This window comes from Periophthalmus magnuspinnatus, chromosome 17, assembly GCF_009829125.3.
Source record: "Periophthalmus magnuspinnatus isolate fPerMag1 chromosome 17, fPerMag1.2.pri, whole genome shotgun sequence".
Classification (NCBI taxonomy): domain Eukaryota; kingdom Metazoa; phylum Chordata; class Actinopteri; order Gobiiformes; family Gobiidae; genus Periophthalmus; species Periophthalmus magnuspinnatus.
This window is the reverse complement of record NC_047142.1, coordinates 19,807,495-19,951,673: the sequence shown is the minus strand read 5'-3', so window position 1 is coordinate 19,951,673 and position 144,179 is coordinate 19,807,495. Positions and strand designations below refer to the sequence as shown.

At 37.9% G+C, this 144,179-nt stretch overlaps 5 protein-coding genes across 6 annotated transcripts; 3 read left to right on the top strand and 2 right to left on the bottom strand.

Annotated features, from left to right (window-relative positions):
* Positions 1 to 39,716: 39,716 nt before the first annotated feature.
* On the bottom strand, positions 39,717 to 46,313 carry adcyap1b (adenylate cyclase activating polypeptide 1b). Of its 2 annotated transcripts, XM_033982973.2 has the most exons (5): positions 45,247 to 46,313; positions 44,897 to 45,001; positions 43,825 to 43,947; positions 43,510 to 43,614; positions 39,717 to 43,078 (listed from the first exon to the last, which is right to left on the bottom strand). In XM_033982973.2, the coding sequence occupies exons 2-5, from the start codon at positions 44,998 to 45,000 to the stop codon at positions 42,892 to 42,894; spliced, it is 519 nt and encodes a 172-aa protein (XP_033838864.1). In that variant the 5' UTR covers position 45,001; positions 45,247 to 46,313; the 3' UTR covers positions 39,717 to 42,891. The 2 variants fall into 2 exon arrangements, with proteins under 2 accessions (XP_033838864.1, XP_033838865.1); XM_033982974.2 differs by lacking the exon at positions 43,510 to 43,614.
* Positions 46,314 to 48,417: 2,104 nt separating this feature from the next.
* On the top strand, positions 48,418 to 82,773 carry yes1 (YES proto-oncogene 1, Src family tyrosine kinase). Its single transcript, XM_033982247.2, has 12 exons — positions 48,418 to 48,799; positions 59,233 to 59,523; positions 62,375 to 62,474; positions 64,140 to 64,238; positions 65,963 to 66,066; positions 66,983 to 67,132; positions 69,412 to 69,567; positions 73,179 to 73,358; positions 74,853 to 74,929; positions 75,907 to 76,060; positions 78,096 to 78,227; positions 81,225 to 82,773. Exons 2-12 carry the CDS (start codon positions 59,241 to 59,243, stop codon positions 81,431 to 81,433), a joined length of 1,644 nt encoding a protein of 547 aa, XP_033838138.1. The 5' UTR covers positions 48,418 to 48,799; positions 59,233 to 59,240; the 3' UTR covers positions 81,434 to 82,773.
* Positions 82,774 to 83,120: 347 nt separating this feature from the next.
* Positions 83,121 to 88,838, bottom strand: clul1 (clusterin-like 1 (retinal)). Its single transcript, XM_055228745.1, has 10 exons — positions 88,803 to 88,838; positions 87,650 to 87,775; positions 87,409 to 87,557; positions 86,983 to 87,153; positions 86,246 to 86,493; positions 85,500 to 85,690; positions 84,849 to 84,971; positions 84,364 to 84,584; positions 83,556 to 83,731; positions 83,121 to 83,196 (listed from the first exon to the last, which is right to left on the bottom strand). Exons 2-10 carry the CDS (start codon positions 87,750 to 87,752, stop codon positions 83,181 to 83,183), a joined length of 1,398 nt encoding a protein of 465 aa, XP_055084720.1. The 5' UTR covers positions 87,753 to 87,775; positions 88,803 to 88,838; the 3' UTR covers positions 83,121 to 83,180.
* A 2,343-nt stretch (positions 88,839 to 91,181) lies between these two features.
* LOC117384957 (collectin-12-like) lies at positions 91,182 to 131,350 on the top strand. Its single transcript, XM_033982143.2, has 25 exons — positions 91,182 to 91,619; positions 93,538 to 93,588; positions 115,434 to 115,556; positions 118,595 to 118,681; positions 119,017 to 119,462; positions 119,914 to 120,511; positions 120,599 to 121,156; positions 121,254 to 121,396; positions 121,473 to 121,582; positions 121,680 to 121,780; positions 121,878 to 121,891; positions 123,730 to 123,778; positions 124,623 to 124,707; positions 124,804 to 124,879; positions 124,973 to 125,068; positions 125,150 to 125,296; positions 125,369 to 125,459; positions 125,837 to 126,032; positions 126,110 to 126,204; positions 126,560 to 126,648; positions 126,748 to 126,835; positions 127,348 to 127,402; positions 127,517 to 127,670; positions 127,952 to 128,073; positions 128,475 to 131,350. Exons 1-25 carry the CDS (start codon positions 91,613 to 91,615, stop codon positions 128,701 to 128,703), a joined length of 3,810 nt encoding a protein of 1,269 aa, XP_033838034.1. The 5' UTR covers positions 91,182 to 91,612; the 3' UTR covers positions 128,704 to 131,350.
* Positions 131,351 to 132,388: 1,038 nt separating this feature from the next.
* On the top strand, positions 132,389 to 137,506 carry tmem236 (transmembrane protein 236). The gene is made up of 4 exons (XM_033982141.2): positions 132,389 to 132,731; positions 133,236 to 133,308; positions 134,250 to 134,373; positions 136,757 to 137,506. The coding sequence occupies exons 1-4, from the start codon at positions 132,478 to 132,480 to the stop codon at positions 137,392 to 137,394; spliced, it is 1,089 nt and encodes a 362-aa protein (XP_033838032.1). The 5' UTR covers positions 132,389 to 132,477; the 3' UTR covers positions 137,395 to 137,506.
* The last annotated feature ends 6,673 nt before the right edge of the window (positions 137,507 to 144,179 follow it).

The window sequence follows — 144,179 nt, the reverse complement described above, 5'->3', positions numbered from 1 at the left end:
TACATACAACACACTCACTATTCATACAACACACTCACTATACACACTCAGTACATACACAGCACATTCAATATACATACAACACACTCACATTACAAACAAGTTTTTGTTTTGTTTTGTTTTAAGGCAACACAAAACCACAAAACATGTAAAAATACTTTTCCCAAATACATGTGCAAATCCTTATTGTGTAGGACTATGAGTGCATGTTGTAGTCATTTAGCCACAAGTACTAATAGCATGTATAAAAGTACTCAGAAAACTTACTTAAAACTCTGAAACTTTAGAGACACCCCCAGCGCTTCAGTCCACACACATCTCTATCTACTGTGAGCTGTACCGTCTCTGGACACCAAAGTTATCGCAATATTTTTAACTACAAACTGAACTCATGTTTCTAAAGCCCTCATACTTAGTCACTTCCAAGTACGTAGAGTATTTCCTTGTACTGCTGGGCCCTGTATTAAGTAGCATCTGTGTATGTTTTGGTACAGAAGCCTGCAGCCTGTGACCCTGTGCCACTGCCTCTCCCTGCTCTTTATATTAGATTGCACTTTATTACAGGTTGCAGTCTGGGAGAGAGGCGTCCCCCGCGGGTTCACTACTTTTCTGACGCAGTTCTTATAAATATGAGATTTAAAAACAGCGTCAAGGGCCTGAGAGGAGAGTCCCATGATGTTTTTTTGTAGCTGGCATGGTTTCTCTCCCAAAGTTTGAGTTCACTTACTTGGCACAGAATATATTAAAAAAAAACAACAACTTGGTGGCTATAATGCTAAGACTGAGTACTAGTACAGTTGCCATTAAGTCATGTCACTTTCATTAAAGGGAATATTATGAAACTCAACTTTTTTGAAGCATTCTGCTACATCAAAAACATGTCTGAAGTAATTTTATATGTTATTCGTGCATGTTTGAGTAATCTAGCGATCTCTCGGTGTAAGATTCTGTCCAATGCTTTGCCCCACAAGCCATGACAATTAGTATACAAAAGAAGGATACAATAGACACGCTACAACTTCACAAACATGATGTGATGTGCAATAGTTTCATTAGGGGAATACACGCTGATTGTGTTGTGATAGTGCTCTGAAGGGGGAGAGACTTAGAGTGTCAAAAACAAAAGTTGAAACTTATCAAACATGTTAATATATTGTTTTCTGTGAATATAGTATTTTCAAAACAATAAAAGGAAACATGGTGATCTAAATATGTTATGTACTAGCAGTTAATATCCCATAGTGTACTGTATTTTCTGCCGTGTAAGTCGCATCTGAGTATAAGTTGCCCCAGCCAAAAAATGCGTATTAATGAAGAAAAATATATATTTCATGTTTAAATCTCATCTGAGTATAAGTCGCCCCAGCCAAAAAATGCATTATAATGAAGAAAAAAAAAAAAAAATTCACATATAAATCACATCAGAGTATAAGTTGCACCAGCCAAAAAATGCGTATTAATGAAGAAAAAAACATATTTCACATATAAATGACATCTGAGTATAAGTCGCACCAGCAAAAAATGCATAATAATGAAGAAAAAAATATATATATTTCACATATAAATCACATCTGAGTATAAGTCGTACCCCCGGCCAAACTGTGAAAAAAGTGTGATTTATAATCCGGAAAATACGGTAATACCCCTCTCCTTATTTCACAATTTAAATTTTGTTTGCCTTTGTTTTGTTATAAATCAAATGTTTGCGTGCGTTTACACATTTGTGAAATTGTGTGTTGTTTTAGTGGATTACTGGTCCATGCAGGAGGCAGCTGTGGTGTGTGTCAGCAGGTTAGTGATCAGATGCTCACATACAGAGACATTTCTCCAGAGCACGGTGATGTGACATGTGGCTCGGATTCTGTCTAATGGTTTCTGATCAGGAATAATCACCAAAAGGATAAAAAAAAAAAAACAAAAACACAGCACCTCAAGGAATCACAACTGTCAAACGTCATCTGTAACTGCAACTGTGCTGTGGAAAAGCCCCAAAGACCCATGACTCACTTACATATAGATACTTTTTAAACATTTTGAATCCTTATCTACATTGCGTTACAAAAGAACTACTGTGCAAATTAAAGCTGCACTGTGTAACTTTTCTGGTGGACAGTTTGTCTCCATGAAGATATTATTGTTTTGCTTTGTTTGAAATATTCGTCTACTTTTCTTTTGCAGTTTCCATGAACCCAAGCAGGAGAAGCCAATGAAGGACCAAGTATTTGCTTTGGAAGTTTAATGCCATACCGTGGAACATTCCAGGTATATAACATCAGCAAGGAAACAAGCAAAGGTTACAGAAAGGTTACAACTTAAGCTATAAGGTATACTACTACTTGGGAGTACCTAGCTGGAGGATTAGCCTATCATGCATGTGTTATCCAGACGTTTTTTTTTATAATTAGTCCATCCATACAAGCTCTTTTTTTCTTTTTGGCGCCAGTCCCAAGCCAATAAAAATGCATATGACTTTATTTATAAAAGCAGTTGGTCTGAAAAAACACAAATGAGTAGGAATAGTAGTAGTAATAGTAGTAGTTGTGGTAGTAGTATAAGTAGTAGTAGTATTAGTAGTAGTAGTAGAAATTGTTGTTGTTGTTGTTGTTCTGATAGTAGTAGTAGTAGTTGTTGTTGTTTTTGTTGTTGCAGTAGTAGTAGTAGTTGTAGTAGTAGTAGTAGTAGTAGTTGTTGTTGTTGTTGTAATAATAGCAGTAGTTGTTGTTGTGGTAGTAGTAGTAATAGTAGTAGTAGTAGTAGTTGTTGTTGTTGTAGTTGTAGGAGTAGTAGTTGTTGTTGTTGTAGTAATAGTAGTAGTAGTTGTTGTGGTAGTAGTAGTACTAGTTGTTGTTACAGTAGCAGTAGTAGTTGTTGTAGTAGTAGTAGTAGTAGTAGTAGTAGCAGTAGTAGTTGGGGTAGTAGTAGAATTAGCAGTAGTTGTAGTAGTAGTAGTAGTGGTTGTAGTAGTAGCTGTGGTAGTAGTAGTAGTAGTAGTTGTGGTAGTAGTATAAGTAGTAGTAGTATTAGTAGTAGTAGTAGAAATTGTTGTTGTTGTTGTTCTGATAGTAGTAGTAGTAGTTGTTGTTGTTTTTTGTTGTTGCAGTAGTAGTAGTAGTTGTAGTAGTAGTAGTAGTTGTTGTTGTTGTTGTAATAATAGCAGTAGTTGTTGTTGTGGTAGTAGTAGTAATAGTAGTAGTAGTAGTTGTTGTTGTTGTTGTAGTTGTAGGAGTAGTAGTTGTTGTTGTTGTAGTAATAGTAGTAGTAGTTGTTGTGGTAGTAGTAGTACTAGTTGTTGTTACAGTAGCAGTAGTAGTTGTTGTAGTAGTAGTAGTAGTAGTAGTAGTAGTAGTAGTAGCAGTAGTAGTTGGGGTAGTAGTAGAATTAGCAGTAGTTGTAGTAGTAGTAGTAGTGGTTGTAGTAGTAGCTGTGGTAGTAGTAGTAGTAGTAGTAGTATTTTTCTTTTTAGTGCCAGTCCCAAGCCAATAAAAATGCAAATGACTTCACTTATAGAAGCAGTTGTTCTGAAATGAGACATGATTTCCCAGATATACTGATGTGCTATAAAGACATAACACGCAGCATGTACTTGGAGAAGTCTCCACGTACACGCTGAAGGAATTAGCAAACTGCATGCTAACAGGTACACGTCTCTAATGAGTACCTCACACCACAGCAGCTGCTTGATCTAGTCGCCTGGTGAAAAAGATGTCTGCCTCTGTTGGCTCGTATTAAACCTCCATTCTTTGTACTTACTGCTGATGAACCTTATATTATTTTGTCTATTTCGTATATTATAATTTTGTTTATGTATAAATAAAATCTATACAGCTGGTTCAGTCACAGGCCTGGTTTGACTTTTCTTGGATTCAACAAACGCCCACAGATTTCACTTGTGCGACTGCATCCAAATGATATACTTTGTTTAGGTCTGATACAGTCTGTGGGATGATACACGCAAACACTGAGGACAGGGGTTAAATATGAAAAGTTCTGGACACAATGCAAAAATAAAATGTTAATATTTCATTTATTGGATGAAATCTGTCTTAACAACTTGTAATACTGTATACTGAATTTACCCACAGTGCTTTACATCAAGGATCCACCTATTCACACACACAGTCATACAGCGGTGTATGTAAGCAGGAGGGTGTCTTGCCCAAGGAAACAACAACAGTATTCATCTGTGGGAGCTGAAATTGCACCGCCAACCTGTGGGTCGGTGGATCTGATGTCTGTCTGTGTGTGTGTTCATGTCAAGACAAAAAGTGGGAATCAAACCGGCAACTTTCAGATCAGAAGACGGGCACTGAGTTTAGTTTGTCTGGTACAAAAAAACTCTACAAGATTATGTAGAGTGTGGCAGTTCAAGTAGTAAATATAAAATGAAATACTTCTTATAACAATAAAGCAGTAGTAGTAGTAGAAGTAGTAGTAGTAGTAGTAGTAGTAGTAGTAGTAGTAGTGGTGGTAGTAGTAGTAGTAGTTGTTGTGGTAGTAGTTGTTATGGTAGTAGTAGTAGTAGCAGTAGTAGTTTTGGTAGTAGTAGTAGTAGTAGCAGTAGTAGTAGTTGTAGTTGTAGTAGTTGTTGTGGCAGTAGTAGTAGTACTAGAATTTATTGTAGTAGTAGTAGTAGTAGTAGTAGTTGTAGTTGTAGTTGTAGTTGTAGTTGTAGTTCCCATAGTTGCAGTAGTAGTAGTAGTAGTAGTTGCAGTAGTAGTAGTAGTAGTAGTAGTAGTAGTTGTAGTTGTAGTTGTAGTTGTAGTTGTAGTTGTAGTTCCCATAGTTGCAGTAGTAGTAGTAGTAGTAGTAGTAGTAGTAGTAGTAGTTGTTGTTGTAGTAGTAGTTGTAGTTGTAGTTGTAGTTGTAGTTGTAGTAGTAGTTCCCATAGTTGCAGTAGTAGTAGTAGTAGTTGCAGTAGTTGTAGCAGTAGTAGTAGTAGTAGTAGTAGTTGCAGTAGTTGTAGCAGTAGTAGTAGTAGTAGTAGTAGTGGCAGTAGTAGTAGTAGTAGTAGTGGCAGTAGTAGTAGTAGTAGTAGTAGTTGCAGTAGTTGTAGTAGTAGTAGTAGTTGCAGTAGTAGTAGTAGTAGTAGTAGTAGTAGTAGTAGTAGTAGTTGCTGCTGCTGCAGCAGTAGTTTTGGTAGTAGTGGTTGTTGTTGTGGTAGTAGTAGTTGCAGTAGTTGTTGTTGTGGTGGAAGTAGTAGTAGTTGCAGTAGTTGTTGTAGTAGTAGTTGCAGTAGTAGTAGGTCTCATAGTTGCAGTAGTAGTTGTTGTTGTTGTTGTGGTAGTTGTAGTAATAGCAGTAGTAGTAGCAGTAGTAGTAGTTGTTGTTGTGGCAGTAGTAGTTTTGGTAGTAGTAGTGATTGTTGTTGTGGTAGTAGTAGTAGTAGTTGTTGTTGTTGTGATAGTAGTAGTAGTTGTTGTGGTGGTAGTAGTAGTAGTAGTTGTTGTGGTAGTAGTAGTAGTTGCAGTAGTTGTTGTTGTGGTGGTAGTAGTAGTAGCTGCAGTAGTTGTTGTTGTGGTGGTAGTAGTAGTAGTTGCAGTAGTTGTTGTAGTAGTAGTTGCAGTAGTAGTAGGTCTCATAGTTGCAGTAGTAGTTGTTGTTGTTGTTGTGGTAGTTGTAGTAATAGCAGTAGTAGTAGCAGTAGTAGTAGTTGTTGTTGTTGTGGCAGTAGTAGTTTTGGTAGTAGTAGTGATTGTTGTTGTGATAGTAGTAGTAGTTGTTGTGGTAGTAGTAGTAGTAGTTGTTGTGGTAGTAGTAGTAGTTGTTGTTGTGGTAGTAGTAGTAGTTGTTGTGGTAGTAGTAGAAGTAGTAGTAGTTGTTGTTGTGGTAGTAGTAGTAGTAGTAGAAGTAGTAGTAGTAGTAGTAGTAGTCTTCACATCTTCACATATTTGATGATTGCAGTACCTCCATAGGTAAACTCATAATACAAGTATTGTTTCTGTGATGTATTAAACATTTACCTCCTCCAGAGCAACAATTTGCATAATTATTTAACATAACAGATTTTAAAACAGATGCCCTCCCAATCGCTGACTCAGTCTTTGTTTATCCAAGCTCCCGACTGCCAAAAGTCACGCTTCCAATTCACTCTGTGCTTTAATCAGATATAATCAACACTTAGTAAACTGAATAAATGCATTTGTAAATTCCATAGTGTGGCATTAAACTCATCTATCTCCATGTCCATTTTTTTATGAGCATTAAAAACACAGGTAATGAATAAATACATATGTGAACTGCATTTTATTTCTAATTCTGTTCTTATTTTCAGACTATGATCTCCCTGCTTCAGCCCTATCCACCTCCAGGCTCTTGTTTACTCGTATTAAAGGTAAATGCCACTTCACTGCAGCGCCGGCGGGAGGCTATGAATATATGCAAGAAGTATTTCCCAGCCACCCGACAACAGAGCTGGAGGAACGCCACCCCTTTTTCATAATTTGAGATGAAAGAGATGGGTCTCCCTGCACAATGAACATCCACACTCAAAGCTATATTTGACCTGGAGATGTGTCTAAACCAGGTCTATTTCTGTCTGCACCGAGGGAGAGTGGAAAATGCACTGCTTCCAAACGGCATCAATAGTTTTTTGGGGGGTTTTTTTGCATACCATTTTGAAGAGGATCTTATAACTGTTGGAGAAAATGAGTGGTATGTGTAATAAAAATACAGGAGGTTCAAAGGGTTGCGAAAGGTAAAAAGTCCTCAAAATGGCATCTATAATCATCCTGTGGGTGTGATTGACAGATGGATTAGCCAATCAGGGGCAGGTATATCTCTTCCATATTAAAACAAACATGACTGCTGTGAACAATATACAAATACAGTATGATACATTGCTTACTTTCTTCTAAAGGTACAAAACGGTCCCTTTTCCTTACAACATTTGTCATTTCTCATAATCTCAGGCTACATTTTGGTAATTTTGGTCAAGGCCACATTTCTTCTCAATATAGGAGTGCGTGACATCCACTCGGAGGATTTTAAAACACTGGTGTAATCTCAGTTTGTTAGACTCTGTGTTTAATTTTCCTTCAAATTTTGCTGTACGCTGCTTTTAACCTGACTCTACAGAAATATTCCCATGTCTCTGCGCCTGTTCTTCATGCAAAAATATCACAATGGACTGAAAAACATCGTGGATTTCTGCAGAGCGCATTTGAAAAACACCAGACTGTGTTAATCTGATGTGAGAGAATTTGATTTAGTTCAAAACGATGGGCGACCAATGAGCTCCTTCGCTTCACATGCATCACTGGAATAAATAAATCTAATTGCATGGCTGTGTTCGAGCTTGAGATGCAACAAACAACCATTATTACAAAACTAAATCGTAACCACACTTAATACACGCAACCTCTTAGCTGTATTAATGAATTTGTTTGTTTGTGTTTCTTTTAACGACCTTCTTCATCAGATCTTTCAAAATCTAAATAGCTCCAGCGCACACATACGCACATCCCAGGTGTTGCAAACAGATTATATGACACATGTGACAGGTGTAATGAAGTATAACAGAAAAGTGTGAATGAATGAATCAGTCCCATTCAAGAAACCCCAACCCGCTCGTCACGTATATTATATAGAACTTTTAAATTAATTTCACAGATTCAATAAAAACAAAGTGATAATTGATTGCGATTTCACTGAATATTTTACGGTATGTCTCGTCTTCACTTGGATGCTATTTTTAAAGTGCTAGCGTGCCATGCTCGTTAAAGAGTTTATAGTGATGCTTGACTTAAGGCCATTTTCTCTGTCTTTTCATGTGTGACGAAATGTTTAAGCGCAATTTGAATCTCCTGTCGTTTTGGGAGTTCATGGGATAAAACGAACAAGTCGTTTAAGTCGATGTGAAATGAGGAAAACAATATGTCGTCTTTACTGGCCACCGTTTAGTTACATTAGTCTTAAGAGCATTTTAAAGTTACATTTTCTTATCGTGATTGGGCGACAGTAGCTCAGTTGGGTTTGTGTTTGTCCTCTAATCCGAAGGTTGGCGGTTCGAATCCCACTCTCGACGTGAACATCATTGGTAGAGCGTTAAGATCTGTTGTCTTCTTAAGCAAGACACTTAACCTAGCTTGCCCCCAGTGTCTGTGTACTCTTGTATGTGAATGTAATTGTGAAGGAAGAGATTACAGATGAGGTAGAGAGTTGAAAGAAATGTATCTGATCAGATGAATGAAGTTACAGACAGCAGACACATGCATTACAGTTTTTCCAGGACGTATAACCCAAGAAAGGTGCTATGTATAGAAGGCTGGCTCTATAAGGACTTAACTCATTTTACATACTGTCCGTACAAAGTCATAAATGTATATACCGTTAGCTGGTTACAGTAAGGAAGAAAAGGTCACTAAAAGATGATTGCAGTCAATGAAATGATGTATTACAAGGCAACCTGAAGATGAAGAGCTGTGTCATGTAACCAAAGTAGCAGCTTCCAGTGTAGACATCTTACAATAAGTATGTGTCACGTTCTTAATGAGGAACAAGTTTACCTCAATATTTGTAACACACAGTATTCAACACAAGGTTTAAGAGTAAAATAAATAAAACAACCATTTGCCATATAAGGAAATGCCTCTTCATTGGGCTGTCTAATGAATATTTTGAAAATTCACATTGGGTTTAATAAAAAATAATAAGACAATAGACCCTAAACATACTTGCCAACATATATATAACAGCACTACATCGTCTGCTCTGACTGGCTAAAAATCAATTTTTGTAGAAAAGTGTAAAAAGTAACCAATAACTTATTTTTGAGTAATATTCTTTCATGGATACTTGGATGGATATTTACATTTACATGGATATTTAGCCATGTAAATACAACTGCACTATATTTTTACTCTTTCCACCACTGAGTAAAAGACATATTGAACCCAATTTCTTTCTTTATATGAAAACTCTCCTCCTCAACTCTTCAGAATTGATTTTCCACTGCAGCCTTCAGACCTGTCAATCACTTCATTCAGTCTCCGGTCCAGAAGTGGTCCAAGTTCAAATGAAATCCTCTGCCCGTTTACACACTTACTCCAGAATAAGTGAGAGATGAGCGACTACTTGCCTTTTCGATAACAAAGGACTTCACCCTGCTTTTAATAAACGGCACAAACCCAAATCAATCTGAGTTAAAGTATTTGATTACCCAGTTTCCTAGCAACTCCAGACCAGGGCCATCTGTTGCTGCAGAGGCCTGTGCAGTCTCCAACAGGGAAGATAGCTCTGCACTTCCCCAGAGCTCAAGTTCCTCCACACCAATGACCACGCTACATTATAAAACATACCCCTAAAGAATAAGCACACAGTACAAACGCATTGAGCCAGTACGTGATCACATTAAAGCTGAACTATGTCACTTTTGCTGTGTGCTTGTCCATGTTTTGCTTATGTTATTCCTTTGCTTCGAATGTTGCACAGAATGTCCTTAAACTACTGCATGGAGACAAGCAAATGACTAAATGCAATGTATAGGTAATGCCATAATGTGGGAAGTTTCAAGCAAGGCAATAACATCTCCATGGCAACAAGCAGGTAGAAAACCCCCAACCAGAAACGTTACAGACAATGCATCTTTAAAATGATTATATGTATGTATATAAACAAAATGACCAAAACTAAACAATTGGGTGAAGTGTCTTGCTCAGGGACACCTCCACAGCATGCCAGCACACACACATACACACACACACACACACATATACACAACACACACAAACACACACACTGGCGGAAAAGCTGAATCTTGCCAAAGGACACAGCAGTAGTGTAGAGATTGGTACAGGAATCAAACCATCAACCTTTAAGTAAGTGCAACAATAATCACAGTTACCTCGTCTTAGTTCATTTGCGCAGACTAAGAAAACCTCACTCGAGCTGCAGGTTTGCCAATACTAGTTCCTCGTAGTTCTTCCAAATTTTCATCCTACGAAAACATCAAATTTGGGGACAAAATGTTCACTTGTTTTTTTATTCAGAGCATAACCCACACAGTCTATTTTTACAGCTCCTCTCCATATCAGGCTCATTATTTTGAAGTCAATTCTCTCAAGTCTTTCTATGAATTTACATGTCTTAATCATTATACTGTCTTTGATCCTTAAAAAAAAAAAAAACTCACCTAATTAATTCATCCAAACATTTTGCCAGTTTCTTAGAGCCCTCATTTAAAAAATACCCCAAAAGGCTACATCAGGCTGTTTGCCAAAGTGCATTTCATTCAATAATTTAGCTTTAGACTCGAGACACAATGTAATATTTATACAGACAAATGTTCGGCTCAGCTCCTTTGACGGCTGCGTGGAGATTGGAGAATGGGTGGTCCCTGTGTGCCGTGTGCAGAGGGTCGGGAGACGGGTTTGATAGTCACAGGAGGGAAACTAACGGAAACTTATACCAAAGTTTTATAGTAAATGCAGGGTAAACACTGGTTTATCCGACACCTTTATAATGTAAATGTAAGTCCACTGTCACCTACTAGAACACATTAAAATCCACCAGAAACATGTCTAGAATTTCAAAACTCTTGACCCCCTTATATGTTTGTGTACTGTTCTTGTGACTATAGTAGTTGTGACTTTTTGGATGTTTTCAGTCTGATGTTGGTCATTTAAATACAAATACAATTGGTCAAAGTGATGAGAGCAGAGTCATAATTTTGTCAAATGTGAATCACCAGTAGCTGAGCCAGGATACATCCACTGCCGGGGGCCCCAGAGACAAATTCAGCTTAGGGTCCCCTGAAAGCTAGGACCAGCCCTGGTATAAGCTTGTGAAAGCAAATTTAACAACAAAGCAAACTATAAGGTTTAGGTTACAAAGTGAACCAAAAGACTGTTTTTGTTATTTCTACTTTCACATTATCATAAAGGTGCTCAGTGTTAAATTTCAACTTGTCTTCGTGGAGATGCTTTGCCTGAAATTAGCCACTGTCTATCATTATTATCATGGATCTACCTCGATTAAAACAAGCAGGTCAGTTACAAGCTAGATCTATGTAAGGGTGTTTTTCAAGCACTGAAAACACCTGTAATTTAAAGGTTGTATATTATTTGCAAATTTGACCCTTGTGAGCTTTAAACCATGTTATAATACTGTTACCTCCTCAAAAACATTCACAAACTTGGACTTGTGTTTGTTTCATTCTCACTTCATGTTTGAATAACCCTTTATTATTAGTCTATCTGCGTCTCCAAAGCTCAAAATGCTCTGTTCCGCCTTATGATGTCATGAAGTGGTAGTTTTCACATTAACAGCTACGTCTTACCTTTTGTTCAGCAGCGATTGGAAATTCCAGGGCTGAAATTATCGAAACAATTCTAGTGAAGGCGTCTGGAGTTTAAAAACACAATGGAGCACTTCCTGTATTACCACATGACATCACAAGGTGTAACAGTGTTTTCTGTTTTAGATAAGAACTCAGCACCTAAATTTACAGGGTTTGTGTGTTAAACATGTGTGAATGAAACAAAACACAACTCCAGGTATGTTTTTGATAAAGAAACAACACTATGACATTGATCAGAAAATATCATAATATGGGCCCTTAATGAATGCAAGAAGTTGAATGCCATACTGTGGAACATTCCTCGCAGCTCTTCCAACCCATAACCAGTAATCAGCAAAATTAGATATTCACCTTAGTTATTTAGTAATACGCTCATGAGACTAGCATAGAAAAAAAGTAGCCCCCGGTGAATAGCCACTTTTATTTTATTCTGTTTTTATCCTGCACTTTTCTCCTTTAATGTTAATTTTATGATGATTAATTGTGATTATTTATGTTTTGATTTGTTGTATTGTGATTTTAATATCTTTCTTATTCTGTAAAGCACTCTGAATTAATGCGAATTGTGCCATACAAATAAACTTGCCTTGCCTTAAACTCCCTATGCAGTTTCTCCATAACACTGTACTTGTAAACAGGTGATACTAAAATAAGACATATTTCAGTATTCACACAGCATCATTTCTCATCCAAATTCTCCAAATGATTCATCCATTGTAATTTGGAACCGTATGAGTTCAGGCATGCTGGCACAGTGTAATCAATTACTCATCACCAATAATCTGTATTTTATTAAATTACTTTCACGATCATCTTTCTTTATACAAACATCCCTGTTCAGAATGAATTCATACAGGGATGTGTCTTACCTCAGTGCAAATATATCATATAAGCAGCTCTTGAGGTCAAAGTAAGTCAGCTGTGTACTGTTGAGTTCCTCCGATAATCAGGAAATGCTTGGTTAGCATGCCAGTTGTTGTTAGCGTTAATGCAAAACTTCGCTCTGGCCTCTGCTCCACTTATAAGATCATCCTGGTGAAGAATTACAATGCTCAAAATGTGTAAGTTAAGTGAGGAAGAACTCTGGACCACTGCAAAACGTTTAAAATGAACTGTTGTTTTTGTTTTTTGTTTTTTTGTTTTTTTCAAGACAGTAAAAATGAAGTACAAATCCTTTAATAGACCATCAGCTGTAGGATTAGCTCTGTGGCTCTTGCCTGAAACAAGGTCAATATTTCTGCAATATTCAAAAGAGGTGCATGACTGGAGTAAGAATGCACCCATTATAATGTGATACAAGTGAAGACGTCAGAGTGAATGGGGAAGAACAAACTGATGAATTATCTCTATTAAATATTAGTTTTGTTGTTGTCATGGCTTGTTTACAGTTTATTCCCAGTGCAGACCTTTCTACGTACTCGATCCACGTTTCACTGCATTTGCACAAACACAAACTCTAGTCGATCTGAACATCATTGCTCAGTGTTGTCACCATAAAAAAACTTCAAACTTTTGATGCTAAGGAATAGACTCGACACTCAATGCCGATTCTGATATCAGGATAATGGTTAAAAACACTCTTTCTTTAGACTATAGAATATGATTTTCAACATTAAATCGTAGTACTTTTTAAAATATTCCCATGTGGCCTATAGTAATTGTCTTATATATCAACGTCTCTATTTCTACGGCAAGATATGTCTACTGGCCTTGAGCTACTTTGACTAGACTAAACTGGTTTTCTTGCACTATTGTTCCCAAATATAAATACGCTGTATGTATATTCACTTGTCACCTGAGGGCGAGACGACACTCTGTTACGAACAACAGCTCTTTGACAATTGTCCACAATGGATTCAATAAACCAGACTTTTTGATTCAAGACAACTTCTTTGTATATTTTATAGTTTAAAGGTTTTACTATTAGAAAATTCCACAACAGTAGTCTTACACTTGTTTTGATCCAGCTCAAGATTATTTTAAAGTTATTCAGGAAAGGTTCATTTCTGTCCTGTGAATGTGACATTTTAGTATTGATACTTGTTTAAATGAGAATCTAGTTTCAATACTATTTTTGGTATCGATTGGTATCTGATTTTCGATATTTTTGACAAATAAATACCATCAATTATTTTTCATCTAGAGATCAATACGTGGCAGAATGTCTACTTATCTACTTATATGTCATTGTATCAAACACATTTCTAGAAAAAAATGCGAATTGCTTCTCATTCTCAAATAAACAACTTTTTCAGTACCATTTCATAATAACTACACCTTAATTAACCTTAATAAAGCATGAGCAAAGACTGTATTCATAATGAACAAACAGTTAACTAAGAATGATTCAGCTTATAGTAATTATGGTATTAATGAAGCAGTTACTAAGCCTGAGTCTATCACATTACAATTACTGTGCATTTGAACCTTCCGCACATCGCATCAGGTTTGTGAAGTTGTAGTGTATTGTTTTGTATCCTGCCTTTGCATATTTTTGGAAAATTGTTTTATGGGCCTGAGCTTTAGATAGGATCGTACTGCTAACCATAAGGATAGTTCGAATATGGTCTGAGAGAGATCGCTAAATTACTCAAACATGCATGTATGACATCTAAAACTTCTTCAGGCTTGTTTTATTGCTGAGGAAACAATATTATAACATGATAGAAAGCTTCAAAAAGTTAATTATACATTTGTTGTTTAAGCATATGTTGATTTAATTAAGGCTAATTCAAGTGCAGTTTTTATAAAGTGTTAGCATATTTTCTTATTTCAATATTGAGCAAAGAGCTGAGTGGTAGGAAAACTTTAAAGCTACTTCAATTTACTTGAAACTCTGTGAAGCCAATACATCCACTCAATCTTTCATTTGTTTATCTGGTTCTTGTCCGAGACGCTTTTTACAGCTTTCATTTGGCTCATAATATGTGTACCTCCATCGCAAATGAACTGGATAGACTCTCCGCCTGCAGGATATTTATACCAGCCGATTTTGGCAGCAGACATTTTAAACCCTTCCATAAACCTCCTCTCAAGTCCCCAAAGTTTTCTTATTTACCTTTCTAGCTTCCCGAGTTACAAAGTGGTCCGTCTGTGCGTTGGTTACACTACAACATTGCCGGGATATTCAATAATACTTTGTCTAAAATTAGCAGCAGTTGTACATCGCCTATTTCAGCCCAGTGTCAGTGTTGGCTGGGTCTGATTACACAGCATCACGGCGTTATTACACAGTCCGTAGCTGTCTACCATCTAATAACGTCATATTGAGCCTCTTTATTGCATAGTTTTCATTTCACAGTTTGAGCAGAGGGCAGGGCACAGTGCGGATCCAAACTGGTATTGTTCACATCAGTATAAATAGAGCTATTGGATATTTTTTGTAATTTTAGTTTTAAACCAGTAAATGATCAGTTATGACGCATATGACTTCTTTTGATGCAGAAAATTAATTATTAAAGGTGCATTGTGTAACTTTTCTGCTGGTCTCCATGGAGGTGTTTTTGCTTTGCCTGGATTGTCCCACGCAGGGCAATGTATCTGTCTTGCATTTATTCAGTTTCATGTATTTTTTTTCATTTCTCAGAAGAAAAGTTAAAAGAAAACATTGTTTCTGTGACACTGGTGACGTCATCCGCTTGGCTTCATGGTTATAGATACATTTAAAGAGGTGTTATGCCAAATTGATGGGGTTTTTTTTAAGCTTTCTACGCTGTTAAAACATTGTTCCCTTATCAAAAACATGCAGGAAGAGGTTTTAGATGTCATCCATGCATGTTTGAGTAATTTAGCGATCTCTCTCAAGTCCTGCTGGAACACTTCTTATGATTAGCTGTAAGACTGTGTCCAAAGCTAAGCCCTCAAGCCAATATCACCCACACCACCGCACAATAGTTCTCCATAAATATACAAAAACATGATACAAAACTGTACACAGCAACTTGATAAACCTAAACTTTGCATGGGGAGCAAAACCAAAGTGAAACTGAAAACATGTTAATACGTTTGTGTAATCCCTCAGTCGTCCAGGTCTGATCCATAGCAAAAGATAAAGTTTAAATCTGTCAGCTGGACAAAATGTTGTAGGAGTGAGGACATCCAAGCAGCTTCTTCAGTTCTGGTCAGATTGCTGGAGGACACTGCCTTGTATCTATCCAAAGGGAGGGACTAACTACACTGGAACTGTAAACATCTATTGTCTCCAGTTTCAGCTAAAACTACCCTATTTAACCTCTAACACCCTGGTATTGTTCTCTGTTTTGGGTCTGAGGATGGAGTTATAGATGGGAGAGAGGTTATGTCTCAGGCCCCCATCCCTGTTTAAGGAAGGATTCTCTTTCCTAACAAAAATAGCTTCTTTAACGCCCCTCTCAAACCATTTCTTTTCTCTGGCTCTGAACTTCACCATCTTGAAAGGAGTGGTTAGTGACTGATGTGGAGATGTACAGCGGACTGTGGTCCAGAGGAACTCTCCTGTCGTGTGTTGGTACATCCTCTTATGGAGTAGCTGAAACTGAAGACAATAGATGTTTACAGTTCCAGTGTGGTTAGCTCCTCCCTTCAGATAGATATAAGGCAGTGTCCAACAGCAATCTGTCCAGAACTGAAGAAGCGTGAGCTTCATTCCTACAACATTTTGTCCAGTTGACAGATTTAAACTTCATCTTTTGCTATGTTAATACATTGTTTTCGGCGAATACATCATTTTCAAAACAATAAAAGGAGGTGATCTAAATATGTTATGTGTTAGCAGTTAATACCCCATAAAGGAGGCTTTTGACTCTTGCATTTTTAGTTTTCATTTATTTGCAATTGAGATAAATAAATACACTCTCTCTCCCCTATCATAACCCCATTCAAAACAATTATGTTCTGCCCATCTTCCCCCGCAGCAACAGAACTACCAGCCAACCTCAACCTCTCCATCTTCTCCTCTTCACAATCACTATTAATCTGTTTATGTATAAGATGTTCATTGCATCTTATTTATTTGTTGCAAAAATAAATACGGTTTAATAATATTATTTCCGAATGAATTAGGCTTTTATCAATCATAATCTGGTTGAGGTCCTCCATGTCACAGTCGTACGTCTTGTCCTTTGGCCGTGCCCTGTGCAAATCCTCGGAGACCGAAGTAATTGATTGAAAAAACGATTAGGGTGGGAGGTGTCAGACACGTCAGTCAATGATAATGGGCCAAACACAACATGTCTCTTAAATGTGCTAGACAAATTAAGTTAAATTAAATTAAATCCAGGTTTCTAATTCCAACTTCACTTTTGGTGTTGAAGTAAAATCGCATTTATAATTTGGGGGAATTTAATTTTCAATGTCATTGTTGTTGTTTTTTTTTTTTTTTTTTTTTTTTTTTTTTTGATAAATATTAAAACTGACATGGACACATTAAATTAAATATCTTTTTTGGAAATGCTTGAAGTTCCACTATGCAACTTTTCTGAGAAGGTACAGATGAAGGTACAAAGATGTTTTTGCTTTGCCTAGAATTTTTCACAGTATGACATTAAACCTATCATTTTTTTGCTTATTCAATTACAGGTGCTACTAAAAATAAGTTAAAAGCCAAAATATCAAACATTTTAGTCAATAATGGTTGATCACACCTTGGAAAAGTTACATAGTGTACCTTTGAAGATGTAATTGTCATTATAAACTGTTTTAATGTTTTATGAGTACATATATTTGCTGTTAGCTGAGTAGAATAAGCACTGATAAGTCAAAAGCAAAAGTACGGAACATTTCAGGTACGGCGACAAGCAGATGGTTGATCCCACTCTGGAAAAGTTACATAGTGCACCTTTAAACATTCAGTTAATATTAAAAAAATAATATAGTCTTAGTGTTTCAAGTAATTACATTTGTTTGCTGTTAGTTGAATAGAATAAACATTGATAAGTTAAAACCCAAACTATGGAATATATCAGGTAATGACATCTCCATGGCAACAAGCAGATGGTTTATCCCACACTGGAGAAGTTACATAGCGTACCTTAAGTAGAAGAAACACTGTAATGTATTGTGAGAAGCAATCGTATCCCTCTCCTGCAGTGTAAACATCTTTTGAGAACAACTCTCCCTCCTCTTCACTCAAGTTCATTTAACACTGTTTTAGGCCATTCACACATTTAAGGCCTCCTCTTCAACTTCTTTGTATTGGTTCAGTCTTGTTGTCTGTCATTCTATTGGTCAGTGTTGGAGTTAGGGGCTAAACTGATCCCCCGGAATCCCTCAATGGGCATTATTAGTATTCTGCAGGGAAATAAAGGGTCCCATCTGTGGAAGTGGTGATGGGGAGAGGAAGGGGGGTCAGCAAGACAACGGGGGTTCCCGAGGGACGCACAGGAATTAACCAGTGACACATGGAGCTCGCTAATAAGGCGATGGTGCGTAGATTGGACCGAGCACATGTAATGCTCAGCAGGCGTCATTATGCACACGTGATTATGCATAATACTATTCAGACATGTCAAGGGGAGAAACAACTATTCAAAAGAAATATATAATAAAATAAACATTTAGAGGTGCCTATTTTCTCTGTAGCATCTGCCTGTTAGGGCTGTCAAAGTATTGGAAATCAGATACTAATTGATACTAAAATAATTACTGAAACTAGATCCTCATTTGTATACACCCATGGACAACTATATGAAACCTACCTGGACGACGTACTCATATAAAGGAAAGTAATTTAATGTTGAAAATGACACTCTATTGTCTAAATAAAGTTTGTTTTTTTTATTAACATTACGGTATCCGAATTGGTACTGAGTATTGAGTCTATACTTAGTATCAAAATTGACTTTGAAATGTTATTATCAACACTAATGCTTATTGACAGTTTTGGATTTTACAAGAATTAATTAATATCAAACCTATCCCTCTCCTTCTCTCTGTCCCTCTGTCTCTCTACCTGTCATGCTCTGCCTCCCTCCCTCCCTCCCTCCCTCTCAATCTCTGTCCCTCTCTCTCACATGCACACACATATTGTAATATGTTTTTGTGTAATTGAGTGTTTATTAAATTTGTAGTAGGGGCCACATGTGGTCAGGGCAGAACAAAGCACGGGGTGTGAAGGGGCCCTGTCAGATATGGAGATTTGATGTGGTGATTCTGGTGTTGCATTAATTGGCATGTGTGGGTGATGTGTGTGTGTGGTGGTGGGTGGGGGGGGGGTGGGGGGGGGGGGGGGGGGGGGGGGGGGGGGGGGAGGGGGGGGGGGGGGGGGGGGGGGGGGGGTTGGGGGGGGGGGGGGGGAAGAGAGAGAGAGAGAGAGCGTGTGCATTTGCATGTGTGTGCATGTGTGTGTATGTGTGTGTATGTCCACATGTGTGTGTTCTCTACACAGTGAGCACTAATGGCTATATTACTATGCAATTTTAAAAGTACTTAAAAATCCTTGAAAAGGGTGTGCCTCAGGGCTTTGTGTTGGGTCCCCTGAACATCACAAGATGCCTTTGAATGCATGTAAGGTAGCGTTAGATTGTTTAATTGTTATAAAACTACAAGTAAACTATTAAACAACATACAACACATTATATAGAATTATATAGAATCAATGAGATTTTGACCACCATTAGGGTTAATCCAAATTTTGAATAAAACTACAATAATATCATGGTAGTTCAAACAAAAAAATGACCCAATAGAGGATAAAAATGTGGGCCAAAGACTTTCTGGCACCATATAGAACACAATAACTAACTTCAAACTGCAATGTGTGGTAGTTTTTATTGGATGAATCAAGGGGAATGTGTCTTAGTCTTCCTCCTAGAAAAGAATTTTTGAATCCACCTGGTGAAGCAGAAGATGACAGATCTACCTCTGGATCTGGAAGACTTGGGCTTTGTATGGACTCCAGGCTCTAATGTATAAAGAGTCTCTATTGTGTCAAGAAGTTCCACTGTATCAGAAGTGTCCACTACACGAGGCTCCCCTGTATCAGGAGTCTCCATCGCATATATATATATATATATATATATATATATATATATATATATATATATATATATATATATATATATATATATATATATATATATATATATATATATATATATATATATATATATGTGTGGGGGGGGGGGGGGGTGCATGTGCATGTGGGGGTGTGTGTGTGCAGGCAGCATCTATCACAAAATCCAAAATGGATTTAAACAACACATTTGAAGGAGAATGTGATTGATACAAGTGTTCATAGTCCCGTACAAGTGATTGATATTTACCATAAAAGGTGAAAGTGAGATGTAATGTAATTTCAGACCCACACATATCAGCTCACCTCTCATAGTATCAGCTAATCATTTCTTGATGGTCAGATTGTGTTAAAACAAAGCTCAGATGAAAGTCTAACAGAGTCTCAGACAGAGCAGTGCCTCTAGTTAGGATCACAATCCCCTGAAAATGTTGACGACATCAGCTGCAAAGTATCAATATAAAAACATGGCACATCACATCACTTTTTAAAATTTTGTATTAAAAATGAGTGACTTTTATACTACATACATACATTACTTACCTCAGTGTAACAACCTATTATAGCAAGTAAATAAGACTGGGTCCACTAGTGTTTCAATGGTATTTTCATTGTCTTTTTCACCTGTAACTGAATAAACACAAGAAAGATAAGTTAAATGCGATAGTGATAGTGTGGAACCTTCCAGGAAAAGCAACAAACATATGACCCCCTCCAATTACAACGTGACCACAAGCCATAGCAGGGCATAAAGTGACACATAAATTCAACTCAGAATACTGAATTTTCTTGTTTCAGTGACAGGAAGCCAATGCCAGAACCTTCTAACCTATCCTGTCCCACCTCTATCAAAATATTTATTGATACTATGCAGTGACATCATGCTGGGGGTGTTCTGCATTACTTACTTTGTGTACGAATTGTGCTATACAAATAAACCTGCCTTGCCTTCAACAAAAAAAAGGTGAGAGTGACCAACTGTTGGCTAATTTTGTGTGCAAAAGACTTGTTTAACAGCACAAATCATGTCATCTGTGGTAGTTTCAACTCAGCTCTTTCTGGACAGACTGTGTTAAAATAAAGCTCAGATTAAAGTGTAACAAAGCCTCAGACAGAGTAGTGCCTACAGTTACCATCACACCCCCAGGGAATGTAAACATACCGTTGAATGCACTGGAACTCCATCTCCTCCACAGCAGAACCATCAGCCTCCTCAGCCTCTCTAGTACCTTCTCTTCACCACTACTACTGTGCAAGAATAACAAGTAAGTTTTGAATCGTTGTGTTATTTTGATGGATTTACTCGCCTCCTCTCCTCACCACCACGCTGCGAGACACATCGTGCTTTTACCACCGATAAAATCTCCAGAGCTCTCCTCCTGGTGTCAGACGTAACCAGGTAATCGTCAAATCCTTCCCTCTAAACGTACGCTGGGGTTTTTCTCCATCAAACCCGGACAGCGAGGACCTCTGGGGAGCCCGGTTCACTGTACCACTGACAGGTATCTGGAAACTACTCCTCATTCTCATCGTTCAGATCCCAAGAGCGTGATAGAAAAAGACAAAGCAAACGCAATTAATTATAGTGAGTGAGGATACAGCAGGTATTGGGAGAAACTGTTTAAGGAAGACAAAACTTGAGGAGAATACTCAAGAGAGGACAGAGAGATCAATGTCATGTGACTGAAACGACAGCAGAAAGACAGAAGGGCTGCAGGTGAGGAGAGCGTGGAAAAGAGTGATCTACAGTCTGGGTGATCAGTCAGAAATGCCAACCAGTTTTATGTCCTGAACTAGAGTAAAGTACAGGGTGGATATTGAGGAAAAAAAGAAAGACAGTATACTTTTCATGTACAGCATAAAACTGATCTAACACCATAGAGACAAGCATGTGATGCCAACAATCCAAGTTACCGGTCAGGTTTGTGGAAAGGAGGCCCAGCTGATAGTTAAAATGCATGTGTTTTTTTTTTGTTTTTGTTTTTTACAAATAAAAATACCTGTAAAAATGTAGAATACCTTTAATGCAAGATTGGTAAATTTAATACTATACCATGGAACATTTCAGGCGAAGCAATGCATATCAACGGGCAACAGTATATCTTAGTTGGTAGGTTGACGGTTCGAATCCAGCTCTCGACATCATTGGTTGAGCGGTCAGATCCACTGGCACACACGCTGACGGTACGATTCACGCTTCCACAGATGTGTGCTGTTGTTGTGTCTTTGGGTAAGACAGTAAAAGCCAAAAGTTAAATCTGCTGGTCAACTTTTTTGTCCAGTTGACAGATTTAACTTCTGGATTTTACAATTTTTCAGACCTGGACGACTGAGGGATTACACAGACTTGGCCAAGACACTTAACCCACCTTGTCCCAGTGTCTGTGAATGGGTGAGTGGTTCCTTGACGTAAAGTGCTTTGAGTGACTTGAAGGTGGAAAAGCATTATATTAAAAAACAAATGTGTGTGATTTATGCAAAAACAAAACAATGACACCTCCTTGGAGATAATCTGGTGATGATCATTGAGGAAAATTTGATGGTACATTGTTAATATAATCTGTAATATTTCAATGAATGTACCTGATATTAGAAAGCAGTGATTCATATTAATTTTACATTTATCCAGGCTTGGGGCTAGGTCAAATTAAAATGCAGTTACTTCAGGTGGTGGCAGTATTGACATCACACTTAAGCTGAGAATAGATGGGTTGGGTGGTACGGAGAGGAGGCAGAGTAAATCAGGTCTGGCTGGCTTCCTGAGCTTGGGCTGATCCAGAAATAGAATTTTGCTGACCGGGGAAGTTGTGGAATCAAAGATCGATACACTCACAGAGCCACTTCAAACCTCCCAGCGTTTTCTTCTGTGCTGTATTTTGATTTTGCCTGTTCCTCTCTTTTACTGTGCTTACTTCTGTGGAGCTGGTTTTGAAAAACGTTTAAGTCAGGAAAGTGAGAGGAAGCACGCCCTACTACCAGAGGGTCTCAGAGCTAGTTTGTACCAAATTATCAATAATAAAATACAAATTGTGCTAACATCACTCAAATGACTCTTGTGAAGGTGTAAGGAATTTAAAAACACAGTGGAGCACTTCCTGTCTCACCACATGACATCACAATGTGGAGTGTTTCCTGTATGAGAGACGAGCTCAACTTAAATATTCAAGTTTGTGTGTTAAAAATAAATGTAAATGAAACAAAACACAACTCCAGGTATCTTTTTCATGAGGAAATATTATAACAGATCAGAAAAAAGTGCATTATGGGACCTTTAAACTGTATTATTGTAAACTAACTTAACTTAAGCTTGTTGCACCTCCATTGCATTTCCTTGTTTGTTTGTTGGAGATCAGCGCTGTGATTAGGTGCGTCCCATTCCCATTCAAGAGGCAGAGTTCACGCCTGGCTGCATTAACATACGTCTCTGTATTGACCGTGACCACCACGTTTGAATAAGCTTAAGCAGAACCCGCCCCTCACTCTGCACCAGTGACTCACTCCTTTTGCATATTTGCAGGATGAAGAATACACCAGTGATTTGATTTGTTTATAGTCCTAAGAACACAAGAGACGCTATGTGAATAAATAGGACTAGCGGTTTCTATCTATAGATTACAGCTTATTTGCGGTTGTTGGTTGAAGAGTTGCTCAAACTTTGGTATGCGTGTTGCCTCTGGGGGTTCATTGCAATTCTTGTATTTTTTTATTGAAACAAATGTATTCATGGTTTTGTCCACTTCTAAACGTGCCCAAAATATTTAAGCTAATTATATATCCAAGTGTGTTGTTTTCTCAAAATAAAAAGTAAAAGAAAAGATGTATTGTAAAAACTAAATGTACCAAGTCATTTAATGTTACTAGATATTTTAAAAAGCCCTGCGAGGTCATTGCTGTTGTAATTTTGGATTGAACAAACTGCGCAGTAAAAGTTGAATGCCTTGGTTGTAAACATGGTCTCTAGTCTAGACTGCACATCCTGAGGGGACTCCATGTTACCCAGAAGCTCAGGTTTGATTGACTTCACCAGACTATAAGAGCATTTTAATCTTTACAATGAGCAAATTGAAATCCACTTGAGAAGAAGCATACATATTGTTCACATATTCATTATAATGCAAGAGTTATAATGCATTGTTGTACTTTTTGTATTTGATTTATTGCGTCCATCAATCATTTTTTTAATTCATTTTTTATTAAATTGTGTGTGTAATTTTGCTATTTTTGTCTGGCGTGACATGCCATTAATACCTTAAACATGTCAGAAATTGCCAAATACTCCAAAAATATTTCACAGACACCTCTTTTTGAAATAACAAAAAGGCCATTATAGCAAACAAGAGAACAAATTCATCGCGGTTAGAAGAAGTTGGGGCGACAGTCACAAAGTCGTTGGAGCACTCGTCCATTGAGCTGAAGGGGAGAGCATCATTTCTCACTGCATTGTTGTGTCTTTAGGCAAAACACTTCTCCGACCTTGCTTAGAATTAATGTAGTGAGTGTGTAAGTGATTGTGTCGCTCGAAAAGGCCATTATCTCAGAGCCTGGCAGCCTCGTTTCCCTCAGTTTAGCCCACGGCAGCTGTGGCTACCATTACTGAGTGTTCAATGAATGCATAGTGATGACGATATTGTTCTTGGAGAGGCTTTACCAAGTCTATAAAGAGACTGACATCAGGCTAAGGAGTGAACATGAGAAAGCAGATATCGTTAATAATGGAGAGAATATACACATATGCAAAACACAGTGCAGATACCAAGATTAGGCAAGGCAAAACATCGTGTGCATAAAACATATCATACTCAAATGTATTCATATTTATATATTAAAACCCTCATTGAGAGTTTTGAATCATAGTACAGTGACAGGCCATGACTCACTGCTATCATCCTGCTGCTCTCCAGGTTTATCTAACGGTGCCATTATCTTTTAATCTGCTGTTACACCATCCCCACGAGGCACGCTGTTCTAGATACTGCTCCTGATCTGTGACTGTCGCTCTCAGTTACATGAATGAAAGAGGGAGGGTCTTGTGCAGAGGAGCGCTGCTTTCATCGCACATATTCACTACTAATAGAACAAGCCATACGGACCCTTTAAATATAATATGGAATTCTTCATACTAACTTGAAGTCGATTGAGTTTATGGTTGCTTGTGATCCAGCCCACATTTGACTACTTTTACTTTTCTTTTCTCTCTGTCTTGCTTTACCAGGACGGCATTAAAGTGGCACTGAACACCTAAACTCCACCCCCAACCACCATGAGACCATACTGGAGACCAAAAAGGAGAGTGAGAGCGACGAGGGGCGGGGTCTGGAGGTATACGGAACAGGTATCCATACTTATAACTTCGCCGCTGCAGCCATTTGTATGTAATCACACACACCTACATGTAATCAGGGCAGTCTTTTGTGATGTCACCCAGTACCTGAAATTGGTATCACAATTTTGACCACATGATCTTCAAAAAAGCCTTGAAAACTTGTTAGTAGTATAACTGTGCAGCATTCTCAATATAGACTACCCGGGTGTGTAGTAGATAAAAGTATGACACGTTTAAATTTCAAAACTTTACATTTTAAATCTTAAAATAACACGCAAAATGAATGCCTTGCCGTTATTTTTCTTGAGTTTTACTTACTTTGCTGAACCTTGAGCAAGCCAGGTTAAAAAGGCAACCCTCATACTGGGGAAAGCATCACTAACCTTTGCTCCAGTTTGCTTAGAGCGGATAGATAAGGATTCACTGATGAGATCAGTGAATCCTTATCTATCCGCTCTAAGCAAACTGGAGCGTGGTTCAAATATCTGAGCAGGAATTTGGAAGGTGCCCATTTGGGGTATTTGAATTTTGTATTACGTAGTGTTATTTGTAGTTTCATTTTGTTTTTACTTCACGCAAAACAAACGTGACAGGTTAAAGGTGCTCTGGTCCTCGCTCTGGTTAGGTCTGTGGAGAGGCGACCCCACTCACAGTAGATGTTTTGTGGCACACCTGTAATTGATTCAATGAACAATAAATACATATGATGCCACAGTCAGGCAAAAAAAAAAAAAAAAAACACAGAAAAGTGACATAGTTGACCTTTAACATTGTAGTTTCATTCATAAATTCTATTTGACATTAGCTTAACATGATGAGTGCAGTATGTTTGCTGTTATTTGGTCATGTCTTCGTCTTGATCAGTCATGGAGAGTGATTGGTGCCAAAGAGTGAAATCACTGCATTGAATGGAGGCCATATGCTTGAACAAACAAACAGATCGTGCTGTTCTGAAACGGCTAACAGCACAGCTAAAATAATGAATGCTAATGGGGAGACAACAGCAGCATCAGGAGGTCAATATTTATTTATTTTTTTTATCAATAGCCTCAGTAAGTGGTGTCATTATTCAATTCTAAAGGCGTGATTATTGCCAGTTGAAAGGACTTTAAACCATCTGATTAATCCTTAAAGAGGGGGTATTACACTTCAATGGGATATTAACTGCTAATACATACTTAGATCACCACATTACCTTTCATAGTTTTGAAAATGCCATATTTGCCAAAAACAAGATATTACCATGTTTAATAAGTGTGACGTTCATTTTTGAATCCCCCTCCCTTTGCGCCCTGTGCTAAGTTACTCCCCCTTCAGAACCCGACATGCATTCTGATAATCAAACTACTGCACATCGCATCAGGTTTGTGAAGGTGCAGTGTATTGCTTTGTATTCTGCTTTTGTACATTTATGGAAAATTGCGATGCATTGGACAGAATATGTCTTAATGTCTTAGGGTTCAAATAGGGCCTGGGAGAGATTGGTAGATTACTCAAACATGCATGGATGATATTTAAAACCTCTTGAAGCATTTTTGTATTTTTTGAAGGAACATTATAACATGGTTGAAAACTCCAAATCAAAAACAGTAAATCTTCAGTTCACCATCTGATATTATGTCATCATCAATCTAGAACGTGAATGTAACCTATTGATTTTGATCTGTCCAGCGATCTGTTACTTTCAGTTCAAAGTAGATAGCAAACTCTCCCAAAACACCCATTAAGGACTGTGAACATTTTTGAAACATTTTGACATTGTGAGTAAGGTTTCTATTTGAGCTCCACGTTTTTATTCAACATTTATGTTCACAGTTGCTGGGAGCTGTCTATCCCCAGGCTGTTGACTGATAAGGCTTCAGACAGGTTTTCACTTCACTTTCTTTGTCACTTAAAAATCACTCTTTGTTAAAAGTTTGCTCCCACTATAGCTATCACACATTACTGACATATTTCAACGTCATAATTTAGCAACAAGTTGTTTTTACAAAGCCCTTTGCACGCTGCGGCTCTAAACTTTGAGGTATAGATCAATCACACACAAACACACACACACACGCACACACACATATATATACACATACTTTTTTTCTTTTTTTAAATATTCAGCTAATATTGAACCAACAAGTCTGTTCCACAACGCAGAGAGAGGTTCAGAACAACAGCTTTGGTGTGGTTAATGAGGATCCAAATAAAACCATTTTAAAAACCCAGATTGATAATGTCAGTGAATTGTCAATCTCAATTCTGCCAGGTTAAATTGAAGTGTTGCAGTACCATTTTACAAAGGCACAATAAACAAATAAATACCAAAGATTTGATTTAAATATCAGGAAAAAATTTAAAACCTACATTTCTGAGGAATTTAGGATAATAAAAAAAAAAGTATGAACATTTTGTGACCAAAACATAAGACTATTAGACTGGAAACGAAAAATTGGACCATGAAATATATCTCACAAAAAATACTCGGCTTTGATATAAGTTTGGTCCTTGAAATCCCACAATGCAACACCAGCCTTCTTTCTCTCACTCTCCTCGTTCCCCATTGTGCCAAACAGCCCCCTTCCTCCTCCTCCGTTTTCTGAAGAAGACAGGAGTGACAGACACAGAGGAGAGGCAGATCCGGAGCCTTGCAGGTGCCAAACAAGCCCCAAACTAGCAACATCATCTCCCTGTGTTCTCTCTCTCCACACCTCCCCAAGTGATCTCAAAAAGGTGTGAAAAGAGGGGAAATCCAATGATACATGCTATTATGTGCTTCTTCTAAAAATATGCCATACACTTTTGGTGCAAAGCAAGTTTTTTTTGATAATTTGATGTCATTATTTTAGACGGAGGGGTGTATATAACATTATAAAAGATTCAGGATCAGGAAAAAAGCCCCCGATTTTGCTGTACTAATCTTATGACTTAGAGAGCCCGCGTTATGTGATTTTCTGATCTATGTTATACTGTTGTTTCCTCATTAATAATAATAATAATAATAATAATAATAATAATAATAATAATAATAATAATAATAATAATAATAATAATAATAATAATAATAATAATAATAATAAATGTGTTTTTATATGTGCCAGGTTACATTAACAAAAAAAAAAGATGTAAATTGTACCTTTGATGACCTACTTGGCATATTACAGTAATCCATATTTTGTGCTTCTTCTGAAAAGGTGTGATCCACTTTCAGTGCAAAGCAAAGATCTCTGAATGCGAGCGACTTCCTGTTTGGAGGTGGGGATGCAGACCGCAGTGGTAGTGGTGGTGGTTGGTGGTGTTATTTGTTGCATGAGTATTTCTGTTTCTGTGATTTACGTGGTGTAAAAGGTGTACAATGATTATCACTTAAACAAACTGTACACATTTTTTTCATGTAATAACGTAACATTCCTTTTGCCTCAGTAAAAGTGAGTTTTACTCCTACTTGAGTAATATTTTTTTATTGAAGTAACAGTACTATTACTTGAGTAAGTCTACAAGTGACAAAAGCTTTACGTTGACAATATGAAATTATTTGAGCGTGTGTGTTTCTTGTGCTGCTCCTTCAGATATAATGTATGTTTTTTTTCTAATTTCTGTGTCTCCCCTTTAAAAATACCACATTTTCCTTTATTTAATGTTCCGTCCATCAAATTACATTAACTTCAAATTATAAATCAGGATCTAATTCACTAATAAAACATTGTTCGTAAGGTCTAAATACAGTTTTACTACACATCCAACAGCCAGTTTGTCACACCTGTCCCTACAGTCTTAGTAGTATAGTAGTATTTTGTAGTGTCTTATTTCAGTCTGACCTTTGGATTGTGCAGAGTATTGAATATTATTTATGTACAAATGAATTCAACGATTGGTCAGCGTTTTCTAGTAGGAAGTAGTCTGGACAGTTTGACCTTGAATTGGATTTCCTATGAGTGTCCCAATACAGTAAACAATCAGTTATGTTTGGATGTAATGTATCATTGTACACAAGTATTGAACATATTTTATTTATTTATTAATTTTGTATTTATTTCAGACATGTTAATTTGTTGGAATTGAACAGGAGAATCAAATCAACCAATATTTGTCCAGGTTTGGGTTTGGCATAAACAAATTTTCAAATTACAAGTAAGATTTTTCCATAGTTAGCACTGCAGTTTAAATAGATTTTTTGGAAAGTAATGCGTCACAGAATGCACAATCAAAAAAAGAAAGAAAAAAAATGAACTGTTATTGTCATGCATAAATCAGTTTTTATCTGAAGGGGAAAACTACATTGATTCTGGTTTGAGAGTTGTTTTTTTTCCAAATTTTTCAGTAAAACTTGCCGCAGTTTGTTTAAACATCTGATCTTCTAACAGTCTAACTCGATGTAGACAGCACTCACTTGAGATCCAATGTTTCACTCAGCCCTTCGTTTCATAACAGGTGATGAATTTAAAACCCATCGCTGTACACTCTATGAAAAAGTAAGTTGGCCATCGCTATCTGTCAGAAGAGAACAGCACTGTATGAAATGTATTTATAAGGGACTACTTTGCAGACTTCTGGAATATCTCTTTCGCTTGTTAATCATTGATATGGGAAAATTGAATACAAGATCACATGACTGTATAAGTCCAAGGACTAGCTGCACTAGAACTGAGATGGGAAAAATCGGCTTTTGGCTGTTTTGCTTCACATTAATGGAATATATTTCAAGGAATTTGATAGTTTGGTGCCACAAATATAACTTCATAATCAGGTAACACACTTGCACCTGTTTTAAATGGACTTATGTACTTGTTTTTTGTTGTTTTGTTGTTTTATGGGTATATTTTTTCTGTATTTTGTCCATGAAAAAGAAAGTCTAAGTGCTCCCATTAGATCTCCCTGTATAAATAAAGATAAAAAAATAAAAAAAATCTATTTCTATAAAAATCTATTTGCATGTTATATGGTTAAGCTTACATTTGTAACCTCACCATTAAAACCTTATAAGATCATCCCATGAACTCCCACCTCTCTGTACGTTCATCCGTGCAGATGCCACCCATTGAGTCACGACGAGAATATTCTATATACATTCATTATCTTTGGTCTTATTCAGGAAATCTCGCACAGCTGGAGGAAACACGGTAACGGGGTGTTTTCTATTTCTTGTGCAGTTAGCTCGGAGGCAGGTGCGAGTAAAAAGTGGCAAAATGGAGCTTCTTTTTGGCACTGATCTCATGCCGCGTTTTCACACTTCACCGCACCGGCAGTATTACATTATTCAGTGTTTGCACAGCCTCACCCCAAATCACAATGAAGCCTGTTATAGACCCTTAAAAACATGAAAATTGTGCGTGTGCTAACCTGCCGCTGAACCGAGAAGGTCACGTACATGGATTGTTATTGTTAAGCCTGGGCTAGCACTGACTCATTGATCACTGGACTGTTCTGAATGGGGTAAGACGAAGTGAAGGTCTTACAGTCGAAATAGAAATTATTTGCAAAGCTCTTACAGGCACATGCATAAACTATTTCTTATCCTAACAGTATATTCCACCTAAATCAATTAACACGTGTTGTTTAGAGCGAAAGAGCGCATATTACACAATTTTTTTATTTATGTTTTAATGTTGTTTCCTCATCAAAAACATACCTGGAGTTGTGTTTTGTTTCATTCACACATGTTTAACACACAAATCCTGCACATTTAGTTCTGAGTTCTCACCTTGTGATGTCATGTGGTAATATAGGAAGTGCTCCACTATGTTTTTAAACTCCACACACCTTCACTAGAATCATTTGAATTATTTCAGCCCTGGAATTTCCAATCTCTATTGAACAAAAGTTAAAAGGTAGTTGTTAACGTTCACATCATGACATCACAAGGTGGAACAGAGGGTTTTGAACTTTGGAGATGGAGACAGACTAATAATCCAGGGTTACTTAAACATGTGTGAATGAAACAAAACACAACCATAGGTATGTTTTTGAGGAGGTAACAACATTATAACATGGTTTAAAGCTCACAAGAGTTGATTTTATGTAATATAGGACTTGTTTTGAATCTGACAGTATAAAGTTTGTCAACATCACTTTCTTTCCATTATACATACTTGTTTTCTGCTTGATTTCTGTTGATTGATTTGCTTGTCTGTTTCTGTTTCATTGTTGATTTTATAACTTTCTGTTGGTTAAATTAAGAGGAAACTGCTGTTGTGATTTTGGACTTTACAAAAAATAAACTGAATTGAATTTACATGTATAATGATAATGGGAAGAGGAATGGTGGCACAGTCAGATTTAAGCCTCTATACTTAAAGTGCCATATCAAAAAACACTGTGATTCCCAAGCTGCTGTACACTCCACAAATCTCCATGTGGTTAAGTTCACACCCAGACTGCAAGACAGTGTGGCTGGGGACTGAAGTTTCCCTCAGTTTGTAATTGGTCTCATTTGTCTAACCTTTGAAGCTAAGCAGGATTGGGCCTGCTCAGTACTTAGATTGGAGACCATTGGGAAAATCAGGGCCATAGTGGGGCAGCAGTGACTATAAATTGTTGGTGTGTCCTCAGGCAAAACACCCACCTTGCCTAGTATGAATGCTGTGTAAGAATAATGCATTTAAGTATCTAGTTGAAAACATAGACTTTAGCATTTGGAAACTAGTTTTCACAAGTTTGTCCAGTTTAATCCAGATGTACTGCACATTTAGGTCCCAGTTTAGTCTTAGTTTAGTTCCAGTTTAAACACAGTTTTGATGTGGTGTCTGCAACTGTGAACACAGCCTGAAGTTTGATAGTCTGATGCATTCACAATGTCACAAAAATCCTCTTGGTTTCTAAGATAAGATAAGATATGCCTTTATTAGTCCCACAGTGGGGAAATTCCAGTATTGCACCGCACAGTTAAAGAACAGAAGGAAAATGGTACATGCAATAAAACAAGATAATAGATAAATAGTTTAAAATAATTTAAAAAATATACTTAAAAATAAACTAAAAATAGACTCTAATATTACATCTTCGTAAAGTGACTTGAGTATTGCACATAGGTATGGATGAATGACACATGTTCTATTGCGTATTATCTGCTTCCAAGTAGAAAACATTGTAGAACATGTCAGATACTCCTCTTGTCTTGTACCATTAACAGAAAACTAAGAGCTTTTTAAAATGATTCTTTTGTTGTTGCCAATCTTGAGCCAATTGTGCAGACTGCAGACACCACACCTCTGAGCTGATGAACTGAACTCACAGGAGCAGCGTGAAGCTGAGACTCCAGCTCCACAGGGCGACAGGTGCCCACCTGCTGCCACCACTGCTCTGCTCCTGTCATCTGCTACAACACGACAAAGAAGCACTGAACAACACCACGACTGAGGGACACAAAGCTCTCTGCTGGTTTCTAGACGAGAATTAACAGGATCCAACCACATAAACAAGCGTGTGGACTGTTTTAGAAGGGGGATGTAGACGATCAGGAGGAAATGCTAACTTTAATTTAAAGCTAGACAAGATTTTCAAAATGCCACAGTAGCCACTTCTTTAACCACAGCTGCCCCAGTATTAACAGCCATATGCCATACTGTGAATCTTTTCAGACAAAGCAGTAACATTTCCACAAAGACAAGCAGGTAATGGGTCCTTCACCAAAAAAGTGACATAGTATACCTTTAATAAGACAGAAACATTTGATTAAAGTTGAATTCTTTAAGTAAAAGGATGTTGGTTGTGGTGAGAGTCAAATGGTTAATAAAGTATCACAATTTGAGCTGTAGAGTTAATAGATTTCCAGGCAGGAGATAAGGTAAAGTTTTCACTCAGGGCTGTATTTGCAAACCATGAATGATGCTTGCACTCAGATCAATGAGATTTGCCACTGCGGGACATTGGGTTAAGAGTCAGCACTGTCATCTGCCACACTCAAATGCCTCTGATTGGATTTACTGCCCTGTGAGCAAGACATGAGCAATGATACCCAGAGCAAAAATAAAAGAGGAAACTGCAGACGGATATTGAACATTTTCCAAACCAAATATCCAATTTTGTGATTTCAAAACACACACAATTCATCAGTCTGGTTATAATTTGAATTTAAATCTACGTTTTGTAACTTTTCTGGAGGGATATGCCACCTGTTTGTCTCCATGGATTTGTTATTACCTTGACCAGAATGTTCCCCAGCCATTACATTTATCTATCTCCTTGGAGATAAGTTACAGGTCACATCTGTGTAGAGGAGAGCCCAATCACAATTAGAATGCATATTTTTCAAGGTATTTCTTTAGCAACAGAAACCTGTAATTGAGTAAATACAAGATATATTTAATGCCATCAATGCAATATCTAGTGACATTGTCAGTAGTAAAAAAAACTGTAATAGCTGGAAACCCCTAACCCAGAAAATGTACATAATGCACCTTATAACCAATTCCTCATGTATGCAAAACTCCACAGTCCAAGCAATGCCTTTTTGGACAGCCCTAAGAATGAAATACAGTACACAATATCACATCATAACATAACACACATGCCATATCCAAATAATAACACATTTGGCTTTTTCCCTTCGTCCCCCGCCTTTGATTCTCTACTCTTAGGTGTGTTTTGATCCAAAGACTCCTCTCTGCTGAACATGGATTGCATCAGCAGGTGTTTGGGGGCTGCTTCTCGAGACAAAGACCTGTGCGCACAAGCGTTACCTGCCAACATCAAACAACAGACCAAGAGGCAGAGCACCCTGGTAAACCTGATGGATTATTTTTAGAAGCTAACGAGCCTGATACATCCCCTAGGAGTTAGAGCAGAGCAAAACACAGCTAAAAAAGGGGGGGAGTGCATGGGTGTGCGTGTGTTTGGAATGGTGTATATCACATTGTGGGGACAGAAATCACACACTCATATCACGGTGACCTGCCTTACTAATGGGAACAAATATCAGGTCCCCATATTACAAATCGAATTGTTATGGTTTAATGTTGAGGTATTGGTTTAAATAGGTTAAGATTAGGGTTTAGGCAAGTAATGACGATGAGATTACAATCAGTCTCCAGGAAATTAATGTAAATCCACGTAATGTAACCCAAAAGCATGGAAACCCAACATGTGTGTGTGTGTATGTGTGTGTGTGTGCGTGAGAGAGAGAGAGACATGCATGAGATGGGGTTCTCTCAAGAGACCTGTATGTATATAGCAGCTGTACAGGTTGGTTGATACAGCACAATATAATGGCCCTTTGATTCTGACATTCTAGGAAGATTCTTGGAAAAAACAAATTAGTGAACAGATTAGCACATGTTAATAGATTCTCTCTCTCTCTCTCTCTCTCTCTCTCTCTTTCTCTCTCTCTCTCTGAAACAATGCTTTGTATAGCAAAAGAAAAATTAAATTTGGTCAACTGGACAAAAGTTTGAGAGCCTCTTATCCTTCTTCAGTTCTGTTGCCTTATAGCTATCTGAAGGGAGGAGCTAACTACACTGAAACTAACAAATCTATTTATTTACAGTGTCTGTTAACTAGGTCTGTTGAACTGTGTGAACTGTGCCTGAGTCATATTTTGGATAATTGTTCAGGCTCCTAATGGGTGCTCTCACACTTGTTATTATATCGGCTATTATTATTGTCTTCCTTGTTTTGATTTAGGCCTGAGGATAGAGTTATAAATAAGAGATAAATGACGTCTAAGCTCCTTATTTCTCTTCAGATGGACTGTCTTTCCTAACAAAAATTGCTTCTTTAACTCCTGTCTCAAACCTTTTTTTCTTTGAGTAAGATCTGTAGCTCACTATCTTTAAAGGAGTGGTGAGTGGATTTGAGATGGAGATGCACAGCAGACTGGGATCCCAAGGAGCTCTCACGATAATGTTGGTCATTCTCTTATGGCGTGACTGTTTTGTTTTTCCATTATAATGCTCACTGTACTCTTCACTACACTGAATGGAGTAGACCACATTGCTTTGTTTATGGCTTGGGATTTTGTCCTTTGGGTGAACCAGTTTCTGTCTTGAAGTGTTTATTGGTTGGAAATAGTCCAGAATTTCAGACTCTCTGAAAATTCCCTGAAGCTTTTCAGACACATCAGCTGTGTAAGGATTAGTTGCACCTTTTCTCCTAGGTTGTGATACTCTATTTTTTTGTTTGTTTGTTGTTGTTTTTTTTTAGATCTATTGAATGGCCATTTTGGATATCCACAAGTAGAGAGGGTTTTCTGCATGTGTTGTTCTTCTTTCACTTTTCCCTCTGCCACTTGATCCCTGTATTATAATGTACAAGTAACTCAGAGTTTGTGCTGCAGTGGATGGTATCACTCAAACAACAGGTATTGGTCAGTGTGTGTGAGCTTCGTGAAGACTTTTACCTGGAATAGCTGGCCCTCTCCTTTAATTACTGCACAATCTAAGAAGGCGAATTTGTTCTCCTTGACTTCTTCCCGTGAGAATTTGATGTTTGGATCCACAGCATTAATATGTGCAGTAAAGGATTCCAGACCTTGACTTTTGATGTTAGTTGTCATCAATACCAATGCGTGGGTGGAGTGCCTGGAAAAGAGGCCAGTGCATCCTGTTCAAATTGTATCTACAAGTAGGGTCTTGGTCCAGTAATTCTTAGCTTGTGGTGTCACTGAGAAGGCAGTTCACCTAAACCTCATAATCAGCTGAGTTCAGGATCACAGTGCATCCTCCTTTATCAGCTGGCAAAATGTTGGTGCTATGGTCCTTTTCTAGAGCAGCAGTCACCCTCCTTTCCTCAGATTTTACATGGCAGGGTGGTAGTTCTTCCTAAGGTAACATTGAGTTAAACTGGCTTCCCTGTGCCCTGGTTCTAGTGCCTTCCTCTGCAATCCTTTAGATATTGACTGTTTCTGCTGACTTCTAGGATTAAAGTGATTCTTGTTCTCTGCTAATTTCTTGGAATCGTTTTCCAGCTCGCTTTCCAATTTGAGGGTGGTTTGCCCGTAGTTCTTAGAAAGATGTCTGTGTAATCCCTCAGTCTTCCATAGCTCAAGAAAAAATCAATTCTGTCAGTTCTGTTTGTGAATATCTAAAATGGGCCTTCAATAGAGCAAAAAGACCTGAAAACAAAAACAGGACAACAGAGAATCAGAACCTAGGAGAAAATGTGGATCTATTCCCTACACAGCTGATGCGTCTGAAACACTTCAGAGGATTTTCAGACAGTATGAAATCCCAGTCTATTTCAAACCTACAAACACTTTAAGACAGAAACTGGTTCACCCAAAGAACAAAACCCCAAGCCACAAACAGAGCAGTGTGGTCTACTCCATTCAGTGTAGTGAAGACTGCAGAGAGCGTAATACTGGAGAAACTAAACAGAGAGAAGTGAATGTACCAACACCATCGCAAGAGCAGCTCAGGACACCAATCTGCAGTACATCTCCATCTCAAAGCCACTAAACATAGTGAGCTACAGAGCAATTTAACCAGAACTGAAGAAGTCGCTTGAATGACCATGAAATGTCTTCATTCTAAAACTTTCGTCCAGATGACAGAATTGAATTTTTCTTTGCTATTCTTTAATTTATAACGATTACATTACATTACATGTTTAAGAAAAAATGTTAAATGTAGTTAATCAGAGTGAAATGCACACTTTAAATCGAATAATTTAAAGTTGTTGAGAGATTACACATGTAAAATATATTTACAGTTTATTTATTACAAATTATTTTTACAAACACGTGATCATTCAGCCTCAGTGAGATGTAAATTATTGGCATTGGGGAAGGGCTGGTGCAAAACGTAGGCTAAATCAACATGGATCTCGCCATACTATATATTTACTGCTCAAAATGTAAAAGCTCATCCTTCTTAACCATGCCTCCTTCATACAAACATTCCACTATCCAAGCAACAAACAATATTGTGACCAAACAAAAGTTGGACCCATCTAATATATTTCTAACCTTAAGCCCCAAACTTATGACATCATAACAAGGTGTCCGGTTCAAATCTTCTGTACCTGCCTGTAATGTGAGTAACACAGATATATCCAATGATCAACTTGATGCTGTCTGACTTTTATTCTCACTTGCACCTCTGTTTTATTGCTGTTTTAAGGTGAGAAAATAACGTCAGCTTTGCTCATATAGCCTCATAACGGATGATGGATAGTGTTGGTTACACATGGTCACCCAAGCAATACAACTAAAGTGTTCCTTTTCTGAACGCCACAAGCAATGCTGGTCTTGATCAGTGGTCCGGCTCCTCCCACACCCCCTGGTTTCTGTGGCGCTTGTCTGTTCCGGCGTGTTGTTGGTCCCTGGGGGGTACCATGCCTCCTGTTTAATGAGAGCCGTGACAGGCAGAGATGAGGTTTAAGCTCAGAATAGTGCCTTATTGAGGGGCTTTGGCTGGATGGGAGGTCGGGGCAGCGGAGGGCAGAGGGGGGCAGGAGCAGGCACACCCCTCTTGTGTACATGTCCCGCCAAGACATCGAGCTCTGAATGATTTATGAGGAGTGCGGGGGGGTGAGGAGAGCTGGGGGGGGGGGGCTGTTGCATCACTGCTGTCTGGGCTTCTCTAGTGTGGGCTGTAATCCTGGCGTGCTATAGAGAAGTCAGAGTGCAGGCAAAGGTGAACATAAAAAGCAGGTGTTTAAAGGCACAATATTTAACTTTTCTGGTGCAATATTGGCCATTTGCTTGTCTCCATAAAGATGTAATAGCTTTTTTTGGAATGTAGCGCAGTATAGCTTTAAACAAGCAGGTGATGCCGTCTGGTCAAGTTACATGTCAAATACGCTCACAATATGAATGGCTGTTTTTTCAAAGGGATTTGTTTTAACAATAAAAACATCTATAATTAAATAACTGCAAGATTGATAAGCTTAATGCCACATTGTGAGAAAAGGAGAGACATGCAGGTGGTGGAGCCTTGAAACGTTACATAGAGCATCTTTAAAATCTTAATGTACGGTAAGTGGATTTGTAGATTTTTATTGTACATAAATACTGTATATTTGGTATTTTTGATGTACTTTCTTACCTGTGGCCTCCAGCATGCAGAGATTTGTAGTGATAATGCCATTGATTTGGCCTTTTATTACCCCAGATGCCCGTAGACTTTTAAAATTCTATTCTTCCATTCACTATATCCTTGTTTCCTTGTGGAGTCGCCAAACCATCTGCCTGCAAGTGTAAAGTAATTTGCCCTTTTATTTTTCCCCACTTTTTTTCAAGATTTGATTACACAGAAGGCCTGAATTCCTAGATTATTTCAGAAGAGTGAGGTTGACCAAAACAAAGACTTTTATGGTGAATATCTCTTACTGGCACAAATAGGAACATTTGTTTCTAAGCAAGTGAAACCAAAAGTACTCTACTACTATAATATGTGGACCAAACCTCCAATAAAAATGGTACTGTTTTGGCATTGAATTACCCACATAGGCCACAATTTTTCTAGAATGTTCTAAATGCAAACTATATGACGTAAGGTTGGGCAATCTCTTCAACCTTACATGGCGATTATGCCCTAAACATTGATATTGGAGATTGTAGATCAGTGCTCAGATGGTAACAAAGAGCTGGCTGCACATCGATTGAAGGGGCACTGTTGGTATCCCCTGTGGAATATCCCAAATCCATCACCCCTCCCCCTGCCACACTCCGCACCCCCCACCCCCTCCTCCTCACTGCTGCCCCGCACAATGATTAAGACATGTCTGGGGGCTATGAAGGACACGTGCGCATTATTAAAAGATGGGATTCCGCAGTACGGCTTTAATTAAGGACTTTTCTTCACAAATAATTACCAAAGGGCCTGACTTAGAAAATGACCAATATTAAGGTGAAAAGAATTCCACAGAGGAGCAGTGAAGGCAATCTATTGAATTCATATTTTGTAATGTTTTATTCTACTTCTTCAATCATATCTGTGTATATTATGTAAAGGATATTTCCACTGCGTTGTGAGAGAATGCGCTTGGGCTGAATTTCAAATGCAATTCCTTTCTGAATATATTCTTTTATTTACTTCAATGCACCACTTGTGAAATCCCAAAATGTCAGAGGAAATCTAGGAATTTTATCTTGTCGACAGGACAAAGCTTCAGTTTCGGCTGTCAGCTCCAAAGCACAGAGGGATAAATAAAGAATAGAGACATCTCCACACAGGAGCTGACAAACGCCAATCTGCTTCTTAGTAACAGCAACTCCCAGCACTCAGGCTCCTCAGGGAGACTCAGATGTATGTGTGAGCAGGTTCTCATGGCTAATTCATTTAGCTGCTTTCATTAATCATATTTACCACCTGCTTCACTGTGCTTCTGCTACTGTATTACACAGGCAGAGTGTGGTGTCCAGTGCTGTTTGTACTACAGTCAGGTACAGGTGAGGACCTCGGTGGAGCTGTGTGTAGTTGTGTGTAGTTGTGTGGAGCTGTGTGCCATGAATAATGAAAGACACTCATAAACATGTACACAGGACTGTGAAGATGGCGATATGCACACTCCTGACACCGGCATATACATAGCGCGTCCCTTTGTGGCCCGTTGCCATGCAACATGTCTCTGATTGGGTTAGCGCAGTGAGGCTCTTCAGCACACCCTCCTCCTCCTTGCTCCCGCGGGACCCAGCTGCACTTCCAAGGCCAAGACTGGAGCGAAGAGAGATCCACAAAGAGGACCTCTCAGTCTGGAGCAGGCGCCACCCGCCCATAGACTCACAACTATTGATCCAGTCGTCTGATGCAGTCAGGACCTCTCCTTATTTTCATCTCACTTGTACGTTTAAATGTGCTGGAACCATACAAATATCTTTAGGTGAGGTGGATGTTCCCCACAGTAGACCAGTGTGCCTTTGGGCTCGCACTCAGCTGCTTACAGGTTGGAGCAGTCCTGGCTTATATTTGCTTTTCATTTGTGATGAGGTTTTGCTGGAAATGTAAATTGAAGCTGGCAGACTCTGTGCTCCTGAGAGCAGCTGGGCTGGATGTGAGAGATGTTTAACTTTATTTTCCATCAGAGCTTTTGGCTGCTGTCTATTTTAGAAATGATCTGCTCTCAGGCTCTAAATCTGCACTTCTGTCAGACTCATGTGCCAGCACTCATCATTTTATCTTACTATGTCTTATATGTGACTTTTAACAGTGATTCTCTTAAAAATGATTAGACATTGATTAGAAAAATGTTGTTTACAAAAATTTATTCATACAAATCTTACAACACTTTCATGACATTGAGAAACGTAAAACCCCATAAAGGATTCCTGTGTGTAGAATGATGCCACTTGTACTAAGGTTCACTTTGAAAACACAGAGTTTTGCAGATAGAGAAGAGAAGAGTCAACATTTAAAGTAAGGCGTTTGGCGCTTTCAGAAATATCAACAACAGGCATTTTCTATGAGCGGAACAACATCTCCGTCACGGTTCTGTAACCCTTGTACTTTTGGATAGTGATGTACATGAGAAAGTATAAGTTATATAAGGGGCTATTTTCTTTATAATGTACTGACCAATATCAAAGAAACAACACCTCATATAGTCAACATTTATAATACCACTGGTGTTTGTTCACAACTCCCACAGACACTGAACACCCCATGCACACACACACATACATTGCCTGCTCCTTCAACATATACATTCTAGCCATTTTAAGAATATTTTACTCACTATAAAGTATTGGCCATGCTTTAAAAAGAAAGCCTAATTACTACTACTGTCGGGGTGGACCAAGCCAAGCGATTTAACAATAAAAAAGGACGTTTGAATGTAAGCTCATGGACTGCAGCATCGTAGGGCCACTAAAATTGCCATCTGTCACTTGTGGCGAATTTTTTTTTTTTTTTTTTTTTTGTACGTTTTTTTTTTCACGTCGAAGCAAGGCACCGAAGCCAAAAGCTGTTTCCACCACCTCCACGTTTTGATTCTCATTCACACAAACAAACACACGGATACAGATATTTGCAAAACACCTACATTGATATCACTCTCGCACAAAGCCTGTAGGAAGAAAAGCCCAATTTGAAGTATTTATAGTTTTGTATGAAAAAGAGGGATGCAGGCCAAAGATTGGATTGCAAAGGATGCATAAAATGATATTTGCATAATGTTGAATAAATTCATAAGATATCGGTCTAATAAAAGTCAATAGGTAGGTCTCTCTGGGCTGGAGGGCTGTGAAAATCCGTTTAGTCTTTGCTTACAGTCAGCAACATCTACACTAAGCACATCTATTCCAAATCAGCATCTAAAAATTAAACAATCTACATCTACATCAGGCTACACGTCCATTAAGGCGCCATCTTATAGGGTTTGTCCACACTAATGCATTTTGTACTTAAAAAAATATTTTGGTACATAGCATTTAAATGAAAAAAAAGAGATTAACCATTTGTGCCAGGCCCAAGCCAAGACAAATGTTGAATGATGCATGATCAAAAAGGGCATTTAGCATAAAAAACATATGCCAAATGACTATGCAAATCATTGAGAAGGTATGATTTGCAGAGGTGACATCAGAAGGGAAAAGGCAAAATGTAAAAAGTAAGTAAAGTAAACGATAAACCAGCATTGTGCATGGCTAGTATGTGGTAGCATATTGGCCATCTTGAATGCTCGGATAAGTTTGGATGCAGGAACAGCAAAAGAATTTAAAAAAATACATTTGCAGTTGTGACTTGTGAAAATGAAAAATGAACGAAAAATAAAACCATAAATGGCAAGATCATTATTAGCTTCAATTACTAATAATTTCATAAGATCCACAAGAAAATGCGGTACTAAATTCATCCTAACATATTTTTAATCCAAAAATATGTTGAGGAAATAAGGTGACAAACTACAATGAATGCAAGTTCATTATTAGCTTTAGGTGCTAATAATGCCAAAACGATGCAATGTGTTGAATAAAACTGCATTCGTGTAGATGGCCTCCAACTTCCAACTGACAAAGATGGGGGAATTCAACGCCTGATATCCACTGTCAGGCTCATTGACCCTCATGTTATATGGTCTATCCCTGCCTCTTACTCTCCTACATAAACGAACACACAATGACTTAAACTCTTATCTCTCTTATCTTCAATTCTTTCCTCACAAATCTCCCACCTATTTGTCACATCCTCACGACACGCTCTCAACAGACATCCAACACAAAACCAACTACGGCACTGTCAAGGCTAACTGAAAAGTAACTACATAATAACTACTTTAGCATGGCCATCTTGAAGCGAAAAAAAAAAAAAAATCAAATAGCCACTACTAATACTACTGTTACGACTACAGGAGACAAAGGCAATTGGATTAAAAAAAATACAGGATAAGGGCGTCCAGTGTCAACAAGTCAGTGCAATACCAGTCATCACCACATTGAATCTCCTTTACCTTAGAAGGAGGCGCTGTGGTGCAAAATTAGGCTTAAAGCATAAGCCGAAATAAAACTCTCTATATAGCACAATGTGCGTCATGCAATTTCTAAAGCAAAAGTCAGCCTTTACATGCACCATTAAGGATGAATAAGCCGATATAATAGTCCTCTTGTCTATGTCGTACTGGTGCAGTCTGCGCTCAAGAGTTTGCCCCCATTTTTCTGAATGAAACTGTGGACTGAGCAGGCAACACTGGGATTTGTAGTTTTCTCTTCTGTACACAATAAACACAACTCTCTTTATGGATGCATTTTCCGTACACTTTTTTGAGGCGAGTGAGCACATCTCTGTAACATCTGCCCCCACAATGACAGTTTTAAAGATAGATTAGGCTATTTTTTATTTTATTTTTTTCTATTTTTGCCACCAAATAAGGCCTACATCGATGCCACATAGCTCACCAATCGGGAATAAAACATTTATAATTTATATGGAATAAGCCTCGGTTTACAGAGCATGCTCACTGCTTCTTTGGGCCTGTTTGAAAACAAAATAAACAACACTAAAAAAATAGCTTACAAAAATAAGTATAACATTCAATACTTTGATTGTCTTTTAAAATCTATTTATTTTCTGCATATGTAGATGACTTTTAAAGATTTCAAGCGCATAATGTTGAAGGTGCACATTTAAATCTCTTTTCTTTTTAAGCTTTTTTCTCATTTTCTTTAACATCTTGACATGAAAATAAAATATTGGTCCACAACTGTGTAGATTATGTCTCAAGAAGTGCTCCAGTACAAAAAGAAAAAAAAAAACGATATTATTAATAAAATATTGATTTTAATGGCTTTACTTCATACATAAATACATGTTGAAAGAACACAGGCGCAATCCACTGGTTGGCAGATATAGGTGGATGAATTTTTATAACGACTCGATGTATTTACACAGTTGGGCAGTTTGGGGCGCGTTCTCGCAAAAAAAGACGCTACAAATAGGCCAGCCCCCGCCGTCCCTTGTTCCTAACTCTCTGTCTGTACCTTCTGCCCAGAACCGCTGCCAGGTATTTCTGCACGGCCATTTGCTTCCTATAACGGCTGTAGCTGTCGGTGAAGATGCCATCCGAGTGTCTCTTGGAAAGGGGCTCCGACTCGTCCTCCACGCTGTTGTCCTCGCTGCAACAACACACAAACGAACAGAAAACACATTGAAAACCTGCTCTCTTCGATCGTACAATTTCATTCGTGGATTATCTTTCCCTTTGCTGTCGTGATTTCTAACGTAAATCGTCGTTGTTACGGCCTGCCTGCTAAAATAGGCCTTTGGATTTATGCGCGTAAATTATTCATCATTTTTGGCCCATTGAGCATTCTGACGCAGGTTTATTTTAGTGCTGCACAAAAAGCAATGTGTAGACTGTTTTGTAATTGACCCTGAGCGGCATTGCGTGTGGGAATCATAGTGACAGTGAACGAAATACGCCATGCAACACAGGGAAAAAAACAAGGCAGACATAGCTGAACAATGCACCAAAAGCACACGTTGCATGCAAGCAAATGAAATGGATATGATTGCTGCGTAAACGCGAATAGAAGGATGCCCTTACCCTGCGCGTATTGTCATCAGCGAATGCAGATAATGTCTCGCTGTTAACTGACCCAGGATGTCCCTCAAGGCTCTATCTAATTCCTCCTCAGCATGCCTTTCTGATCTGAGATGATAAAACGCCAAAACACACATATCAATCCAAGGAAGACTTAAAAAGAAAAGCGCAGACAATGATCCAAAAACGTAGCCTTAAATGTCCCCCTTAAACAAGACTATTAAGGCTTGTACATTTTAGGCTACGTGAAAATAACACCGGACAGATAGGAACACGGGAGCATCAGATCAAAAGACATATGTGGTGCCAAGGATTTACCTCTTGTCTGGTGGGTAGTACAGGGTATACGACTCGTCCGGGCTGCGTATCGCTATTTGGTCAGTGTCAAAACCCATGTCCGGTAATGTGTTGCCGTCTTCATCGAAGGCGTCGTTGTCAAGTCTGGATGGGGAGGGAAAAAAAGGACAAATCAGGAAGGCAGGCGAGCGAGCAGCGTGCAGTGTCTATGTGGGACGCAGCAGTGGAAGAATATAGAACAAGAATGTGCAAAAACGCGCCCACCTGCAGTCCTTTGCCGGGATATTAAATTTTTAAAATTTAGAAAATGAACGAAAGTGTTTAAAACTAATAACGAATGATTTGTTCAAAGCTGAATATTACATAAAAAATAAATAAACTAATAACGCAACCGAAAAAAAACGTAAATTGATTTTATATTGTATTTACTGGTTTAAATATGACAATAAAAACGTTAAAATATTTCAGTTTTGGTTTGGGAATCAGTGTCCTTTCATGGACTCATTAATAATTAAATAAATCCGAACAATGGGTGTGAAAACTCCCACATGCCGAGTAGGTGTGGACACTAATGCATTAATATTTCTAACGGAAAACGAAAAACTATTATGCGACTATCACGATGTGCACAATAACCACGCCCAAAATCATGCTTTTACCACAATAACAAGAAGGAAAAAATAGATGTAAAGTGGCTCAGATTTCTTCTCGCCATGCCTCGCCTCTGCGCGTGACGACAGCCCCCCGTCATCCGGCGCTCGGTTTCAGTTTAATAAGAAGGACTTGTGAGAAGCGTCCTGCCGGACCCATACCTCACTGTCACACACACAACACACACACACACCCACACACCCCTACACACATACACACACACCCCCACACACATACACACACGCTTTGACAACTATGGCTTTCATCAATCACCGTGTGCGCGCAAGGTGTGGGTAAGGAGCGCAGCAGGCTTTGTGCGTAATTGCGCGGTGAACATAAATAAAACTACCACTTAAATGTTCCACGCAGAGGAATCCCAAGTGATCCTGCTATTACGCGCAAACTTAAGTGTTGCCTAGATGGTTTTCAACGAGGCACCTACCTGATTTTAGGGTAACTTAGTCCAAGGGGTGTGCAGAAGACGCTGTAGTGCACTAAGATTCCGTAGATGAGTAAGATTAAAGTCGCTTTACTCGAACTGGCCATGCTGTGGAGAAACGTAAAACCATCATCAATATACTAACTAATAATTTCTACGCAATATATAACATAATGTATTCTATAAACATGACTAAAGCTCGATTAAAACTAAGTAAAGAGGTTTACCTTAACGTCAAAGTTATAGTTAATCCTTTACATGCAAAGTATCCAAAATAGACTAATTCCTGTGACTTTTACGCAGCGCTCAGCTCCATCAGTGTCCATGCAGTCCGCGGTGGCACAACAACATACCTATTTGAAGAAGACAGGGAGAACAGGAGGCGCGTGGTGCTTCTACTGGCTGCTGCTGCTGATGCTGCTGCTGTTACTGGAAAGGAGGCAGAGGATGTGGGAGGAAGAGGGAAGGCAGGGTCCGGGCGTGTCTGTCGAGAGAGGACTTCTATCTCCTCTTTGACTGGAGCGCCGCGTTGACTCTGCTTTATGTTCCCCTCTGTTCCGCGTCTATCTCACTTTGGACTCAGTCAGTGAAAGAAAGAAAGAAAAAGAGAAGACAAGTGCGCGCACGTTGGGGAAGAATAAAACGTCTTCCGAAAAAGTCACCAAAAACACCCTGCTCTTGATGCGTGCGTCTTCATATCGCTCGCTCGAAACTTTTGTCCTGTGCTGTGATTGCCTTGGATTTTTATCTCCCCTCCGCCCTCCCCCGATAAGTCACATTAAGGATGCAGTAGACGTCATCATGCCTCCCTCCCGGAATATAATAGTACAGTTCCTCGTCAGACCCTATCCCACCTGCCTGCATCTATAAGCTCCCACCCATCCCCCTCTTCTTTTCTTTCTCTTCTTTCAAGTTTTTCAACCCAAACTTTACTCTTTTGAACCGCAGACGCACACCGCTATCATCTGAGGGCCATTACCAATCAATGTGTGCACTCACAGCGTCATCAATGAGTACAATTAGGCTCGTATGATTATGGCAAAGCTGGGAAACGATTGGTTGGGTTTTGTCATAACAGGGATCAGGCTTCAGAAGTTCAAGGCCTCCAGGGACTGACGCTGTCCGCTGCTAGTGACTCGTCTCCGGTTACACAGCAGCACATCATGGTCTTTTCTATCCTTTTCCAATCATTGCGCTGTTCATTTTAATGTCGTTTTAATAGCCGTGCGTCTGGAGCGTTTCCTCAAAGCGTCATTTGGTGCAATAACGCAGGCCACATTTCTACTTAGCGTTAATTAATCATTTTCTTTATACTGTAAATGTTTAAGATGAAATATCTAAACGAAATAAATCTACAGAATGCCAATCTTTTTGTTATATGAATAGGGTTTGAAGTGGTAACAGCAAGGCCCGGAGAAGCCTTATTGTAAAAATTTCAAGCACCAAAGCTGTACTTTTTCTGTGCTACTTTCTTGCGTCGAAGAACTCATTATTATATATTAATAAGGCCAATTAACTGAAGCAGCACTGCGTGAACTTGGCTTTAAACGTGTGGAAACGGAGTGAGAACAGAGGAGAGGAGAGAGAAAGTGTGTCCAAGACGAGTGGAAGTTTTTTTGGAGACTTTGCATGAATCCAAATGTTCATAAATGTTGAAGCGATGCCTATGATAATTAAAAGAGCAGGACATCTTGTGCTGCTACCCACAGTTGAATCAGACATAAAGCTCACCAAGCATTTGATTTTTATTTATTTATTTTTTTAATTCACGTCAGCGTTTTTGTTTACTCTGACGCAATATGACGAACGGAGCCAGTCACTGCCTCCTGGGCCTATCCACAACTCCAGTTTTGCTGGGCGTGAATCCAGCTTGGAGCACAACTTAAAGCCCATATGTGCTGGAGAAGACTGCTAATGGTGCGACAAAGCAGGTAGACTGGGCAAGAGCGTTGAAGGATGAGCACACGGCGCCACCAAGAGGACAGCGGGCGGAACTGCAAGCGCACTGTCCAGTCAGAAAGCATGAGTCACACACGGCCTCCCTTTGGTCATTAGAGAGTCTGGAAATCTAATTACTCGAAAGCCATGCGATTATGGATAATGCCCCCAATCAAAATATAAAGGTTGAGATAACTTTGAAATCTGTACTTGGCCGTTTATGACTTTCAAAACTAATGAAATCACCGCAACAATTTGGCATTTCACATCCTGTCGCATCAGCATCTTGCACTATTTATAGCCCAGGCAAGAATATACCTCTGCCCTAGGTATTCAACTTCCTTAGGCAATAAAAACAGGACAGTTTAAGCATTTATGTCTTTCTGTGTCATTATTGTGTCTTTGCTGAATTTATGAATTGATGAAGTGTTTTGCCCAAGGACACCCCAACAGTACACTGCGGTTCACAGCTCAGATCCAAAGCCCTAGTGTATTATGAAAATGTGTTTCTTTATCACTGCCTGTAGTTTCTAAACAAGATCCAGCCACCGTTGACCATTAACCACGCACAACCTGGTGAGCTAAAGATGAATCATATTATAAGATTACATTGTTACGTACAGTAAAATATTATACAAATATAATTACAGCTGTATGACCAAACATTACAAAGACAAAAATGACTCAACACAGTGTCAGTTGGATATAGGCGTACTGAATGTAAATGATCTTTACTTCATAAAGATTCCGCAATACGTGTTTGCCTCTGTCGGATATAGCCTCAGCGAGGAGGAAAAAAAAATACATCAAAGATTTGTTTTTTATTTGAAACATATTGCACGGATCAAAAATACGGTGTTAAACCGTTAGAAATGAATTATTCAACCAACTTGCCTCTGGCCGCTGAATGAAAAAAACTGACTTTGGCTATGAACATCTCCCCAGTGAGAAAAGAACATGTATCTTGCACAACTTTACATCTAGGGGGCGCCAGAGGTCTACATAATTTAAGTCTTCAGCCCAAGGTCCAAATCAGTCCCTTCAGTTTGTGCTACAGCATGTAATGTATGTCCACTACAACATTTATGCACAAAGGCACAGTCCAAAAACATGTGCCCAAATAATGCGCACAAAAAAAGTATAATTCAATAAAGTTGATGACCACTGGTGCCAAATATTCTGATCAATCTGAGTGTCGGCCATATTGGGCTCTCGGGGAAACCGTTCAATAGAAGATGAAGGTGCTTTCAAAGCCCGTCGAAACAAGGAATTTAAAGACTATAAATTGATAAACAAATCTATAGTCCCTAACTATATTACTACTAAAAGTGGGAAACAGTGACATTTATAGATGTTTAATGTGAATGAAGTCTAAGTTGTAAATCATAATTAAATGTACAGTAAAATGTTGCCTTTTGAGCATTTACGCGTTAAACTATGTCTATGGTATTTATGAATTACTTTAGCACTGTCAAGAAAATAATATTTCATAGTAGTCATCATCCTTTTCAGCAATGTGTGTTGCATTTATGTTGCAAACATAAAATAAACGAGCCTAATCCCCGTCTTTGAACGCAGCTCGGCTCCTTCTTTGGCCTCGTCGGCTCCTCGCTCCTCGTCCCGCTATTGTTGTACCTCTTTTCAGGGCAGCCCTGACCTATCAGCGGACTGTGATTTGGGGATATTTTAATTGCTTTGCCTAGCCTTTACCCCGCCATATTAACAAGCCTTTGTCAGCTGGCGGAGCATTGTCTTCTAGGAGCTTTACTATTCGAGATTCCGTCGCAGGACTTACTTGGGGCTGTTGGAAGTAGTTTGTCGGTATGGGACAAACCGAGGAAGACTGAAGTTTTATTCGGTAAAGAGGAGATTGCTCGTAGCGGTTGATTCCCCGAAGTGAAATAACGTGGGAAGGGGCGCATAGGACGCATGTAGCCACAACACAATAGTGCAAAGGTCGCTTTTGAGGTAAGTCACGTTTGTCTTTGAAGTAAACGAAGAAGGCCTAGCGTGGTGCCACTCCAAGAAAGTTGTGCGTAAAAGTGCACGAGAGTTTCCCGGTTGCGCCTTTTAAAGTTAATGCTCGTGGTTTGCGACGTGTTCAAGGCTTATAATCGTTTGTATCTTTTCTTCCTCGTGCTTTTGTTTTACTTTTAAGTCTAACAGAAACCAGGTTTAAAAGTTCAAAGCTTGAATTGGGTCTGTTTTGTATCAGTTTGGGATGATCTTTCACTTAAACAACTGCTGACTTTCCGCTATCTTGTAACATTATTTGCCCAACTGTCCATTAGGTTGGAGCACTTCGCCTTTGCCTCACCCTGTCCCACTGTGAGCTCCACTCCAGTCAGCTGCTGCTCTAGGCCCCAGCTGTTAAAGCCTTTTATTGCTAGACACACAGTATACTATTACTGGCTTCCCAGAATGACCATATACTTTTGTAATTTAACCCTGAATATGTAATTCCCACGGATATTCCAATACCATGTTGTTATTTTGGTAGCCAACTTCAGTGATCTACAAAATGCACACACTTAGAATGCGTAAAATCTAGTTTATGGCTGGTAGTGGGAGTCGGTAGATCCACTGTACTCTGGAGCCTTGATAATCCCCGGTACTCCACGTTAATCCCGATGTTGGCTGAGCAGTCCCGTCTCGTTACGCATTCACAGCTGGAGAAAACGAGGGCAGTTGGCAGCGTGGAGAGGACCGCGAACAGGTGGCGTTGGCCTCACATCCTGGGTTAAATGAGAGGAGAAATCTTCACACGAGACTCCTGATGGATAGAGCTGCTTTGGTTCATTATTCTAATTAAGGATTAGAGTTGTAGACTAATGACATCTGCACAGACATGAGTGACTTAAATTGCATCATGAGATTTGGAGTCAGTTTGCTATCTGAGATCCAATGGTTACTTTGCAATAACTCCATACAATCTAGTGCTGTCAGCTTTTTAACATGGTGCGTGCATGGTGGTGGTGGAGTAGTTTGTGGTCTATTCTTACAGCTAGGAGGTTGTGGGTTTGGCTGCCATTACGTTGTGGCAAATTCAGGTTATGCTTTTTTTACTATTTAACATAAGTTGTCTGTGCAATCCCTCAGTCGTCCAGGTCTGATCCATGGCAAAAGACAAAGTTTAAACCTGTCAACTGGATAAATTGTTGTAGGAGTGAAGATGTTTCGCTGCTCATCCAAGCCACCTCTTCAGTTCTGGTCAGATTGCTGGTGGACGCTGCCTTATATCTATCCAAAGGGAGGAGCTAACTACACTGAAACTGTAAACAGCTATTGTCTCCAGTTTCAGGCTTTAATGATTTGTCCAGTTGACAGATTTAAACTTCATAAGCACCTATATAATATAATACCTACACAGTTCAGTGGTATATGGAGCGTGGAACTCTTTTGATATTGTCATGTCAAGAAGAAGAAGGGGGAAAAAATGGCAATGAGTAATTTCTCTTCAATCTGCTAGCAAAAGGTCAACCTAAAAGTAAAGTGCTTTTTATTTGAATGTTTATGTCACATTAACTTTATAACTTTATCATTCAGAAAGTTTGATTTCATAAAGCTAATTATATACTTGTGGAATGATCATTATTAGACAAACTGGGGTTACACTATTATTGTTATATTATTATGTATGATTATTATTATTCTATTTACTAGCTGGACCTATTCAGTGGCAAATCTTAGTGAGATAAAATCCATTCCTCCCAATTCTTCTACTTTCACTTGTGTCTTTAAGAAGTCAAGAGTTTGAAGAAGAGCTCTTTCTCTCTGGGTTGGAGATGGCTCTGTCTCTGTATGATCCCAGGCTTTGACAGGCTCCGCAGGTGGCCCCACTGACATGAATGGTGTCGGAAGAGGAAGTCCCCCTTTCCTCTCCCCTCTCGCCGCCTCTATGTGTGATTGGCAGAGATGGCAGACTGCCCTGAAGATAAGGCTGCGCAGGGCCTATGGGAGTGTGCCAGGGCAATTACTGAGTTACCGCTTCAGTAGAACGAGTTCACAGCCCCTGGTTTTCCTTGTGTCATAGTGACTGATGCAGGCGTTTTACTAAGCGTGGCTGTCAAGTTTGGAATTTGGCTATGAATTTGCGTCTGATTCTGTTTAGGTGATGCGTTTGCCTCCTGTTGCCAATAAGAACATAAAAAAAGTTTGTAACGTTTGCCAGCAGCTGTTTGCTTGGTCAGATTTCAGCTAAATAATTCTAAGTCATGTAAGGAAGCTAGCTGCTTGTTTGGTTTATTCCTGAATTTCACCTTTTCTTAAAATGGTTTGTCTCTATTAATACAAACTAGAACTTTTAACTTTGAAAACCTGTCTATTTTCAAGCCAAAACTGCATCTTTTCCAGTATAAAGATTAAGGCACTTTTTATCTCTACTAGTTTAAAAATGTCACTGTCAATGTCCAACTGGATTACAATTTCAGTTCTGCTATCTCTGCTAAAGTTGAAAGAAACAATTGCCAAATAAGTAAATTATGTAGTGCATGTTCAGGAATTCCCTAGACTTTTTGTTTTGTTTTGTATGAAGTAAGCAAATATCTTGATTGTACTCTATATCTCCAAAATATCAGTAACGTTCTTCTTTATTAAATATTGAGATCCTGTGTATGTCATAAAGTTTTTCCCAAGCAACTACAGAAGTTACGTAAGTAAGGAAGCTCAAAGGTCAGTAGAGCCTCTCCCAGAAAAGTGCCATTATAACTGATTTAGTGTGACGGAAGAAAACTGATAAGGTGAGGCATGTTCTTCATCACTGAATTTTATCCTATACAGTAGTGTTGTCAAGATACTAAAATTGCAAACTGGATTTCGATACTAATGAATAGACTCAATAATACAATGTCATTTTCAGCATTAAATCGTAGTACTCTTTTATATTCAAAAATTCAAATCAATTTTTTTTTTGTATCGTAACATCAGTTCAACAACCTTGTAATATTATTTTAGACTTTCTTTATTTTCTCTTTACAATCTTTCAGACCATTGCAACTTCAACCTCCAACTGTTCTGAAATTCCTCTCCTTGTGGGGCAGCATGCCTCAGTAGTTGAAGTTTTGATCGTGGATGGTGTGGATGCCGAGCACATGCCAACCATCCCTCCTGCAGTTTTCACTCTTTCATTGAAACCTGTGGGAGGCAACGGTAGCTACAGTTTGTCTCTTCTTAAAATTTGACACAATATCAGTGGTAGTCTGACACATAACCTCTCTCATGTTTTTTTGAACATGACATGTCTTTCAACGTATTTCCCTTTTGTTGTGTTCTCGATAGTGTGACTGGAATTTTATGATACGCATTATGCAGTACATGACTCACAGTGTTGCAATATTCTGTTATAGATCATTACTTTTAAGGAGTGTTTCTGCATTTAACCGCTACCTTCAAAAACGTAATATGAAATCCACTTATTTTAATTGTCAAAACAGTGATTAGGTCAAATGTGTGGCATGAACAACTTTTCTTTCTCTGAACAAGCAGAAAAATTGTAGAGCTGTCACAAAATCATTTTGTAAACTATACAAAAATACTCTTGCCGATATCAATGCTGTATCATTGAGTTTAGTATTACAATGGATATTTTGATATTTTAGCACAACCTACTCATATGAACATTGATATGCCATGATACGTTGCTGTCATTCTCTTCCCTTTTATATATTGTTACCGAGAAAACCAATACAAAATAACAATTTGCATGTCTTGTTACAGCTCAGTTTTTTAATTAAATAGAATATCATTCAAGTTTAAACTGTAGACCTCTTCATGCAAGTTTAGAAGACAGTCCAGCAACATACTACTGTTTAGTAATTTTTGGACTGAATTATACCCAAATAGCCTACTAATGCTACTTTTTTATCTATGGGTATCAGAAGGATTAAAAATTAGGACCATTACAATAACAATTAACAGTTTAAAACAAATAATTAATTTCAATGGGAAAAGTACTCAATGTTGCATATACATGGAAGCCGAATCCCATAGTTTGTAGAATCCACTTTAGGTCACAATGCCCTTTTAAATTCCTGTTTAACTGTTCCGTCCTTCACCAAGCATATTGTATTTGTTCCATTTGAATCTGTATTTTTATATTCTCTACTCCAAGGCTCTGCTTCCCTGGAGCTTTGAGACAAATCGTGTTATGGTTAGGTATTCATATGTAAATCGTAATACATTTTCCTATGAGATGCAGAGGTGTCCAGTGTTAACAATCCATTTAAAGTGCTGTTTGCTGGGTGGCACTGCCTGAGCTGTGTCGAGGCTTGCAGCGGTAACATCCCGTTTCTTTAGAGCCCCCAGCTAATCTCATTGTCAGTATAAGAGCCTCATTTAAGAGCCCATTGGAGAGAGGTACAATAATCTGCCTGTAATTTGATTTAAACCAAAGTCAAGGGGCTCATTAGTTATGGTGCATTATCAAGCACTATAGAACTCTAAAGGGGATTTCTCACTGACATTTAACTTGCCATTTATATGTATTTTTAAGTGGTTGCAAAAAAGACTATCAGAAAATGAGAATTTAAAGTTTAACTGTGCAGTTTTTCTACTCTAGGCCCTCGAGTGTTTCACGGTATATTGCTAATGTTTATCCATTCTTACTGTGAGTGCGGTCACCTCTCCTGGAACTTGGAGTCACCTGTCTGGCTCCATGGAGATGTGTATAATGCCATACTGTGGAACATTCTAGTCAAAGCAATATAATCTCCATGGAGACAGAAGCTGTAGAAAAGGCACATATAGTGGATCTACCTTTTATTGAAACTTAATTAATATAATCATTAGGCTATGTGTAATATTCTTAATAGTCAATAATCTTCAAAGTTATAATTTTTGTTATTATGAAAAAGCGATCCAGGACAGCAACGCATATGTAAGCCTATCATTTTCCACTTTTACTGTAATATTATGCTACTATGTCCACAGATTGCCCATAGCCCTGTGCTCGCATGGGTGACATGTAAAGCACTGAAAATTTCAAAGTAGCACAGTCATGTATAAAATGGGTTAACAGTTAAAAATGTTTGAGCTGCACAGTTAAAAAGTTTTCGACAACAAACTTTCTACATCCTGTGTGGTTGTTTTGGTTAGCAGCAGAACAGTTTGCCCCTCTTCCTCTCATTTGCATGTGTGCTGTTAGCATGTGTGTGAGTGGCTTTAGGTGCTGCTGAGATTGTGTGTTCTCAGGCTCTGTGGGGGGAGCTCTATGGGCTGCCTCTATTTTTTCCATAACAAAGGACAACTGGGGCTGACAAAAGGGCCAACCCAAGCCTTTCTCTGCAGATTCAGACAGACCCGAGGTGTTTGCTTCCCTGTTGTTACTGAAATGGACTCCATTAAAACACAAAACATGCCCCAAAATTCACTTGGATAAAGGCATCAATTTTGTACATCTAATTTAGTAGCAGGTAATATGCCAGTGTTTGGTAACGTTTATGTACCACACTATAACTACATGTTCATTGGCCTCAATAAAACATGGAAAAATCAAATTTAGACTTAGTAACTATAGAGCTGTATTAAACAGAAAATTGGTGAAATAGTCCTGTTGTGATTCACAAAACGGCTTGTTGTCAAATCATAAAGGTCCTGGTTAAGATGTTGCCACAGCCGAGCCCTAATTTAATTAAACTTATTCTAATTTGAGGACAAATATCATTGACTTGGGACTGTATAGTTTGTTTGTTTATTTTTTTCAAGTGAGCCAAATGCTCCAAGCAAGATCGGGGCATTTACACATTGATCGATTTTGGAAATGTTTTGTCAAAATTACAGCAAGGTACTATTGTCACAACTGATAATTCAGTCTCAAATCTCACAAATAAATAGTTTGACTTTTCTTTATTTTTACTACACTATATGCTATAAGGTAGCTCAGGGCATCAAAGCAGTTTATCATGGCTTTCCCTGCTCCACAGGCTGTGGACTCAAGCTCACAGGCTGTGCTGCTCATGGCCATTTTGGGAGTGTCATGAATCAAATGATGAATGTTTAAGAAAATAACTTCAGTGAAGCTTGAGCCACAAACTATAGTTATAGTTCGGAATAGATCACTAAAAATTAACCCCCAAACCTGTACCAGTAAATTATTTATAATTGTATATAATAATATGTTCAATAATAATTAAGTTCAGGGGTTAATGCTTTTGAATTCTCATATTAATCATCCTTTTAGAGTATACCATTTTTTGTCTATTCTCTAAATAGCACCAAATCCATTTTAAAGGTGCACAATGTAACTTTTCTGTTGAGGGGTCTACCATCTTTCAGCATATGAAATGTTCCATCCATCCAGAAAAGCAGGTGGCGAATCCTCCACCAAAAAATTACAAAGTCTACCTTTTAAAACTCCTTGATTTTTAACTCTAAAATAAAATGATTTGCCATCAGCTGGTTATTTTTTCAGCATCCTTCTGCTATTTTTCTGCCATTCGTGCCAATTTCAATACAACATTTGAGATGTCATAGACCAACATGTTGTTTTTTCTTTTGCAGCAGCTGTAGCATTAGCTGTATTGTCAGCTAAAGTGTTTTTAGCATTTGGAACCTTGGGTTGTTTGACTTGTGTGTCAGAGTGGGGTCAAAGGTCACAGGCATATTTGTGTTGACCTTTGCTTTGATGCTACATGGCACATTTTGTTGTGTAGCACAGGTGACTGTACAGATATTTATTATACAGACGCTGAATAGTAGGGCTGTGCAATTAATAAAATATATATATTTTTAAATGAAAAATGGATGGATAGATCAAATTGTAATGCTTCTTTCTTGATGGCTATGACATGCCCACATTTGCCACAAGTTACTTACCTCATATCCATAACCCCATATTAGCATCTTGTCACTTGACTGCACACTGTTAAGACATTATTCCTTGCTACTGCTTTTCAGTTTATAACGTGAGACTTCACTTGAACTTGTCGTGCTTGTACAATATGTACCTTAGCACCTGTGTGACTAAGGGTATAAAACATGCAAACTTTACATGCTTCACTGACACTTCATGTATTTTACGCTTCAAGTCTCCATTGAGATTCAAGACTTAGGACTGAATATGTCATGTTTTTATTTAGACTTGGACAGATTTATACGTAAGTTTTTACCATTTGTGGCAATTTAGCAGCATTGTTGAAAACAATGTAGTCACAAGTATTCTTTGCAAAACATTAGGAAAGGCGTCTTAAAGCCGCATCTCCCGCTTGTCTCAATGGAGACGTGTTCCACAGTGCGTCATACAAACTCGTCTATCTCCAAGCAGGTGACACTGCCAGGCCAAGTTACAGGTCAGGTCTGTGGAGAGGAGAAAAATAAATTTAATGTGAATAGATTTATTTCAATACTATAAGTACTGTACTATATAATAAGTCATATCTCTATAGAGATAAGCAGATGGCAGTCCTCCACTAGAAGAAATGTATAAAAAAAAAGTCCACATTAAAAAAAAAAATCTCTACCAATGCAACATAGAGCTAGAGCCTTGGCAGTGATGTGGTGCAGGGGTTAGGGTTATGGTTAGCTTTTACTTGTATTTGGGAGAGTGAATCAATTTTTTGTTTGTATCTCAAAATGATACTGGACAATCCTTGTTTGAAAGCACAATTTAAAAAACTAAAATGGATTAAAGTTTTTGAATCCAAACCTCAAATAATTTTTCCGATTGAATGCCTGGTTGAGAATCTCTTGCTGTCACTCATGACTCATCATTTCTCTCTGAACATCTGTTTTATTTGTCCCTCTTTTTTTCTTCTTTCTGTCCATCACTCACCCTCACTCAGCTCTTTTGCCCGGATACAGCTTTTTTTTTTCAGCTTTATTTATTCACCAAGTCAAATCAATGAGCTCTCCATCTCAAAGGCACAAATCCATACATTGATTGTTGCACCTCAGTAGCATTAGTTAGAGGCCACATTCAAGCCAAGGCCCTACAAACGTTACACAAGCAAAGTAGTGAGTTCATATCATACTTGGAGAGTGCTATATATTACTCAATTTGAACTTCATTGCTATTATAAATTACTGTTGTGTTACCAATTGCTATTCAAATTGCTAATCTTTGAGCTGACCAAATGCATGTGGACATACCGGTAATTTGTTCAAATGAAAAATGTTTCTTGACTTAAAAAATGGTAAATTATTTAAATCTGTGTAGGTTATGTCTGCACTAACTGAAGAGTGGACGTTTGATGGAAATGTACAACCAGTCTGCATGCAGCTGTCATGAAATCAATATAATGATTCTCTGCATAATAAGTATTTGGGGCACTGGGTCCTTGTCCACTGAACCAGAAGGCTCCATATACCATCCTACCCTTGTCTAATGAGGATGCAATGAAGGAATAATGGGTATGTATAATTGTCCATTCTAATTTTGGATGGTTAGCAAAAGATGAGAGATAGAGGATGCATTATTTAGCACGTAGTTTTCAACTTTCCAATCATTATGACGAAGACTAGATCTGGCACCAACCGCACTTGATAAAAAGCCCCTTCAAAGTTTAACTGCGCAAACTGCGTCTGTAAAACTGCTCTTAGTCAGTTTCTTTTGCACGCTGCCTGAATTTTATAAATCGAGCAGGCAACACCACCACAAGTTATCGTTCAGATCTGTGGAGAGGCGACCCAAGTTCCCTCACACTAAGAATGCATCTATGGTCATTAGAAGTGGCAACCCGAATGAAAAGCAGGTAGCAGACCCCAAATAGTAAATGGTCACATTTTTATATGGCGCTTTTTCAAATTCATAGCACTCAAAGCGCTTTATCCCATTCACCAGTGTACAGAGACACTGGGGGCAAGGTAAACTTTAAATATTCCATGATCCTTTTTGTTCAGTTAGACTACATTTCCCATATTGTGTTTTGCAGTTTCCTCTTCCTACAGTACTTGTTGCTGCCTTGTTGTCACCACACTTTGAATTACAACCCTTTTAGCTTAACTCATGTTGTTTCTTGTCCTGTCTTTTTGATTGACAGTAGCAGCACGCCTTTGTGAAACACTGCTGTGCGACCTGCTGATGACTGCATTTAAAACGGTGTAGCATTTTACAAATTCCAGGATATGACTCATTCACACCTGTTGTTTTATTGAATATTTACAATGAGGCTCATGACTCATGACAAGCAATACTAAAAAACTAGTCAGCAGGCAATAACAACCAGCATTTACACTATTGTTTTCCTAAAGAGTTGAGTCAATTTTTGTGAAGAAAATCTCAAACGCTGCTATGTTTGAAGAGTAGGTCTGTAGTCGACTAAAGATATTTTCTGCTGATCAGTGGTTTGAGTAATAAATGGGCTTCGCAAAGCACTCAACTATTACGCATCTGTATGTATCAGACCCAACGTACACTCACAAGACTACAACTGCACAGGAGTTAATGTTTAGTATATTTATTGAACAGGATCCTATTATTAAAACATAAATCACAAATCTAATCACAATCTCCTATGCTTGTCAGAAAATCCCAATTGGATATTTTTTTCCAAAATCATTTCAAATCTGTGCAATAGATCGTAGAAATGGTCGTACTGGCAAAAGACTGTAATCTGATCAGGCCTGAAGGTTTGGTGAATTATGAAGCTTTTGTGGTGAAACTGTGAAGTCATCTGAGGTTATTCACAGGATCCCGGGAACCACCCAGGAATAGCCTAAAGGGCCTGTCCAAGCACAGTTGTGCCTACCTTTTTTAACACAGTAAAAGGCAAATGTCAAATGTAAAAGGCAGGTTAAAGCTTCAACTACACTGTTTTCTAGTATTTTATTCTATATGAATAGTGCGGTTGTAGTCTTGTTTCGTTGTAGTCTTGTTTCGTTTAAGTTTGAGATATATGGTCAGATCTTAGCAATACTTAATAGTTGAGAATGAGAATTTTTTTGTAGTGCTAAATCACACCCACTTTTAGTTGATTAATCGATTGACAGGTTACGCCTTTAGTTCTGTTTTTAGTTATTCACCATATTCTATTGTTGCTTTAGTTTGACTCATGATCACGTGTGTTTTTGTTTTTTGTTTTTTTGTTTTGTTTTTTTTTACTTTTAAGGTTGTTAATCAGTTGAAGTACACTCATATGAGGGCAGTTGCAGCTAAGGATTTCTTTTTTTTCCTTCAGTCGTCAACTAGTCAATTTCTATTGTGAGTTTTGGTTTGTTGGCAGTGGAACTAAGCAGAAATGAACCTGACCTAAATAAATTGTTGATGCCACCCACTTTACTAATGTTAGAAGTATGTACAAGTCCTACAAGTTTTAGGTTTCAGAACTTAATTACTAACTGTGACTAAAGGGTTATCCTGCTCAATCAGACGATTATGACCAGACATCAGTTCATTTTGAGAAGGAAACCATAGGCGACAGACAGCATTAAGATGTCGCTTAGTAAGACTGTTCAATATCTTTTCACAGGCTTGAAGATGGGTTGTGTGCGGAGTAAAGAGGATAAAAACGCAGCGTTGAAGTACCAGCCCGCCAACACCAATGCCACTCCGATCAGCGCCCACCTGGGGCACTACGGACCGGACCCCACCCTCATGGGACACTCTCCAGCCATAAAGTCCCTCAATAACAGCTACAACCCTGGGGCCTCACTCACGCCGTTTGGGGGGGCGTCCTCCGTCATGGCCCCCTTTGGAGGGGCATCCACCTCTTTCACATCTGTGGCCGTCAGCAGCCCCTTCCAGACCGGAGTCATCACAGGTCAGTAGGATAGTTATGTTACAATTTGAATGTTGTAATTGTTTCTTAAATGAAAGTAAATGCCGTCGTCAGAATGAACCAATGAGGACTTAAATTTCTCTACTTGCATATTTTAAACCGATAAATACAATTATATATATCAGCCATGATAAATACTTGTTCTAATAATGTAATACTATCAAGATATTTTGCTGTGTATCGTTAGAGTAATGGACTATTTCACATTCACTTTCAGCTCAGTGGAAAGTTATGAACTAGGTCATTTATTTAATCAGTTATATCTCAAAAAAGCCAAAGTGTTATAGGTATAAAGCTGGAAATGAAAATGTACAGTCTAAATTTATCATTGAGCAGAAAGCACTTCTAAACTGAAATACTTGTGGTTCTTCCCATATGTTCTTTCAAATACAGTATTAAATGAATAGGAATATTAATCAGTCAGTCAGACTTTATTTATACAGTGCTGTTCATAAAAAAAAAAAGTAACACAAAGAACTTTACAGTCATTAACAACAACATTAAGAACAATCCCACATTTCATTCCTCACAAACAACCTACCCCCAAAACTGCAGAATCCCACACAACCAAACAACCCACACACTAACACCATCACAGGCACAGTTTCACCCACATGTACACACTCACACACACTCACACACTAAAATACATGAGGCTACATACAGTAAAATGTGAATATAGACTGCATATGGTATTTAAGCTTTAATATTATCTCCAATCTTACTTACATTAGTTAAATATATTCACAAATCACACTCTGCAGTCTGCAATTCAAAGGAAACGTGTCTTACTTTTCCATCTCTGAAAAATGTTAAGTCAGTGATTTACATAGCACATCATGCTGATTTGCAAATCTAAATTCATGTTTAAGAACTATTTTAAACTTCTCAAGATGTTTTGATTTTATTAAGCCCATACTCTAAAATAGATTCAGTCAGTCATTTATTATGCGTGGGACGTTTTATGAGCAGCAGATGTTATGCAAATTAGACATTTAAAACGAGTCGGCCAAAACATCAAGGCTCAATAGAAAACCAATATAGCCCTGTAATAAAGGCTGGAGGCAGGAGCCGGGCCAAACAATAAGGAACATATGTAGAGGGGATGGTTATTCAAAAGTTATGTTAAGAATTATTGGCTGCATTAATTTAATAGAGGCTCAATGGAACACTTAAACAGCTCTTTCCCCAGCAGAGGTGAAATGACAAAATGGGTCATGACAAGACAGACGTACTATGTTTACATTGCCCATTTCAAATGATGTTTTAGTATTTAAAGTTGATGTAATGTTCATGTAGACACTGTGCGAGTGATAGCCCATATTTATGTACTCTTTAAATTGTAATGATAAGGTACAGGATATTACGAAAACTGGAATATCTTAAATTTCTACAGTGGTTGTGTGAAACCAAATAGTGAGTGTGAGTGTACAACCCAGATAATACCCAAGTTACAAGAATCAGCTCTTGGTCATTCCTCCATTGAGTAATTACTGTTAAATTCTTGTTAGTTCCTACTATTCTGTTATAATATTAGTGTATGTTATTTATTACCTAACAACTATAACAACAATGACATTTAATACAAGAATGACAAGAATTGTATCTATTAACTACTCCAGTCACTGAATACCAGAAATCAAATGTCATAATATTGATAGGAGCATGTAGATTTGAAATACAGTTTTAAACAACAATGTGAGTCTATATTGTCTCACTTAGATTTGATCTATTAACATGTATTTCCTTTTTCCACAATATGATAATTGATCGATGGGCTGTCCATGTTTTTATTTTGTTTTTAAAAAAAAGAATCTCCATTTTCATCATCGAATCAGCCACGTTGTATTATTTAAAAGCTAGTGTAGTAAAAGGGTAAAATAACTTCCATAAATGTGCTTTTATGACATGTTTAAAATGGTCTCCCCCAGTCAAAACACTGATATATACAACACCGTATTGTATATGAGAAATGATGAGTAAAGAAAGGTGTGTCTAGTGCGTAGTCCATAGATAAACAACAGCTTTGGTGGCTCTTTGGTGCTGTGCTGTCATTGGTTAATCTGGCCTGAGGGGCCGCTGCAGATCTAATCCTGTCTGAGCAATTTCCTCCCTCAGATAAAACCATCAGGCTCCGGCCAACTCCCTTCTCCTGTCGCTCCTGCCAATACCCCTGCTCCTGTCACTTCAGACAAATCTACTCTTCATTAGAGCAGAGATTAGATTTGCCAAAGTGGGGACAGTGTTAAAATGTGTGCCTCAGATGTCCTCACCGCTGCACACATAAATGTATTCACTTTCAACTGCTGAGTGCTGCTGGAGCGTGCAGAGGGGCTGAAGAAATTGCTTTGGTCTTTAGGCAGGATGTGGTGTGCTCTAGGGCCAGTTAATCTTATGTTAAGTATAGGGCTGTGCAATTAATACAATTTTTAAATTCTGATGCAATCACTTTAATTACAAAATGTTGAAAATATGTGTCAGAAAACATTACAAATAAAATATTTTGTTCTATATTTTCTCTACGGGTACATGTGAACACAATGTGCTATTGTGAAATTAATTAATTAATTATGATTATTTTTATTCAATTCTTTTTGTCACTAATCAATCAAATATAGCTTATGATCTACTGGTCCAAATGACATAACGACATACATTTTCTGTTCAGCATTTTTACAGGAACAACTACATAATGAAACATTACCAAAAGCAAAATATGGCATTTTGAAGTACTTTAAACTCATTCCTTTAACTATTGACTGTTTATTAACTGTAAACAGTACTGCATACAAGTATACTGCATAGTTGATTCACTGTAGTGTTTCTGCTTTAGGTGGTGTGACTTTTTTTGTAGCCCTGTACGACTATGAGGCCAGGACGTCGGATGATTTGTCGTTCAAAAAGGGCGACCGCTTCCAGATTATCAACAACACGTGAGTACATTTGGTTTGGGTACACCCTCTGCTGACGTGTGAAAGTTTATCCCTGTAATGTTCAGATCTAATATTAAATCTGAATGCTGCAGATTGTCGGCCTCAATTTTGTCAGTCACCATGCTGCCTGGTGGTCGAGTGATGTAACTGCAGCTGTCAGCTTGTCTTTGTTAGATAGGCCTCAGCTATGAGATTAATTCCTATCTTTGCTGAATGTTCGCTCTGCTCTTCACCTTCATTTTATTCAATACTGTATTGTTAGATGATGTCTAAAATAGCTTACCACCGTAGAGTGACTAAAGAGTAAGAATAAATAAAGTGCATCAACTTGCTAGACCCATTTTGACTTGTTTATTCAATTACGTTTGGCAAAGTCAATCTTTATTCTGAGCATATGTGGGGTCTGTTGTTTCTACATTTTGCACAGCCTATAACCAAACAAAAACAAGGCTGATTACACAAACTTGATCAGACCCAGTGTTTTCAGTTCTGTTTAAGTCTACAGTCTGAAGTAACAGAATATGCCCTGGGCCCAGGTGAGTGGCTCAGTTGGCTTGTGTTAGATGAGTAGTTTTTATAGCACAAACTAGTAATAAATCTGCCATCTGCTTATAAGGAAGGGAAGGTGGCAAAAGGACAGGCACTTCTCATCATTTAAACTGTGCTCATGATTTACAAAACTGCAGTACCCATTGAGCCCATGTTTGTTTTCCTCAGTAGAGTAAATGGTATGATTTTTAGATGTTTATAACCAAGATCCAAGAAATACTTTGAAGTTTTATGACAGCTAACAGTACACTATGTTTTGTTTGTTTTTCCACCACAATCTTCTCTCCGTAAAGAATGTTTCACAGTATGACATTATACTTGTCCATCTAACTCATAGCCTGTGTACATAGGCTATGAGTTAAATAGGAAGTGACCATGGACGTGTTTCTAGCTCCAATTCACTTTACACTGAAAAACTGCCACCTCTCTGTCTGTAAGTGCTCATGTCAAGCTCATAATTTTGGGCTTAAAATGTTCATATTAACTCATTCTACATGATCCTTGTATTTTTATTTTGTCCTTAAATTAAGATATGACTACTAATAACAGACAAATCAGGTACCTTCTTTCACTGAGGTCATTCTCGCAGCAGGTTTGATTGACAGCGTTGCTAAGCGTCCACTCCCTGCTAAACCAGCGGTTCGGCAAATGCACCCCTGTAACGGCGATCCTCAATGAGCTTCATTTTACGGGAGCCAAATGCTATGGGTGATGTCACACTCCCTCAGTCCACTTCTTTATACAGTCTGTGATCTGATTTTAAAAAGCATATCATATAGTATGCTATCAATTGAAATCATAATTGTTATTATTGGCAATATTTACCAGTGTTGAATTCATATGTTCAAACCCATTCCTGTGTATAGGAGTCCCTGTCCCTGAGCAGCTTAGACATGGGGAGAGTTGAAATAGGAAGGGCATCTGGGCTAAAACGGTGTAACTTATTTCATTTTGTTCTCCCTTGAAAATGTGAAGGACTTTCAAATGTCTAAGGTACAATAAGTCTACAGTTCAATGAATCATTTTCCAAAAATAGTTTTTGCAGGAACAGCACTTTTGACTGTATAATTTTCACTTATGTTTTTACTTTACTCACTTCCTCATTGTTGTTTCCAGGGAAGGAGATTGGTGGGAGGCTCGGTCTATCAACACTGGACAGAAGGGTTACATCCCCAGTAACTATGTGGCCCCAGCAGACTCTATACAGGCAGAAGAGTAAGGACCACTATGAAATTATGTTTAACACTGCTAACAAGAAACAAGTCCTGTCTTTTTTTATTGGTATAAAAAAAATGGTATTGTAAATTTGGTATTGAAAGCTATCTTTTATTACCAACTATTCAGAATTCATGGTTCTAGATCATGAATACAGCTTATGTTGTAGGTGCCAAAAAGTGTTCAGTTTTAGTACCTAAAATTGCAACTTTACTTAGCCCTGCTCTTGGTGAACATAATTTAAAACTAGAGGTGAGAGGTATTTTGAATAATATATCTTATCACAATTGTTGTTTTGGAGGTTTGCATAGTTGCAATATTCAGTTTATCATCTACAATGAAAACTACTCCAAAATGCTGCAAAATGGTCTTCAAAAATGTGCATGCTTGCATGATACTTGAATAACCAAGACATTCAGAGTCTTGTTTTTGTACATTTCTAATGGTTTGCCATATTAATGTCTGAATATCGTCATTGGACAGTATTGACATCTCAATATTTTTTTGATTACCCCACTCCATTTGACACCTCTCTAAATTGTAAGCACTGTATTAGTCACTTAACAATTCACTTTGACAGCATGGTATTGTCTCACGTGATTAACACCAGGCGTGACATATAAACATGTGAACACAGCAAAGCTTTACATTGTTTCTCACAGCCGTTAGCGTTTCTGTCCAACCAGTGTGACAAACTCAAACCTCAAAAGACTCAGAGGTGCTTTTGCTTTGGCTTCTTTTGTAATTTGATACATAAATGAACACTTACTGTGAAACGAAACCAGGCAGATGGCTGTGAAATTATAAGTTCAGTTTCAGTTTTGTGTAAAGACAAAGTATTGCACAAAAGTGAATGAATTATAAAATATCTTACACCATATACCACTGTCTGAAGATTATTCTCTGCTCCAGTTCTTTGATAGATGACCTTCTGAATATTCAATTTTTTCTTTCACTCAAACTATTTGGATACCATTTTACTTGTAGATGATTTCGCCCTCATTTTATTTATGACATGCCTGAACTTGCAGAGAAGTACAGAAAGAAGCTATGATCTCATCCACTGGTTGTGTCCTATTTTCAGAAACAGTCTATTAGAAGTTACTGAGACCTTTTAATGAGAGGGGCCAACCGAATGCCCTATAGCCTGAAGTAGTGTTTTTAATGATGCTTAATGGTGGTTTACTGGCTTGTATTCAGGCATTTGAGCTATTAGTTTTAGTTTGACAGCTGATGCATATTAAAGGTGCGAAATGTAACTTCTCTAGAGGATTTATGCTACCTGCTTGTCTCCATGGGTGTGTTATTGATAAGCCTGGAATATTCCTCATTATGGCCTTAAACTTATCAATCTCTTTGGAGACAAGCAGATGACACCACCAGGCCAAGTGACCGTGCTCACTGTAAGAAAACATGTTTTTGAAGGTATTTTTGAGTAATAAAAAGGCATGTAATGGTAAAAAAAAAAAAAGATGAGCTTAATGCTATACATTCCAGACGGACAAAAAAAATCTCACCAGAAAAGTTGCATAAGGCGGCTTTAATTCAGTGCATTTACCCATTTTACCGGCTGTAAAGTTGTATGTCCTGGTAGTACATCTGATGCAGATTAACTCTAATGCTGTAGTAACTGTCTCTTGTGTATCTTGTATTGTATTAGAAAAAGCTACATGCCTTAAGCTTCCTTTGATCTCTTCTCTCTTGTGAATCGTGTGTCTTGACAGATGGTACTTTGGTAAAATGGGCAGAAAAGACGCAGAGCGGCTTCTGCTGCTTCCAGGAAACCAACGGGGTACTTTCTTGGCACGGGAGAGTGAAACGACCAAAGGTAACAAAAGCTATACAGTATATATAGCATATGCAGTTATGTAAGATAAAAGTGCTTAAATTCCCTTTTTAAAGCAGCTCTTGATATGAAAGTAAATGCGGATGGTCAGAAAGTGTGCGTGCAATGGCAATCTTCCTGTTTGCAGATGATATAAATATGATTGTATGTATTTATATATTTCAGTGTGTGTGGATGTGCATTGGCCAGTGTCAAAATGCGACATGTGTTTAATAGTGAAAGTTGTGGAAAATGACAATTAGCTGACAGTGCCTAGATGGAGAAAGACTTACAAGCTTCATATGTCTACTATATTGGACCAATGCTACTGGTTAATGCTACTTTGATCTTTAAAAACGTCTAAAACCATAACACTGTTGTAAAAGAAAAAATTTATTCTGTGAACTGGACAAAAGTGAGTTTCACTCATAACTTTTTGTCCAGTTAACATAATTGTTTTTTTTGCTTTTTTTTCTGTTACTATGGATGACTGAGGGATTACACAGACACAGAGCAATGTAGTTATTTAAAAAGTATTTGTTTATTCCATTCCATTATTCATAAAAAATTACAAAATGTGCCAGGTATTTGTGAATTGACAGTTCATGAGTAAAGGTCCACTGTCTAAAACAAATAGGAGAAAGGAGCAGGAGTAAGATGATATTTTTTACTTTCTATATGTATAGGTTTCAGAAAGATGAAAAATTAGGACCTTTGCTATTTATTTTTTGTATTTATTGGTTTATTTCACAGGGACAGTGTACAATAATAGCTTTTAGCCAAAAGGCTATTTTTCATCTGTTGTCCCCTATAGCGATTAACAATTAACAAAATATTCTGAATGGTGAAAAAATCCTCAAATGTTGATTTATACCAGGAATCTGAAACCCATGAATAGTAACAATTAATTCTTTCATAGGTGCCTACTCCTTGTCCATTCGTGACTGGGACGAGATAAAAGGAGACAATGTCAAACATTACAAAATCCGAAAGCTGGACAGCGGAGGCTATTACATCACCACTCGGGCCCAGTTTGAGACGCTACAGAAGCTGGTGAAACACTACACAGGTATTCAACATGGCCACCACAGGTGCAGCTTAGCTAAAGGCAGTGGTTGGAGAAAATTGATATTTACAGTCCAAAGATGATGTCTGGTTTAGACAGTAGTCTTTTGGGCACTGAAGAAGAAATTCTCATTGGGATGTACCACGTAAAGCTGCAAAATTAATCATTAAATTTAAATTGAATTGACATGCTTACCAAAATGAAAAGGCTGTACTTATTTTAGGTTACATGCACTGTCCTCTACAAATATCCAGGTTCCATAGAGTCTCATGTTTCAAACCTTCTAACCCTGTCATCGCTAGCAAGACTGATTTTTTTTTTTATATATATATTTTGAGGCAAGTTTAGTTAATAGTGCTCTCTAACTTTTTCCATCAGCTGCTTTTCTCCATGGAGATCCAATTTCTTTGTCTGGAATTTTCCACAGTATGGTATTTAACTTATCGGTATCCATGTAGACAAGCCAATAAAACACCTGTAACTGAATGCATGTAAGCTAGATGTGTTTAATTCCATACTGTGGAACATTCCAGTTAAAGTAATAACATCTCTAGACACAAGCAGGTAACAGATGCTCCTCCAGAAAAAATGGTGCACCTATAGTAGGAATTGTCCCTGTATGTTTCAAAACCAAAAGATTAAAAGAGGACTAAAAAAAGGAAAACATTAGACAAAGTGTTTTAAGTTTGGACAGCTATTAAGTTTTTATTATAAAAATATGTTAAAGTTAAAGTCTGTGTCACATTAAATGTCCCACTGCTATTTTGTTTTTTTTTTGTTCTTTGTTCTTCTATTGCTTCGATACATGTTTGTACATCAACAGCAGTATACACCAACCTCTTACTTGGTATTTCAGCCAACATGCTTGCCTCTTGCAGAGGAAATGCATTATTCAGCTGTAGTCCTGTGGCTGGGAATGCATTGAATATGTTTAACAGCGGATTTTGTGATGGAGGCTCAAGCGGTGCACAGTCAGGGATCAGTGGACATGACAGAAATCCCCAAATACAAACCATGTGATCCAGAGCCAAAGTTTGTTTTGTAATAACTGTACTGGGACATTGAGTTGGAATTAAGTTATGTATGTCCTATTTTCCATGTTTACAACAGAACAAAATTATTATGGGTTGGAAATGTCTTGTCTTCAAGATAGTATTACAATGCAAATTTGAAAATCTTTGTTTAAACCATGGGATGCAGGGATGGAGCATGCACAATTGTTTTTTTTAGAACTTTGCCTTCCTCCACAAAAAAAAATTTCTGATAATTAGAAAATATATCTATAAAACTTTTAGCAATTATCCTCTCTATTGCTTCTCTATTTTCTTTGTCCTTGAAGAGGTTGTTTATACATGCATGTATTTATTTATTGTAGCTACTCATTATTCAAGGTGAACTGAAATGTGACCTTGATAATATTTATAAAATGTATGTTGTGCACACAAATAGGCCTGTTAGAGTTTACTATCCATATAGAAAGTTTGAGTTATGCATTGCTATTCAGGGGAAATCATCTGCCGCCTCGCTTTTCCTGGGACAATAATTTTCATAGATTCCACATTGAGAACAGGCTCATGCCATTTCTCACCCCATTCAAACCCTTTTTGTATAAACAAGATTTTGCTTCTTTGAGTCATCACTAAAACTAGAAATGAAACTAGATACTCATCTGAACAGGTTTGAAACTAATTTCAGCAAGTATCTTTATTGAAAAATTACATAGCATAAATATGACAAAATTAAAACAATTTCCTGAATAGTTTTGGAATGGCCTTGATCTATGGCAAAACTAGTATAAGTACTCGTTATTACTAGCTCTGAGCCGGGTCAGGCACAGCTGTTCTGGATGCCTCCTGGACGCCTCCTTAGGAAGGTGTTCTGGGCATGTCCCACCGGGAGGAGGCCCCGGGGAAGACCCAGGACAAACTGGAGGGACTATGTCTCTCGGCTGGCCTGGGAACACCTTGGGGTCCCACGGCAAGGAGCTGGAGGACATGTCTGGGATGAGGGAAGTCTGGAAGTCCCTGCTTAGACTGCTGTCCCCACGACTCGGTTATTACAAGATACTGTTGTTGATACTACAAGGATAATTAAATAAGCTTAAGTATCAAGCTTACAAAATGGTTTATTGTGACAACACTTTTGAGTTGTAGATGGCAACCAATAGAGCAATATTTAATCCAACTGTACTCGGTTATAAATGTGTTCAAAAGTCTGTTTTATCAATCTAGTGTCCTTCCATGCTTTAGTCTTCCTCACTTTCCCTCCCTCTCTCTGTACAGAACATGCAGATGGCCTGTGCTACCGCCTGACCACCGTGTGCCCTACAGTGAAGCCTCAGACTCAGGGTTTGGCTAAAGACGCCTGGGAGATCCCCCGGGAGTCTCTACGCCTGGAGCTCAAACTTGGACAGGGCTGTTTCGGGGAAGTCTGGATGGGTAAGAATGAGATGATTACTCATGATTACTAATTATTTAGACTTCAAGTAAAAGTACAATTACATTAAATTACATTAAAAGTATAAAGCATGCATAAAATATACTACTCAAAATACTAGTTACAAGTTTTTCACAAAATTTGAGTAGTATTTTGGATCAGTTTTTTTTATACAAAGTTTGATTAGTTAAAGACCGTCATGGGTTGGGGCTGTACTCAGTAACTCCAATTATTTTAAATGTAAAATCAAATGACAAATACTAATGTTACTGTAATTGAGTAGTTACTTTTCAGCCCTGTCGATTACAAATGTCTCATCCATATTTTTTTTTCTAAAGTACTCATTTAACGAACTTCAAACCTACTAAATGCTCTGTAAATGCTTTTATCATCAGTGAATCTGGTTTTCCATTTCTTTTATGGTTATTTAAAAGCTATTTATGAAGCCACATATTGACCACATTGGAAATTGTAATTGTTGCCAAAGGGAGAGTGGCTTACATGGTTGGCCTCATACAGTAAGCAGAGTGGATAATGTTACATACATTACCGTATTTTTTATTTTATTTATTTGTGCATGTACTGTTACCTTTAAATATTATGAGTTGAATTAAAGAGTAGTCCTGCAAATTTCAATAATTTCCACCAACATTTCCTGTGTAACTGTGAGCAAGTTATATATACATTTAAAAAAATTAATTGTGTCCACAGATATTGAGTAAACATGTTCAATTCAAATGGTTACTTATCACTTAGGGTTACCAGATACCACAGGAAAAATCTACTTTTTGTTTGTACTGTATTTGTTTTAAATGGAAATATTACAGTGCATATTAAGTCCTTTTTATGCTATTACCTTTAATAAGTATTTATACATGGAGGCTGCACAAACCATTTTATAGATGAAGTAACTAGTCATAACAATATGAAACAATCCAAACAGTAGCATGTACCTACATGGGCAATAATAGCCCTTATTAAAAATGCATGTCAATTACTGTTCAATGGAGCTATCAAGCGTTTTAACTGTGTATAGTTTATATATAGGCTGATTCAGTAGCATTACCTCACAGCTGAGTGGAGCTGACCTCACTAAATGTCCATGTTTAAATCATGTTGGCCCACATACCACGCACTGACAACGGAAACGCTGAACTCTGCACACAAACCCAAGCTCTGTAATGACAGGTCACCACCCACGGCTCATTTCTCTGCCCCCCCGTGTGCGAGGGAGAGAGGGAGAATAGATGAGAGGGGGGGGGTGAGAAAGAGGAGAGCGTGATTAAAGATGGAGAGACCGAGAAGAGAATTATGCAGAGAAAGCAGAGAGGGAGACCGAAGAGATGAAAGAGGGGGAAAGGGAGAGAGCAACCGTAAGAGAGGGAAAGAAAACTTGCAAAGAGAAAGAAGAGTTGGAGCAGTGGGGGAGGAGAACGAGGGATAGGAGAGAGAAGGGAGAGCTGGGACAGAGCAGAAGGAAAGTGAGGAGGAGATCATGATAGAAGGGGGAGGGAGATGGGAGATGAGGGAGGTGGATAGATGGAGGAGATCGGGAGAGAGGGGGAAGTTGCAAAGTGAAGGGTGAGAGTGAGGGAACGAGAAAGAGGAGTGATAAAAAAGAGATGGAGAAATGGGAGCAGAGACATGCGGGGGAATGGGGACAGGGAAAGCAGTGAGGGAGGGGAAGGGAAAAGAAAGAGGGATGAGAGAGGGAGACCGTGATCCAAAAAGAGGGAGAGTGAGAGTGAGGGGGAGCTGAGAGAAGAGAGGAGGGGGTTCAAACAGTTCCTCTTTCATCACAGGCTCTTTCATTAAGCCTGCAGCAAGCCCAGACCTGCCAGGCTATACCATGCAATCCCAGGAATCCTCTCTGCCTCTCCCCAAAACCGTTTGTTCATCATGGTTTTTCCCCTCCTTTTTTTTAAACTAACAACATCCCACTCTTTTCACGTCAGCAAGTTATAATGTTTTTGATCTCTAGGTATCTAAAGTTGCGTAGTTTGACATTTACAATCTGCATTTTCAAAGATCGCTTGCTGGATTTGGGAAGAGTGCGTCATAATGGAAGCACAGTACAGCAAAGTTAAAACCTTCATCCTGTTTCAAAATATCAAATATGTACTTTACAACCCCTTATTTGCATTCAAATCTGGACAGTTTTATAGTTCAAGACTACAGTTTCTGCCCATACTGAAATTGTCCTCACATATTAGTAACATGATTTTCTCTTTTTCATGCAACATCGCAGTAGTCTTGGCCTATCTGTTAAATCTGTTAGTCTTTTATTGAGAATATATCCAAATTGAGTTTTGTTTGTATACAGAGCGCAAATGTAGTTAATGTAGACTTGGGGGAGCGGTAACAATATAAAATTTGGGTTTCAAATGTTAATCTCAACAGTAATTTCACGATGAGATTTAAATTTTGTAAGTAAAAAAAAAGTGTTTGCATCATTAATACTACACTGTGGAATCATTGTATTGCATTCGCCAAAAACAATGCAGAATCAAAGAATTTGTTGGTTAAATATGCATTTCCCTTACATTATGTTGCTTTGTTCTTATCTCTTATCTAACCTCTATGCTTGCACAATGCTATACTAGCTGTACAGTGCTTCTTCCTGTTTGTCTAAGGCAGTTTGTTCAGCCTGATGCACACACTGTCATCTCTTTGACAGTGGTGCTGGATGTCCTGCCTCAGCATTTTGTATGTAAGCAGGGCATGAGTAAGAGGCTTTGAACCAGGAAGCCACTGATTGTCTGAACTGTCAGGTGCTCTGCTGTTTTTTCCTTTCTTCACATCCTGTAAACGAAAGTCGAAATGTTTTTAATTGCACTGCTAAACGTTTGTGTCGTTTTGTCGATATGAAACAAATTGCCTGGTTAATCGGATAAGAAAAGGGCAACGGTGTTTCAAAGAATTCACCAAGTACTGACTAATAAATATTTTGATTGTAGTTGCATAAAGGAGCACTATGTAACTTTTCTTGTGGAGAGTTTGCAACCTTCTTGTCTGCATGGGAATGTTATAGCTTTGCCAGGAATGTTCCATCTCCATGCAGACAAGCAGGTGATGCTATGAGACCAAGTTACAGGTCAGGGCTGTGGAGAGGCGAGAAAGTATTTATGAGCAATGAGCAACTAGTAGATTAGTTTAATGACATGCTTTGGAATATTCCAGACAAAAGAATCACATGTCAATGGAGACAAGCAGGTCGCATGGGTATCTTTTTAATAAAGATGATGGGAGGAGAGGACCAGGTCTAAAAGATGTCTAAAAGAGGTCTGAACCGGGTCTGAACCGGGACTGAACCGGGACTGAACCGGGACTGAACCGGGACTGAACCGGGACTGAGCCGGGACTGAACCGGGACTAAACCGGGACTAAACCGGGACTAAACCGGGACTAAACCAGGACTAAACCAGGACTAAACCAGGACTATCTTATGTCTAAAATAAATTCTACAAAACCATAACCGTGCACAAATAAAACAAGAATCCAACTGTTCAACTGTATCCCTAAATTAAACTCATACCAACAGTTATCTTTATCACAATTTGAGGCGTTGCTGTATTAAGTTATATCTTTTTATTTTATTTATATATTTTTTTAGGCACATGGAACGGTACGACTAAAGTGGCCATCAAAACTCTGAAACCAGGAACCATGTCTCCAGAGGCTTTTCTACAGGAGGCTCAGATCATGAAGAAACTCCGCCACGACAAACTAGTCCCTCTCTACGCTGTGGTATCAGAAGAGCCTATTTACATTGTAACAGAGTTTATGGGCAAAGGTAAGAAACGATATATTAACAAATACAAATTTAACAAATCACAAAGGTTGCAGTTTTTGAAGTACCACAATTTCCTTAACAAACAATAAAATATCATGTCTAATTCTGCATAAAAACTGCTAACCCTGTAGTGGAAATCTGTACAAGCCTGTTCTGAAATCCATGAGATTCTTGTAATTAAGTCATATTTGTTTTTGTTAATTCTCCTAATTCTCTAAAATGTGAACTTTGAACAGAATCCTATAATTCCAAATCTAATCACAGTGCTTGCCTGAAAAATACATGGATATTTGTCTGAAATTGTTCAGCCCTATTGACCAGATTTCAATTCATTTATTTTAATCTTTTGTAATGAAAAGTAATAAATGTTGAAACATGTCTTTAAACGCACCCTGTAGGCATGCTGTGACTGCTAAATACAAACAGCAAAGCCAAGTCGGTTATTCAGAGAGAGCTTATTGGCGTTGGACTATTTGAGACTGCGTGGTGTTTCAATATAATGAAGTCTTATGATGAGTCATTGACGAGTTTTTGTTTATCTTTGTCTTGCCACTTCTTCAAACTATCTAGGTTGTGAATCATTCTGCCTGGTATCTAATTTTCAGTTTGCTAGTGTCTTTAATTGATGATAAGATGGCACCTTTAACCAGTCCAGCCAGTCTGTCAGAAAGCAGAACATGTCAGTCACTTTTGTATTGTAATCATACTTGTCATGTGCATTGAAAGTCAAGGAAGTTTCATTCAAATCCATGTTCAAAATTTTTATATGTTTCTTTATACCTTTTTGAATATATTAATGCTATTTTATTTTCAGATATATTGTTATTTAAAGCCAAATTGACAGAACTTTCAGGAACAGTTCCGTAGATTAAGCAAATATATTTAAAGAAATGACAAAATATTATCTTTTGGTCCAACCTAGAGTAATATGGTAGCTTTATATTTTTGTCTTGCTTTTGACGGTCACGCCTTTTAACTATGCCTAAAGCACATACAACAATAAAAGTTTTTCACTGTCTATTTTACATTTGCAAGGACATTTGACACTGACAGTTTCACCTGAAGGCTGCCTCAACAAAATACTGTTTTTACACTATGCATTGAAGTTGTCAAATAATTAGTTGCATTGTATGATCATTCTAACTAGGGTTGGTTGATTTGATGTTGTCTTCTGAAAACCAAATAAAATGGCTTTGAACATCAACTTCCTGACACCAATACATACTTTTAATCTGTGCAATTTAACACACACAAAGTAGCAACATTTCAAAACTTTCCTCTAAACCTCAAGCATTTACTGACACGATTAGCTGTAGCACTCTTGATTAAAAACCCAACCATATGAAATTACTAGATACTAAAATGTGATTAATTGCACAGCCCTTCTAGCACTGTGTTATTCCCAGCCATTTCAGACAGTTAAAATTCCTTGGATGTTTTCCTTTATACTCCAAAACTTTTTGAACATTTTCTGTCTTTTCCAACTTTCTGCAGGCAGTTTATTGGACTTTCTGAAGGAGGGCGACGGTAAATATCTGAAGCTGCCCCAGCTGGTGGATATGGCTGCTCAGGTAAGTTCAAATCTCAAAGTTTATATCCAATCTAAACAACAGCACCCACTGCCCTTCAACTGTCTGCCCTCTTTTCAAACTAACATGAGCAATATACCGCCTCTATCTCTACTTCCTGTGTGGGTGCAAGTCAGTCAAACAGTTCACCCCTAGAAAGAAATCCTTTTGAGTTTTGTTCCATCTGGTGTCATATTATTTATTCTCCAACACGTAAACTCTCACTTTGATTTAGTCCATCTCTTTCTTGCCCACCACTTCTTACCGCCTGTAGCACTTAATAGTTTGTCAGCAGTGGCCACTTTAAAAGACTGGTTGACTCACCTCCTCTTTGCTGAAGTTTTGTGCTTAATAATTTGCCTGTTCACGCTCCCGGGATCCCGGTGCGACTTAACCGGTCGAGTGGAGACGTGTTTAGACTTCAGACAGGAGTGAAAATGACACGCGCCTTTGAGGGAGAAGTTTGAGGAGGTGTGAGGAGACTGTGCTAAAGATAAGCAGCTTTATTCACACTGTCGGGGCAGGAGATCCCAAGTGCTCTCAGCTCCACTTCCTATTCCTATTTATAAAAGGAGTGTTATTATGTAAAATGATATCACTCATCATGCATTTGACTTGGGTCAGTGGTCAGCAAGATTAAAACTCAAATGTTGAAGTGAGAGACAATGGTTGGATTTATAACTGTATAAAGTAATATATCTTCTTTTTGTGGTTAATTTTACAGACCATTCCCTTTATTGGCAAAACTTAACTTTGAAAGATTACATACAGTGCAGGTTTCTGTAAACAATGAAATAAAGTGATGTGTTCATTTTTTGTGCAATACCTGGACCAAAACCAGGACATGCACTGGCATTTTAGCACTTTTTTTCAGTGATTTCAAAATATGAGATGATTATCGTCACCCTGAGATCCCTAAAAAACGTTAGCATGTTGATGTATTTTAGATAACCACCCTTCCTTTCCTTTCCCCCTGACAGATTGCAGATGGCATGGCGTTCATTGAGAGGATGAACTATATCCACAGGGACCTGAGAGCTGCCAACATCCTGGTGGCTGATAACCTGGTGTGTAAGATTGCAGACTTCGGCTTGGCACGGCTCATCGAGGACAACGAGTACACCGCCAGACAAGGTGCGTAGGTGCTGCTGTCCACAGTAAACCACTATTAATAGGACAGTAATATATTTGGTGCCCCAGTGGTTCTCAAAACCTGTACCATGTCAAAGTATTTTAAGAGTTTGACTTTTTGCCTGTTAATCTTTCATTCACTTGAGTCCATATCTAATCTAATTCACTTTGTTGTACCACCTCCTTCCCTTCATGGAGAAAAGTTTAATATCATACTGCGGAACATTTTAAGCAAAGCAATAGCATCTCCATAGAAACAAGCAGTTTCACTACCAGAAAAGCTTTGCAGTGTATATTCTCTTCTCCGGGCATTACATTTCACCTGAATAAAGCTTTAACACGGTATCAGTCCATCTGTTATTTATGCACTGTAATTATTTAACTAACCCAAAGTCGTCCTCTGCACCGAGCCATTATTTGGAAGGTTATTTCCACCACTGAGACCAAACTTAAAGCAGACATATTCTGCAAAATCAGCTTTTTTTTAAAACCATGTTATAGTTGTTTCCCTTTCACATTTACCCTCTCAAAGTTGTTTTTAGAGTGTTTCATGCATGTTTCATCAATCTTTAATGGCTTATTTTCAAGATGCTTTATTGCTGATCAATCCCCATTTGGTTTTCCCATGCATATGACCACTGCTCTTTACTTTGTTTTACAATTTTATTGAAGAAAGAAGGATTTGTCAGCATTCCGTAGTCATGTTGATACTAATGAAAAAAAAATCCGCTACTCGGTGGCGTAATCTGCAGCTATCCATAGGAGGGGCTGACAGCTACAGAGCTCTTTGATGTGATGACCTTTATGGTGACGTCAGCACAGTTTCCATTGAAATATTGATTTAAAATGTGCAAATTATAGTATAATGATGTCAAGGATTATAACTATATACCCGGCACAATAGGGCTTCTTTAAATTTGTTACGGTGATTAACTCCAAAATAAGAAGAGACAATTTTTTATTAAAAGGGGTGTCCTTGATCAACAATTACTCAAACAGGTACAAGTAATTATAGGAAATGGAATTTGCATGTGCGGGGGGTTAATATCTCGCATTAAAATCAACTAATTTGTAAATTTAACAACAAATTAAAATGGGAAATCACAGAGGGTAGCATACAATAATTGATTTAATTAACAGGGCTTGGAGATGGAAAGTAGGAGTCGCTAAATGTAGTTACAATTCTTTTTTTTTTGTTGTAAGATTAATGAATTTTACATGGTTCCTGGCAAGTAAATAATAAACTACCGGTATACAAATTCCCCATCGAGTTGAATAAAGGTTCCTTCTTCATATCCGCCGATCCAGTTGTTTTGCCTCTTCAGGTACATGGTTTTGCATATTAATTTGCACACAGTAGAGTTACTTAAAGACATTTTGTGCTTGCATCAGCTATATAGTTATAATCTATGACATCTCTAGATCATTAATATAAATTGGACATTTTAAATCGCAATATTAATCTAAAACAACTTAATTAAAGAAGCTGACTTCTTCATTCAGATAGCTGCACATCTAGCAAGAAGCTCTTTCATTTGTACTAAAATGACTACACAGCGCTGGCGAATCCTACGCATATCACTGATTAGGAAAATAAAATTGGAGACGGAAATCAGTACAGAGCAGGGGCGTGTAGCAGTGGCGCTGAAACGAGGGTTGATCAGAGCAATGATGTTTTGAATAGAGGAATATAAAGATTACTCAAGTTTGCATGAATCACACTAAAAACAATTTTGAGTGGGTAAATGAGAAGGGGAAACAACTTTTAACACGGTGAAATGCTCCAAAGAGTCAATTTTGCAGAATACCAACTTTAAATTGTTGGTTGAAAAGTTAGTTGGTTGTCTTATATTTTGTATTGAACAATAGCAGGTAAAAATATCTTGATCCCCTCCAACCGTCCTGGTTTGAAACATATGCACTTACTGGTTTATGTCCCTTTATGCTTTATTATTTATGGTGAAATAACTCCCAAATATTTTATCATTTTTCAGCAATTGCTTATTGTTCATTGTTCAATGATGAATATGTTTTCCAGGAGCAAAATTTCCCATTAAGTGGACAGCCCCTGAAGCTGCTCTGTATGGACGCTTCACCATCAAATCAGACGTGTGGTCATTTGGGATACTACTGACAGAGCTAGTGACCAAGGGCAGAGTACCATACCCAGGTAACTACTCACACTTGTCACACTTAAGTGAGATGCAAAAGTTAACCTTAATCAAAAAATATATGTGGCCCGGCTGCTATCAACTTCAACAACGCCTGGTTGTTTGAGCCATTCTGTAGGATGTTACAGGTAAAGTAGGGAATGAATCATTATTCTCAACTTTGCCTAAATGTTTTAATGCATTCTATACAAGGCTTAGGCAAAGTAGGGAATATTGATGAATTTTCTACTTTGCCTGGTCGTTTTAGGCATTATTTTTGAATGCCTAGGGATTTAGACAAAGTAAGGATTTTCTGGCAAAGCATAACTTATCATTTTATGAAATGCAAATGGGATACAAATACACAACCCTTTAAAAGTTTATATCCATGCTTAGTCTTACTCTAGCTTTATTGTAATTTATTCCTGAGTCATTGTTTTGGATATCAGCTTGCTCTGTTCTCCATACCCATTTTTTTTAGGCAACTGAATCTTCTTCCATCTAGAATGTGAGGTCATACTCACAGATGGGGATAAGAGACAGATTCATATCGATTAGCTACATTTTACTTAGCCATGAAATGTCCAAAACTTTAGCTCTGTGTATTACAACAAAAATCTAGTACTATACGTTCTCAGATTACACCCACATATTACAAGCACTAACTGCAGTAAACATAAAAGGAAAACACTTTAGTCCGCTGTAGAAACCAGCTGGGATCCAACAAAAACAAATTTCTATTCTTCATTCGGACTCTACACTTTTAGTTTGGTCCAAATATATTTTCCTCTCACATGTGCAGTTTAAAATAGCCGATATGAGTCAAAGCAGATGCCTAATTTCCCTACCCATGGGAACTGTTAGAGCCTTCTGAAGTGGTTTACTGCTGTTCGTCTGCTGCCCCCTTCTGGTCACATGGGATACAGCACATAAGATGTTGATGGTGTAACTGATTACAGAGCGTACCATATGGCAGTCTAAACCAGAGCGCCTTGCAGTGGCCCATCTGGCTGCTGTGCCCCCCCTGGTTTTAGTACTCCTCCTTTTGGTATAATTAATTCACCCCATTTCCCCAAATTTAGTGGGCAGGCTCTATTTTCCTGCGATCATCTTACTCACAGTGCATTTGAGGCTCTTGTAGTGCTGTGTTTGTCCTTTCATGGACAGTCCCGATAAAGTATCTCCCAAAAAGTTGCAAGAGTCAATCATTAAGTTATTTTTTATCCAAATCATTTGTAAGTGAACATTTTAAACCTGAAAAAAATATGCAATATGTTGATAGCACATTTCTAGACAGTCTAGTCTAAACTCCCTATTATCAATATCAGTAATCAATATTGATATCAATAACTTGATACTCAGATAATCAATAGTATAACTAGTGATTTGAATCAGTACTGAAAATGCAAATCATATAAATAGGACAACATTTTAATTGTAATATTGAAGAAGTCGGTTTGTTTGTGTTGTAAATTGAGTATTGAGGCTTTTCTGTACAAGCTGTTGCGAATCTGTTTCATATCAGACATGCTCATTGCCCAAAATTACGTCGGCCAATAATATTTAGGTGTTGTTTATTCTTGGAGATCTGCATTTAACACTGTATATGCTCCACTCCACATATTTCAGTACATACTACTTTGGGCCTGTGCTAAAAGCAGGCCTCCCAAAACCAGTGAAAGAAAACATCATTTTATTCTATTTTAGAGGACTTCTACATAGATTTCTATACACAGCCAGTGCTTATGACAGTGTTGCTGTTAGGGCTCTGCTTGACACTTACAAGTCTCAAATCACACCTCAGCTTCCGACACATGCCAACACCAACATCCCAGTGCCTTTTTCTGCCCAAGTGTCCGTGAACACATAAACCTTTGCTCATGCCGACTGGCAGACGACCACAGGGCATGTACCAGGCCGCCAAATCTGTGTCATAACCTCTTTTAGCAACGCCGCAGCTCCCTGTGGGGAAGAGGCAGACCGTGTCAAAGGGTTAACCATAACTGGCCTCCTGTCCCGACATGACATGTAAGACTCCCTGCTACACAACTAGAGCTACAAATGAGACAGTCCTGAAAAAGATTAGTTCTGAATGGGAATAGCTACAATATACAGTACAGGAGGGAGAAATATGAATACATTTTAAATAACTCAATATCCTAATTAACAGTTGCAATAATCGTCTATATGAAAAACTATTTTAAAAAGAGCTGACATAGGTATAAAGTGATATTTCTGCACTTTGGTTACAAGTACAGTTTAGCACATTTATGAGGGATTGTAAAACATTGTCTGAATATTATCATTGAGATTCTAAAACAAAAATGAATCTTTATCAGCCATCTCCACTTTGCAGTGCATACGAAATATGTCATTTTAATAATGCTATGCACAGCTGAAAAGTTTGTCTTTTTGCTTTTCATCACCTCTTCCCTCTAGTCTTGTCTTTATTGATTTGACTATTTAATCTTGCTATCGCCTAAGGATACAAGTGAACTTGTTTTAAGTAGTCTCCAATTAAATGTAAAGTGTTCTCCAAGGCCAAAAAATATGCTATAATTTGAAATCCAACCAAACTACTTTATGAACGGTGTAACTGTGCACAAAAGACCTTTAATTTACTTGTTTTTTAATCATTCATTTGAGCAGCAAAGGCACAGAATGTGTTTGCTCACCAATCCTAAAGCTGGCAAAGATTAACCGTTGTTATGTCATTGAGCCAATTTTAAAGACAGGGCATCTAGCCAAATTATAATGTGTGATTTTTAAGATTTCTAACTAAAAAGATGAGATGAGACAAAACTGTACTAATCTAGTCATTACTTATAATCAAGTTGTACCACCTGTGTTACTACTGAGTTATTGGCCTCAAAATCTTTCTCTGTGAGTTGCCACGAAAAAAAGGTGGGAAATATGAACACTCTCTCCACTTCTGCTTAGGGTATTGGAAAATGGGTACAGATTGTAAACAAACTGTAAATAAATAATAATATGGGAAACTTGTGTGTGTTCTGTAGGCATGGTGAACCGGGAGGTCCTGGAACAAGTGGAGAGAGGGTACCGCATGCCGTGCCCACAAGGCTGCCCTGAATCCCTGCATGAAATGATGCGCCTCTGCTGGAAGAAGGAGCCAGACGAGAGACCCACGTTTGAGTACATCCAGTCCTTTTTGGAAGACTACTTCACTGCCACTGAACCCCAATACCAGCCTGGGGACAACCTTTAATAGGCCAATGAGGAGAGGGCCATAGCAAGAACACAGGCTTCCATACGAAATGGGATCTTTGAATTTTAAACTGACAAAGAGCTACAAATTATCACAAAATTGTAAGCAGAATTGTCCCACAGATGTACCCAGGGACCAAGCATGTTTGGGAGGCATCCAACTGTCCAGATTGGTGCTGGTACAAGAAAGCATTAAAAAATGCTCTGGGAGAAAGTAAAGCTACAGACTGGCCACAACACTGTGAGGCATTTTTACATTCAAAAATCAAACTTACAGCCACTCGCAAATGCAGTTTTTTTAAACAGAAACAAATTTTCTCCACTTGTTTTTATATTGTTTTAGCATGGGATACTTTTATTTTAATTTTTTTTAATTATTAAGATTGAGTTGGTTGGAAAGTGTTTTTAAGCGACCAATCACAAAGGTACAAGTATGTGAAGTGACTGTTTTGAAACGGATGAGTAAAATAAATGGACAAAAGCGTATGGATGCAACAGTTGTACAACACAAAAAATGTATTTGAGCAGCAGGTGTAATCTGGTGAATGAATGACATATTTAGTAATGCGTGAATTTTAACAAATCAACTTGTTTTACAATGTATTGGGAACTTGAAATCTTTCACAGCTACTTCGACAGTGTACAATTGCAGAAACCTTGTGTTTATCATTGTTTTAAAATAGACCTGTGACAACTGTGAAACTTAAGTATGATTTATTTTTTTTCTCTTAAATTGTTAAATGCACAAATATAAAGACTAACTTGCACATAGCTACACAATAGCCTTGCAATAAGTGGTACAAATGAGTCAAAATTCATTAGCTGTAAACTTTTTTTATACTTTTGGATTTTTTTTGGTACAAAAAGATATTTTGTTTTAGCGCAAGTGAGAGAAAGAAATCCCCTGACATATTAATGTCATTAAGCAAAGCCATCGGTTCATGTTTTATGGAACAAGGTGCTATTTGTCTTTGTCTCGCCCCCTTTGAGATGATGGATGACTTTGTGAGTGAAGTACCTGAACCAAAACAACCCTTTGCACCCAGCGGGCATTCTGAGCGCCCTTTTACATCCAAAATCTACATCAGAAATGATAATGTGTGAAGTCCAGCAGGGAATGAGTGAAAGTGATGTTAAGCCCTCTTGACTTGTTATTCTACGTGATTTGAAAGATTGGAGAAAGATGTGAACAATTGTATTTTCTGGTTTTATTGTGAGAACTCAAATGTGTGACTGTCGCTAAAGAAATGGGGCCATGGAACTAGTCTAAGGCGGAAATATTGATAATTGTAACTAATATGATTTTTGTACAGAAAAAAATAAAAGTTTTACTTAAAGAAGGTGATCTACAATTTGAAATGACTCTGTGACCCTTTAAATGATACAAATGCAGTCCAGCTATTGTCATTTTAATAATAATTCGTTTTTTGTTGTACATTTTTAAGAAATCTGAAACTACACAAAACTGGTATAAGGGACAGTGGTTATTGCATGTTATGTATTTGAGATGGATCCATAATTTGTGTAAGTAGTTTTAGTAAAGTATAATTTAGTATGATAAATAGTAAACATAAAACATGTTAATAGCTCTATAATAAATTTTTTATACAAATGTACTTACAGATGAGTACTACAGCTAAAATTGCAAGGGTAAAATGTGTTGTATAACCATTTTACACACTTATGAATACATTCACAATCAGTCATTAAAGTGCTTGGATGCTTTTATAGAGGTACATTTGGGAGTTTTACACATCCTCAAACCTGTGGAAAACAAAAAAACATCATTAGTTGTAAAGTAATGCATAAGGCTGTGACAATAATTACTAACTTATTGTTTATTACAAAATAGCTGGAACAATATGTGATTACCATGTGTACATTCCCTTTGCACTAGTTGGGATTATTTTTTTTTTATTTTTTGTATTAAATTCATTTAGAAATATGGTTAACTGGGATTAGCAGGATTTAGGGTCACTATGTTAGTTGAATAAAGTAGTTTAAATATTATGGTTAATCATTTCTGAGGCAATATATAACACACTTCAAAATGTATTATCATGAAAGGCCTAGTAACGCATAAGCATTTCAGTGCATATTTTTGGTCTAAATTGGACCAGTACCTGACCATCTCCTTGTACTTGTCTAGTGCTTCTTGGGCGATGTACTGGATGAAGGAGGGGTCCTGTGGCTCCAGTTCTCCCGGGACAGACAGCTCCAGAGGGGGAGAGTTCAGGATGTTCACCTGCACTTTGGTGTCACGCACAGGCAGGTTCTCATCATGGCTCTCTGGTGCCACCTACAGGGAACAAAAGAATCATGGTTCTTTTTTAGACTGATGGTGCGATGGTCCTGGATTCAAGTTGTATACAAGCATCAGCACAGAAATAAGGGCTATGCAATTAATAAGAACTGCATTTTCTTATCATCAAAGATCAACTTGTTGTTTTTTTTAATTGAGAGGTCCACAGCCAATCTTCTGAGAAAAAGCATGTGGTTTGGAGCAGATTTCATACATCAGAGGAATACATTTGACTGTATAAAACTGATGTATTATAACATGGCAATTATTTAAAAGTCTGTATTGTTTAGTTTAATATTGAAAGCAGGTTTTATTAGTTTTTAATAGAATAAAATGTATTCAAAAATGTTTAATCAATATGAGATATATAAAATAAATGCACCCAGGCAAATGGTTTTGGTAAGTAGAGAATAGTAATGCCACATTCTAGAAGTAATAGTACAAGTTGTAGGAGTATCAATAGCAGTAAAAGTAGTACAAATAAAGATTTACCAATATAAAATGGAAATGTACCAATGCCTGTAGTAGTAGCAGTGCAATAGTGGTTGAAGTAGCAGCGTTAGTATTAGTAGCAGTAGTAGCACTAGTAGCAATAGTAGTAGCATTGGCAGTAGTCATTGTAGTAGTACCATAGTAACCCTGAAGATGTTCTGTGGTGCGCTCCGGTTGGTGGAGGGGTGAACCCAGGACACCCAGCTGAACTCAGCAGCCATGTTGGAGAGCCAGTCCAGAGTCTCGTCCACGTGTCTGCGAACAATGGACAGCACCTCCTCGTACTGCACTCTAGAGGCGTCCAGCAGCTGGGACACCTCGTCCAGCTCCACATGGAGGTCACGCACACTGGGGCACTCTGGGAGGGGAGAGGAACAGAATGTTCAAAATGAGGAGAGTGGAAAGAAAACCAGATCAAAGAAAACACTTTTACCAAAATAATACATGCCAGGTTTAGCATAGCTGCAATTAAAACACAATGAAAAAAGTTATATCATGATATATTGTCATTTCCAAATAGAACTAATACTAATTCAGTTAATTACTAGACTGTATGACGTATCTTTGCCATAGCCCTAAATAATGTTACATTATTTTAACTATAGAGGCAAGAGAACCTTACCTGTGAGTAGCGCCCCCTGGCAGGCCTCGCACTGACTGTGCAGCCTCCAGCACTCAGAAGTCTGTCTGCGGAGATCTTTACACAACTTCCTGTTTTGGATGAAACGAGGAATGCTTTCCCTCTCTGTAGAAAAAACATACAGAAATGACATGTAAACACCAACATTAAACTAGTTACAACTGTCTAATTTGATTTAATATTACTGGTATATTAAATCATTCTACATTACACTGTCACTATGCACACAAACTGAAGGCACATAAAGTTAGAGTTCATTTATTCTTTAAAGGTGCATTATGTAACTTCTCTGTGGGTCCCGAAGGAGATGTTATGTTTTGGCTGAAATGGTGCACAGTATGACATAAAATCATGGAGACAAGACCAAGTGAGATCTGTGGAGAGGTGACCTTACTCACAATTAGAATACTTTTTTTTCGAGGTATTTTTTAAAACACCTATAACTGAGTAAATACAAGATAGATTCAAGTTTAATACAAATACTGTGGAGCATCCCAGGTAAAGCATTAACACGCAGCGACTGACCACCAGAAAAATTACAAATAATTGACATTAAAATATAAAGACACAATAGTCCATAAACTATCCATATTAACTATTAACTATTATAGTTTCTAATGGATTGTCACTGACCTGTCTTTTTTGCCTCCTCCACAGCCTCGTTCAAATCTCCAAACACCTGAGTGACCACTGCCCCAAACTCCTGCACCACGCTGCGCCCAAAATCATAGAAGGAGTCCAGCACCTCATCCAGCCCCACTCCCTGCAGGTACCCAGAATCCCGGGCTGGGTAGAAGGGGTCCACCTGCTCCCTCTCCAGCACACTGTACCGGGAACGAAGGGGAATACTCAGTTTCAGCTATTCAGTTACATTTACACGTTTTTGAAGAAGCTGTACTTCTCAGAGTAGTTTTTTGATGCCATACTTTACACCTACTTGAATAATATTTTGTTTAAAGATGCACTATGTAACTTTTCTAATGGGGGGACACCACCTGCTTGTAGCAATTATTTAAAAAAACCCTCAGCAGGCTCACCAATTCACAGATTGGACCTGCTTGTCTCCATGGAGATAGATACGTTGACTGCCAAACATTGTGGAACATTTTACCCAAAGCAGTGGCATCTTCATGGAGACAAGGTCATGGACCCCCCAATTAAAAAAGTATTGCAAAGGTTATATAGCACCCCTTTAAAGTAGCAGGCATTGTATTTGATTATCGCTAAATGTTTAGGTTAGTCTTCCCACTGTGAGTCTTTAAATAACAAAAGATTCATCTCACAGATCCGTCGTCTTGATTTGTTTTTTGGAATTTAGATGTTTAGTTCCTCTTTAAGATAACACTACTATTAGACAAGTACAGATTTTGTGTGCCCACCTCTGCTCTTGTGTATTATTCAGGAAGCTGTTCAGGAGGCTCTGGTCCCATTTGCCTTTCATTTGGGAAACTAGAGCCATGCTGCGGTTCACCACTGCCCCCACTTGGGACATGAGCTGAGAGAAGGACTCCTCTATGTGGCTCACATTAGTCTCAGGACTGTTCTGGTTCACGAGGATGTCCCCTGGCTCCAGTTTGGTCTGCTCTGGTCCGAAACGCCTGGATACTCTGCGGAAGAAGTTTTGTACCTGCAAATACAAGCACAACAGGTTATAAATAAAAAGTGGTCTAATACTGAGCTTTTAGTGGAGCACCCGCCTCCTGCTTAGCTCCATGGAAATTGTATTGCTTTGCCTGGAATAGTCAAAGGTATGACTATAAACTTCTATCACCACTAAGACAAGCAGGTGATGTCACCAGACCAAGTTTTAGGCCAGAGAGGTGACCAGTACCAATGCATGTTTTTCAAGGTATTTTTAAGCAACAGTTGTAATTGGATTAACGCACCGTTAATTTAACTGTATATTGTAATTTTGATTAAAATGAATGTAGTGTATATCATTATATAATAAGACATTTTGCAAACAGGAAGTCTAGCAGTAGCAATAGTTGTCCTAATAGCAGTCCTATAGCCCGGGTGTTAGTATTAGTAGTCGTAGTTGTAATAGTAGTAGTAGCTCCTCTAGTAGTAGTAGTAGTTATAGTAGTTATAGTAGTAGTGGTAGTGGTGGTCATACCTTGTTGTGGAAAGTAGCAAAGCCCCTGCGGCATGTGGAGGTGTAGAAGTCTTTGCAGGCGTTTTCTAAACAAGGTCTGCACTCATCCCATTCAGACTGGAGCGAGTCCTTACACTGCTCCTCCGCCTCCGTCAGCTTCGCGGTCACTTCTTGGGCCAAATGCTCTGCTCCCTGCAAAACATGGACACTTAGTATACTATCTGACAATGTGACAGTCAGCATTGTCAAAGTGAAAATATTTCAACCTCATAATATGCAATATTATCCATGCTCTTGAGAATATAAAACATTATACTTTTTGAAAGCTGTTTGAAACCAGTTTAGGTTATTATTTACAGCTGTATAATTAAAAAATAGACTGCGGTATTACATGTACAGCATAAGCGTAGCCTTTCATTTAGATATATGTTATGGCTGTAGGCTGACCTTCTTCTTGTCGCTGCTCCTCTGCAGAGATTTCATCAGATGTTCGTGTTTCTGTTCGTTCCTCCACATCACCTCTCTCATCTGCTTCACTCCAACCAGAGCCCTCTTCATCTCCTCATCCACCACCTTCTCACCAGCTTGGGACAGCTCTGTGTGGGACAGGCAAGTCATGAATCCACAAAATATCTCCCCATATTTTACCATTTTATTTGATTTATGTTGAAGTTAAAGTTAAACTCACGTTTAAGAGCTTCCTCTGAGAAGATTCTCAGTTGGTCATCTGGTATAGATTGCAGGACACCAAGTGTCACCACAACAACAAATAAACTCAAAAAAAGCTTCATTTTTTGATCAGGAAATGCTCTCACTGGAAAAAAGCAAAAAGAGTTTTACATAATAAGTGTCATCCACTTGTTGCCATTCTGCTGAGCAAATGAAATTCAGCTGCAACCATTTTCAGGACCATACATATGTACACCACTTGGGGGAGCTACACGCCAAACTGAACATGACAAACAATCATATGTACATTTTACATAATCTTATATATATTATGTTCTTATTATTAATACTCACTCAACATTTCATATTGCTAAGAATTGCTTTTATTACAACATATTTTCTGAAATTAAATTCTTAATCTGACTTTACTCTGGGATAGATTTTGTTTTCCTCCCTTGTCTAGTCAATCATCTCCAGTTTTCTGCCAAAGCACTCTGCTGAGCCCTCCTCAGGGGGGATCCTACACTGTCTGCTCCATCTGCTCTGTTGCCAAGCTCCAGGACACAAATACTCTCAAAATTTAACTTTCTGATTACAGAAGTTTTCACTCATTTCAGTTATCACAGTATTAGTTTGACAAATCAGGCCTAATTTAGAGTGTACTTGTTACACAAGTTAGCATCAGAGGGATTACACTAAAGGTGATGTGCGTCTTAATTACAGGTTTAGGTTGGCCTGAAAATCAGCTTGGTCATGGTCTGGACAGCCAACACAATACAAAAACAATACACATTCATGACTTTTCTTCATGCTACCTGGATTAAGTTGACAAACAAATTCAATATTGATGTTTAAGGTATGCATAGCCAACTTAAGAGAAAATATGTAGAACTGACCTATACAGTTTACATTACCAAATGAAGAAAAGAGATGCCACAAAATAAGCTTTGCTTTATCTGGTAATGGAGTAAAGCCATTTAAAAATTCTGGTTGCAGTGTGTGACCTATTACAATTGTTTTTAGTTTTTAGAAAATTTTACAAAAATGTAACATAAACACAGTATCACTGCAATGCTTCTTCAAATATAATAAAATGGCCAATTAATAAACAATAAATAGCCTACCATAAATATATACATTTTAGTCTTAGAAAAGTATGCAGAAAAACATACCTGTGACTGTAGTTCCTCCCCTGATGACAGTAAAGTGTGCTGTTGTTCTGTATTGACCCAGCTCAAGCTATTTGTGCCTCACCTTCATCCTATTAGTGTCTTTGCTTCAAGTTGACGGCCTCTAATCCTGCATTTAATACTGTCAGATCCACTGGGTTTGCATAAGAGAATGCTGCTTAGTCATGGAGAAAGAATAGAATACAATATACTGTTTAGAAAACTAGATTCAATAATAAACCAATAATTAAGGAGCAATGCACAGCTTTTATAGTGGAGGGACCGAAAATGTTTGTCTCCAAGTAGATGTTATTGCTTTGCTTAAAATGTTCCACAGTATGGCATTAAACATCGGCAACAAGCAGGGAATCCCACCACACCAGGTTACAGGTCAGAATGTTTTTCAAGGTATATTAAAGCCATAACATCTACCTGAGATAAGCAATTAGTGTACACCTGCTAGCGGAAAAGTTATGCAGTGCTCCTTTAACTAACCTGAATGGGTAACACAGGCTGCAAAATTACTTCACGGAGCAGTGCAGCATTAGAACAAGGGGGGGCTATTAACCCATATAATAAATCCACAGTATTTATGACTTTACAAGCCCTGTGTTCACATAATGAAGACACATACGCTGATGCATAAATCACATCTACTCCTACATTTGTACCCAGATGTGCAGCTGGATATTTTTAGTAAAACAAACTTTTTGGTCTCAGCAGGGGGGCTGTTCAGCATCTCCACCTCTGCAGGAATGTAGGGTGAAAGGGCTGACAGGGTATTTCTTCTACAAACTCTTCTCCAGCACCTCAGCTCACTCAGAAAAATGTGCCCTCTTCGCACGCTTTGACCCAGAAAATAGGGCCCTCTTCGGGTAATAATTAAAAACACCCAGCCTCTTCTGTCCCACTGACACATCCACCACCTGGTTCATATAATAGCATCATCCCCTGTGCTCCCATGGACCATCTTAACGCAAAACAGTCCATGCTAAAAGTCATTATGTTAAGTGGGCACTAAGTAACAACACTGGGACTACATTAGGCATTAATGAGGACGTAAAATTCAAGTCTGACTCAACCTAGGCCATAGGCTAAAGACAAGTATTAACTGAAAACTTAACCAGAACTAAAGTCTACACCAAGGCAAAATTAAGGTGAGGATTAAATTCATCTATAATCAAATTGCAGTATTGGACAAGCCGTAGTAGGAGTAACTTCATAGTACAGCTCAAGTCAATATTACTTAGTGAGATGGCGTGAGTTGTGATCAAAGTGAGACGAGGATGAAGAGATAAACAGGTGCCTGGGATAAACTGCTTTACGAGACTCAGAGGTAATGGCTTCAGCATTCGGAGACCTGGGAACCTCCATACCAGACCTGCAAGGGGAAGTTTCACAATTAAATAGTATTGTGATTCATTACACTGGTATGTAAAATAACAAACAGCTAAAGATGCAATTAATAAGGCTAGACTATAATCTTTCTCAAGTGATTTTTGTATTTTGGGTTGTTTTAACAAAAAACTGTAATGAGAAAAACACAGCTGAAAACATCCAGGTCAAAAATCTGGGGTTCGCATCAGTTTAGAGTTCCTCATTCTTGTAGACATATTGGGATGTTTTGTTACATTAGTTCAGTCCATGTACACAACCAGCAGCAATTTTGTTATCTTAATTCTGGATAATATTTAAGCACCAGCCGATTTACTGTATTTTGTATCTATTTGATGTATTCAGCATAGGCCTAATTTGTGAAAACCTGTTTAAACTTATATGGTTGCATAATTAGGTCAAATGAATTGCAAAGATATTTAAAGGTGCACTATGCAATTTTTCTAATGGCTCCTCGTGTCTCCATGAAAATAAATAAATAAATAAAAAAACATAAATAGCATTTCTTTCTTTATTTATTCTTTATTTGTCAGGGACCAGATTTAGCTACTGTTACTTTCCATGTGCAGTCCCTGGGCGGGTGAACACACATTAAAATACACAGTTCATCATTAACATTAGCAGTAAAATACAATAAATGTCCTCATGTCCTATACATGATGTTTCCTACAGTCAATACCAATTTTAACTTCACCTAGTTACGTCATCCATTGTGAAACACTTCAGGTACCCACCAAAAAAGTTGCATAATGGACCTTTAAGTGTTGAACAGCAAAATTACTACCCTATGTATGTTTAATGATGTCAAAAGGTATTTAAAGTTAGCTCTAAAATGTTTTACACAAATCCGTTCAAAGCAAAGGTAATTTAGAACCTATAGCCTATACTGAAATAATATTCGCCTTTACAGTAGGCTTACATCTGGCATTGAAAAAGTTGGTGGTACGCATTGTTCGCGCGCGCAGATGTGGAGTGGAGAGCACGTGGTGTTCCTTAGCAACAGCCCTCCACTACCCCACGTTCAGATTCCAACTCCTTTTGAGCCTCTCCGGTTTCTACTACCACTACTACTACAACAACTGCTCCTACTACTACTGCTGCTGCTCCTGCTGCTGCTGCTGAGCTCAACTGGAAACTCCCCCTCACCTCCGCATCATTCCAAACAACTCCTGAATTGGCGGTTTTTATCCTTTTTGCTCTCTCAAACTCTTTCAAAGCTGCAGTAAAGTTCATCCCCGACGTCACTGGCGCTGCGTAACGTTACCTGCATTGGAGGAGGTTAGCACGTGCGCGAGGAATAACGGATGTTTAATTGTTTATATAGATAGGACTTTTATCAGGGTGCACATGTGGATCAGGGCGATGCTGTGGATGTGACGGACAGCTGCTTCAAAAACGGTTCACTGCTTTCAGCCACAATGAAAGGTAAGCTGCTTTCATCCATATTTCATCCATAAAATATGCTAATCTAGGGGATAGACGTAGCAGACTTTGTTTTTTATCACATTACGCACACTTCCACGCACGTTACGCACTTTCTTTGGGACTTTGGAGTGCACTTTGTTTCTTCTCCACTTGAGACGTAAGGAATGCGTGGGCTACAACTCCGCGTCTAACATCTGGAAGCAATTAGGTCTCTCCGGTTGGAATTGTTTTGCATCTGGTCACCACTGCTGCTGCACAACATGCCACCTATATGAAGTTGCATTATTTCAAAATACAAAATACAAAATTAAGTTTAAACCATTTATGAAGCTTTTCGTATTGATTTTCGTATTCTTTGCAAAACCTACTCACATTTAGACTTTTTTTTGTTTGCATTTCTCGCGTTAGCTTGCGTAACTTTAGGTTTATTTATTACTTTTGTGCTTAATTGTGATTGGTTGTGGCTCTCGCGCGCATTGACCTTGTGAGTGGTTATGGCTCTCGCGCGCATTGAACTTAATTGGCTAGCTTGGATAGCACTCAAAAATGCAAATAACACAATTAAACGTTGTTTGTAGTATAGGTTTTTCATCCGTATCTACAGCACAAGCTACTAACTATGTCTGACTCTTATTTGCAGTGATTATTATACCCTATGCGCTTAGAATTTGATCACTCTACTGCAGTTTGTTTTTCTTACTGCCCCCTAGTGGTTCACAACATAAAGTATAACCCCCATAAGCCTCTGTTTTTCTCATAAGGTTTTGCTGATGTCATTGGCTTATGTCTTGGTAGTTACGTGCAATATGGGACGCACATCTGCCTTGTTTATAACTGTGTTGACATGTTTTGACATTGTTATACTTGTTCTATGCTACTAACTATGTATACAACATTTTCCAATGACGTTTATAGTTCTAGTGTCTGTACTGGGAGCTTCAAGTCTTCTCTGCATCCATGTGGGTGGTTAATATTGTATCTTTTACCTAATTTAATAGCCTATTTTGTTATAATTATAGGCTACACCATCATTATGGAACTTTTGAAAGTCTGTGCTCACTTGACATATTTAACCCCAACACTTATAACCAAAACCTGTCCATTTTACATTGAAATGAGCAAAAATATATCAAATATATCATATGGAGTAAGCACATTCCTCCTTCGCTTATATCTGGTTTTATAATTTGACATTTGTTTTGATAGGTTTCACATCTCCTGAATCATTTTTGAACGGTTCTTTAATGTCAACTGTTGAAATCGGATCTCATGTTTTTAAAGAGTTGAATATTTTTCTTTTGTAGTTTTTATGCATTTTTGCTCTGAGTAATGCTGGATCAACACAACATTCAACACAGAAACAGAGCAGGCCTCATGAGTGACTGCTTTTTGCACCAAAAAACATCTGGTATCATAATAACAGTTAGTTTATAAATTATTATTATTGTAGTCCACATTTTATTTGGAATGTGCATAATTTCAAAGGGTAAACACTCTCCCACTTTCAGTTTAGACTATTTCTGAGACCTGGTCATTTCTCTCTGCGATTGGTTTGTAGATATAAAGAGTTCTCACATTTGCTTCATTACAAATACATTTTTTGAACGGCTCTTTAAAATGAATGGATCCAAAAGATTTAGATCCTATAAAAGAGCTGAAATTCCATCACTGATCATTATGGCCGCTTGTTTAAAATGCTCCATTGAAGAGCCTAGACCGCCATAACTTTCTCCATTGACCCTGAGCCTGTGTTTTTTCAGTAGAATTCTTTCATCCTTGACAACTTGTAGCATATGTGTGCTTTCTGTTCTGTTCTTGGTTGTGTTCGATTTACTGGCAAAGAGCTTACAGAGATAATTTCATTTGTTATCAGTACTTTTTATCAATGGTGATGATGATTATGGTTCTTTTTCTTTAGACGACTTTGCTGATGAAGAGGAGGTGCAGTCCTTTGGATATAAGAGGTTTGGTAAGTACACAGTGGAGTTTTAAAAAGACTGCCACTCATTTACCCATGTGTTCATTGTGTTTGAATCTGTAATATTCACTATGCCATGATGAGGAGATGGTCTTCTTTTTTATTTCCATCTGTCAGTGTGGTCATAATGTTGTGGCTTGGTGCATGGCATTCTCAAATGTTCACCCAAATCTCATATTAGAAATTATTTGTTTTTTCAACTTCAGCACAAAAAAAATGACTTATCTGTTTTAAACTAGGAATAAAACAGAACTAAAGTACCATAAGTTAAAACATGCCTACTTGGCTTGTCAAAAAAATGTATACCGAGGCAGATACTAAAACTAATATGAAAACTAGATACTCATTTGAACCAAAATAAAACAGCACAATAATTGGCCTTGATCTACAGTTATTGTGTGTTGAAAATTAGGCTAGGTTCTATTGTCTAAAATGTGTTTTTCATTATCATCATGGTATTGAAATATTTAGTTAATCATTTCACCAAATATACTACCTCCCAGCAACCAAATAAGTTGAGTCCTGAGTATTAAATTCAAGATTCCATTTAACTACAAGGATATTAAATAGGATGTTTTTATAAAGTCTTTCAAACTTATTATTTTCTTTGGCCTGTTAAAACTTGGAAGTCAGTCTTGGACCACACCTCATTGTGCAGAACCCACATTATTTTTAGGTGTTGTTTTAAATTTTTTGTGCTTATAAAAACAGTAGAAAAGCTGCATGGAGAAACCACTCCATCCTGTGTGTTCTTGACCACTGATATTCAACCCAATCAAGAGCAGGGTAGAATGGACCAGCAAGGCACAAAAATACACAAATGCTAAGTTCATTATAACTGAAAACCTTGGGAACATTTCACTGCTTGTAGCACTCCAGAGAATGTTAAATCTTGCCAAGGCTAGTCTTAATGAGTTCAAATTAGGCTATATCTTTACTAAACTAGACACAGTACAGAAAATAGGACTGTGTATACTTATAACACAAAGTCATGGCTAAACTAGACCTTACCTAAGACTAAATCTGAACTAAACCTGATCGTACAGTCATCTTATAACTGAAAGGTTGATGGTTCAAGTGTATGATGCAGTTTAACTCACTCACCTTTACTATGTGAATGTGGTGTTAGTTATTAATGGCGGTCAAGTCCTAAGGCGCAATTGTTATTCTTGCTTCCACCAGTCAGTACTGGTACTACATTGAACTGAGCTGGAAGAGTACCATGGCAACATTCAGTACATTTACATGTACAGAGAAATTAGAGTGCGCAAAACAACCAAGTTCAATTGTCTTTGCCTTGATTTTCATATTGAAATGCGAAATCCAAAATCTGAAAACGGCTGTTTCCCGTTTCCTACGCTCAAAACAAACTAGAAAATCAGAATGCAATGCATTATTTGTTTTGCGTTTAAAACCAAAATTGGAAATTGGGCTGGTTTCAGCCTGTCGTTCAACGGCAATGAAAGAATGTGATTGATCAGTGCTAACGCAGGGCCCTCTGCTTGCTGTCTGCAGGCCAAACAAATGAGCAACACCAAATCTGACTGGACACTGTAGTTTTCTGAATGTAAGACATTTAACTCAACAGTGACTGCCCGCTATGGTTCTGGAAGTTAATTTTACTTTCATTTCTCCCACGGACATTTTTACAAATTTAAATATTAAGAGTTCAAAGGCATCGTAGAGTCTAATCAGCTACGTGCTAACTATTATCCATAATTCTGTTGTTTTAAGTCCAAAAAGCACATTTAAAACACAATATTCAGCAAAACACTTTAATAACAGAAACAGACTTTTAAAAAATAAAATTATAGTTCTTGTGGTCATTAGTGACCACATAGATGATTAGCCCTGAGCAAGCTTTCAGACTTTTAGTATACATTTATATATATATATATATATATATATATATATATATATATATATATATATATATATATATATATATATATATATATATATATACTATAGGTCTATAAGTTTAGAAATTGAATAAGAAATTTACTTCCAGACCCGGGGTTGGGTGGTCACTGTTGGGCTCCATTGCTCCTTCATGCTCATTCATGAAATGTTGATAGAAATGTCACCTATTTTATTGATATTTTGGGCAATTTAATAATATCTATAATATTAAATTTAAATGTTGAAATATTGGGGCCTTCTGTGAAAGCCTAGAAGTCCCTAATGGTTGCCCTCAATCATAGTTCCCGGGTTTACATGCATTTAGAAAAATCTCTTTAATTTAGAGTATGCCAATTATCGGGTTTTCCTGGCATGCAAGTAAATATAATGAGTGATGCCAGCTTCCCTAAAAAAACAAGTTACTTTTTTTAACTAAAACTTATGTATATGGCTAAATTGTGGTTTCTATCCAGCTGTTCTGTGCCATACAAAGTGTTATACTGACACATTTTTTTCCCACCTCAGCAGACCGCAGTCATTTCCACTGAAGCAGGCTGGCAAAACAAAAAGGAATATTCATTGGAAAGTCTTTTGCAGTTTTCAGCTCAGTATGGAGAAAAGAAACTGCAACTACAACAACAACAAAGATGTTGTTTTACTAGCATCAAGGGGCTACATCATTTTGGGATGGCAGTAGCAGAGACTCAAAGATAGACTGTTCAATCCCTGTTTCTGGCAATGCATACTGATCCTGTGTCCAGGGGCAAGACACTTTACCCGCTTTGTTTCAAATGCCTGTGTGCATTAGTTTTGAATCTGTGAGTGTGTGAACAATTCCTTGACAAAAGATGAACCTACAAAACAAAGAGCTAATACTATGCTATGCTATGTTTGTGTATTCCAATAGTAGTAATAAACTGTCTTCATTAGGCAGTCTAAGTAGGCCTATCCATGCATTGCAGAGTAATGAAAATCTATTAATAAAAACTATTAGTACATCAAATAGTACATCTTTTGAATGGGCAAAAGTCCTTAAAATATCACATATAAACAAGAAGCTGAAACCCATGAATAATTAGTTGTTTTCTTTTAGTGTTGGCACAATACCAAAATTTCAAACTTCTAATACTCAATAGGCTAAAGCTTCTGGCACCACAATGATAATAAAAACACTCTTTATTTAGACAATAGAAGGTAATTTTTAAAATTAAATCGTAGGACTATTGTAGTTTTATATGTAATCATTCAGTCATCCAGTTGGGTCTCATAGTGGTCCATGGGCGTACTTGTTCTGGTACAGCTCAAAATCATTCTAAAGTGATTCATTTCATTCATTAATCTTTGAGAGCCCAATGACAGTACCAGTATCATTTTCTTTTTCATGAGTGTCCTATTAAAAACAAAACAATACAAACAAAACCAAAACAAATAACTACATGGGTCCATTTAAAACAATAAAAACATGTGCTAGTGTGATTATAAATAGTTCATTAATTAGTGCATTAGTGGCACCAGTGTGTCCAGTTTTGCATGTCCTTGAAGTGTATTCCATTTTTGGGAAATAACAAAAGCTTTTTTTTCCATTTCAGTTCCAGTGCAGCTAGTTTTTAGACATAGACAATCATAAAATCTTGTGTCAAAAGTTCCCATATCAAAGTTCAACACGCAAGTGAGATATTCAGGCAGTCTATCAAGTAGTCCCTAATGAATACATTTTATACACTGTTATTCTCTTCTGACATATAGCGATGGCCAACCTACCTTTTGAAATGAAGGGCTGAGTGAAAGAGTGGATCTAAAGGTTTCAAACTAGAGGATGAAGTCTGCATGTATATTATATATAATTTTAAGCCTAGATATGTATTTTAAAGGATAAGTTTCCATCAAGCCAAAACCCAAGATATTTATAGGTGGTGACTCTTTCAATCAATGTACCATTTAGTGTATAAAGTTTTGTAGCTTGCATCACTTAAATGTTTCTTAGGAAAAAAACATAGTTCTTAGTTTTATTCGCATTCACTGATAATTTATGATTTTTGGACAATTTAGTAAATTTGGGATTTCATTAATATCTTACTGCAGTTTTAAAATCGGTTGATCAGCAGATGGAGCACTTGGATACAAAACAACATAATTTGCATAGAAATGTAAGAGGAAAGGTTAATTTCTGGAAAAGGTTACTTTCTGTGAATGTGACTTTTTTACTTGTTCTTTTGAAGTCTTAGCTCCTGCATGGATGATGTATTGGCGGTGGTCTTAGCTCTTGATAACTTTCTCTTGCTGGAGCCCACAGATCAGGTTTCTCTGTTCACAGAAGCCCGTTGTATGTTTCATGGGCTGTGATGGAGCAGGTATCACTCAAAAATGTCACCATCTGAGTGAAGATGAGATGTAGGAGAACACACTGTAAATCAGTGTGTCAGTTTATACAAGCTGCTTTTTGTCTTAACAAGCTGGGATTGTTTTTATATTTGATTTGATATTTGCTCCCCAAGTTAAGTCACTACCCCTTCAGAGTGCTATCACAATACAATTAGCAGGCATCCCTTAATGAAACTACTTCACATTGCATCAGGTTAGTCAAGTTGTGTACAACTTTGTATCATGTTTTTGTATATTTATGGATAATTGTCATGTGGGAGCATGGGTGACGGAGGCTTATGACCATGACCACCACGATCATTGCACAGAATGTTAAAGCTAACCGCAAGAATGGTCCGAATTGGGCTCAGGAGAGATCGCTAAAACCTCTCCAGGCATATTTTTGATGAGGGATCTGTCAACTGGACAACGATTTGTCCAGTTGACAGATTTAACTTTGCTTTTTGCTATGGATCAGAACTGGACGACTGAGGGTTTACACAGATAATGTTATAACATGGTAAAAAGCTCAAAGAAATCGATTTTGCATACTCCCCCCTTTTTAAGAATCTTTCAGGCTTAGTAACTACTCCTAACCCTGACCCCTTATTTAAGTAGTTACTAATTAAGGTGTAGTTATTATAACATTGTACCAATGGTTTTGTTAAATTTTAGTTCAAGATTTGTGAGGCAGAACTGTTCAACGTTCTGACAAGAGAATTCCTAAAATATCAGAATGTAATGTATTTCCATATGGTGTTACTATAGTGAGCTCTGGCCCGCAGCTGTGTGGCTAAAGCAGATTTTTGTCCTTGACGTCTCCATTGACCATAAAACCATTAAAAACATTATTCACTTTGAGAGCAGTTTAACAGTGGATCATTTCTACCCTAAAAGCATGTTGTTTCTAATCTTGTATTTAAGGAATGTTCCACAGTATGGCATTCAATTTATTTAGCACTTATTTCATAGTGTTAGCGGTCGTGTCATCATTTTGTTTAATAACTGTGGAACATTCCAGGCAAAGCAATAGCATTTACAGACCCATCACCAGAAAAGTTACATAGTGCACTTTTAAGTAAGACACCATCTATACACTTAGACACTGGATAGTTATAAGTAGTATAAAAAAATTCAATTTCACTATACAGTTCTAAGGGCCACACATACTGTCTCAATCTCCATGTTATTATTGTTTTATTATGACCCTATTACAAAGAAATGTGGACAAGAGTAAACAATTACAACATTTGATTTGGATCCAAACTAAAGATCAAATGATCGATTTGTTTTTTTATGGCTGTTGTTGATACCAATTGTTTAGAATTCAAAGAAAACGATAATCAATCATAATTCAAATTCACTACAAACTCACCCACAAACTTAGCTGATCCGCAAAAAATGCAAATATCGGCTCAATATATCGGCCAAATTGATATATATATAATCCAAACCACACATCAATTTGCAAAGGGTAGATAATAGATATATTGTAATGCTAAAGGTTGTAATTATATTTTCTTATATTCATACACTCTAATATCTGCTGATTTTATGTTGGAAGTGAGACTCATTTTAAACAACTGGATCCACCTTCACTTTCTGAACTTTCTTTAAACTTAATGCCTTGCTTAAATTGATTCCTGTAATGATAAAAGTAGCCTAGCCTACTTTACAGTATTCTCCATTATCAGGACTTGATCCTCCTGTCTGCAGATGGACCATAAAACATGTCTTTTTATCTAATCTTTTATTTCTCCATCCCTTACTCCTCTAAAGTTTTGACGTATGTTTTTGTTCTAGTTCATATCAGACTTTCTTTCTTCACGTAGAGAAATGGGGTCTTGTACCGTTTTTGACATCTGCTTTCCATAAGGGCTCGATTACCCCTCTGTGCGTCCCCCCAAACCGTACAAAATGCTGAGCCACTTCCTGTGCGTAGACGGAAAGTTTATTCAGTGCAAATCTATACTGTTTATATAAAGGCGCTGTACTGACAGAAATAGCGTGGGTGGGAGTGACTATTTGGGTTAACCAGAAACAATCATCTTGCAATTCATGTGTTTATTAAGAACAGCAAAACCATTTTAATATTTGGATTAGTAAATGACATGAATATAGTAAGAAAGCCATGTCATTTTTGTGTTTGGTGTCAAGTGTCTGAAATTGGAACTTTTTAAAGATGTTCTATGTAACTTTTCTGATGGGAAGTCCACCACCCGCTTGTTTCCATGGAGGTACTATTACTTTGCCTAGCATGTTCTAACATGGTATAACACTTTTCTGCCTTTATGGCTAAAATAATAAATGCATTCTTAGTGTGAGAGGGGTCACCTCTCCACAGATCTGACCTTTAACTTCCCCTGGTTGTGGCACCTGCCTGTGTCCGTGGAAATAGATGCGTTTAATGGAGTACTGCGGGACATTCTAATCAAAACAACAATATCCCCATTGATGTTGTGTGTCTTACCCTCCACTAAAAGAGTTGCATAATGAACCTTCGTATAATTTAGAACCATTTCAAGAATGGGCAAAACATACTAAATCTGGCCACAAGAGGTCATTAAAGGAAAAAATTATATTTTTTTTGTGGATTCATTGGGAACTTTTTGTGTCTCAACACTGACTTTGCTTGATGCTACTTTAACAGCACTTTTGAAGAAGTGTTAATCATTGAGTGCAGTAGAACCTCTTCAAAATGCCCAATGGTGATGTTTCTGTCAGTTTTCTATTTTTTATAGATCAAAAATAGATATGGCAAATAGTTGTTTTTCACCTCATGTGACTTTAATTTACTGACAAAATGGTGACTAACTCAATTTTGTAATGCAATCAATTTGCAACCTATAAACCATATGGGCCTAGCATATGGGCCACATATAATCACAGATGTTGAGACATTTTACTATTTTACAAAAACATAATCTCACTGTAAAGTTGATGATAACATAACAGCAACAAATCAAATAGAGAAAACATTTCACCGGTGTCTCTTCCATACAAATGTAACTTACACTGGCAGCCTATTGGTACTTCTTTTTGATTGATAATGTTTTGTTGTTCATCGTAATCAACTGCATGGGAACCATTTGTCAATGGTTTTACTTTCATTTGAGCTGAGTATAATTCTGTCCATGTAATTGTAATAATCTGCATGTAAAATAGCTACTGAGTACAGCACAAGTCCCAATCTCCACCTGTCTTTAAATTGTTTAGTCGTTTTGTATAATGTTTTGTATAAAAGATTGATCTAAAATGCCACTGTAAGTAAGAGCACTTAAAATTGTTTAATACAATAAATGTAATTACATTTTATAATAAAGTTTATAAAGAAAAGTTAAAATACTTTAAGTAGTATTTTTCATAGATATATGGAATCAGCACTTGTAATTCTGTAGGGTTAGCCATGTAACTGTACTGTTTATTTAATTTTATTAATCTTAATTTAACCAGGTTAGAAAGCTCTTTTCCAAGGGTGACCTGGGTCAAGTGAGCTGCAGCCCTCACAACAAAAGTTGATAAGATTCACTGACTCATTGTTAAAATACAAGGGAACAACCTAAAAGAAACTACTGAGCTCAAGTTTCACTTCTGTTTACAGAATATTGAGTTGAAGGAGCAGTAGAACTAAAGGCTCACTGTCGAGGAGGTCAAAAGGGCATAGTGGAGTTCAGCTCTCTACAGAAGGGAGCACAAATACGAAGGAGCAAAGCTGAGATGGTAACATAACAACAACATATCAAATAGAGAAAATATTTTTACCAGTGTCTCTCCCATACAACTTACACTGGCAGCCTGTTGGTACTTCGTTTTGCATTGATAATGTTTTATGTTTCATCGTAATCAACTGCACGGGAACCATTTGTCAATAGTTTTACTTTCAGCTGAGGAATCACATTCTTTACCTGACTTATTTTTGGGAGCAAAACAGCAAGTGGCTTTAATTTACGGTGCCTTTATTAGTGGAAAAGAATGCCTGATACTTACAACCCCCTCCAGGGCTCTGCGTGCACATGCTTCCAGTTAGTCATGAAAAAATGACTGCATCTATGTTTTTAATAAAAGGGCAGAAGTAGATTACAGAGTTCAGGATTCATAAATTGTTTTGTTGGTTTCTTTCTGAGGCCTAAAGGAATTTGTGTGTGGACATTTTTCAGAGATGGAAGGTAACTAATTACAAATACTCATGTTGCTGAAGATTTTTGGGGGATAATTGTACTTTTCTGAGTAGATGTTTAAACCTGTACATGTAATTGAGCATAATTCTACCCATGCAATTATAATGAGTTAGATTTACACAGGGGTGGAAAGTAACTAATTACATATACTTATGTTACTGTAACTGAGTGGGTAATTGTACTTTTAAATGTGTACTTATGTACTTATCCATGTAATTGTAATAATCTACATATAAAATCATAGGAGCTACTAAGTACAGCACAAGTCCCAATCTCTGTCTGTCTCACCTCCGTGTCTGCTACTTTCTATACTGGCAAACACACATAGCACTGGCACTGATTGTCCAGAGCGAAGAGAATATACAGATTGCAGTTTAAAATTTAAAGGTAGAGTACTTTAAGTCATATTTTTCATAGATATGTGGAATCAGCACTTATAGTTCATAATATTGGAGTGGAGGAGCAGAACTAAAGGCTTGTTTCCTCAAAACTATCTTCTCGCAAGGGTCAAAAGTGCATAATGGAGTTTAGTTCCCTACAAAAGGCAGTATAAATATGAAGGAGCAAACAGTCTTATAGATCAAGGACATCCAATGAGTATACCTCTGAATACTCAAAGAGGGCTCCTCGACCCTAGCAGACCATTCATGCGGATGGGTAAGTGGACCAAAATTCTACACTTATAAAAAGTGTTTAAAGACTAAAGGTATTTTGCTGCCACATTGATATAAAGAACACCATAATCTAATAGGTAAAAGATAAAAAGGTAGCGGATATCAGGCGCTTGTGGGCTGGAAGACTGAAGCAAAATTTGTTTCAATAATAAAAAAACAAGTTTTAATTTTTATTTTTTAAGAAAATTTTGTATGTGAGCTTTAAAAAAAGTACAAATCCAATGGAAACATAATCTATACATTACCCTGGGAAGTCATGTTCGGGGGAGCATCTGGTAATCCACATCCATGCAAGGAAATGGTTTTCAGGTACTTTAAAGTGTACTTTTACTTAAGTACAAATTGTCATTACTCTTTCCATCACTGACTTATTGTGACTGGTTATACACAATGGGGGGTCAGTCCTGATTTGGCCACTAGCAGGAGTCTGAGCAAAGTTTGCACTGCCGTGAGTAACTGTTTGGGGCAACCAGTTGCAGGTCAACTCTGGGTCTTTTAATGAGAGAAGAACAGTTTAACCCTTCACTTAACTCTGTCAAAGTGAACAGAAACAGGACAGGAGGTTTAGTGGAGAAAGCACTACCAGGCATACACTCTGTTGAAGATGTTGTAGGAAAAAGTACAAAGAAAAGAGGGATTTTGGGATTTTCACCTTTATTGTAATGATTATATGTCCCAAAGAAGATTGTCTAAATGGGTTCATCAACAGCTATCTAATTTTAAAACTGCACTGTGATGGAAATGCAGTTACATTCATGTTTTGAAGAAAATATTCTTATCATATGTCTTTGTGTAAATGCATTTGATCTGCATCAGACCCAGACCAGACATTAACATATGTGAAGGCTCTGTCCCATTCTCCAGGGAAGTTTTCCAGGGAATATTTCCACAACATGAACTCACTTTTTTATTGGGAAGTCTGCTATGAGCTAGCCTCCTGGAATACCCAATAGACTGGCATTAAACAATTCTATCTTGCATTTATTTAATGACAGGTGTTTTATAGCTAAAACAAATACCTTGAGAAACATGATTTCTTACTGTGAGTGACCTCTCAGTAAATCTGATCTGTATCTTGGCCTTGTGTTCTACCCTGCTTGTCTCCACAGAGATAGAAATCCATATTGGGGAACGTCTAGGCAAAGCAACAACATCTTCATGGAGACAAGCAGGCTGCAGACTCTCCATCAGACAACTTGCACTGTGCACCTTTAATGTTGAGCTTACTTCTATTGCTACTACTGCTATAAAACTGTAATGGCAATTTGAAACACCTTGAACCAGGAATATGTCATTTAATTATATACTTTATTTTGCCGTATCACAAAATTTCTTCGAACAAAACAATGGCACCAAAATAAGACCACAATTCTACATAAACCATGATTTAACAGACTGAATATTGCAGCAGATGTGAAGACCTTTTCAAATTAATTTAACTAGAAGTGAATATGTCTTTGCCTTGCCGGAACCGTGTTACTCCCACAGAAAGCAGTAAAGGTTTAGTGGGTAATCCTCCTACTCCCATCCAATTCCTTGCTGAATTACTGACTTGTAAATTCTGTAGAATTGCTGAGTATTGATTTTCTTCTGTTCCATTTGGACAGAAGCTGTGGCAGGGTCTGGTCATTTACAGAAAGTGCTGCATTTCCAGTCAGTGAGGCTAAATGCTAATGAAACATGTCATTATAGAGGTGTAGTGGAGATTTAGTCACTGAAATAACACATTATGTAACAACTCAGAATTATATAATAACATGGGAAAGTGTATTACGGTTTTGAATTGCCATCAGGGTTATAAATTAGGATACAGTATTTGAAGCTACCATTTATACATTTATATGACTTTCACCCTCCCCTCACCTGTCCTTTGTTCAGCCTCACCTCTTTGGGCTTTAAAGCTGACACACAGACAGACCGCAGTAACGTAGATAGCAATGGCATTGTGTGAAAATATTAACCGGGTTGGGTTGGCCAATCTAATTGCATGGATGTGAGAGGGATATGAAATACCCAGAGCTTGCGGTATTATAATAGGTTCAATTATAACTTCACTGGTGTGTTACTAATACTGTGTGGTACTAAATGTTGCAGGTGATGCTACTAGGTCAAGTTATAGGACATCTATATGTCTGCGGACAGGTTTTTGAGCAATAAAACACTGTTAATTAAATTGATACTTGATAGAAGTGTTTAATTCCATACTGTGGAACATTCAGTGGATTCAAGCATCTCCATGAAGACAAGCAGGGGGTGGTGGACCCCTACTGAAATGTTATGCATGTGCACATTTAACCAAATATTAGCCATTCTATCATTACTATATTGGCCAATGGATTACAATTAGTATAACATAATAACAACTTCTTGGTGCTGGTAGCAGCACTTGAAAAGGAACAAAGGGTCTGTGTAGTTCAAATTGTAGTAAATCAACAGGCCTAACTAGAAGACACTAGCTTATAACGCCATCTTATATTGAATTGTACAATGACAGGATTACATTGCCTGGGATAGTGTCGGTGTGTCTTCTGTCCCATAATAGACTTGTTTGTGAACCTCTCCTTTAGCTGCAGGTTTTGGCTTTGTATCAAGAACAACACACTCTAAAGAACTGGGAGTTTTTCATGTCAGAGGCTCAGACAGGATCAGTGGAGATGTTTTGCATATGGCCGCTACGCATCAGTGTTACATTAAATGTACAAAAATAACAGTTCTTCTTGCTTTTAAGACTTCAGGCCAAGATCAATCTTCAAGCTTCCTCTCAATGAAAAAATGCAGGAAAAAAATGTGTATTATTCTTTGTGCTGTGATGGTAATTTTGGATGTGGTTTTGTCGACCTTAGCGTTTGCTTCGGGAAATTACAAAAAATTCCTGTATTGTGCAATGAAGTTTGCTACAGAATTACAGCGGTCTATTTTCTGAGATCTAACAAGGAAGTTTGGCCAATTATGTCTCTGCCGTTATGGTCAGTCATGATATGTGCCACTATCTGTTAAACAAAAGAAAATTGCATTGTGGAAAATGATGAAAAATTTGGACTGTTGCCATAGGGATTAACTAAATATTATTAATTGATGGTGAAAAGTCCTCAAAATGTCTATGCCTATAACAGGATCTGTAATATGAATAGACAAGAATTAATAGTAGTATAACTGACACGCCTTTCCTGATAATATTCAGGGACCATATGATATTTTGACTAAAATATTGAATCCTAAATGCACTTTTATGTCATTGTCATATGCACAGTAGGTTCCAGCTGCTACTCCTGACCATGAACCAATATCACAAGATCTGAGCATTACATTGTGGTCACCCACTGATCCTGACAAGTTGTCTGTGGAACATTGAATAGTGAATCAAACGCAGCACATTTCCCTATATGGGGACAATAGAGTGCACTTTAGTCTTAACTTTTAGATCTTACAGACCCCTATTTGGCCTAGAGTGGACTTGAAAGACTCAAGAAAACCCATGGTTGTAGTAGCGTAGTTGTAACAGTAATAATAGTTGTATCTTTAACATCAGGGGCACAGTTGCAAGAGCAGTAGTGGTGCTAGTAAAACTAGTAGTGCTTGTTGCAGTGACTATATGTAATAATATGTCATGTTTACACTGTTGTTCTGATGTTGTATATATTTTTATTATAATATTTATATTTATACTTTTTTATATTATTATTATTCAGTGTTTGTGCTAGTTTATGTTTCACCGAGGAAAGTTCCTAGTGTGTGAGTTGTGTTCCCTGACAATGGCAATAAAAGTCTTCTGATTCTGATTATATTAGTCTTATCAGTTGCTGCAGTTCTGTGAGTATGCATGTTGCCTCCAGTGCAGTTAACCTATTCACTTAACCTCTGAAAGCTTCTCTTTTACAGAGATGCCCTGAATTGTCCCATGGCTTTAGTTTACATGGCAGGGTTTAACGTTTGTACATAAAATGACTTCATTCTACATGCCAGCATTTAAACAGTGAGGGCCAGCAGGTCTCATGTTCTCAGTACAATAAAGTTTACAGCAGGCCATGTGTAAAGAGTGCCCATTAAAACAGTTTTAAAAGTTCCATATTTCTTTCATTTTGTATTATGCCCCAATGTACTTCAAGTTTTTACTACAATGTGTTCATAAAAGATGACCAATATTAGGTGCAATTTGATATATTGTCGTAAAAAGTGCATGTGGCTTGTTATATTGTAATTACTTGGGGACTTTTAGGCATTTACCCTGTGTTAAAATCTGAATTCTGATTGAAAGCAGCCTCTTCCTGTAATCTTCCACTACTAAAAGAATACAAAATACTAAAAAGTTCACAAAATAACTGTCAATCCAATTCAGAACCCTGATTTTGAAAAATAATCCCGATCACATTTACAGGTGCAAAATTGTTTCGCTTTACTGTGTATAAACCTGTCACCTATACCGGTGTATTGTTCAGTATATGTATAGTATATCATGGGCACTTTTTCTTTGTTCTGATGCGGAACTTTTTGTTATTTTTTATTTAATTAGATTTGAGCTGTAGAGGGATGAATACATTATTTCTATAACTCATTATAGATACAAACTAACTACTAAAGTGTTGCAATCTGCTTTTTAGTTCAGCAGTTCATGTTTTTTACCATATTGTACATTGAGAATAGTTTTTGGGGGATAATTTTACTTTGAGGTTATTGTATTGTTTCCATTTTCTTCAGCAATATATCGCACTTCAAAATTTGTTATTGTGACAGGTCTAACTGTACATTTATTCAGCAAATTGGCCTGTTAATAGTGTTTAGTTAAAGCTGGCATACCTGACCTTATTTTTATGTCTTTGTTTTCTTTTTTGTTTTCCCCCAAATAGTGTAAAAGCAGCACTTTGTGGCAAAAGGAGTCCACCATCCTAAAGCAGTGCATGTACTTTAAAATCCATATATGTGAATACAAGCAATGGGCCAAAGGGGTTGTGAAAGCTAGGAATGAGTTAGATAGCTTTAAATACTTATACTTTCTGAAGCACTATACCAGTTGTAATGAGGTCATATAACATGTAATGACTTCGGTTTATGTTCAAGATTTGTTTGTGTCTGCAAAACAAACCCAATAACTGCTTTAATAACTCCTAATTAAACATCAAATAACATCTGTTACAAGTTGGTCTTCAATGCATTACAGTCAGGATAATGAAAAATCTTGCTTTTTCTGACATTCTTATAGTTTACAGCTCATAGTCCAGTGAGTTGCAGCTGCTGATGTCAAGTCTCAGGTCCAACAATGCCATGTATCCTATGTCTTAAACTTCAAATATTCGGGGGGGGTTTTCAGGCTGTTCAGCTTCCCGTGTGCATCCATAATGAGCCCATATCATCTTGCTCTAAATCACTACCCACTGTCTGCTTTTTTCATATGAATTTCTATAAACATTGTTGTTTTAATGATAAGCAGGAAGTCGCCGCCTCTCAGATGTTTTGCTAAAAGTTGCTGACTGGGTTTGACTTATGATCTTTGTTGGTCATACCTCTGATGTTGGCATGAATGGGCGACATATCAAATGTTTGGACTCCACTGTAACTATACCCAGATGTTGCCGCAGCCCCCAGCCCAATTTAAAGTGCCATAAACCTGTACGCAGCAGCACACAGAGGTATGCAGGGCCAGCTCAGCAATCCCACTCCTCTAATGTTGGGGTAATTTGTTTCAGTGGTCACTTCCTCCTTTCAGGGTGTTTACTTGTTAACATTCCTGACGACAGAGGTAAATGCAGGGGATACTCCAGAGGACCCCATGTACCCGGTCCCTCAGGTCAGTGCTGTCATGTTACCTAGAGAATCAAAGTCACATGGCCAAAGACACCTTATAAGGAGTGTTTCAAACTCAATTGCAAGTAAGCTCAACACAGGACCAATTTGAAACAACAAAAGCACACCTATTTAGTTAAGTATTAAAAATCTGATAATAATCAATACCAAAAATAGTACTGAAACTAGATACTCATTTGTACAAGTATCAGTACAAAAAAACGTCACATTCAAAGAACAGAAATTAACTTTTCCTGAATGGCTTCGGAATGATCTTGAGCTGTAGCAGAACAAGTAAAAGATCACATAGACTAGTATATGCCTATGGACCAGTATGGAAGTGACCTGGATGATAGGGATTTCACAAATATAAGGCTGCATGGTAATATAAAAGACAGTACTACAATTTAATGTTGAAAATCACATTCTATTGTCTAAAGAAAGAGTGTTTTTCATTATCATCATCAGAACCAATATTGAGTATCAAGTTTATTCCTTAGTATCGGAATGAAGTGTGAAATTTTTGTATCATGACTAAACTAGTAAGCATTGATGGATTAATGATACTCTAAGTTCCTTTATCATCTCCATAGTATACATCCATAATGTAATTTTCAAATTAGAATAATAATGCTTTCTGCAGTTTCACGATGTGGTCAAAACACTTTTGAAAAAGTTCCACAGTATCAATACTCAAATTAATATGTATTTTCAATACTCATTTTTATTAACAATTAGTATGAGTGTATCCAAAGATTTATTTTATTTATTTATTTATAAAAGGGACAGTGCATATTAATGAACATAAGATACATATGTAAATATGCCAGATTTTAGCCACAGGCTAGTTTCCATCTGTTGTCCCTGGACAGGTTGATGGTCACATTTAACATAAAATACCACATAGCACCAGGACACGCTGGAGGGACTATGTCTCTCGGCCGGCCTGGGAACGCCTTGGGGTCCCACCAGAGGAGCTGGAGGACGTGTCCGGGGAGTCTGGGAGCCCCTGCTTAGACTGCTGCCCCCGCGACCCGGCCCCGGATAAGCGGAAGAAAATGAATGGATGGATGGATTCTTGAATTTAATTATGTAAGGCATAGGACAATTCTGTATTTTAAAAAGACAAATGTATACAGAAAATCCATAAATCCATCCAAAACATGCTATGACCCCAAGAAGCTAATCAGTGTTGGGTCTAGTTAGTACTGGATGGGAGACCTGTGGGACTATAGCCGTAGTGGGGCAGCAGTGACTCTAGTCCAGTGAATACTGTTGGCTAGACACAGTCATTTCAGTTGAGTATTATTAATTGTATGACCAGTGCTAAAATACTTGGGGGTTCAACCACTACAGTCAAATATGAATGATTAGTCTGAAATGTTCTTTTAAACTATATCTAATTCAAACTGTAGAGTTGATATTTTTGTCTTTCAGTGCTGTACTATTAAGTTTCAGTTTTGAATGTGCCTCAGAATCAAAATAGGATTTATTTTCAATATTTAGTGGATCACACAGAAAATATTGAACGTTTTCTTTGCACAGACACTTTTCATGATGCCAAACCCATTTGCAAACCACAATTTGCGGCTTCACAGACAGGCAGTGACATTTTAAAGCTGCGTTGAAAGAGAAATATGATGTTTGCTCCCAGTGGACCTTAAACCAGGCTATTGGCACTGGGCCTCTCTGCAGATGTGTGTTTGGGACGGGACTACTGCTCCTGACAGCACCAGACTTTTCATTTGCACTAAATGGAGGGATATGCGAGCTAAAGAATTCCTGTGGTAGCCGCCCAATAGTGTATAGAATATAGTATTAACAGTTACACAAAGATCCTTCACAGAACTCTGCACAGGACTTCTTTGTTTTGAATTTTACATAGAAAAATGTTTGGATCAACATAGGAAATTTGTAGTTCAAAAAACATCAGGAGACCATCTTAATTGTTTATTATTAAAACTGTAAAAAAAAAAACTAAAAAAAAAACATTTAACTATCAGGAAGAAAAGGCTGCACTGATTGGTCAAAGTGTCACAACAGCTGAACAAGGCAACATCCATTTGAGAGAAAAGCACATATTTCCCATGCACATATGTATATTTTAATGTGTTGGGGTACTTCCTCCCAAATCACAGTGCTGTTTTGTGATTGGTTCCATCACGGATTCTCGTGAGTTTGTGAACTCACAAATATTGTGAGAATAAGTTTTGCTGTGGAAAGTTATGGCTGTGTAGACCTTTTGATTAAATCATATCACTGACAATTAAAAATTAATGAATCTAAATCATTATTTGATCAGTTGGCCAGTCCTAGTGTAAATATAATGTACAAATAAAGACCAGTGTCCACACCGTCCGCCAGCAGAAAGTGTGTCGCTGTCACCAGTGTGTGTCTGTTTGATCTGGAGAGGGTTGTCGGCCCCTGAAGGGCTGAGTTCTGCAGACGTCCTTTTCGAAGGAGCGCTTTGATTGATCATTATTCGAGGAGCAGATGGCAGCACGTCATGATGGAGGAATACACAATTCAATGGGAAGCACAACTTTCCTCCTATTTTAAGGCAGATTATGTATATTTTAAGCCCAACTAATTCAGGCCCCGTCAAACCGGAGCCTTCTACTAAAGTCTACATTTGCTTTTGTATTTGTTGAATAGAGGATAGTGAACAGCTCTCATATACTTAAATTAATGACATCCTCAGATGCTCAGTGCCTTGCCCATGTGTAGAATTTACTGTAGGTCATTCAGTTGATCACGTATCTGGGGTGTTTGAATTTTGGCTCCATTTACTCTAGTCGTAGGGCGACAGTGGTCACATTGAATCCTTGATAGATTGCTTTAAGTAAAATTTACACAAAATTATATTACAGAGGAGTGGGGGAGGGGCAATGCAAAAACTGAACAAGGAAGGAAGAAAGCTACCTGTTACATAAGGGTAAATAGTATGAGTTGCATGAAATAGTAACAAAGACTGTTCACATAGAAAGGCTCAGCTCTGTACAGGACGTCTTTGTGTTCATTTTGAGGTTTTTCCACTGTGGGACATGGGCGGGGCTTGTTCTATGGCAGGTACAGGCTGAGGCAGTCAGGAAAATCACTGTTGGTTTTTCTACTGAGTCCAAATGAAATACAGCTGCTTCTCCACACACAGACACCACGCAAAACCAGATCTGTCACTGTGTTTTTCTCCTGTCTCATTTAAAAAGATGGCTGAGTGAAATTGTTTTGGAAATTGACATTCACAACAATTCTAGTGTGGTGAGGTTTTTATTTTGGTCAAGCTAAAAAGCAAGTTAAAATGATAGTCAGTGATGCACTAGAGACGGTTACATAATGTATCTGTAGTGATATTTGCATTTCATCCTCAAACTTGCATTTTTGTATTTATTATTCATTTCTACGTAGACTATTGTATTATTATTTTGATACAGACTAATACAGACATACAAAGAACGTGTATGTCTGTAAAAAATGTGTGTTCAGGTCCCCACACTCTCATTCTGCATTACTTCCCCTAAGAGGTGTATCTGGCCTTTATCCAGCTCGTTGATTGGCCCCTCCTGGCTGCCGTCCAATTACTCAACAAGTTCACATTCACCAGGCGTTTTTCACTATATAAGACCCCGGTGTTTTCACTCAACTCTCAACATTTTCAACATCAGTGTTTATGTAACAAGGGGACAATAAGAGCTAGCATGACAGACATAGGCCTTAATGAGCTACTAGATTCTGTTATTTCAGCTTAACAAGTTGAGAGAAAAGATGTGTTATTTGTTCCTAAGTAACATCTTTATTACCTCTATAATGTTTTTCTAATGTATTTGATGTACAAATGTTAAAAAGGCAGTCAAGGCACATTTCACACTGCAGCATTGTGTTTAAGTTAAAGGTGTATTATGTAACATTTCTTTGAAGGATTTGCCTGCTTGTCTCCATGTAAATGCTATTGTTCTGCTTAAAATGTATATGGTTATCTCCATCGAGACCACAGATTGAGAGCGACCCCAGTATCAATACTTGTAATTGAATGGAGATAGGTACATTTAATGCCATAAAGTGGCACATTCCAGGCAAAGCAATAACCTCTCTATGGTTTTTAATCTCAATCGGACCTTCCTGGTTAAATAAAGGTTAAATAAAATAAATATGGAGATAGTATAAGAAATATGTAGATGTAAATACTGATCTGAATCTGTAAGTAATATTTTGACCTTCTTTCTTGTACCTCTGAAAGTGACATGGTTTTGGCAGTACTGTACTAGGGTTTCCAGTGTATCTGAAATATTTTAATTCAGAAGTCTGCAGGGGAGCAACAATTTTAGAGACAGGCTTAGGAAAATGTTGTTAAGTTGGAAGGACAGAAAGTTTGTCCAAACCAAAATGAATGAACACATCATGGAATGCACTAAGAGAAAACCAGTGTGGAGTTCCATAACTTTATTTAAAACCAGTTTACACAGTTTCCTACCACAGCATATAAAGGTATTATGAAATATTTCTGACTGTTAGATGTAAAAGGACTGTAAAATTACCCACTAAAGTGCAGAAATGTTGTTTTTACCCTTGTTTGAAAGATTACAGCGTATGTTTTTATTTTTTTGGTTTATTTTTTATATGTACAATATAGTCAATTTTGAAAAATTCCTGGTACTGGCTTAAAACTATGTCAGTAGGCAATTTATTTTCTTATACTGTATTGGGTTTTAAGGTCCTGTACTTGTATGCATGATTAGACCTGGTTCTGTGATCAGCTGGAGTGAGATGGGTGGGTGGCACTGCCAGGACTTGGATCAGGACAAGTCTTTGATGTTTTCGACATTCCTCAAGAGTTTTCCATTCAAGATGTTGGCGCATAGATGTTGCAATGCTGTTTAGGTCATAGTCAGAAGTTGGAAAACAGCATTCTCCTGAATAGCTATCTTTTGATGTATATAGCCCAAAACAACATGAATACTTTGTGTGCTGTACACTCACTCTAAAAACACTCTCAAAACATGTTTTCACTTATCATTTTCAGTGTATAAGAACAAGCACAAGCTATTTGAATTGACTCTGCCTTATGAATCAAATTGGTGCAATGATTACAGACTGTAGACACTCGAAAAGTATAGCTCATGTTCTAGTAGTAAGTGCCTTTTATTGAGAAACACTGTTGTTGATATCCATTGACCCCATGGACCCTGAACACACTGTTATTGGTCCACCTCGTCTCACATCTGCTCTGCTCCTGACCCAAGCCTACATCAGTCAGAGCCTTGTTTACTCAGTGTGTGGCTGTCCTTAAAGCAGCGGGTGCTCTCTGAACCTGTAGGGGAGCTCTGTCACTTTAAGTCCTCTTCGCTCAGACTGTTGGTCCAGGACTAGACTTGGCCCAAACTCTTTGAGGTGGTCAGATGCCATGTTTGGACAGATGTGTGGCCCTCTGCTGAGCTTGTCCAACTCCTCACTGAGAGAAAAGAGGTTATAGATTACATCTAATGAGGTACAAATAGGGACACTTTGGTAAATATACAATGTTTTGAGCTGTAAAAGGGGATTGGGTTAGCTTTTTTGTGCCATCAAAGCAAATTAAATTATGCAATCATCAATTTGTTTAAGTCTTCAAGTGAAATTGCAATTTTGATACAAAGGAAAAGGCTTGATACTATTTTTGATACCGCAATGAAAATACATTAAATCACTATTTTGATTTGGGAATAGAATTGTATTTCAACACACAATAAAAAGCAGTTTATAGTAGTATCAGTCTATACATATCTATTCTGTAGTATTCTAGATCTTTGCATTCCTAACCCTTGTCTGGTTTAGTCTGGAGTCTGCTCAGATAACATGTGTTTTATTGCGCGTTGTGAATATCTCCCAGCTGGACTGACCCGCCAGAGGCACTCAGTCCTAATGAAGTCAAGCAAACATCCTGCATCCAAAGGCATGTTGAGGATGTTTGACATTGCATCACTCTGTTTTATGAAAGCTGTGCTAAACTAGTTATCAGAATCTGAAACTGATCAATTGTTGAATATATCATCTCCTATAATGTCACGATTAATAGAGTTTTACATTTATTGTCATAATATATGTCATAGTGGTATTAAATAAAGCCATATGATATAGATTTGATAATCAGTTACATAGTGTCATTGAAAGTTAACTCAATTACTCTATTATACACTTAAACTTAATATAGCAAAAGATAACTAAATATTTGTGCCAAATAAGTTACAAATATATTTGGATGTATGTACATTTGAAATAAAATAAAAATAAGTAAACATTAAATACATCTACTCTATGTACAATAACAACTGGGCAGAGGAGGTACAACGATGAAAATGATAGATCTGACATGACAGAAGGTTATTTATTACATAAGTGGTTATGTAAAATACATCATATACACTGCAGCTTTCATCATTTGTGTTTTTGCATTGTAAATGTGGTTTTGCAATGTTGGAATTCATGACTTGGTTTCTAATAATTAGCATGTGTGAGTGTGTGATTGGTCAAAAACTTCTGTTTATCGAACACATTCAGGGACGCATTCATGTTTCTGGGGGTCTATTATGTTGTCCCACTGACCCAATAATTTGTTTTTACCAAACACAGGGGGGAAATGGTTGGAGTCTCTAAAGTGTGACACAAATGACCTAAAAATATCTTGTTTTGACTAAGATTGGTGAACATTTACTCTGCAATGCACTGTCTATTCCAACATCACATGGCCTGCACATGTTTCTTAAGTTTTATAGTGTTACTGGCCAGGCAACTGTTTTCAATTGATTCTTGGATGCAGAGAAGCACAGCGTGTCCCTGTTTTAGACCCTATTAAATTTAGTTATGCAATCAAATCCCATAGTGTTTGTTTGGATGTAATCTTATTTGATAATCCCCAAATGACTACTTTATATGTAAATTCTAATGTTTGCTTTAATGTTGTTTGTTGCAGGTATTCAAGAGGGAACCGAGTGCACCAAATGTAAAAATGACTGGGCCTTACGAGCTGCCATTGCCCTGCTTTACGTCCTCTGTGCCCTGCTCACCATCGCAGTGGCTGTCCTTGGATTCAAAGGTACGGTGATTATAAGGCATTGGAAAAGTACTGATAGGCAAGATTGTGATAACCATAATGCCCAGTGCAAAATTGATGTTAATAGACAGTATAGACAGTTTAATGGACTTGGACTTAAAACAACAAAACAAGCAAAAAGAAAAGTTGATGTATTTAACTTGAGTATTTCATTTCTTTTGGATCAATATCATAATCTGAACAACAAAATATTCTGTCAAAATCTATGTAATTCTTTATTAGTTTAGCTGTTTATATTTGTATAAAATGTTATGATGATGATGGATACTATTATGATTAAAATGAACACGATCCTACAATTAAAACATAAATTGCAAATCTATTTCACAATTGCAATGCTTGTCAGTTATTCAGCCTGTGTGTTGTGTTCTTGTGTTCTTCTTTTTCTTTGAGGTGATCAGTTTTTTGGAGTATCGTATAAATATAGGACAATTGTTCTACTCTACCATAAATCAGCTGCTTTTGTCTAGTTGCATAATTTTTCTCACACTAACTAACTTATACCCTTACTTAACAAATACTTTTTAACTGCATTCATAATTCTTGACTTTGGTCTTCCTCTCAGCCTCTTGTCTGGCAGCCCTAACCACTATAATCCTTCTAACTATATATTCACGATCCCTCCACTGAACATTGCCAAACCATCTCAGTCAGGCTTTATTTTTATCTGCAAAACACCTAACCAAAATGATTTTCTCCTTGTACACATTCATACTCCAATCCATTATTATGAACAAGTGAAATTCAACACATTTCCCATTTATTTTTCCTTTTTTCCCTTGAGATATCCAGTTCTTTCTTTGTATGCACACAGTGGCAACTCATTCCAAATGTCCAAATATTCAATATGTCTATTTTAGTTGTGTCAAAATTCTAAATGTTGACATTGTTGAAATCTAGACCGTCTGGAGCCACAAAATACGCATATTAAGACTAAAGGATACCATCGAAGAAACTAACCAACAAATTCAAAAGCAGTAGTGAGTATTCTGTCTCATAGGCAATGGCGGAGTACATGTAGTAAAGCACTGTACTTATATACGTATATATTTTAGGTATCTGTACTTTACTTAAGAACATTTTACAACGGATAATTTTTACTTTTACTTCACTACATTTGAGAGCAGGTATCTGTACTTTATACTCCACTACATTTTTGAACTGGACTGAAAAGTAAAAAGTACTTTTTATATGATTTCAGGGGTTATTTTTACCATGTTCGTGGTAACATGGAAAAATTAAGAAATTGATTTGAATTGCAAATGTTGACCGAAATATGTATAATTTTTAATCAATATCACTACATTTAACACTAACAAATTAACACTTGTGTGAAATACTTTTCTTTTTTACTCTTAAAATAAAAGTTTAAACGGGTACTTAAATACTTTTGCATTAGTAGATTTTTTTCATGTGATATTTATACTTTTTGCCTCTGTATCTGTACTTTCCATTCAAAATTGAGTACTTCATCCACCACTGCTTACAGGTCAGGCCCTGTACTATGAAGCTAGATTAGAAGGTTATCAATGCAAGTCTGGGTCAACCCTGGTTTATCTAAAGCTGGATCACTTTTTATTGAGCTAGATCTAAAGAGTAATATGCCTTGAAGCTTAACCTGTTTTGGACCAAATTCCTGTATTTTTGTGTAAGATAAGAAAGAAGTGAAACAAGTGCCTTTTATTCCATCTATGGCACTATAACTTTTTGTGAGTTTTAGGCCATGGATTAGTTCTGTTATTCAAATCGATAACCTGTTTCCCTTTGTTATTTTACTATGAACAATCGTTATATCGACAGTCGACATAGTAAAATGATTGCATCCCATGAGAAATATGGCAGAATTTATGAATGGACCATCAAACTGAACACAAAAGTATAACCTTGTTTGTGTACTTCAATATATCTCCCACCACGAGAACATGCTCACAGCTTGTGCTCACAGCTCCATAGAAAACGCAGGGTTAAGCCGGTTTATTGCTTGTTATTGAGAGAGACGTATCCAGTTTAATTCCAGCCGGTTCAAACCCAGTCAGCGTAAACAGCCCAGGGTTCCTTCAGTAAATCCAGTCTGCCTTACTCGTGTTCGGACGTAACCCTTACAGTAAAATAGACTTGCATTGCACATGTATATTTGTATTTTGCCTCGTCATAGCAGCTGAGTACTTCCTGGTGTTGTTTTGGAGTTCATATGATGTCTGTGGTTTGAGCTGTAATGTTTAGCAGATGACCCTGCACTTTAACCACTTATGGGACGGTTTTATGGCACAGTAGTAATTTGTAAGGTTCACTTGCACAGAGCAACAAGTCACAAAGATTTCACTGAGTTTAGTTTTCTTAAGATATTTTTCCCCTGTGTTGTGGTGCTAGGTTGGATTAGTACGTAATAATGGGTCACTTTATATCCTTGGTGTCACATGTAATTGATTAAAGGTGCACTGTGTAACTTTTCAGAAAATTTAGATTGGGCTTATTTAACTGTTTTTAAATTGAACTTTTAACCTTTGTAAGCAATAATTCTATGGAAAAAGTGTCAAATTAAGTGTAGAAACAGAATTTGAAGTGAGTGGGTTTGAATTGCATAATCCTCTTCCCAGCATCTAACCCAAAGTGGATTCCATGTTATTGTTTCATGTTTTGTCATTTTTGGAACAATAACAAGGAAATTTTAGGATGCACTCCCCAGAACATTTTTTCTTGTCATTTGTGGACGCCCACACAGGGACAAGAAACAGAAAAGGCTCACGAGAAATTCAACATGTGATTTTCATTATGTTAGCTGTTTGTAGCAATAGCGAATCTAGTCTGTATTTATGTGTATCAATCCACAGTTGCCTGGTTACATAAAATCAAAAAAGTTTGTAATCTTTCCAACTCAGCCATAATCTTCTGCCCATGAAGGTTGGCATTGAAATAGTACTATGTGTGAATGTTGTGCGCCCCCTGGTGTTTGAGGAATGTTATTGCAGAATTACGTTGGTACTATATTGTCCTAACATTTTTCTCCCAATCTTTGATAGTGGTCCAGAGAATGGATAATGTGACAGAGGGCATGCAGAATTATGGGGGCAAGATCAGTGACGTGGAGACAGATCTAAAGAAATTCGGTAAGTTTAGGTTTGTTTGTTTAATTCTGCAAAAAATAGATGGTTTAATTATTGAAATTAGTTGAATTCCTCTTCTCCTTCTTCTTCTTCTTCTTCTTCTTCTTCTTATTATTATTATTATTATTATTATTATTATTATGGAAACTGCATATGAGTTTTATATCTACTGAGTAATGATTTATTTAAACATAAATCAATAAATATATTTAATTAAGCTGAAATATCCAGCCTTTTTGCAAATATTGTTTCAAAACAAGACTCAAAGTATAACTTCTTTTTAATGTATACTGTGTATTTAATTTGACAATCCATACTCTATGCTCTGTGTCTGTCAGGTAACCAAGCAGGACAGAAGTCAATAAATGCTACCAGTGAAATCCGGACTTTTAAGTCTGACTTGGAGACGCTAAGGAGGCAGCTGGACGAGATTGCACTCAGAGCCACAAAGAACCGGGACGTCCTGGAGGAGCTGCGTCTGACGGGGGGAGACATGCAGACCACACACACCTCTTTACAGGGTGTTTTGGACTCCAACTCTGCGTCTCTGCGCTCTGTCAACCAGACCCTAACCTCCTACAGTGCCATGTTGGACAATCTACAGACAAACACGGCCTACCTCCAGTCAGAAATACAGACACAGGTGAAAGTGCAAGGGGAGAGCCAGGTCACCATCAGTGCACTAAACATCAGCCAAACTCAACAGAGAAACCTGCTGAGCAGTCTGCAGAAGACCGTGGAGGACGCAGGCCAGGCGGTGCAGAGACTCAAGAATGACTACCAGGTAAGCATTTTCTGTACCAGGGTTGCAGACACTAATCATATTAATTCTCAATAATCAATTATCTAAAAGATTTACACAATTTATGCAGCTAAAACCTGGAACAGTCTTCCTGAAGATGTGAGAGAGGGCTCTACTTTGACCATGTTAAAATTCAGGCTCAAAACAGTTCTGTTTAGCTGTGCATATGACTGGAAGGTTTTTATAAAGGTTTTTATTCTGCACTCTTATGTTTTAATGTTAATTTTATGATGATTATTTGTGATTATTTATGTTTTGATTTGTGTGATTTTAATGTCCTTCTTGTTCTGTAAAGCACTTTGAATTATTTTGTGTATGGATTGTGCTATACAAATAAACTTCCTTGCCTTACTTTATTTCACTTTTGTTTTTTTGTCTTTATTCTGTCCAAAATGGAGATTAGTCATTTGATTATTGATGTCTCCTCTTCTAGGGTCTGCAGCAGAGTGCTCGCCAGGCCCGCTCCGACACCGAGTGGCTCAAAGAGAAAGTCCAGAACCTGCAGGTGTTAGCGGCTAATAACTCTGCCCTGACTCGCTCCAACGGGGAGGCACTGGAGGACCTGGGGGTTCAGCTCAGCACTTTGGCCAGTCAGATCCAGAATGCCTCAACCCTGACTGAAATCCATGATCAGACTCTCCGAGAGCTGATGGACCACCAGAGGGACCACGACAATAGCACCTCAGCCCGCTTTGACGAGGTGGAGGCACGATTGGACCGCCATGAGAGCGACATGGACCGGGTGACAGGGAACGTGAGCTTCTCCTCTCAGCTGCTGGGGGCCATCAGCTCCGACCTGAATGGGATGAGAGCGTGTGCGGAAACAGTGATGAAGCACACAGACCTGATTGTGGCTCTGAACAGCAGCGTGACTGAGGCCCGCGCTGACAGTAGAGACCTGAAGGCCCAGCAGGACGACCTGGTGTCCCGTTTGGACAAAGAGGTGACCAGTCTGTCCACTGTGATGGAGGAGATGAAACTGGTGGACAGCAAACACTCGCAGCTCATCACCAACTTCACCATCCTGCAAGGTCAGACCCACCTCATCTCATGATACAAGCTGAGCAGGTCTTACTCATTTGCATACAGCTGTAATCTGTGCCCCCCTCTGTCTGTAGGCCCTCCTGGTCCCAGGGGTCCCAAAGGAGACAGGGGTGCACAGGGCCCTGTTGGCCAGAGTGGACCCAAGGGTGACAAAGGAGATAAAGGCGCGGCTGGGGTCGTGGGGCCTAAAGGAGAGAGAGGAGCTCCTGGTCCCACAGGTGCTATAGGGCCAAAGGGTGCAGCAGGCGTGAGAGGCCTCCCTGGAGCCAAAGGGTCCAGAGGAGCTGGAGGCAGGCCTGGGATACCTGGTGAGAAAGGAGACCCAGGGTCTCAGGGACAGCCTGGCCGGGATGGGCTCAGGGGACTGCCGGGTCTTCCAGGACCACCAGGGCCCAGAGGAGCCCCAGGACCCCCAGGTCAGGATGGTCTGCGGGGTCCTGTGGGCCCCATCGGCCCCCCTGGGCCTCCAGGTTTACCAGGGCTCCCAGCTCCGCCTCCTCGGGCCCCGCAGCCTCGGCCCACGCAGCTCCCCAAACCCCCTAAACCCCCAAAGCCGGCTGTAGCCACAGAGCAGCCTGAACGTACAGTGACACGGGAGGTCCAACCCACTGCCCCCCCTACTGCTGTTCCCGGTGAGTGACATTTGTACTATATTCATAATTTTACGTTTTTATATAATATTTGTTTATATTTAAATATATTTTCTAAATAAATGGAATTATATTCCAGGCTGCCCTCTAAATTTTAAAAAATGGAGAGGAAGCTGCTATTATTTTTCCTCTGTTGCTCAAAGACTCAACTTCGATGAGGCCAACAACTTTTGTGCCAACATTTCAACACAATTGCTGATAATCAGTGACAATGATGAACAGGTATTAACAGTAAAAATGCTTTATTTCAAGCCCCAAATGCATTCAACATGACTCTGTCACATTCTTTCTTCTGTAGCAATACATTCAAAACTCTATTGCTGGGAAGACGTACTTCTGGCTGGGCCTCACAGACAGAGAGAAAGAGAATGAATGGAAATGGGTGGATGGGACATTACCTCAGTTCACGTGAGTTCATGCATTATCATGCAGTTACTCACAACATATTAAACAGCAGAGCATGTTATTTAATAATGTTTTGCATACAATAACCTTTATTTTATAGAAACTGGAAGCCGGGGCAGCCTGATAATTGGACCCATGGACATGAGGACGGAGAGGACTGCGCTGGGCTCATTCACCAGGCCAAGTGGAATGACTTTTACTGCACTGACCGCATCGGCTTCATATGTGAACGCCCAGCTGATGGTTTGCACTCACTATATACTGTTTAGTCATAGAGGTGGAAAAGATGGGAATAAAGACAGAAATATATATGTACAGAGATAGATCTTTCACTGTAGCAAAATGTGAAAGCGTTAAAATATTACAATAAGCACCTTGACCATAATAGTCAAGTCTAGTCAAATTTATTTACAGAGCACATTTAAAAACAACCACCACTGCCCAAAGTGCTGTACAAATACTAAAAGTGCAATTTTATAAAACAAAACATACAAAAGTACGATAATGCCATAATTTTAGCCCAATCCTAAAGCATGAGCTTTCATATTCATCTTTCATATGCACTGTTGTTATGAAAGTATTTGGTCCTGATTTAAAAAAAAACAAGGTTTTCATATTTTCTTTCATGACATCAAGTGTTTGAATTTAATTTTTCTTTTTTTTCTTTTTTTCTTTTATTATATAGACTTTCCAGTTTTATAGCAGTGGCCCATCCCACATGAGCATGGATGGAGGAGCTCTAGCGTTGACTAGAAGACTTTGATAAAATCAGTCAGTGTCACGGAGACCAGCACTGACGTATCAAAAGGCACTTTACAACAGTGTGGTGCAAAGGACTAAACAAGCACAGGCCGGGCCCCTGCTTTTGGGACAAAGCGTTTTATATGAAAATGTAAGAATCTTGGAGTTCAAGTGAAGTCCTTATGTTGTACAGGATTATCTGTAAATAGTGACAAATTATGTTCAAATAAATCATTTTTTTCCTCTGTTCTGCAAATATATGAAATTATACTGCTATTAAAGCTACCGCTATTTAGTATTTTTGATACTACACAGACGTGAAACTGTGACTGTAACTAACTTTTCAGAAAGTGCCCATGGATCATTAAATGACTGCAACATTTTCTTACATTCACTGCCTTTAAACTTTAATATGTACCTGTATTTTTAGACATATAAATACTATACAAGCGAGCCACTGTCCATTATGCCAAATTTGTGAACGTCTTTTATTGGTTTGTGTGAATGAATAATTAGTATCATGAAATGAAAAAGAGTTTATTATATAATCATTTAGGCCTATATTATGTTTTTAAACAAATCAAATCAACGTACAGTAAAAACGTTAAGAAGACATTTGTTTTATTTAAGTAATAAAATGTGATTTTGATAAACCTATGGTTGTGTAATTACTCTTTGCTCCAATGACGCAAATGTGTCGAATTCAACTTTAAAGGTGCATTCATTTTTCTGGTAGAGGATCGGCCACCTGCTTTGAGATGCCCTATGTGAAATGTTCCACAGTATGGCATTAAACTTATCTATGAGACAAGGTGCTGATGCCTCCCAGGCCAAGTTAGTCAGTGTTATTGAAAGGCAGTCCGTTTCAGTCAAACTTGACCATGACTTATTATAGCTCTTATTATATTATATTGTTGTTATTATATATTTCTTAATTCATCCTAATGATTTACAAATTCAACCCACTAAAAGGACTGTAAATTGCTTCTAGCTTGGCATAAATCCCGTCCAAAAATATACTTGGCAATAAAACTTCTAGTCCCATAATGCTTTAGTGATGAAGCGTCACCACCATCTGATCACGTGACTACCATCACCTGACAATGACATGTTATTTTTAGGGAAAGGGTGATTTCGGGTCTATATTTGGGTTAATAATATAGCTCATATCAAGTATTAGTATTTACATTATGAGTCGGTTTAGTGGTATCTAAATCAGCCAGTTTGTAGCTTTTATTCGGGATTCATTGTTTTGATTACCCAGCATGCCTAGCTTGTTGCCGTCTGACGGAGCCGAGTGAAGTGTCTGGAGAGGGAGCTAACACCAAGCTGCATTTATGAAGTTACTATGATTTACTGTCGTATGAAATAAAGAATTGCGGGATTTAGACTAAAGAAAAGTCGACAAGACATCAGCAATGCCTCTCTTCACGACAAACCCTTTTGATCAAGATGTGGGTGAGTAATAAAAGGACAGGGGGCTGCGCAGGCTGCTCCCTCCTCGAGCTAACTCCACTCATCTAAAGCTTTGTTTGACTTTTACATTCACATCATGTTAGAGCTAATTGTGCTAGACTGAATTACGGCTGGAAGATACTTTTTTGGTATATCACTGACATTAATCTCGCGTTTGTTCTGAATATAACACCCAGGCTATGTCCATAATGTGGATACAAGTGGCTAGCTGTCGAAAGCTAACCTCTCTATAGATTTTAGTCTTTTGTCCCAATACAGACGTAGTATTAAGTTATAACATATTCATAACATCGATCATATAGTCTGTGGCAGATTGTAGCAAACAACATCTCATACGAACCGAGTCTGACTATATCAGAAATAACGATAATACAACAATACAACAGTACAACATAACAACAATACAACAACGACATGTACAAGAAAACATCAGCTGCGTTTTACATTAAAAGTATGTGACAGCATTATAGTCAGTGTTATGAACTCCCCTTTACTCTTTCATTTAACATTATTATTGTACAGATTCTTATTCACGTTATCAGAGATGTTGAAGACTTGAAATAACTAATATTAGTGCATGATTTAAAAGAGGCTGAAAAGCAATATAAGATAAGCCTTTATCTGTCCCACCATGGAAAAATTTCAATTGGAAGACAACTATTAAAAGACTGTACAATAGACATAAAACTAAATCGTGAAGTTATGATTATGAAGCACAATAGTAGGCTAAAACCGTAACAACCCCTATCTGATCACTATGGTTATGAGCTCAAGGCCACACCTTTTCCTTGTCTTCACTATTGTATGTTTTGTTTTTGTTTTACAGAGAAAGCGACGAGTGAGATGAACACGGCTGAGGACTGGGGCCTCATTCTGGACATATGTGATAAGATAGGACAGTCACGCACTGGGTTAGTGAACAGTCTTTATAGTAAATCTAACTTGAGAATGGTACATATTTGACATTTGACAGAGTTACCACAGCAGTAACATGTATATCTTTGTAGGCCAAAGGAATGCCTTCGCTCTGTAATGAGACGGGTAAACCACAAGGATCCCCATGTGGCCATGCAGGCTCTCACTGTAAGCAATTCATTTAAATATTTTTCTATTTTCTTTCTTTTAAGGTTTAGAAGTTTTGCTTAGTTTGATACATATTTTACTCTCCCCTCTTAGCTTCTTGGGGCTTGTGTCTCAAACTGCGGCAAAATTTTCCATTTGGAGGTGTGCTCTCGGGAGTTTGCCAGTGAAGTCAGTAGTGTATTAAACAAGGTATTAACTATTGTATAGTTGTAATCACTGGTTCTTTAAAACTGAACAGGTTAGTCTAAATGTGCGACCTTAAATCTTCAGGGTCATCCTAAGGTGTGTGAGAAGCTTAAGGCCCTTATGGTAGAGTGGGCAGAAGATTTCCGTAATGACCCCCAACTTAGTCTGATCTCAGCCATGATCAAAAACCTACGAGAGCAAGGGGTCACTTTCCCCGCTGTGGGCTCACAGGTCAGTGCAGAAATTATGTGAATTATTTTTGTATTTTTAACAAATTATTTATAAATATTAACATTTTCATAGGCTGCAGAACAAGCAAAAGCAAGCCCAGCGTTAGTGGCAAAAGATCCAGCCACTGCAACCACCAAAAAAGAGGAAGAAGACCTGGCTAAAGGTAGGAATGAGAGGTTAAGAAGTTGATGGGATTTTATATGTATATATATTTTTCTTAATTTTCTTTTTGTCATTGGCTGAATGGTAGTCGTATGCCAATGTCTACTTCAAATATGTTTATAGACATGCTTATTTTCTAATAACCTGAGATTAGATGTTAATGTTTACAAATTGGTTTATATTATCCACAGATTGATTTATTGATTGATAGATTTTTTTTATTTTTTATTTCTGATTTTATTACCGAAAATATTTTTTTCATCTTTAGTTTACAATTACGTATTTGTTGTAGGAAGGAATACACGTATACCAGATTTTTTTATGCATTTTAAATAACAGGCCACAATTTTCTCTGTTATTCTCTCTGTCTGTTTGTAGCTATTGAACTGTCTCTGAAGGAGCAGCGTCAGCAGCCTCAGACCTCCCTGTCCAGCCTGTATCCCAACACCTCCAGTCTGCTCTCCTCTCACAAGTCCGATGGGAGGAAAGTCCGTGCCATCTACGACTTTGAGGCCGCTGAGGACAATGAGCTTACTTTCAAGTCCGGAGAAATCATTACTGTTCTAGATGACAGGTGGAGTTATTTAGTAAAAGGTGAAATGAAAATCTAAGATATGTGTTTTAAATTATTTTTTTTGTATGTGGGTGCAGTGATCCAAACTGGTGGAAAGGGGAAACGTATCAGGGAGTGGGTCTGTTTCCGTCCAACTTTGTGACAGCTGATCTGACAGCTGAGCCCGAAATGAGTAAGTACAATTCTATATATCTGCTTTGGTTGGCTTCACGTTCAAGAATTTGATTGTCATATTTCAGATTATATATTGTCATATTTCAGATTTTATATATATATATATGTGTGTGTGTGTATAGTATAGTATATGTATAGTATAGTATATTATATATAGTATATTTATTTATATATATATATATATATATGTGTGTGTATGTATATATATATATACACACATATATAATATATATAATATACTATACATAATATATATACTATACTATACACATATATATATATATATATATATATATATATATATATATATATATTTTTATCATTTTTTTTTTATCATTTTTTTTACCAAATAGTAAAGACAGAGAAGAAGTCTGTGCAGTTCAGTGAAGAAGTCCAGGTGGAAACTATAGAGCCAGAGCAGGAGCCTGTGTACATAGACGAGGTAAGTCCATAACTATACTACCATTAATTATGAATGTCAATATACAGTAGAATACATAACTAACATGTACTAACCTTTTATTATGTGTTTCCTCTTTAGGATAAAATGGACCAGCTATTGCAGATGATCCAGAGTGCAGATCCCACAGATAACCAATCAGACAGTGTAGAACTTCTCCAGTTAGAAGGTAAAAGAAATATGAAAATAGAATATTATAGGGTGACTTTTTTTTAAATATGCAACACATTCAGGAGTTAAAAGGCACTGTACCTGATTTTTCTTAAAAATGTTAAATCCAGAATTGGTACATTTTAAACAGTTTGCTGTGGTCCAGACTTTCTTCATTCTTTCCTTCTTTCCTTCTTCACTTCTTCTTCCTAACCCATTAGTATCCGAATTATTCAGTTTAAAAGTGCTTATCACAACTTTCTGATGCCAGAGTGGAGTTTTTATGCAATAAAGCTAATAACAACTATGTTAATGATGCTAATAACAACTAGCATTCTAACAGCACATCAGCCTTACTTCCTTATTCACAATAAATGAAAATGACTTATAATTAGATGCAGAAAGCATGCAGCGGTCTCATTTTGACCCTAAAAGCTGCTTTTTCTGTATATCTGTACAAGGGTAAGAACATAACAAATGTTATTTAATATTTTTAATGGTATAGCTCTTTAATGTTGACTGTTTTTGCAGGTGCTTGTAATCAAATGGGGCCTCTCATTGACCAGAAGTTGGAGGACATAGACGGGTAATCATTTTGAATAGTGTTTCTATTATACTTCTATAAATCATGTATCAATATTGCATCAGATACTATGAATGTGTCTTAATGTGTTATATTGTTGTGGTCTGCTGTCAACAGGAAACACTCTGAGTTGTCAGAGCTCAATGTAAAGGTGATGGAGGCTCTGTCTTTGTACGCCAAGTTGATGAATGAAGATCCAGTTTATGCCATGTATGCCAAGCTGCAGAGCCAACAGTACTACATGCAGCAGCCCAACAACGCAACACAACAGGTGAGATCACAAACAAGACAGAATAAACAATGTTGGATTGGATCTAGGGTTTGTGTTTTTCTTTTTGGGAGACTCTTGCATTGGCTTTAAGTTCAGAAGATATAATATAAGGTGTAAGTTGTTTTTTCTTACTTTTTTCATATATTATGTAAGGAAATAAAAAACAACTGAAAAATTAAAATATTTAATATTTGACAATAATACAGATAAGAGAGGAAGGAGAACATGCGCAGTGAATAACCTGATTAAATCTTTAATGTATGTTTGCCCTCTCTCCTCAGGTGTACCCAGGTCCGCCTGCCTCTGGGTCTTATGCCATGAGCGGCCCCGCAGTCCAGGGTTACACTGTTCCTATGGAGCAACTCCCAGCTGGAGCACCTATTCCTGGACAACCAGCCCCTAGGTACATTTTCTTGTTCTTTTGCTGGAGTAAACAAGACTTGTGTGAGTAGTTGGAGTTTCTTCATTGTGGGTCAGTCAGGATTTACTGTGGTTGAGACCTCGTCTGTACTATACAGAATATGTTTTATTTATGATTCAAGAGGTATTCTGGTAGTTAGTTTACTAAGTCTTTGCATTACCTTGTGTATGAATTGTGCTATACAGATAAACTTGCCTTGCCTTGCCTAAGTGACTGACAAAATCATCATAGATACTCCTTGTTTCCTGAAATATAAGGTGGAGGATTCATGGACCACATAAAAAATTGGAACTAAACTCCAAAACTAAACCTTGCCTAGACCAGGACTAAAGCAAGATAAGTATGAACCTACTCTAGTCTAAAATGTCCGCTTTCTCTTGCAGTGATGTTCACATGTACATGGGACAGCCCCCTGTCTACACAGCACCCCCTGGCAGCATGCCCCCCTCTGAAGTCCAGTCCTACCAGAACCCTGCCGCTGCCCCAGGACCAGCTCCAGGCCCTAATCCCTCTGCACTCACACAAGCCCCAAACTACAGCGCCCCTTCTGGTCAGAGCATAGCACCTTCAGACGCTGCCCAAGCCCCTTACCTAGAGAAAGCCTTGCTATAGGTCTCACTGTTAAGTTTGTTCCCACACCACACTTCAGGCCTGATCAAATGGAGGTTTAGCATGATGCCTGTGTCTTAAATTTCATGTAAGAATTGTTTTTTGAGGAGCAGGGTGGTTGGAGTGCTCTTGCCTATAAGGAAAGCTGTTTGTAAAATTCTCAGGCAGACTAATAGTAACCTCTTTGCTGGTCTCCCCGTGTTATAAAGGACTCCAAATTAATAATTCCCCATCAAAGAAATGAGTGAATGATTCTCTGGCGGTGTAAAAGTGACGACCTAACAACTAGTGAAAAGTGGCTCTTGATCAGGTCTACCCACTTTAAGTAATTTGGATTTGTTCAAACCATCTATAAGACTGCTCAGCTGGAGATAATGAAGTGAAAAAGGTAAATGCATTTTAACATTGGTTACTCCATTATGACCATGATATGGGTTGCACTGTCAGCCAGTAGGTTGTCATTTTAACATATTTGAATATTTTATTGCTGCACTTTGGTTTATTTATAGTTTTTCATTGTTTTGCCACCTCTTTTTGATCAGCCCTGAAAGAAACACTGGATACATAATACACTACAAGACATGCTATGGGAAAGGCATCTTCTATAGTATGTAATAGGTTAACTACCCATTTACTAACTGAACAGTCACTAGGGGGCAGCCTTCTCACCCACTCCTCCGATGAAAACTGACTATGGATCACACAGGCTTAACATGGCGTTTTTATTCTAATGATACAAGGACTATGATTATTAAAAATAGATTACTTCTCTGTATATGTTGTTCACTTTTAGAAGTACTGAAACTGACGCCACTTTTTGTTTTTGTTTTTTTGGAGGGAAAAATCTCAAGAAGCAGCATGCACAACCTTTTGTAAATACTGTAATGATTTGGTAGTGACCACGAATCAAGTGTGTTCAATTCCCAGCCTTAAGGTAGACCATTTTAGAGTAGTGGTATTGAATCAAAAAGACACAATATGCAAGTGCTTATGTTCTTTATAAAAAATATATTATAAGGTATACACAACACTAGATAATAAAACAACACAGTCAGATTTATATAATTCACTTAAACCTGTAACTAACTGGTCATATTTACCAAGCTAAAGCTGAATTTTTATCTCAAACAATGTCAGTTCTAATTAATTATTTCCTATTCACGGGTTTCAGGCAAATATTTCCTTCTTTCCCTAATCAAAAAAACATAACATTAATTACTGTCACCACAGCAATTAAGCTTGAATACCCATGAATAATATGAAACCAGAACTAGCAGTTGTTCCAAAACTGATTTAGCATTTGCCAATATTGCAATAATAAGAATCAAATTGTGAAGTCTACCTTTTGTAAACTGAATCATTCGGCTGGTTGGTCACACTTGTATCTGAGGAGCGTAAAACTGGCTGAACCCCAAGTGTTGAAAACATTTGTGTTTCAAAACATTATTTTCGTAGTGCATTTTAACTTATGGTTTTGATTGTTATGCTATTTTTAAATGGAGAAATCTTGCAGGATGGATGTATGTATTCACAGAGCAGGCGTATGATGTATTATTTTGTTGTATATTTAAATTACTCGGGACATGTCTGTGTTGTACTGTAAGGTCAAATGTGAATAACAAGCCACCCTCAAAATTTTGGAGAGCAAAAAACAAATTTCAGGGTTTGTTGACATCTCTAGGCTCTCAGTCAGTTACAGTGTTGAAGCTTTAAGATCAAAATATTCAAAAACTCACCTTTCTCATGTTTGAAAAATGCTGCTTCTCGAGTTGTCTGCGAGTATTGATGGGATTGAAATTGCAAAGTACATAATATGTTGTAGCCATAATGTATAATGATGCACAGGGAAGGAAGAGTACGAATGAAAACTTGACCTCTTAGGATATTATGTTCTCAATTACATTTCATTTTAACACTGTTTTCCCCTTTATATAATCCAACACTAAACTACACAACTTAGACTGGTCAAAACATTACAAATTCAATGCATTTCTGTTCCTCATTTTAAAGCCATAAGCATTTATTTAAAAAGTTGAGTATTTCAACTTTGATTTTAATCTGTGGTTACTTAATTTCAAATTCCATTATTTAACTTTGAGGATTTTGGTCCTGATACCCTTTCTAACACACTTTTAAGTTTGTTTTATTTACCACAGCGATTAGTGTTCATCACGACTAATAAAAATCCTATTAAAAATGTGTTAAATATATGAAACCTATCAATCTTTGTAGTGTACAGCTAAATTTAAACTTAAAAATGAAAGACTGAAATGCATTGACATATGTTCTTGCTGACTTAATGATGATCTAAGACTTTGTACTGCCTTCCTCTGACTTAAAAAGTAGCCAATAAGCAGTTGGATGTAAGATGGTATGTGATAAACTTGCAGGTATTGTGGGACCATTGTTTGGACTTGGAGCCAGTCTATATCACACATTTTGAACATGTAACGTATTGTGGCAGCACATCGATGCACCTCAGCATGGGGTAACTGTTGTACAGGATCTAAACTTCCTGTGTAAGTTTATGTTGGAAGGAACATCACTTTATTGTACAAGTACTGTCTAAAGTTGTACCCCGCTGTTGGTATGTATTCTTTTAACCATACTTATTAATTGGTATTGACAATAAAAACAGGCCAAATGTACAGAATAATGAGTGTGGGCATTTTTTGCTTTTGCACAATTTAACTAATCCTTAAGGTCATCGTAGGTCACATATCAGTTGAGTGGACTGGTTCCTTTAAGTGCGTATGATGGGTTTTTATAATTAATGCTTGGTTTGATGGGATAATACCTGTACTTTTACATCAGTCAAGTGGTTGTTTGTGGACAAATGCAAGGATAATTTAACTATTGTGTAATTTAGACAAGTTAAGCATTTTTTTACAGCATGGATCCTAGGTAAAAGTTTTGAAATTACCTTTATGCTTGTCACTGCTGCCCATGTCCAGCCAGGAATTAAAATGAGTAGAAATCAAAAAAATATGCACTTTAATGTGAGGCAGATTTGAATCATGTCAGGTGAATGTGACTGTACCAGCTCAAATTTATCTGAATCATTTTAACATATTTAATTTAGTCAGTCATTACCAAAACACCTCATGCTGCTACAACAAAAAATTATATATGTAAACTCTACTAAAGTGGAAGCTTATATATGTTGTACATGTCTAAAATGTGTTATAGTGTGTGTAGAATTAGAAAAACATATATGTGTTATAGACAAAATTATGAAATGTGGGAATTCTAAAGGGTGGAGTTTGGCTCATTTGAGTGGCGTAGGTCTTGTTTCTGGGACATGTATCCACTGGCAGGCTGTACTTCTGCTATAGCCTACTTTTAAATTAAATTGTACAGAGGAAATCCTAAAATCCCTAATGTCACAGATCTATAATAAGAACAAACAAATGTGTCTTGGGTAGTGGAGATATATTACCCACCTCTATTCCAGTGGACTAATTTATTTTTCATTAGCCTATGTATTTTATTTTATTTTTTTCATTATGTCTATGTAAATTACAATTGTTTAAGCCAGAATTTGACATGTAACCTCAACATGTTTAAAGATCCCAGCAACAGACTTAACTTGACTAGTATCACCTTAAGGTTATGGGATGGGTGTGTGCTTTTCTAGCCTCATAAAGCCTTGTAAATGAAACAGTGTCCCACACGTGGTGCACTGTAAGCACTCCAGCTGTTCAGAGTTCAATGCATCCTTTGGAGACATGCCCGTGAAAAGTGTTTAGCACCTGAACACATCATTCTGGGGCCACTATGCCGTCTGGAAAAACTGTCAAACTGATCGTATATGAAATCTTGGAGTTTACAGCCTTTGTTGCCCCGGTCTTTGTGGTTTTGGAGAGATTTGCAGGTCTGCTACGGGACATATCTAACCAGGACTGGACCACGTACTGGCTGATCGTCTCTGTATCCGTCGCTTATGTGACCTCCGTGACTCTGCTTGCGTGGGTCCCATTGGAGTATATGGTCCTGAAGAGACGCAGGTTCATCGTAGAAATCTCACAATGGTAGGACAAACATACACTGTAATATAATGTTAGAATATTATTAGAACTACTGGGCTTCGTGTAGGCCTAATATTTTATTCATTGGGGTAATGTGGGGTAAACCCTTATAATTTGTATGATATACCTATTGAAAGTAGGCTATATTAATAATTTGTTACAATAAAAGTAATTCATCATATTATGCAGGTATGTTTGACAAATTACACTGGGCTCATTAGCATCAATTTACTGTTTTTATTACCGTAGTCAAATATTTATATGGGACAACAGACGGAAATTAGCGTTTGGCTTTAATCTGGCATGTTTACATTCATGTTGAACCATGTTTGTTCATTAACATGCATTTTCCCAGTCAAATAAATAAATAAATAAAAAGTATAGGGTAATGGTAGAAATAACTTGATTTAGTACTAGGCCTACAACTGAAGTTATGTTTAATTTGTTTTCTATATATGTGAAATAAATGCTCATTTTTTATTCTTTCTTCTTCTGTTGTGTCACCAGGAGACCCACAGTCCTGACCTATCTTGTCCTCTCTACAGCTCCATGCTTTGGGATTCTTATTGCCAGCTCCAAGGTATTACCACGTATAATAGCAATAATAACAGTTTGGTGTGTTTTTTTAAGCAGTGGCGGAAGCATTATTATTGATATCATGGAGTGTTTTCATAAAGCATAATGCTATATACTGTAGATATGCCAAACATGTATCGCGGGAGTGCTACTTGCTTTTTGAAGATTTGTTGTGTGACTTTGACATGTGACTGGGATCATCACGAGACTGGTATACTCAGTAACTCGCAGTTGTTTTCTCATTAACTCATACTTTACCATTATGTAATTGTACCTTCTGTTGTATCACGTTCTTGTTCAAACAGCACAGAAAAAAAGAGTAGTAGACCATTTGACAGCTGCTTCAGATTAAAATACAGTATATTGCATAGATTGTGACTTTGTGGAAGATTAAAAAAAAATCACAAATAAACAAAACATTAAAGTCTACCAATGTAACTTAAAGGTACTATATTACATAAAATTGACTCGTGTGAGCTTTAAGCCATGTTAGAATGTTGTTACCCTCTCAAAAACATATCTGTCTATCTATCTTTATTTCATTTACCCTGGTAATTTTCATTTAATCCTTTAATTAAATGCTCTGTTCCACCTTGTGATGTCATGAAGTGGTAGTTAAACATGTGTGAATGAAACAAAACACAACTTCAGGTATGTTTTACTGAGGAAACAACATTTTAACACAGATCAGAAAATTGTGTAATATGGGCTCTAATTTAACAATTTGTTGTAGACGTGAACTCGAGAGTAAATATTGCGCTGGGATTGTGAAGGTTTTTCATCATATATTTGTTTAAATTCCTAAAAATCATGTGCTTTTTTCTGAACTGCAGTACTTCCTCTAGCTAAATAAGTCTAATTTCCCCTTGCATTGTTGTTCTTTGTGCCTTTGTGTCTGATGCAGTTCTTGATATTGACTTTTCTTTTCTTCTTATCGATCTCCAGGTGCAGGTGGACGCAGACTTGAGACTGGACCAGTTCACAGAGCTGCCTGTTTCTTTGGTGCTCTTTTCAATGATTTTTGTCGACATTGTGGAACAACTACGGCCTCATCGCCTCCTGGCACCAGGTAAGAGGTTTTCTACCGGTTTCATATTGATAGTTTATATATTTCTACTCTGGATTTGTTTTCCTCTCATGCTTTATGAAAGAAGGTCACGTTTGATTTGGGAGATCAAAAGAATGCTCAGATTTAAACCGACATTACTGATCTAGAAGAGAAATTCAAAAAAACAGAACATGACATAACATTTCTAATCGTACCTCCCCTGAAAACTCTGAAAGCAAAACCTTAATATCTTCAGATCTGTAATCTTTGTCACCTTGCATACAGGATTGTCAAAATTATTGAAAATCAGATAGTAATCGATATGAAAAACTACATAATCATTTGAACAAGTATTGATTCTAAAAAAGTCACATTCTGTCGCGACGTCTGAGGAATCAAAGATACAGACTCGGAGTAAAGGTCAAACAGAGTTTATTACAATCAAGAGAATGTTGGAGGAGCTGGTAGTAGGAAGCTGGGTCAGGGGCGGAGGAACGAGGTGGGTGCAAGAAGCGGGATCTGGCAAAAATCAAGAAAAATTAAAGCTGCAAGCAGCATCGAACGGCCCTCGCGGGCCGTGCTTCGCACTCGGCCAACCCGGCACTCCCTGTGGGTCCCTTTTTTATTGCGGCTTTGGGCTGCACTTGTCACCAAACAAGTGAAAAGACATTGGAAGTGCTGATGCACAAAATGCAAAAACATGGGTTTTCCAGGCATCGCCATGGCAATACCGTGCAAAATACAAACTTGGCCCCATGAACTTTTTTGACGGGGATGACCTGAAGAATCACTGCGCCAAATTTCACATTCCTCAATGAAGCGAATAAGTCGTTATAAGATTTTGAAATGTACGAAAATTTGGAAATTTTCCCATTAGGATTACATGGGCGCTTTCGCGCATCGCCATGGCAACACAGTGAAAAATATGACATGGGTACCATTGACTTTTTTGATCAGGAAGACATGAAGAGTCATGGTGCCAAATTTCACATTATTCCATGAAACTATAATGTTGTTCTTTGTGCCTTTGTGTCTGATGCAGTTCTTGATATTGACTTTTCCCATTAGGATAACATTGGCAGTTTGGCACATCGCCATGGCAACACAGAGCAAAAAAACACATGGGTGTGATTGACTTTATTGATTGGGATGACCCAATGGAATTTTGTGTCAAATTTGATAACATTTGGGAAAACTAAATTTTTGGCCCTCCATACAAATATATTAGATGTTCTGTAGGGGGCGCTATCGTGCCAATTTAGTTTCTATCATAATGAGTAGCTTTAGGTCCGAAAGTTTTACAACTGATTCGAATTTGAGCCAAATCGGACTTGGCATGCGCAAACAGGAGCAAATTTTGACTTTTGAAAATTGCAAAAATTCCGATGGAATTTTGCGGCTTCGCCGCACGGAAACTGCAATGGGGATCATCATAAATAGGATAACATTTGATGCCCCACTCGTCTAGATGATGTACAGTGAATTTCAGCTGTGCAGGTGAAGCGCCTTCAGAGGAGTTGACAAAAATGCGACGTCAGCAAAAACGCTGACTTTGCATTTTGGAATTTTCAATCCAAGATGGCCGACTTCCGGTTTGTCAGGGGGCGTGGCCATAATAATCTTTTTTGTTTGGCATCACTTGAAGAATGCGTGTACCAAATTTCGTGGCTCTACGCCAAACTTGACGTCGCGATGTCTCCCATTGACGCAATGTATTTTGACTTTTGCAGGGGGTGCTGTCGCGCCATTTTTTTATGCCCAATGATGCAACACATAAAAAAAATTATTTTTCGCCAGATCTGAATTTTGGGCAAAATTTGGTGAGTTTTTGAATATGTTCAGGGGGTCAAATTCCTGCTCAAAGAGCATTGACACAATGTTGACGCTGACATGCTAGCAAGAACAAATATGCATGTCCCATACATACAGGAGTCTGTGCAAGGTGCGGTGCTGCCACGAAGTTGCGCGCAAAGCGAAGCAATAGGCAATAGGCCCTACGCCCTGTATGGGCTCGGGCCTAATAAACTAACATACCGGTAATCAAAAATCAGACTGAGCCAAGCAGAACCGTACCACGGAGGATAGACTGACGATCTGGCCACGTGTGTAGAAATCCTTGGTCCCTTTGTACTCCAGAGGTGGAGGCTTGATTGCTGATCGGCTATAGGTGCGTAGTGGGTGGTGCCAGAATCTCCACCCAGTTCCAGGCATAAACACAGAAGGGAGACAACACAAAAACACAGGAGCAGACTGGGATCCTGACACATTCACACAACAGAAATGAACCTTTTCTGAATAGTTTTAGCATGATCTTGTGAGTATACGCACATGGAATTGGAATATAATGTCACAATAGTTGTTTAAGTTTATAACAATCTTAACATTGTATTTCTATCCTCTCCAGCTGATGACTTTGATACTGACATGACCAGTCCTGTACTCACCCACCTGGATACAGTCACCACCATATCAGCCCAAATGATCTCTGACCCTGTTCAAACCGAAGACACCCCAAATGGAGTAACCCACCCTGAACCCGAAGTCCGCAATGGCGTCCCCCCTGGTAGATGGCAGGACGGGACTCCTACTCGACCAACATACACACCTAGAACCACCAACACCGCTTATTTGTACTCAACTAGACCTCGTGCCTATTCTGGACCAATGAAAATCCTATGGAGAAGAGACCCCAGGGCGGAGCTGTTTGTGGAAAGTTTCATGTTTTGGTTGGATACAGTTGAGATGGTTCGAATAGGAGGGATACCTGATGTCTTTTACTCAGCTTGGGTGTTCCCGGTTTACATTTTTAGTTTTGTGTCAACTTTGAGGCTGGCTATCACCCCAAACAACCCCCTCCATTCCTGGGCAGGTGTAGTTCTTCAGGACTTTCCCTTCTTTGTCCTACGGGTGGCGCTACTAGTTGTGTTTGGATATGTGACTCCAGTGTTGTTCCTGATGAAAAACTTGATTGTGTGTCTCACATATGTCTATTTCACGTTTCTGACCAAGCTGAAGTTATTTAGGAGGCAAAGCATGTTTTAAATATGCATTATGATGGACAGTTGCTGTATTTTTTGTAGCTCAACAGATATGTAAAGAAATCTAAAATTGGATACACTCATCTAATGGATAAATTGTGTAAGATATTAAGATTAACCAACTCAGTCTACAAGTTGTTCATTGTTGTTGTGTCATAAACTAAATTTGTTGTATTCATATATTACCTACAATTTTTTTTGACAAAAAATTTGGTTAAAATAGAAGCATGTTTTTTTTTTTTTTTTTTTTTTTTGCTTGTTTGTTTGGTTCTTGAACTGGACATGCTTCCTTATTCTGAATGGACATCTCCACAAACCTGACCCTTACTTGGCCTGGAGAAAGACCTCCACTTCTGTGTTTCCATTGAAATGTTGTTCCTTTGGCTATAATCTCCCACAGCATAACATAAAGCTCTTCTATCTCCATTGAGAATGGTGGTTTTAACTTTCTATTTCTGTGAAATCATGCAGGTGATGTACCACCTCCAAAAAGGTACACACTGTAAAGATTTTATTGGCATTGTACATAGCAAACAGTTTCTCAATAAATGAACAGTAATTCTTTAACTACACAGTGTGAGTAATTTAATTTGGCTCTCCTTTCCTTTATCATCGACTGGCTCTTGCTGTTAATGATTAATGGTTTAGTTATAAATGTTAAGGAGGAACTTTGTGATCTAAAAGATCTTCACTGCAACCACAAGAGGTCAGTCAAATAAAAAGAAAGGAAGGATATTTTTGATATTCTGAGATATTGCTTGAGGAATATCAGAGGTCGGTGTTGTCCCTGTATCTGAACAATTGCAAGTTAAGATCAATGCCTTGGGGGAGGTCTGGATCTCAGGGTGATTCTAGTATTTGGTAACTTCAAGGTGTGTCAGTAATGTTATTCTTTTGCCTTGAATGTTTTGCATTAAACATATCTATATCCATTAAACTGTTATTATTGCTAAAATAAAATACCTTGAGAAATATTCATATTCTCTTACTGTGTGTAGGCTCACCTCTCCACAAAGATTATAACTAACTTGGCCTGTTGGGGTCACGTGCTTGTCTCCATGTAGACAACATGTTTAATGCCACACTGTGAAACATTCCGGGCAAAGCAGTTAATCTCCATGTAGACAAGTGGCAGAGCATTCACCAGAAAAGTTTTATAGTGCACGTTTAAAAACAAGACCCCAAAACAAATCTTGAAAACAAGAACATGCACAAATATTAGTTTTGATCTGTAATTTATACAGTGGTATTAAAATGCGGTCTTGCTTTTATCTTTTTCCCATTAAAACCACTAAATTGTCCTACTGTTCCTTATTGTTTTGTCCTTGGTTGCATCTCTCTAGCCTCTGGCACAACTTTACTTCAGGTTGGTGGATCTTAATCTGGCCTTGCCCATTTAAGTGTATTGCCACAATGACACAGCAGCAGATGCAGCTCCTCTAATGGACCCGACTGACAAAGAGGGCCCCCACAGAGCACTGAGACTTTGTCAGCTGATTTGATGGATGCGAGGAGCTGTTTATAACCCAAAGTGGAGACATGGGAATAACTCAATGTAAATGTAAGCGTCTCGGTGTCTCAGAGCAGCTGTAAATGTCCAGCTATGAAGTATTAGAAACATTATCAGATAGTGGTAGTTTTAATAAGGATAGTGTAGCCTGCTTTATCAGTCACTAGGTGTAGGTAACATTTACATGCATCATTTTCTTGAATATAAGGCATAATTGTATATTTGTTAAATGTTATTTGCTATTCCACATTGACCACATTTAGCACCCAAATAATAACAACCAAACATTTCCGAATATAGAAAAAAAAAAAGTCCCCTGAAGTATGTTTTATACACTTAATTAATGTCTAAATCTGTCTACTTAAAATACTTTCATACTATCACATTTTTATATAGCCTTTTACCATCTTCAAGGCGCTCAAAACACTTTACATCAAAGAACCACTCACCCATTCACGCACCAGTGTATGTAGACACTAGGGGCAATATGGGTTAAATGTCTTGCCAAAGGACACAACAACAACATTCATCTGTGGTAGCTGGAATCGCACCGCCAACTCATGAATCAGTGGGTCTTACTGCTGTACCAATGATGTTTACACCAAGAGCAGGATTAGAACCAACCGCCAGCCTTCACTCTACCAACTGAGCCACCGTCGCCCATGCACTGTATATAATTGAATCATTTTAGAAAGAATTTTGCCCATAAAGTTTCAATTCCATATTTTTCCATCATAAAATACCCCCCAAATCAATCTGACTTGGTAGAATCACAATGGTGTCCACAGAATTCTGCCTTCTGCCTGAAAACAAAATCTGTAATGATATTTGCATATATAGGGACAAGCACATTTACAAAGACGTCAAGCCTTGTTGCGTTCTCTAAATATAACTTTCTTCATTTCCTCTCAGCTACAGTCCTCCCACTCCTAATGACTCACTATAATCTAAGCATTACCGCAGCGCAAGTTTCAGTGGCCATTTTACAACTCTCATTTGACCGACTACAACCTGTGTCTTAAATATATGGGGTGAATCCTCTAATGACAAAACGGTCTAAAGTCTGTGGATGGATTAATATAATGTCGTAGCCAGCAAATTCTGCTATATCCTGCATTCTTTCATCTCGTGTTGACATATGCGCTTAGGCAAACAGGGATTATAAAACATCAAATTCAGCGAGATTATTAGTCACACATTATACAGTATATGCTTTGTAGATATTAGCACTGCCATTATGTGTGAAGGCATTTTGAATTTTGTTTTTAAAATGTATTTTCTGATCTATGTTATAATGTTGTTTCCTCATCACAAACATACCTGGAGTTTCGTTTCACCTGTTTTGTTTCACATAATCTACTGCTTCACGACATCAAGGAAGAACAAAAGACCTTTAAGGGTACAATACGTACCTTTTCTGGCTGGATGCTGGATGCTATTGGTTAGAATGTGTCACAGTAAGGCATTTAACTTACCATCTCCATGGGGACAAGCACAGGAAACCACCAGGCCATGTTACAGGTCAGATCTGTGGAGAGGCGACCCCGTTCACAGTAACATAGATATGCTTTATTGTGCATGGTTTTCAAGGTATTTTTGAGCAACGAAATCTGTTGAATAAACGCAACATAGACAAGCTTAATGCCATACAGTGTAACATTACATTTCAAGCAATAACATTTCTATTGACACAAGCAGGTAGAAGTGGTGGACACTCTACCAGAAAAGTTACAAAGTGCACCTTTAAAATTGATTATACTCGTCACATAGTATAAACAACGTCTAACACAAACAGATTAGTTTCAAAATAGCTTTATGCACAACTTAATGAAATGTGTTTCTTCTACTTTTTGTCTATAACTTGAGGGGTAGAAAAGTCCACAAATCAAGAAGAACTTTTTGTACAAGAGGCGAGAGAACATAATTAGGATGGGTGACCACACTGTAGCGCCATTGTTTGAGTTGACAGACCATGCATAATGTTGATTCAGCACAACCCATTATTACTGGGAAAACCTATTCATATTTTCAGTTCATTTTAAAGTGCCCATGGATGCAGTTCACGTTCTATATAATTACCAGTTTGAATATCAGGGTGACATTTAGAAACTATCGCTATTTTTTTTCTTTACATATTTGTAAGGGCAGGAATCATCAATTTACCTTTAGATTGTGGTCCTTGAATGCAAAGAAGCCAAACTGGTCTGAGTCCAAGTGATTAAAGTTGGACACAATTTGTCGTACAGAAATCTGGACTGAAGAATCACTTTGATCAAAATGTCATGCCATTTCTTGTCTAATTAGAGGTGGATATTCTGAAGGCCATCATGGAGTAACAGCCTTCAGATCCAAGATATGTCAAGCAACAAATCGGGATTCCTCCTATTGTGCAAGAATAAAATTATTTGTGACAAAGAGAAAATCTTTGTTCGGGGAAAAAACAGATTGCATGATTGAACTGTTGGTAAAAGACTTCCATCCAGCCAAGGTACTATTTTGATTCAAATTTGTCCAAAATACTAGCGTTATACAACCAAAGGTGCACTGTTACTCTTTGTAATGTTTCTCGGAACATCCCAAGCAAATATCATCATGGAAACGTCATGTAATGAAATGTGTATTTTAATGTGTGACCTGTCCAGGGACTGCACTTGGAACGGATCAGTAGTTAATCTGGTTCAAATCATCTCTTCTTTTGTAAGATTAATGAATTTATACATGGTCTCTGACAAATAAAGAATAAAGAAAGAAAGAAAGAAAGACAAGCAGGTGGCGGACGCTTAACCAGAAAATTTACACTAACAATTATTAACCCAAGCAAATACCTTTATATGTCACATACAAGTGCACTAAATACTCAGTTTGAATAAAAAATAATGCTATGTTTGTACATCTGTTCAGTCAGTCAGCCAGCTTTAGTACTCACTTTTTTATATAAAATCTTGGGTCACTCCTATAGTTTTATTTGAGAAAGCAGTGAAGCAGTCCTCACAGCTATCTCAATGCGATACTTTAAAATGAATGGCAACATCTCAGAGGAAACTGGACTCATAAAAAAATATTTCACATAAATCTGTTCCACTTTACATGTTCCAGGACTTGACTTTATTAAAAAATCTTGGATGGACTCTAGCCTTGTCATTGGGTTACCCCTGCATTCAAATTCGACAGTGCAGCAGCCGTCACAATAGCTGACAATAACAGATGCAACCGTGAACATGGGGTAGAGATGAGAAAGAGGAGATAGACAGCCAGCCAGATAACGGACAGAGGAGCGGGAGATGACGCTGGATACGGGGAGGGGGGAGCGAAAGGAGAATAGGGTTTGGGGTGGGTGGGGTGGGGGGGTGTTAAAGGGGAGGTGGCTGGAGGCGCATTTGAATTCAGCCAGTGTGTCTAGTGCGCTAGCCGCTGTTACCTGCTCTAGCATGGCAACAGAGAGACACAGTAGACAGCTATAACAAGCATCGGATTCAACGCTTTTTTCCCATTCATCAAAATCAGCAAAAGAGGAGCGAAGGAACCCCCAGGGAGAGGACAAGAGAACACCCCTTTGAGATTTGCCGGATTTGAAGGGGATACCAGCTGAAGCATAGGGCATAAAAAAAGCATTACTATGTTGTTTGAAACCATGCAAGCAACATGTCAAATGTTTTTAACAACTGGACGGCAGTTCAAGCCAAGAATCCTTATTTAAGATGAGGCAATGCTCAGTGATGGATGTTTAATCAACTAGTGCTGATTGGAAACTTATGCAAACTAAACTACAGCTTTGGGAATAGTCTTGATATGGGACCACCACCGAGTCAAGAGGATCACCGGAGAGGGGAGGTGATGGGGGCATTGGCCTGATTCGACCCCCACACCAGAGGCTACCAGCGGCCGAACCCTCCCCTAACAGCTGGTACTGGATGTCTTGATGTATTGCTGTGGGCTGGGACACTGGCGGAGAGTGCAGTCCACCTATGTGAGTAAACAGGTAAGTCATATATTCAGATGTTGAAAAGTGGTGCTATTGGCTGGGTTTAGTCCTGGTTAAGTTCTAGGCTAGTCAAAATAGTCCAGCTTTGGCCAGGAATCAGATTAATTTAGTCCACAGTTACTTTTGGGTTAGTTTAGTTGTCATCCTTAGTTTTTGTCTCCATGCGCATGTTATTGCATTCACTGTATAGTTCCACAGAATGCCATTAAACTTAACTATCACCATGGAGACTAGCAGGTGGCCACTAGAAAAGTTACATAGTGCACCTTTAATCCTTAGACATCTTCTCTTTATTTAAACCTGCTTTTGCCCTAATCGGTTAGATTTAGTTTAGTCTAGTTCTGTTTTAGTTACACTTTCAGTTCTAGTTTAATGACAATTTTGATGTGGTGGTTTCCTATAGTTTATGTTTATTTTGGGTTTAGTACAGCCGTGACCAACTGTATGTGTTTTAAACCTTTTATTATAGGTTATTGAAGTCATTTTGAGATGTTTCTGTTGAAAAGTTTGAACATCGCTCTCTTTATGCATCCCAAACTTATATAACAAGGTGGTTACAGGTATCGTATTTTCCCACCATTGTGTGTCAGTGTATGTATTTGAAGTTGTAACGTTCTCTGGTCATACTCTCGCTTGTTGAGGCCTCTTCTAATGTTCTTTTCTGGTAATCGGTGAAGGTCTCGTGCGGAGCTGGCTGTGGTGAAGGTGCCGCTCTGATCGCGCCTCGAGCCCCACGTGAGGCACGATCTTCGGAACGTTAGGTAAATGCCCTTTTCACCGAATAGACTTAGTTTGGTGTTTAATGGCATTCGTGAAGTTAACCCCGTGATTTCTTGTGCACCAGATTGCAGCTGCTGTTCGTAATTTTTGCTCTTAAGTGTTATACCACAAACATTCAATGAGTCTTCTTGTGGCTTCGGTTCGATTCATTAGTTTCGGGGCAATACACAACCGGGTTCGTAGTTCAATGCAAGGTTAGGCCTCAGGGTTAGCACATGTCACTTTAGCCTAGATAGACCCCTTGGCACAAAGCACAAAGAACATGTAGAACTTCATGTACTTCAGTCTAACTCGGAGCAATACAAAAAGCGGTTTAGCACAAGCACTTTAAATGCCAATATTACCACATCATCCGTGTTTTTCACAACATTAGCACTTTAACTTATTGTAAATGTAGGATTTAAGTAGTTTTCTTTGCTTCTCATTAACGTTTGGTCTGACATTATTGATTTTTAGATAATGTTTAGTTAGAGTTTTGGTTACATTTTAATTTGTTGTCTGTTCATTTCATTAATTG

What these genes read in the sequence shown, in the direction of transcription:
- adcyap1b (XM_033982973.2), bottom strand. Translation starts at nt 45,000, where the DNA reads ATGGCCAGTTCGAGTAAAGCGACTTTAATCTTACTCATCTACGGAATC. An exon ending in TACTACCCACCAGACAAGAG is followed by an intron (nt 43,615 to 43,824) that starts GTAAATCCTTGG and finishes TTATCATCTCAG; the next exon opens with ATCAGAAAGGCATGCTGAGG. An exon ending in CTGATGACAATACGCGCAGG is followed by an intron (nt 43,079 to 43,509) that starts GTAAGGGCATCC and finishes GTGTTGTTGCAG; the next exon opens with CGAGGACAACAGCGTGGAGG.
- yes1 (XM_033982247.2), top strand. Translation starts at nt 59,241, where the DNA reads ATGGGTTGTGTGCGGAGTAAAGAGGATAAAAACGCAGCGTTGAAGTAC. An exon ending in GCTGGTGAAACACTACACAG is followed by an intron (nt 67,133 to 69,411) that starts GTATTCAACATG and finishes CTCTCTGTACAG; the next exon opens with AACATGCAGATGGCCTGTGC. An exon ending in TTTCGGGGAAGTCTGGATGG is followed by an intron (nt 69,568 to 73,178) that starts GTAAGAATGAGA and finishes ATATTTTTTTAG; the next exon opens with GCACATGGAACGGTACGACT.
- clul1 (XM_055228745.1), bottom strand. Translation starts at nt 87,752, where the DNA reads ATGAAGCTTTTTTTGAGTTTATTTGTTGTTGTGGTGACACTTGGTGTC. An exon ending in GGAGCAGCGACAAGAAGAAG is followed by an intron (nt 87,154 to 87,408) that starts GTCAGCCTACAG and finishes CATGTTTTGCAG; the next exon opens with GGAGCAGAGCATTTGGCCCA. An exon ending in ACATCTTCAGGGTTACTATG is followed by an intron (nt 83,732 to 84,363) that starts GTACTACTACAA and finishes TGTTCCCTGTAG; the next exon opens with GTGGCACCAGAGAGCCATGA.
- LOC117384957 (XM_033982143.2), top strand. An exon ending in ATAGGACAGTCACGCACTGG is followed by an intron (nt 124,708 to 124,803) that starts GTTAGTGAACAG and finishes ATATCTTTGTAG; the next exon opens with GCCAAAGGAATGCCTTCGCT. An exon ending in AGCCTGTGTACATAGACGAG is followed by an intron (nt 126,649 to 126,747) that starts GTAAGTCCATAA and finishes TTTCCTCTTTAG; the next exon opens with GATAAAATGGACCAGCTATT.
- tmem236 (XM_033982141.2), top strand. Translation starts at nt 132,478, where the DNA reads ATGCCGTCTGGAAAAACTGTCAAACTGATCGTATATGAAATCTTGGAG. An exon ending in TTCTTATTGCCAGCTCCAAG is followed by an intron (nt 133,309 to 134,249) that starts GTATTACCACGT and finishes ATCGATCTCCAG; the next exon opens with GTGCAGGTGGACGCAGACTT. An exon ending in TCATCGCCTCCTGGCACCAG is followed by an intron (nt 134,374 to 136,756) that starts GTAAGAGGTTTT and finishes TATCCTCTCCAG; the next exon opens with CTGATGACTTTGATACTGAC.